General features: G+C 41.0%; 12 protein-coding genes and 1 pseudogene across 12 annotated transcripts in view; 7 read left to right on the top strand and 6 right to left on the bottom strand.

Moving 5' to 3' along the window:
- Positions 1-8,398: 8,398 nt before the first annotated feature.
- Positions 8,399-9,974, bottom strand: LOC119025954 (trace amine-associated receptor 13c-like). Its single transcript, XM_037109985.1, has 2 exons — positions 9,802-9,974; positions 8,399-9,620 (listed from the first exon to the last, which is right to left on the bottom strand). Exons 1-2 carry the CDS (start codon positions 9,972-9,974, stop codon positions 8,810-8,812), a joined length of 984 nt encoding a protein of 327 aa, XP_036965880.1. The 3' UTR covers positions 8,399-8,809.
- An 8,239-nt stretch (positions 9,975-18,213) lies between these two features.
- On the top strand, positions 18,214-21,659 carry LOC119025968. The gene is made up of 6 exons (XM_037110015.1): positions 18,214-18,242; positions 18,848-18,990; positions 19,091-20,017; positions 20,382-20,580; positions 20,724-20,841; positions 21,151-21,659. Exons 2-6 carry the CDS (start codon positions 18,947-18,949, stop codon positions 21,510-21,512), a joined length of 1,650 nt encoding a protein of 549 aa, XP_036965910.1. The 5' UTR covers positions 18,214-18,242; positions 18,848-18,946; the 3' UTR covers positions 21,513-21,659.
- A 2,814-nt stretch (positions 21,660-24,473) lies between these two features.
- LOC119025940 (trace amine-associated receptor 13c-like) lies at positions 24,474-25,608 on the bottom strand. The gene is made up of 2 exons (XM_037109970.1): positions 25,436-25,608; positions 24,474-25,272 (listed from the first exon to the last, which is right to left on the bottom strand). Exons 1-2 carry the CDS (start codon positions 25,606-25,608, stop codon positions 24,474-24,476), a joined length of 972 nt encoding a protein of 323 aa, XP_036965865.1.
- A 7,031-nt stretch (positions 25,609-32,639) lies between these two features.
- On the bottom strand, positions 32,640-33,819 carry LOC119025989 (annotated as a pseudogene).
- Positions 33,820-45,249: 11,430 nt separating this feature from the next.
- On the top strand, positions 45,250-46,453 carry LOC119025993 (trace amine-associated receptor 13c-like). The gene is made up of 2 exons (XM_037110046.1): positions 45,250-45,422; positions 45,637-46,453. Exons 1-2 carry the CDS (start codon positions 45,250-45,252, stop codon positions 46,451-46,453), a joined length of 990 nt encoding a protein of 329 aa, XP_036965941.1.
- Positions 46,454-53,514: 7,061 nt separating this feature from the next.
- Positions 53,515-63,350, top strand: LOC119025893 (alpha-tectorin-like). Its single transcript, XM_037109904.1, has 13 exons — positions 53,515-53,599; positions 55,453-55,582; positions 55,786-56,029; positions 57,619-57,775; positions 59,819-59,903; positions 60,078-60,140; positions 60,330-60,532; positions 61,361-61,498; positions 62,020-62,204; positions 62,288-62,442; positions 62,581-62,826; positions 62,917-63,079; positions 63,258-63,350. The coding sequence occupies exons 1-13, from the start codon at positions 53,515-53,517 to the stop codon at positions 63,348-63,350; spliced, it is 1,947 nt and encodes a 648-aa protein (XP_036965799.1).
- A 3,462-nt stretch (positions 63,351-66,812) lies between these two features.
- Positions 66,813-67,945, top strand: LOC119025974 (trace amine-associated receptor 8a-like). The gene is made up of 2 exons (XM_037110021.1): positions 66,813-66,985; positions 67,132-67,945. The coding sequence occupies exons 1-2, from the start codon at positions 66,813-66,815 to the stop codon at positions 67,943-67,945; spliced, it is 987 nt and encodes a 328-aa protein (XP_036965916.1).
- Positions 67,946-84,156: 16,211 nt separating this feature from the next.
- On the bottom strand, positions 84,157-85,213 carry LOC119025925 (trace amine-associated receptor 4-like). The gene is made up of 2 exons (XM_037109956.1): positions 85,044-85,213; positions 84,157-84,958 (listed from the first exon to the last, which is right to left on the bottom strand). Exons 1-2 carry the CDS (start codon positions 85,211-85,213, stop codon positions 84,157-84,159), a joined length of 972 nt encoding a protein of 323 aa, XP_036965851.1.
- A 17,328-nt stretch (positions 85,214-102,541) lies between these two features.
- On the top strand, positions 102,542-103,684 carry LOC119025924 (trace amine-associated receptor 13c-like). The gene is made up of 2 exons (XM_037109955.1): positions 102,542-102,714; positions 102,868-103,684. Exons 1-2 carry the CDS (start codon positions 102,542-102,544, stop codon positions 103,682-103,684), a joined length of 990 nt encoding a protein of 329 aa, XP_036965850.1.
- A 3,286-nt stretch (positions 103,685-106,970) lies between these two features.
- Positions 106,971-108,106, top strand: LOC119025988 (trace amine-associated receptor 13c-like). Its single transcript, XM_037110043.1, has 2 exons — positions 106,971-107,143; positions 107,290-108,106. Exons 1-2 carry the CDS (start codon positions 106,971-106,973, stop codon positions 108,104-108,106), a joined length of 990 nt encoding a protein of 329 aa, XP_036965938.1.
- Positions 108,107-114,929: 6,823 nt separating this feature from the next.
- Positions 114,930-115,986, bottom strand: LOC119025867 (trace amine-associated receptor 4-like). The gene is made up of 2 exons (XM_037109877.1): positions 115,817-115,986; positions 114,930-115,731 (listed from the first exon to the last, which is right to left on the bottom strand). Exons 1-2 carry the CDS (start codon positions 115,984-115,986, stop codon positions 114,930-114,932), a joined length of 972 nt encoding a protein of 323 aa, XP_036965772.1.
- A 16,105-nt stretch (positions 115,987-132,091) lies between these two features.
- LOC119025865 (trace amine-associated receptor 13c-like) lies at positions 132,092-133,579 on the top strand. Its single transcript, XM_037109874.1, has 2 exons — positions 132,092-132,264; positions 132,760-133,579. The coding sequence occupies exons 1-2, from the start codon at positions 132,092-132,094 to the stop codon at positions 133,577-133,579; spliced, it is 993 nt and encodes a 330-aa protein (XP_036965769.1).
- Positions 133,580-142,194: 8,615 nt separating this feature from the next.
- Positions 142,195-143,225, bottom strand: part of LOC119025866 (trace amine-associated receptor 4-like) — a 1,062-nt gene continuing 31 nt past the window's right edge. The window contains exons 1-2 of the mRNA XM_037109876.1: positions 143,087-143,225; positions 142,195-142,996 (exon numbers count right to left, since the gene is read on the bottom strand). The exon at positions 143,087-143,225 is cut by the window's right edge and continues 31 nt beyond it. Coding sequence (XP_036965771.1) covers positions 142,195-142,996; positions 143,087-143,225 — 941 coding nt within the window. The remainder of the gene's footprint in view (positions 142,997-143,086) is intronic.

The raw sequence follows: 143,225 nt of genomic DNA on the forward strand, positions 1-143,225 counted from the left end.
AGTAATTAGTTCTTTAAAGAAATGAAACGAGACAACTAGAAGTTGAGGTGAGCGACAGTCTAATTGGAGCCATGTACCACATCGAGAAGATATAATCATCTGGCAGCAGGTAGCGTGAAGAGCAGGGACTGCTACCCTCTTCAGCAAATCAGTGACATGTGCAACCGTGTGACTCTCGTACATTGCTCTTGTTTGGAGCACACTAGTGACACTGAATGTTAAACGCTCACTGTAGAGCGTTGGTATGGCTGCATGGGTGTAAGGGACGCGGGGTACGTGGGGGACATGTCCCTGCACTTCCCGTATCTGTACCCTGCACTTTTTACAGCCATTACAACAATTCAATTCATGTTTAACACATGAAAACGCGTTTTTTCTGAGCCACCTATAAACGCACCATAAGCAGGTGGAGCCAAGCTGCAAACACTGAGGACGTTTGGTTCCGTTTGCAGCTTTTTCGGACCTTTCACTGCCTCCGTCTCCGTGTCTGCTGCTGCTGTGGTTGCTTCGCTGCGGCCCCTTTCCCCTCCATGTATTCTGCCCTCAGCTCCTCTGCCGGCTGCTGCAGGGCTTTCCCCCAGGCTCTAAGGGTGCTGGTGCACTCCTTGAATAAGATGCGGGCATTGATCCCAGCCAGGTTGAGGAGACCCCTACTGGACATTTATCATGTACTGTCTTTTGACAGAGTACACCTTCGCCATCTGGTCCAGTATGTCCACGCCGTACTTTGTAATGTTGTAGTATATCACACTCTGGTTTTGCCTTCATCCCGCTAAAGGTGCCCACACCTGTGTGCACGGTGCTCAGGATGCAGACAATCCTTCCTCAGCTTTCCCTGGTACACAGTCAGTCACATTTGTGTTGAACAGCTCTGCTTGCTGTTTCATGGAAGGGGCAACTCCCATTTTTGTTTGCTCACGGTGCCAACCAGGCTATATAATAAAACTATGTAATAATTAACTTCCAAGTAAATTCACAAAGAAGCACAAAAAAATGTAACAATGAAACCCTGCTAAATGATGTGCGGTCAATATGACTGTTTATGGCAGAAATAGGTAAAACACATATTTTCTTTGTTTTTTATGCAATTTATGTAACAACTATTCTAAATTAAAATACAGACAAAGTTGTTGCGCATATAAATTTGAAAATGGTCAAAATGACCGTCTTGGCCGTTCTTGTGCCAGCCTTCACTTGGACTCTTCACTGCTGCAAATTATTATTCCGCGCGCTGGTCAGTTGAGCAGGTGTTGTATCGAGCTTTGTTTCCTCGTCGAGATTTGTTTCCCCTGGTCCCGCCCCCATCCGAAATGGACCGAAGGGGGCGCGTTCACAAAAGAACTCTCCCCAGAGCTGTTGTACTCGTACCACAGAGGCACTGCGGAGCGAGCCAAGGTTCAAAACTGACTCTTTTTTTTTAGCAAGTTTTATCTGAAGCTGTTGTAGAAGTGAAATCCTAATTTCATGACTGTCAACAACACCACATATGTTTTTGTTTTTATGTCTGTATTAACTCAACCAACTACTGTTATTTCTATCAATAAAAAATATTATATTTGTGAAAGACTTTTCATTTAGAATATTATGGATTTTGTAAGAATGTGTGCTCATTCATTTATAGCAGGGGTGGGGAACCTTCGGCCTCCAGGCCATATACTGCCTGTGAGATCATTTGGTCCGGCCCACGAGGCAATCCATAAGTACACTGGTTTCTGTCTTTCCACACCATGATCAAGGTCATTGAACACACCATCAGCATAACTGTCATAACTTTGTGCGAGGGATTACAGCTGACTTTGAAATTAGAGAGGATTTGCTCTCGTTGCAAGCCATGCATGGGACTACTAAAGGTGAAGATCTGTTTCAGTAAGTTGTGTCGGCCATGACCAAATTTGACCTGCTGTTTGACAAGCTGAGCGGCCTGGCGACAGACGGAGCCCCAGCTATGGTTGGCGGCCAAAAAGGATTGACTGCACTGGTCAAAAAAGAAATAAGTTGTCTCAGTCTGGATCCAAGTGAGCTGTATCATACACCAAGAGAACTTGTGTGCACATTCCTTGAAGCTAAATGCTGTGATGAAAGGTGTTGTTTCCGCCATAAACTTCATCAAAAGCAGAGGACTGAATAGTCGTCAGTTTCGGGAGCTACTGGGTGAGTTGGAGTCGGAGTAAGGAAATCTGGTTTACCATTGTGACAGCAAGTGGCTGTGTGATTTGGCTTTCATGGTGGACATTACCAAGTACCTCTCAGAGCTGAACGTCAAGCTCCAAGGTCCCAACCTGCTTCTCAGCTCTTTCTTTACAAAAGTGAAATCATTTGAAGCTAAGCTAAAGCTGTGGCGACTGCAACTGGAAAAGGGAATCACTGTGCACTTTCCCACTCTGCAAGAGCAAAAGCCAGCTGTGAAAATGTGAAAAACTCCTTCAGACCTTTGAAGAGAGGTTCTAGGACTTCAGAACCAAACAAAAAGACCTGAACATATTTGCAGCACCCTTCACTCTTCTTGCGAAGACTCGTCTCCGCTCAAGACTTACTGACCCAAACCTGGAAAACCAACTGAGAGTGGCATTGTTATCACTGCCACCTGACATCAGACATCTCACCAAGGAGAAGCAGTCCCAGCCATCGCATTAGGTCACACAGATACAGAGTAAGCTTCTTTTTTTTTTCCACCTCTGAGGTGAGATTGTTGAGTGGAAGCAGTGCTCTGAATCTTGTGTGATGGTCATACATGCAGGTGAAGCTGTGTTAGAACCCCTCTCGAGAGATCGAGTTAGCAGACCGCTAATTTGCGGAGTTGTAGCAACCTCAGGGGCATCAAAACTCCACTAGCTTAGCTAGATTTCTATTGTGAAGTGAGCACAGCGCTCCACTGTCCTGCAACAGCTTCTGTTCGGGGGAGTCCTGACGCGACGATTACCGAGTGCGGTTATAAATGCTCAATTCGGTTGTTTTCCCTGTCTGCTCTTGATAATAACTGTTATAAACTGGTACGTAAGACACATATGAACTTTGATTGCTTTTCCATGGAGTCGTAATCACACATTTTCATCCTTAAGCCGCAGAACTGTACTGCACTCGGTTATTGACTCGTCGTTCTCACCTGATGTCCCCTGACTTCCCCCATTCAGGTGCTGAGCCTAGGGTGGCAGATTGGTGTCCCTCTTGCGTTTTTGCACTTTTAGGTTGATTTTATTTCACTTTTATTTATTTCATATGTGGTGTTCCTGGGATCCCCTTTGTTTTGGACCGATCTGCCCAGAAAGACTCAGCCCTGATTGGCTCCCCCTTTTTGCCCCAGTGAGAGACTTCTTAATGGTGAAGCTTTTAAGTTTAAATTGTACAAATTAACAATATTTTTCTAACTAGAAATAATGTCTCTGCCTCAATTCTGCCTTATCTATTTGAGAAACAGTCCTTTACAAGAACAAAACGGTCCCTTGGTGAAACCCCCAGGGTGGTACTGTTTGGCTGTGCTGCCCAGAGAACGCTCCTCATCCCGCCACAAGTGCATTTATGATATCTACTGGTTTGTATTCCTACAGAGTCATGCCTTTTGGTTTGCGTGATGCACCAGTTAATTTTCAGCAGCTTATGAAGTGGATGGTGGCCGGTTTGTCTGGTTGTGCAGTTAATCTTGATGATGTTGTCATCTTTTTGTGACACCTCCTCGAGTGGATGTGTGGTGTGGGTGTGGTGGCGATTTCTCCCAGCATCTGGCCCAGTGCCATCATCAGCTGAAGATGCTGCAGCTCTGTCATCCTGTGCGCTGTTGGGCACCAGTGTAGCTTTTTCCGTGCTACCGTAAAGCCAATGGACGGAACGCGGCTTATGCGTCTCGTCCTGCAGCCCCCCCCCATCTGCTCTCCTGTGCATCTCCCATGCATCGCCCATCAAAGGTCCAGCACGCTACTGCATATAAAGGGACACAGTAATAACCGGGTGCCAGGTCTGTCAGTCACTCACATGGTGCTGCTCTCCTGAGACTTCTCCACCTCTCTCTCTCCCACAGCCCTGACTGGGAATGGTGGGAAGGCAAAAGCATTCTCTCCCATCCTCTAAAATGTGACCACTTAAGTACAGAAACAGAGAGGAGGTTACCTTCATTTACAACAGACATAAATCATTTTCTTTCCAAAACAGTGACCCTTTGATGTTTTAGATAGGACAGTAAATGTCTACATTTCTTAATCCTCCCATGTAGAGGATGTGCCCCACCTTTGGCTTTCTGACACCTCAATCAAAAAGGCATTCACTCCTCCTCCTTTCACATCCTGCTCCTGTCTTTACAGATATAATAGAAAGAATGTATGACTTGTGCATTGTTGAGGTGATTTGGAAGTCTCAGAGTCCTTCGCACTTACAGAAGTAAAGATAAAATGCAGAGTTTGTGGGTATACTGGAGTCCCCTGATGTTACTGAGTGTGAAATGACACAAAGTTATCCACATCATTTGTATTCTCCAGGGTAATATTATGTTACAAGACTGTAAAAGCCTTGGCGAGTCAAAATGCCATGACATAAAACCTTTTGACTGTGTCGATCTATTTGTGTTGTAATAAACTAAAACTATATTCAAGTCAGGACTACTGAAGCTTAAAGGGTTTATTAAGTTTATTCATTGATTTGTTAAAGCAATGAGGTGTCATTCAAAGCAGACTGAGTCACTGAACTTGCTTCTCAGCCAGGTTTGCGGCTTCTTTTGAATTCATTTATAGCCAAATGGACAAGTAAATGGCTCGCTGAAGCTACAGGGGAAGGCAACGGTGTAAAGATAGTAACCCTAATAACTGACAGACAGCTCCAGACAATGGTCAGAGCTTCTGAAGTGATAAACACCAGGGAGTCCAGGAAACCCTACATTTTATTTCTTAAAATAAAGAATGAAATGGAAATTTCAAAAGCGGCTTTACAATATACTCTGTCGTGCTTCTCAACCTCTGCAAAAGTGAGTGCAGAGCTGCTTAAGTCTGCTGTAGATTTCTGAATGGAGGGGAAATGTTCTTACTTCATGAACATACAGAGAAGAAACTAGAAAAAAGAAGAGACACTGGAGGATAACAGAACTAACTGGAATATCTGGAGTCCACCATGACTCCACTTCTTTACCCATCAGATACTGCCAAGATGGCACCAACTGGTACCATCTGTGCCTCTCGAGAAGCCCCTTAGAAACCTTTGAGTAACATCACGCTGTCTTGTCTTACACGCTGTCTTGTCTGGACTTACAATATCAGTCGAATGTCCAGTCCATTCGGAACAAAATTGACGAGCTTGAGATCTATGCAAGGTGGAAACGCAAGTTCAGAGAGACGTGTCTCCTTGCGTTCACCAAGATGTGGTTGGGAGAACGAGCCAGGAATGAGGATCTTCACATAACCGGCTTCGCCCCACCCATCTGTCTCGACCACTCTCCTCTCATTACAAACAAGTCTAAGGGAGGTGGAGTATGCTTTTATATTAATGAGAGATAGTGTAAGACTGTCGTGGTGCGTGAGAGAATATGTACCCAGCACATTGAACTTTTGTGTATCTCACTTCATCCCTTCTATCAGCCGAGGGAACTCCCTCAGCTGTTTTTTTTTCCCTTGTTTATGTCCACCCGAGAGCTGATGTCACGGCAACCTGTTAGCTGATCGAAGATGTAAGCAACAATTTGAACGCCCTTTTCCCTAATACTCCTAAATGTGTTTTAGGAGATTTTAATCACTGTCGAACTGACAAAATATTGAGAACATATGAACAGTATGTCACCTGTCCAACAACTATGAGGAACTCCACTATCGACCTGTGTTATGGTTCAGTAGCCAATGCTTACAGGTCCATTCGTATGCCATCCTTTGGAGCTTCCTATCATAGCAGTGTCCTTCTTCTACCGACCTACAGGCCAGTCTGCAAACGGTGAGAGTGGACTATAAAGACAGTGAAATGCTGGTCAGAGGACTGTATCGACAATCTGAAAGCTTGCTTTGAATGCACAGCTTGGGATGTTTTTTATAATTCATGTTTCGACCTGAACAAACTGACACAGACTGTCTCCTCCTACATATTTTTCTGTGTTGACCCTAATATCCCCCAGAAGAACATCACTGTCCACTCCAACAATAAACCGTGGGTCAGTAAAGACTTAAAAAATGTCATAAGAAGAAAAAATGTTTTTACACAGGGAACAACCAGGAAAGGAAAGACATCAACAAAGTGGTTAAGAATGAAATTTGGAAAGCCAAAAGAGCTTATAAAGACAAGGTGGAACACACGTATAGCAGTGGTGATCTGCCTGGAGAGGCATTAAATCCATGTCCTCAGTCACTAACCTCCAAGATGAAAACAGCAGAGCACCAATTAGAATAAAAGGAAGAAATGAAGATCTGCCAAAAGCTTTTAATTTCTTTTACTCCTGGTTCGAAAACCATGACCTCTCAGACAAATTTTCTCTTCAGGGTATTTCCTCTGGCACTGACTGTAATATGGTCATCAGTGAGGACTGTGTACACAACCTCCTGAAGAAAGTCAATGTAAGAAAGGCCTGTGGCCCATAAGAAATTTGTGGACGCACATTAAGGTATTGTGCTGACCAACTTAGCAGTGTCCTCCACCACATCTTTTAGAGGTCACTTAACTGCAGTCAAGTACCTGATTTATGGAACTCCTCAATTATAATCCCTGTTCCAAAAAACTCATCCCCCAAACAACTCACTGATTTTAGACCAGCACTTACAGCACTGTGCATGAAGGTCTTTGAGAAAATTATGAAGAACATGATTATTTCACATATGGACGGGAGCATAGACCCACTCCAGGTTGCTTACTAGGCAAGGAAAGGTGTGGAGGATGCCAAGATTTTTATCCTTAACTGCCTCTATAGCAGGGGTCACCAACGTGGTGCCAGCGGGCACCAGGGAGCCCCCAAGGACCACATGAGTAGCCCTCAGGCCTGTTCTAAAAATGAAAACTGAATATTGATATTATTTGTCTCCCAGGTTGTTAAGTCATTGTTGATAATTATTGTGAGAAATCATTAGCGTGATCTGTGTCTTCACATAGATGAGTATCATTAATCATTAATAATCATATGTAACTAAAGGCAAACTGAGCAAATTTGTTATTTCAGAAGAGTGTATCAAACTGGTAGCCCTTTGTATGACTCGGTAGCCATGAAGTAGCTCTCAGTTTCAAAAAGGTTGGTGATCCCTGCTCTATAGACACTTGGGAAATCCTCAAGCCCATGCTCGGCTCTTATTCGCTGACTTTTCCTCGGCCTTCAATTTGATGCACTCGCATCTTTTACTTAAGAGGCTAATAAGTGATTTTAATCTCCCCCACCAGGTTGTTTTATGGTCATTAGGTTTTCTAACTAACAGAAAGCAGAGGGTTTCTGTAAATGGCTGTGTTTCAGACTCCTTAGCTCTGTCCACCGGCTCACCACAAGGGTGTGTCCTCTCCCCCTTACTTTTTATTTTTATACAGATGAATGCAGAGACGAAGGCAGCTACCTGGTCAAATTCTCTGACGATACTGCACTGCTATCTCTTCTTCAGGGATCTGAATCACGGACACGGTTGATTTTGTTTCATGGTGTGACAAAAACTACTTAGACCTAAATCTGTCTAAAACTAAGGAGCTTATAATTGATTTTAGATGCGACAAAAACCCAGCCGTAGATAGCACCATCCATGGCAAAACTGTAGAAAGGGTTACTTCATATAAATATCTAGGCACCTTTTTTGATGAGAAGCTGAAATTTGATGTGAACACTGCAGACATTGTGAAGCGAGGGCAACAACGAATTCATCTTCTCTGCAAACTGAACTCTTTCTCTGTCAGCCCTGTTATTGTCGTTTTTATCAGTCCTTCATCGAAAGTCTGCTGTGTTTCTCCTTCATCTGCTGTTTTCCCAGCCTTAAACTGAAAGATAGAAACAGCTTGTATGGCATTATTAAAACATGTTCCAAGATCACAGGAGTGAATTTAGGGACCTGACCAGTTTTTGGGACCAACAAACTCTGAGGAAATCAAACAATGTTTTGTCTTCTCCTGGTCACGTGCTTGCAAGTGAATTTTCTCTGTTGCCCTCAGGTCGTCGCTATGTCTCACCTGTCTGTAAGACTAACCACTATTTAAATTTTTTATGCTGGTTCTAATTCAGAATTTCTAGCAGACTGTTATCAGCTGAGCAGTGGCTCTTGGCCTCCACTCTGCCCCAGCTCACACACAAGCCTCCGCAAACATGTTTTTATTTGTTTTGATAGTCTGCTGGCAAAAGTTACATGTTGTAAAATTCAACTTTTGTTGGTGTTCACATACAAAGTGGCTGCAGTGAAGACTTAGCACTGCATCACCAGTAAAGACACAGTGCCTGCTAATGTCTGTGGGCTATGGTCTTTATTCATGTATAAAATGGGGTGCACTTTCAGTCAAGATTCTTCTAATGTGGATATAACATCTGAAAAATATGACCACAAGTTGGGAATGAAAACCTGCATTTTTCTTTAGTATCCATCCTGCTTAACACACTGCTATCACAACAAAAATAGGTTACAGTACTGACATTTATAGACGACACAGTAAATCCACAAGATGCTGTTTTGAAAGAAAATTACAAAACAAATTAACACATCTGAAGTAGGTTCTCTGCTCTCCACTCAGTGGCTTCATTCATTCTTCAAGAACATCATATTATAGCATAAGCAATATAAATATATAGATGAGATTAACAGCATTTAATAACTTTACTGACATATTGTTTCTCTATGACAGGGCACATTTCTCATTCATTCTGAGGACCTTATTTCAGGCTCATGCAGTCTTATTATAATATGTTTGCCTTACTGGAGTCAGGCTGCAGTATCTTAAATGTAAGTATGAGCTTAGTTGATTTTCTAAACCAGGGATAATAAAGGGCATATATTACAGGGTTTAAGCAGGAGTTGAAATAATACAAACATATCACAAAGACAGCAGATGAATCATTAAGCAAGTTATCTTGGCCTGTCAGAGCAACACAATAATATGGACAGAGACATATTAGAAACAAAACTACAACAACTCCAAGAGTTCTGGCTGCTTTCATTTCAGATTTCTTTGCAGTGACTTTCCCTGATTGTGTGACAGCTGCAATATGAGACTGCATGGCACGAGCCTGAGACACAGCCACCACAAATATTCTCATGTACAAAACCACAATAACACTAATGGGAACAATGAAGGAAAAGGTGAGGTCTGCAAGTCCTGCAATGTAGTTAATGAAAACTATACACTCTCCAACACAGGAGTGATACCTGCCTGGTTGTTTCAATATATCCTTCAAGATCAGACTTTGAAAATTTACAGAACATATCCAACACAGACAAACACACACCTGAACTCTTTTTAGTGTGATTTCACTGGAGTAATGCAGAGGATGACAAATAGCTACATAGCGGTCAACAGATATGAGCACCATGGATCCTACTGAAGAGGAGGCAATGATATACGCTACATACTGATACAGAGTACACATTAGGTCACCAAGGAACCAGCAGCCGTCTATGAGGACAATTTGAAAGAACATGAGGAGACCAACGAAGAAATCTGAGACAGCCAGAGAGAGGAGGAGGAGGTTGGTGGGGGTGTGGAGCTGCCTGGAGAGGAAGAACAGCAATATATATATATTTTTTTTTAATATTTATAGATCCAATTACTGTTGAGATAACAGCAGATAGAGCACATGACTGAAATACAATAATATCACTGTTTCTTACAGTTTAATATCAGGCAATACTAATTACTATTTATTATTTTCATATATTAATACATGTCTACTTGAAGTGGGAGACAGAGATGATGACCAGCAGGTTAAGAGCTGCAGTGAGCAGAGCGATGAAGGACAGCAGAATGTAAATCAGCATGGTCTCAAAGTGAGGACGTATTGGCTTCCTGCAGGAGCTGTTGAGGAGTTGTGGAAAGCAGAGTTCAGTTTCCTCCAAGGTCGCCATCACCAGTCAGAGGAGAACCTGCTGAGCTCTGGTAGCTTTTCGACCAAAGCTTTCTGTCACACAACTCATTTATCACTGTCCTTCCAGCCCAGCCCTCCTTCCTCCTCACCTCTGCTCCCTTTTCCCTCTCCATAGAGATTTACGCATTATGCCTTTTTTGTTCATCCTCCTCAATGTTGGTGATTTTGATTTATGTTTATCTCCAGCATAAGCCATCTGCAAGAAATCACAGCTTAAAGTTGGCTGTGCTCAAGCTATAAATGTTGCTCTTTGTGAGAGTCTAACCCAAAGTAAATTCAAAGCTGTTGGTAAACCATTTGAACTACAAACATGGTTTGGGGCTGTTTTGAAAGGTTATTAAGATGATTTTTTGCTGGGTAAGAAGAAGAAGTTAAAACTTTCATTTTCTAAATACAAAATAAGCCTGAAGATGACTTGGAACAGCTTTTTGTCTGTCCATGGCACAGTCACTTTCCGCTGCCTCAAGATAGCAGTGTGACATCATGTGTGCCTGACCACACCTCATTTTAAGACCAATAAGCCCAGGGTCACACAGGTGGGTGCAGGTACATCTACTTTTTACACAGTGTGGGTGCTGGGTGTGAAAATGACTGCCTTGTCAGTCTGAAACCAGCGCTTAATGCTTTGCGCTGAGCATAAGATAGAAGGGGTCCACATCATGTAGCCTTACATTCAGACTCATTCAATTTTTAACAATACACTAAACACTCCTGAGAAAATATCCAGGCACTTGGTAAAGCAACGCCATTGTATGACCACATTCAAGTCCAACATAAATCAGCAGCCATAATAGTCTGTCAGTGATAAAGGCTGCAGCTTCTCAACATCAAAGTGGGCTAGTTCTTGTGGGTTGTTATACAACTGCTGAAAAAAGTGGAGACGTATTGCTTACATCTCCCTGCTCTGCCTATATAATGTAATACCAGACAGACTCCATTATAAAATCATGGTGAGTTCTTAGCTTAGATGGAAACTTGATACAGTGAACTGCCTTCTCTAATAAAAAAGATTTTTATTCCTCCTTGTACCATTGTGTTGTTTACCCTGTGACTAGATAAATGATCTGCCTTCTCAACTGCTGACTAGCTGCATAGATGCACTCGTGGATGGTGGTGTCTTTAACACCATACATACAATGCATGTTTTGGGTTTTTTTTTCCTGTATTATTGGGGAGTAAGTATACATTCAGATATGAAGGGCACTATATAAGGGCTGTAGCCCTGTGTAATGGCTACATGATACAGTGACTACATTGGTGTTGTTAGACAACATTACCAAAGCATACATTTAGGCTTATTAGATTGTGAGGTTATCCCTGTTCAGCAGGTACTTGACCAGCCCTGCATTATGCTGCATTATGCACTGCATCATGTTGATTTTATTGTATAGTTTTAGCAAGGGCAAAGCGCACAACTTATACTCATCTTAATATCTATCGGTCATCATCAAGAATACCTATTGGTAAAAATCCTAATTCAGTCTACAGTAATGATTAATATAAGAGATCTGTGGCTGGTTAAAATACTTAGATTTAGTAGAGATTGAGAGAGTCAGGCCGTGGAGCTCAATAAGCCACTCCCTTTCTGCTTAAAGTCCAAGTCCTTGTGGTAATTCACAACCCTGTTTGAGGTCCCCCAATTTCCTCATAGTTCAAAATTCATGCCAGCAGAGTGAGCAAACAAAATCCAATGTTCAAATTATAATCTTCAGTTGGTTAGTAAAAAGGGTTAATCCATTGTGCTCTTAGCTTCATTTCTTCTGTGAATTTCTTGAAGTCCTTTCTGCAATGTTAAGGCTGCTCATTGATGTGGATCAACACATGATATGGCATATATCATGTGTTGATCCACATTAAGAATTGAGAGGAAGAACCCTGTTCTCTCCATGGTTTTTGTTTTTACACTCTTTTCAATTGGCCCTGATTCACATCTCTTAGACTCGGAGCACATCATACTTCAGAAATATACACCGATCAGCCATAATATTATGACCAGTGACAGACGAAGTGAATAACACTGATTATCAATTTATCATGGCATCTGTTAGGGGTGAGTGGTGTTAGGCAGCAAGTGAACATGTTGTCCTCAACGTTGTTGTGTTAGAAGCAGGGAAAATGGGCAAGCGTAAGGATTTGAGTGAGTCTGGCAAGGACCACATTATGATGGATAGACAGCGGGGTCAAAGCATCTCCAAAATTCCAGCTCTTGTGGGGTGTTCCCAGTCTGCAGTGGTTAGTATCTATCAAAAGTGGTCCAAGGAAGGAACAATGCTCAACTGACAACAGGGTCATGGGCACTTACCTGTGTGGGTGATACACTAATAAATGTAATTAATAACTGCCGATTAATAACACACTTGTAAATAGGGTGCCACCTCTGTTGTTTTATCTCTTTGAATAATCCGGAGAGAATTAATCAAATCTGACTGGACAATTTTAGCTTGGAACAATTCTAATCAATTTCAAATCAATGTATTCAATCTCATTAATAAAGCAGTGACTTCTACAGTTTCCATCGGTTCTCCATATTAAAAATAAACCTGCACAGACATCATATGATTAAATATGTTTAATAACTAGCTAATTCAGGGTAAAGCAGTTTAAATCAGTTTAAACAAATAATAAAAGATAACAGAAACTGTGAAGTCTGTAATGATTAAAGTACTGGGGTTATGTGGATATGTGTGGATGGTGAAATTATGGATCGGGTGAAAGCTTTAAATATTACTTACTACTACTAATAATTTTAATACTAACAAGATCCTAACCGAATTTCTCATCCATCAGTTAAAACAAGAAAGCTGTGTGTGTGTGTGTGTGCCTGAAATACAGTGGAACCCCGATTTACGAAATGAATTCGTACCAGAGGGTCTTTCGTAAGTCAAAATTTTCGTAAGTCGAAGCACCTTTTTCCCTATAAATAGCCTTATTCGTTCCAGGCCCCCTACCAGTCGTGTATTTCTTCTACAAATATGACTTAATATTTGAAAAAAAACACTAAGAATATTCCAAAATACAATCTGAAATGAAGAAAATAATTTATAAATGATAAGTGCATTAATAAATATCAATAAAATGAATTATGTATGTACCTTTTGAGTGAGGCGATGCTGGCTGAAGACGAAGTTCTTGGTGGAGGTGGCGGAGGCTGAAGAAAGCATACGTATGCATGCATACATACGTACGTGTACATGTACATAACATTATGGAATTTAATTCTAAACATTAAAACTAAAACTTACATTTACGTTAATTAATGTACATACGTACACTGTGCAATAATTTTTTTTAAACATTTTTTTTTTAAACTTATGATTTTTTTTTTAGATTTCGGTCGCGGGAAATTTGAAATTAACGTGAATTTTCCTGTATTTGTGGGATTTCGTTACGCGGGCATTTTGCTGTACCATGGGCAAAAATATTGCCGTTAAGTGCCTTCGTAACTTGAATTTTTCGTTAAATGGGGTCTTCGTAAGCTGGGGTTCCACTGTATCTCTGCAGATCAGGATCAGACTGACCTGAGATTTTCAACATGGCTGCTGCTTGGTTGAAGGTTTGCAACCTTGGATTTGTTGGGGCTACAGAGATACCTTTAATAAATTAATTAAGAAATGATTTACGAATTCCACCAGCATTTTCAACCATAGCCACGCCCCCTGAATTTGTGCACACCAGAGCCAATCACTGCAGAGCCCGCCCCCATGCCCCACCTACTGTGTTCCAAGTCTCAAACCACACACCTAAAGAAACAGGCTACTTCGAGTGGAGATATATAGGAAAAACACAACAAACATGAATCAGAATCAGATACTTGCACAGAACAGTGGTATTCAAGACCAAAACAGAAAATTGTCCAAGAATTAAAAGGCAGACTGTAGTTGCAACAGAATTTTTTCACCAAAGCTACTGCTAAAAGTGATGCAGCAGTGAAAGCTAGCTCTACTGTGGCCGAAGAATGGGCACATTTTTGAAGCAGTGCATGCTAAAGCTATGTGAGCACCGACTGGCCAAAGAGTCACGTAGTTACCTGGCTTTTTCGTTAGCTGTTGATGAAAGCACTGACAACGTGGATACAGCGCATCTGTACGTTTTGATAAGCGGCATGAAAGCAGACTTCACTGTTCGTGAGGAACTCTTGGATGTAGCTGCCATGCATGGAACAACGACAGGCAGGAATATTTTTGATGCAGTGGAGAGGTTCGTGAGTAAAATGAAATTACTCTGGGAAATGTTGGTGGGGCTAACTACGGCGCACCTGCAATGTGTGGAGGAAAAATGGGTTTGGTTGGACTAGTAAGTTCAAAAGATAGAAATCAGAACCCAAGACCAACTGATGTTTCCTGCTGTATGTGAGGTGTTCAGCCTACTTTATCTAGAGAGTTGAAGAGACAGTAGGTTTGGGTCTCCTCTCTGGGGTTTGAGGCTCGACTGCAGGCTCGCAATGTTGGTCTAATAGTCAGAGGACTCAGTGTCACAGTGGGTGATGACTTCACTCTGATGTTGGAGAAAGTGCGCAGCTCTTGGTCCACTGCCCAGCAGGATGTCTGGCATCACTAGTGACCACTGGGGCAAGAGCTGGTCTTTCTGTCATTGGAAATCACTCGCATGGTTTCTGAAGCAGCCAGTTGCTGCGACGTGTTTATCAATGATGATGATCTTAATAAAGCTTTTCTTGCTTCGAGTGGTGGCTCTGACTCGTAAGCTAATTCAACTTTTAGACTAAAATAACTGGAGGATGAAACGCTGGCCTTGTGGATCCTCCATTGTTACTTAATACAAGATGAATTAAATCAATTTCATCCATCCATCCATCCATCCATCCATTTTCTTCCGTTTATCCGGGGCTGGGTCGTGGGGGCAGCTGCCTGAGCAGGGACGCCAAGACTTCCCCCACCCCGGACACTTCCCCTAGCTCCTCCGGGAGGATCCCAAGGCGTTCCCAGGCCAGCCGAGTGACATAGTCACTCCAGCATGTCCTGGGTCTTCCTCAGCGTCTCCTCCTGTTGGGGCATGCCAGGAACACCTCCTGAGAAAGGCGTCCAGGGGCATCCAATATAAATGCCCGAGCCACCTCAGCTGGCTCCTCTTGATGTGGAGGAGCAGCTGCTCTACTCTGAGCTCCTCTCGGGTGACAGAGCTCCTCACCCTGTCTCTAAGGGAACGCCCCACCACCCTGCAGAGGAAACTCATTTCGGCTGGTTGTATCCGGTATCTTATTCTTTCGGTCATGACCCAAAGTTCATGACCATAGGTGAGGGTAGGAACGTAGATTGACCGGTAGAGGTTGGTGGAGGGCTGCTTCTCCCTCCTCCGGCACCGGATGGTTTTCCAGAATTTCCATTAGGCTGACTGGTAGTCCTCCTCCATGGCCTCCCCGAACTTTTCCCAGAGTTTTTGCTTCCGCGACCACCTGTGCTGCCGCTCGGTTGGCCTCCCGTTACCCGTCAGCTGCCTCAGGAGTCCCCCAAGCTAACCATGTTCAATAGGACTCCTTCTTCAGCTTGACAGCATCCTTTACTTCCAGTGTCCACCACCGGGTTCAGGGATTGCTGCCATGATAGGCACCAGAAACCTTACAGCCCCAGCTCCAAACAGCCACGTCAACAATGGAAGTGGAGAACACGGTCCACTCTGACTCAATGTCCCCAGCCTCCTTCGGGATCTGGTCAAAGCTCTCCCAGAGGTGGGAGTTGAAGACCTCCCTGACAGTGGGTTCTGCCAGACGCTCCCAGCAGTCCCTCACAATGCGTTTGTGTCTGCCGAGACTGTCCAGCTTCCTCCCCTGCCAGCAGATCCAACTCACCACCAGGTGGTGATCAGTTGACAGCTCAGCCCCTCTCTTCATCTGAGTGTCCAAGACATATGGTGGAGGTCAGATGACACAACCACAAAGTCGATCATTGACCTCCGGCCGAGGGTGTCCTGGTGCCACGTGCACTGATGGACACCCTTATGCTTGAACATGGTGTTTGTTATCAGAATCAGAATCAGAAATCCTTTAATGTCCTGCAGACAGGGAAATTTGTTATGGACAAACTGTGACTAGCACAGAAGTCCAGGAACAAAACACCACTCGGGTTCAGATCGGGGAAGCCGTTCCCCCCAATCACACCCCTCCAGGTAACACTGTTGCTGCCCACGAGAGCATTGAAGTCCCCCAGTAGAACAACGGAGTCCCCGGTCAGAGCACTCTCTGAAACAACAGTGAGAGACCTATCCCCGACTCGAAGGCGCAGGGAAACGACCCTCTGCTCTGCTGAACTGGGGGAGCCGCTTCAGCAACTGTTCAACCATAGCCTGAGGTTGGGGAGGGTCCCCGTGCTCTGGAAGACTTCATGTCTCATCCTGGTTCCTAAGATTAAACACCCCAAGGAGCCAGGTGACTTCAGACAAGTAGAGAGACCGCAGTACACATCTGACTTCCAGTACAACTCGGAGCTCTGCCACATGCAGAAATACTCAGATGACACTGCAATAGTGGGCTGTATCAAGGATGGACAGGAGGGGGAGTACAGGAGCCTGATTGAGGGCTTTGTGGAGTGGTGCAGGTCCAACCGCCTACAGCTGAACACCTCCAAGACCAAGGAGATGGTTGTGGACTTCAGAAGGAAGAAACCATAGCTCCAACCTGTGTCCATCGAGGGGGTCGATGTGGAGGTGGTCAGGACCTACAAATATCTGGGGCTGCAGCTGGATGACAGGTTGGACTGGACAGCAAACATGGACGCTGTACACAGGAAAGGACAGAGCTGTCTGTACTTCCTGAGAAGGCTGGGGTCCTTCAACATATGCAAAAAACTGCTGCAGATGTTTTACCAGTCTGTGGTGGCCAGCGTCCTCTTCTACGCTGTGGTTTGCTGGGGAGGAAGCAGCAAGAAGAGGGACGCTGCCCGACTGGACAGACTGGTGAGGAGAGCTGGCTCAGTGGTGGGCACAGAGCTGGACTCTCTGGTGACTGTGGCAGAGAGAAGGACCCTGGACAAACTGCTGTCCATACTGGACAACACCCACCACCCTCTGCACAACACCTTCAGCAGGCAGAGGAGTGTGTGTACGTCATTTTGTTTGGTAGCATACATAGAGAATACTTCTGTTGTGATATGAACAAGCTATGTTTTTTCAATGAACTGATACTTATTTTAAACAGAAATGGACGTAAGTAATTACATTGAAATACTTTTGATTTTCACTGTTTTGTAAGCTAGTCTGGTGCTATATATTTAATTTACTATCAATGGGCTACTTTTTGTTTAACTTATTTTGTCAACAATCTAAGGAATCAAGTAAGGCCGGATGTCTTTGTGTATTTCTACTCTGTTTAGGCCTACACATGCCAGGCTGTTTTCTTCACTTCACAAGTGTCCATTGTAATGTTTTGTTGATTATAGCAGTCCCCAATAACAATATAAATAATACAATTTTTATTTAGGCCCTTGTATAGTATTGATAGACTAATTTAGACAGCACTGCTGCATGGCTCTATAGACACCGGATGCCTGAGACATGACTCTAAAGTGCATGTCAAGTGAGGCTGCTCCGTCATGTCATCTAGAGATTCAGAGTTTTGTCTATTTTTACAGTGACATGCGTGCGGTTCTTGGCAAAAATAAACCTGAAAACCAGTGTTGTATACTTAAGTAGTATTTTTTTTATATTTGTACTTTACTTTACTACTTCTATTTCTGACGACTTTTACTTTTACTTCACTACATTTTCTGAAAAAAAATCAATACTTTTACTCCATTACATTTACCTGAGCATCCTCGTTACTCGTTACAAAATAAGAAGGAACGTGATAGCCAATGGACAATCTTCGTTTTGTTGTAGTGGGACTAGTAGCCAATGATGTTGGAGATACAGACCGCAAGACGTTATCATTGGTTTACCCCGTTGTGCGGCGGATGAAATCAGCGGCCAGCGGGTACATTTCAAATTAATGGTTGCATTATCATGTCAGTAGTCTCAGACAAGTCGGGTCTCTAATGTTATTTGAAGAGAAGGAGGAAGACAGAGAAGCCTAAAATGTCAGAGATGGAGGTGACTGAATCGGCGACTGAACCTGAACCTGCTGCTGAAACAACCAGCATAGACGACGATGACGATGAACACCCGTGGCCATACCTGCGGGGAATGTTCAGCTACATCGGAGTGAAAGATTCCTCCTACCGGATGAAATGTCTGCTGTGCCTTCCTAAAAACAGTGAGATATTGGCAAAACTCTCCATCCAATCTTAGGAAACACGTTGAGGTAAGTTATAAAAGACTAATCCTGTGAACTGCAACATTCATTTTTATTAGTTAACGTTAACTGACTGTATTTTTCATAGTGTTAGTTAGCTAACGCTAACGGCTACTAGCTTAGCTACGTTAGTAGTAGTAATGTTTGGAACGTTATCCAGTTCAAGGTAACTTAATGTTAGTTATGGATGGATTGGAAGGGAGATTTAATGATTTAGCCATGTATGTTAATCAACTGTAAAAATATAACGCTGGAGTTAGACATATTTATCAGTGATGATCGTTCCAAGTGGTCACATTTTTTTGTTGACTTTCTTCTCATTCATTCATTCATTCATTCATTCATTCATTTATTAAGCATCAGTGCAATAAATAGTGTTGTTGTGTGAAGGTCAGTGTCAAATTGACACTGACCTTCACACAACAACACTGACACTGTCAATAGACTTTAACGGTGAAGCAAAGAGTGTGTTGTTCCACGCGGTGAAACTATACAGTCGAGGATTACGTTTTTGTTTGTTTGTTTGCTTGTTTTTTGTTTTTTTTCTTACTGCCCCTCTGACAAAAAGGCAGTGAGATCCTCACTCTCTCAATGTGTTTCTCTCACTGCTCCAGAGAAAACATCCAAACCAACTTAAAAAATATGAAGAGCTGACATCAGCAAAAAGAAAGAGGCCTGTAACTGAGACTCCCTCCACCAGCACCAACAGGCAGATGACCACATTTCTGACCACCACCTGTTCTGCTGTGTCCCAAAGGTAAGCTTTATCTTGTTTATTTGCAGTACTTCCTCTGTCACTGTTGCTGTAGCAAAAAAAAAGAAAAAATCCCTGGTTTTCTTATCTTCTCTCATCTTAGGTCACTTGATAAAGCTGTCTTGAAGTATGTGGTCCATGGACTCCAGCCCCTCTCTCTGGTTGAACAAGAACCATTTATAGAGTTTGTGAAGGATCTGCTGCCTAATGCCAGAGCAAAAATTATGACAAGAGTGACGCTGGGCTCCAGGATGGACGAGGCCGCCAAGGAGATGAAGACAGCGGTGACTGAGGCCATGAGGGGAGTTGAGTATATTGCCACCACCACTGACTGCTGGTCTGTCCGAAGACGAAGCTTCATTGGTGTTACTGCCCACTGGATCGACGCAGACACTCTCAAAAGATGCTCGGTAGCCCTAGCCTGCAAACAGCTGAGAGGCTCGCACACTTTCGAGTTGTTGGCAAATGCCCTCAATGATATCCATTCTGAGTTTGGGATTAGAGGAAAGATCGTCAGAACAACAACAGACAACGGCTCTAATTTTGTCAACGCTTTCCAGGTTTTTGGTGAAGATAACAGTGCAGTGGAAGCAGTTAGTGATGGTGATCGATCTCAACCAAGAGAGGCTGAAGAGGATGAAGAGGAGAGTGAAGAAGTGGTGTTTGTGGATGTGTCAGGACTTCTGAGCGAAGATGATGGTTTGGAGTTCGAGCTGCCAAAGCACCAGCGCTGCGTTTGTCACCTAATCAACCTCATCGCTACAGTTGATGCTGCAAAAGCAATGTCCAACGAGCCATACAAGAAAATGCACCGTTCAACATTTGGCAAGTGCAGTGCCCTCTGGAACAAATCTTGCCGGTTGACACTTGCAGCTGAAACTGTTTCAGATGTGTGCTCCCTCCAGCTGCTCAGCCCAAATGTTACCAGGTGGAATTCCTTCTTTCTGGCAGTGGAGAGACTACTAAGGATCATCAAAGACAAGGGAGAGGGGGCCATCAGAGTAATCTGCACAGAGTTCAAAGTTCCAATGTAAGTAATAATGTACAGTATCATTGTTTTCATAATAGGCTTTATGCACAGCTCCACTGCTTCCTGAACTTAAGCCAGTTTTTATATTTCCTGTCATACATTATTGGACAAACTGAATAATCCAGGTGTGTCTGACTATTTTTGTGAGGTCAGACACACCTGGATTAATCAGTTTGTCCAATAATAAAGCCTATTTTAAATTGAAAATGTGAAATTTTCTGTTTACCCAGCACAAATATTAACTATATCGCAGTTGTATTCCTACTTCCACTTACCATTTTAGTTATTTACTCATCCTGTTATTCTTTTCTGCATCAGATTATGAAGTGTTATTGAATGGTGATGTTTTTGTTTTTTATTACAGGTTCAATCCAGCCGAACTTGCATTTCTTGCAGAGTATAACGCTGTCATGAGCCCAGTTGCCCAGGCCACCAACATCTTGCAGGCAGAAGAAAATGTCCAGATGGGGTGGCTACAACCCACAATCAACCTGTTGACTGCTAAACTTGACCGAGTCAAGTTGACAGTGAAATACTGCAGGCCTCTGGTGGATGCTCTACAGGTAAGACTCGATGGCAGTGTCATTTCACTTACTGTGCCAAAACAGCCAAAGGAATGTCACAAAAAACAAGAGCTTGTTTAATTGCGCTCCTTAGTAGGAGAAAGCTTACATGGTAATGCAATTGTTTCTGATTTCTGATACAGGCGGGATTGAAGACTCGTTTTGGCCACATGACACAAGACCCGGAGTTAATTGCAGCCGCGATTCTTCTCCCAAAATTCAGAACTTCCTGGACGAAGGATGATGCCACCATCAGAATGGGTAAGGCAACATCCAAATAACATCCAAAAATAACAGTGTATGGCGTGTATGACTTGTAATACTGGCAATTCAATGATCAGTTATAGTTGCATTAATAATGCGTGATTTATATTCCTTAAAATAAAATTGATTGTGTTTTATTTCGGCATGAACAATGATTCACATATGTCAAACATAGAATACACACTGCAACATAGTTGTCATAACCGAAACCAAACTATTTTGTACAAAACTATGATAACATGTTAGAAATTATTTATATTTCATTTATCATTTATCATTCATATTTTCATCCTCACCACAATTCAGGAGTCGACTACATCAGGGAACACCTTGAAGCACCTCCCCTGCAGTCTGATGGTGGCAATCCAAGCTCTTCTGATGAGGAAGACTTCTTTTCCTCACTGCAGTCACCTCACACAGACAGCTCCAAAGAACTGGAGGGATATTTGGCCTTCTCATCAGATAGAATGGAATCACTGAAGTCCTTCCCAGCCTTGTGCAAGCTGTCTCTGAAGCTAAACACACCTTTACCTGCCTCAGCAGCATGTGAAAGGCTGTTTAGCATTGCTGGTCTGGTCTTCAGCCCAAGAAGAGTGAGACTGAGTTCTCGCCATTTTGAGAACCAACTTCTTTTGAGGTTGAACAAAAAGTTTCTCAGGGTTCAGTAATGACTGGATGGACAGTTCAAGTGCTGTCGCACTGAAGTCATGTTAAAGTTCAACCAATCAAGTTTTTGTTTGTTTGCATCACCTTCGAGCACCAAGAGTTCATTAGGAATTATTTTATATTGAATGCACGTGGGTATGAATGTTGGTAGGCATGCATGCTTAAACACTGTAAGGATATGTTTGTGTATTTTTGTATATGGTTGGGTTTATGTAAGGAGGCGTTGAAGCTCCTTTATTCTGAGTGTTTAAGTGTCTTGTGACACTTTGCAAATTAAACAAAACTTAAAAACTAAATTAAACAGGAATAAAGAAAATGTTACAACTCAAATTTCTGATTGCATTTTATTAACAGCACTTTTTACTTTTGATACTTAAGTACAGTAAATACTAGCTACTTTTTAACTTTTACTCAAGTAATATTCTAGCAGGCAACTTTCACTTTTACTTGAGTAATTTTCCAGTAAGGTACTTTTACTTTTACTCAAGTATGGCTTTTGGGTACTTTATACAACACTGCTGAAAATGACCTAGACAGTCCTATGGACATACATTCATACCAGCAGCAGCGGCTCAGTAACACAGCCAGCACACAGGAATCCAGTGTGCCCGACGTGATTAGCCCATTCTCTAGCCCTCCATTCCCAAGATACTGCAGCAACATACAGGAAAGATCAGAGCAGACTCTATATGCTGAGGAAGATCAGTAATTTGGAGTGCAGGGTGCACTCCTGACTTCTTTCTATGACTCTGTAGTGGTATTAGCCATTTTCTATGGAGTAGTCTGCTGGAGCAGCAGCATCTCAGCATCTCAGCATCTCAACAGCAGGCAGTAGGAGACTTGATAAACTTATCAAGAGGGCCAGCTCCATCCTAAGATGCCCTCTTGACTAAGCGCAGATGGTGGGAGAGAGCAGGGTGATGGACAAGCTGTCTTCACTGCGGGTGCAGGAGTCCCACCCCCTGCAGGTCATTTTCACAACTCCTTCAGCAATAAACACATTTCCCTGTTTGTGGGACAGTAAGGCAATACTGATTCTGATTCTGATATATCAGTCCCATTGACCATTGAATTCTGTCCATACATCCAGATTTCCTAAGATTCATTGTGGGTTTTTTAGGGAAAAGATTATGGCATCTATCTTACCCTCTGATGCAAGAGCAGCCCAAAAAAACTCAACAATCACCAATTTCAAACTCTCATCTTCTCACTTCTCACTCATCTTCCTGACAACCACCTACATTTCACCATTATCCCTCATTGTCGATCCTCGATCTCTTACTTACTGAGCTTCTGACCTCTGGCCAAGTGAGGAATAGAAAGAAAATGGGCAGTGGACAGTAAGCTGATCTAATGAAGATAGGTGAAAGGTCATCCTACAAGTTTACACAAGCAATGGTTTGTTGGCAGCTGTTCTGTAGACATATCTACAGCATCTTGGAATTGCTAAGTTGTAAAGACCATGAGGCAGACTCATTGGGCAGACGTCATATTGCCCCTATCCAGACCTAAATGTTTAGGATGCAACTATTTGACTGTAGCCTTGCTGCAGCTGGAGCATCGAGGAAGCCAGGAATTGAGACTCAGGGTGGGGGCATGTCTCGATGAGCATGTAGCTTGGTGGAGATGGTGGTGAAACCAGAAGTGTGTAGCTACTGGCTGATTAGGTGTTGAAGAGTGGGTTTTGTGGGGAAGCTTAGAAGACTAGTCTTTGGTTTATGTTTATGCTTTAACCATTCTTCATTCAAAACATCTGGACAAAAATGTCTCATGTCACGTTTACTGTTTGATCTGATGAATAAAATAGCTTAAGAAAACCCCACACAATTTAGAAACTCTGAATGTTGAATTGATGGTGCTTTTAAGTTGTTACGGCTGATACAGGCTGGATGTGTAATGTTAAAAGCTGATCCTTTCATTCTGTGAACAGGCGGGAGGCGTGTTAAATGTTGCTGCTGCAAGGCATTGTGGGACAGAAAAATATCCTTTCCTTTTATAAAGAACAGTCCAGTGTTTCCTGTGCTAAATGACATCTGTACCAATCACTGATCCAAACTTTCATGGCAATCAATCTGTAGTTGTTGAGATATCTCATTCTGAACCCATGCCACTTGCATGGCTTAGTAAGTAACATACTGAAAAAGAAAAATCACCAACAATATATCACCTTGCTCTAATTATTTAGTGTTGACTTTAAAGGCTGTATGGAGCACACATTTTAGTTTAGCTGAGATTAAGAGTAAGTTCATTTGAATTGTATATTTGTAAGGATTGAGTGTTTGAGATGGGATGTAATGTTTTTTTTCTGTTTTTAAAATGTACCCTTTTGTCTAACATGTTTAATGGTTTATTGAAGCCACATGCAATTAGAATAACAAATGACTACATCACAAATAGACCAATAGTCAGAAGTTGTTTAAAGTGGACTGGTATGCTCCAATTTTGTTTAAATCATATTTTTTGTTTTAATTCTTCAGGTTCTGGGCTTACTGTTAAGTCTGATCTCTTTGCTTTATTTGTGTTAGGTATTCATATACCAAATAGCTGCATTGAGGGACTGGCTCGCATCCCCAATGAAGAAACTGTACTTGCTCAATTCTGTGGGTCATGGACTTCTGTCAAGTATAAAATGTAGAGTACAATTTCCAACACTTTCTTGTGGATTATAACATCTGAAAAAAAACATTTCTAAACATTTCATTTTCTCTGTTTTCCTCACTCAACTGTGCTTACCACACAGCCACCACCACAAAAAAGGTAACAGTCCTGATATATACAGACTACCCAGTAACCCAATGCTGTTTTGAAAGAAATAATGGATAATCAACAAGCCTAAAGTTGCTTCTCTGTTTTGGACTCAGAGACAGAATATCAAATGGTAGCAATTAATTAGTCTTCTTCTTGACATGGTCATTTGTCTATTCATGCTCAGGGTCCAATTTCAGGCCCCATGCAGTGTCTTTCTACAGTATGTTTGCCTCAGTGTCAGGCTGCAGTATCTTGAATGTAACTATGAGCTTAACTGATTTTCTGAACCAGGGATAGAAAAAGGAATAAACCACAGGATTTAGACAGGAGTTAAAACTATACAACCACAAAACAAAGGCAGAAGATGAATCATTGAGCAAGTTATCTTGACCTGTCAGAGCAACACAATAATATGGACAGAGACATATTATAAACAAAACTACAACAACTCCAAGAGTCCTGGCTGCTTTCATTTCAGATTTCTTTGCAGTTACTTTCCCTAATTGTGTGACAGCTGTAATATGAGACCGCATGGCACGAGCCTGAGACACAGCCACCACAAATATTCTCATATACAAAACAACAATAACAGTAATGGGAACAACAAAGGAAAAAGTGAGATCTGCAAGTCCTGCAATGTAGTTAATGAAATATATACACTCCCCAACACAGGAGTTATACCTGCCAGGTTGTTTGAATATATCCTTCAGGATCAGACTTTGAAAAATTACAGAGCATACCCAACACAGACAAACACACATCTGAACTCTTTTTTGTGTGATTTCAGTGGAGTAATGCAGAGGATGACAAATAGCCACATAGCGGTCAACAGATATGAGCACCATGGATCCTGTTGAAGCTGAGGAAATAATATAATTTAAATACTGATACAGAATACACATGAGGTACCAGCAGCCATCTATTAGTACAATTTGAAAGAACGTGAGGAGACCAAAGAAGAAATCTGAGACAGCCAGAGAGAGGAGGAGGAGGTTTGTAGGGGTGTGGAGCTGCCTGGAGGGGAAGACCAGAATGAATTTATCATTATTTATCATATCAATGATTCAGATAACAGCAGATCGAGCACATGACTGAAATACATTCATATTACTATTCATATTAAATTTCAATACTTTTTACTGCTATTCATGAGTTTAATAAATAAATGGATATCTACTTGAAGTGGGAAATAGAGATGATGACCAGCAGGTTAAGAGCTGCAGTGAGAAGAGAGCTGAAGGAAAGAAGAATGGAAATCAGTGTAGTCTCTAAGTGAGGACGTATCGTCTTCCTGCAGGAGCTGTTGAGGAGTTCTGGAAAGCAGAGTTCAGTGTCCTCCAAGGTCTCCATCACCAGAGAGATGATCACCAGCAGAGCTCTGGCAGGTTTTTGACCAAAGCTTTCTGTCATACATCTCATTTATCATCATCCTTCCAATCCAGCCCTCCTTCCTCCTCACCTCTGCTGCTTTGTTCCTCTCCATAGAGATTGAAGTATTATGCCTTCTTTGCTTATCCTCCTCAATGTTGGTGACTTTGGTTTATTATCTCCAGCTTTGGCCATCTGCCAGATGTCACAGGTCAAAGTTAACTATGCTCAGGAGGTAAATGTTGCTCTTTGCATCCTATCCAGGACTGTTTCTGTATCTTTGGGGGCCCTATGCAAGATGCTGTTTGGGGGCCCCTATTTTGTCAAACTACAGTGGGTAGATTCCTAGCTCTTTAGGCTGGGGCCCCGGCGACGCAATCCCCCGACGGTGACTCTAGCCAATGGGACATGGAATGTCACCTCATTGGGGGGAAAGAGCCTGAGATGGTGTGAGAGGTTTAGCGGTACCGGCTAGAGACCATGTTGGACTCCGGCAGGGCTGCCCTTTGTCACCGGTTCTGTTCATTATTTTTATGGACATAATTTCTAGGCGCAGTCACAGGCCGAGGGGGTCTGGTTCGGGAGCCACAGGATTTCATCTCTGCTTTTCGTGGCTTGTCCCCTCCAGGTTGGGGGAGAGCTACTGCCTCAGGTGGAGGAGTTTAAGCATCTTGGGGTCTTGTTCATGAGTGAGGGAAGGATGGAGCGTGAGATTGACAGGCGGATTGGTGCAGCGGCCGCAGTGATGCTGTCGGTGTATTGGTCTGTCGTGGTGAAGAGTTTTGAAGCTGAGTCGAAAGGCGAAGCTCTCGATTTACTGGTCAGTCTACATTCCTACCCTCACCTATGGTCCTGAACTTTGGGTCATGACTGAAAGAATAAGATCCCAGGTACAAGCTGCTGAAATGAGTTTCCTCCGTAGGTTGGTGGGGTGCTCCCTTAGAGATAGGATAGGGCGAGGAGCGCTGTTACCCGGGAGGAGCTCGGAGTAGAGCCACTGCTACTCCACTGAGTTGCATGAACTCAGGGATACCCTGAGGACATGCAAAGACAGCTACAGGAGGAAGCTGGAGGCCGAACTCCAACAGAACAACGTGAGAGATGTGTGGACTGGAATTAAGAACATCACAGGGATGAAGGGGAGAGACAAGCAGACGTCTGGGAGCCTGGATAGAGCAAACCAGTTCAACCACTTTTTTAACAGGTTTAGCTCTCCTCCGGCCAGCCCCCCTTCAACACCTCCAGCCCCCCACACACCCATGTTGTCCCAAATGGCCCGACCCTCCCCCCAGCACTCTTCTCCTCTACAACACCTCTCCATCTGTCCCCCCTCCATCTCCTCCACCTCCTCAACTGATGACATCCCCATCAACCCCCACCCAACAGTGACTACAGGCCAGGTAAAGAGGCAGCTGGAGAGATTACACCAGCGAAAGGCTGCAGGCCCTGATGGCATCACACCCAGGATCCTGAAGACCTGTGCCAGCCAGCTGTCTCCTGTACTGGGACATCTTTACAACTTGAGCCTGAGTCAGGAGAAAGTCCCGACACTGTGGAAGACATCCTGCCTGGTTCCAGTCCCCAAGAAGTCGAGGCCATCCGACCCGGCAGACTACAGACCAGTCGCCCTCACATCTCATGTGATGAAAGTCCTGGAGAGACTGGTCTTAGCCCAGCTGAGGCCACAGGTGAGGATGTTTTTGGACCCTTTACAGTTTGCCTATCAGCCACATTTAGGTGTCGACGATGCTGTCATTTACCTGCTGCAACGAGCCCATATGCATTTGGATGGTGGAGGAAGCACTGTGAGGATCACTTTTTTTGACTTCTCCAGTGCTTTCAACACCATTCAACCACTGCTGCTGGGTGAGAAGCTGCGGGGGATTGGTGTTAACGACACAGTGATCTCCTGGATTACTGATTACCTGACAGACAGGCCACAGTTTGTCCGTCTGGGCAGTGTCCTGTCTGATGTGGTGGTCAGTGATATAGGAGCTCCACAGGGAACTGTGCTTTCTCCTTTTCTCTTCACCGTATACACCACTGACTTTCAGTACAACTCTGAGTCATGTCATCTCCAGAAGTTTTCTGATGACTCAGCTGTTGTAGGGTGTATAAGAGACGGAGAGGAGGGTGAGTACAGGACACTGGTGGACAACTTTGTGGAGTGGTCCAAACAGAATCACCTGAGGCTGAACGTCAACAAGACCAGAGAGATGGTGATCGACTTCAGGAGGAAGAAGATGCCTTCACAGCCACTGCGGATCAGGGGGGAGGTGGTGGAAGAGGTGGAGGACTACAAATACCTGGGAGTTGTGATCAACAACAGACTGGACTGGAAGTCAAATACGGAGGCTGTTTACAAGAAGGGGATGAGCAGACTCTATTTCCTGAGGAAGCTGAGATCCTTCAACGTGTGCAGCAAGATGTTGGAGATCTTCTACCAGTCTGTAGTTGCCAGCACCATTTTCTTTGCTGCCGTTTGTTGGGGCAGTTGCATCAGAGCCAGCGACACCAACAGACTTGACAAAATCATCAGGAAGGCTGGCTCTGTGCTCAGTCTCAGGCTGGACACTTTTGAGACCGTGGTGGAAAGGAGAATGCTGAATGTGTTACTTTCCATCATGGACAATGATCAGCACCCTCTCCATCACACAGTAGACAGACAGCGGAGCACCTTCTCTCACAGGCTGCTCCAGCTCCGTTGTCGAAAGGACAGATACAGGAAATCTTTCCTGCCACATGCCATCAGACTTTATAACAATAGTTAAATAATCTGGTCTTTCCATACAGTCCATTCGCACTTTATTTGTTTTTTCTGTTTTTCTTTCCTGCTACATGCCATCAAACTGTACAATAATAGTTATATAATCTGGTCATCTAATACAGTACATGCACACTGTTTTTCTTATGCCCACCGGTCCACTGCTGATTATTTATTTATCTGTTTCACTGCACCTTATATTTTATTTTATTTTTTGCACTATAATAACTACCTCTTTTTATACATTATCTATACTGTGTATATTTGTACATTGCATTTTATACTGTAATTAATATGTTATTTCTTCTTGTTATTTCAGTGTGTTGCTTATATCTTTTATGTATGTAAATACTGCTGCTACGCCAAAATTTCCCAGCTTGGGATTAATAAAGTATATCTATCTATCTATCTATCTATCTATCTATCTATCTATCTATCTATCTATCTATCTATCTATCTATCTATCTATCTATCTATTAAGTTGAGGGTGCTAATAATTTTGTACGACCCAATTTTTGAGTTTTGTGCAAAATTATGTCAAATTTGGCTTTGTGTTCTGCTTCTTTGTGTTGTTCCAATGCACTTAAAGGAAATAAATAAATATGCCAAAATATTTGTAATTGCAACACTTTTCTGGGAGAAATTGTGCATTTTCTGGAAAAGTTTCAGGTTGCCAATACTTTCATCCATGGCTGTATGTACAGCTCAGTAAAACAGCCATCATATAGTACACCGGGATCCAGTGTGCCCAGCTTGTGAGTGGTTAGTCCATTCTCTAGCCCTCCATTCCCAAGCAAATTGGAGCTGGCACATCTACTGTTCCTCTTGGAACAACCTTTCATTTTTATCTTTGACAACCACATTACTCAACACAACGACATTCAGCTGTAGGTTAACGCAGCACCCTTAATCAGATTTGGAGGTTTCAATGGCAGCAGATGGTTTTCCACTGGTTGGCCTCCAGAACTGTCCTCGCTCCTCATACCAACTCGTCGTCACCACCTTCTTTGGTGGCATGAGTTGTCCAAAGGTATTGTAGAATTCACACAGGCTTGACCATTCAGGAGAGATGAAGAAGACTCAGAGACACTGATGTCTTACGTTGAAGTAGTTTATACAAACTCGATCGAGGAACAACTTAACAACACATCTGTGTGCACTGTGTAATGCCAAGTCATTCCTTCTGTAGCCTCTCTAGTTTCAGGTTAAATCTACAGCTCAGAAATCATCCTTCCCATACATGGTATCTGAAGGAAGGGAGAAGTTACTGCAGAGCTTCTCATCCCTGGCCAAGTGAGGAATAGAAAGAAAATGGGTAGCAGACAGGAAGTTGATCTATCAAAGACAGATCAAAGGCCATCCTGCAAGTTTACACAAACAATCAACTTTTGCTTGTATCTACAGTAGCTTTGAATTGCTAAGTTGTAAAGACCATGATATATAAACTGATAGGGCAGACGTCATTGTGCCCTTATCCAGACCTTAACATTCATACAGGGTATGTATGACATCAACATCCTATAGTATGGAGACGGAATGTCCTGGGAGAGTCATATTTTTCTAAAACAATTAGGTTATCCTCATTCATTCAGACAACCTCAATGTTGTTAACATTATAAATCACTACACACTATGAAGTTCACCTGCAGACTGACCTTAACTGAGTCATTGAAATCCTCACCCTACACCACTCGGTCCATTTTCAGCCACTATTTTCACCTAAACCAGCCACTCAACCTTTTCCACTAGTTCTTGCAGGTGCAGTTTTAAAGGGATATTCTGGTGTAAGTTTAATCCATGTTCTAACACACCTAGACATCAAGCAGGACCCCCCTCGAGAGTTAAAGTTTGCAGACCGCTAGGTTATGTAGTTTTAGCATCCTCAGTAATTGACTAACAGGGCTTCCCCACAACGAGCCTGCAGCTGGAGAGGTGAGTTTTATACCTTTTGTTTACAGTTCACAAAATAAATCCTCAGATCACAAGATAAGATCACAGTTTGGTTTTAAATGGCTCGTCAATACTACTGAGTCTCCCTGCTACCTTTACAAAACAGGAAGAATCCAGCAAGAGGAGTCTTCATGGAGATCTTGGAACAAGGAATCCATATAAAGAAAAAGGCCCGGCCAGAGGCTCAAGCATTATATACACACACACACACACTCTGGCACAATGCAGATCACATGGCTCTCATCAGTCCAGGTCACAGTTCTCCCTGGTCTCTGCCGCAAACACACGGTCCACTTAATCAGTCCACAGCAAAAAAAGATTTTGCTCTCGGCACCGATGATAACAGTGACAAAGATGTCAGAATATCTGGTTCTCTTCCCCCTAAACAAAAATATCTGCAGCGGAGATTAGCATGCAGCCACCTCATCATGCCACATACACCCGACGGCGCCTGATTGGTTACATTACATCACGTGAAGTCCCCATGTCATCTGAATCTTGTACATTTTGAGAAGGCACATTCGCCACACATGAAATGAAATGAAATGAAATACCCCTTTTAACAAATATAAATAAACTTGTATACATTAATTCAATTTATGATTCTTCATATTTTTATTTATTGACATATTTTAGATTTTGATTATGAATCCTATTTTTTCCTTCTTTGTAAGATTATTTCAAATCAAACCCCCTATTTATTTGTCACATGAAGGGTAAGGGTTACATTTGTAACCTGGGTTAAATTTAACCATGCTTTGTTCAAAATATCTGGACGCAAATGTCTCATATCATTTTTACTTTGTGATCTGATGAAAAAAAATGCTTTACAGAACACAACAAAGCAACTCTGAATGTTGAATTGATGGTGCTTTGAAGTGTTTAGGGCCGATACAGGCTGGATGTGTACTGTGAAAAGCTGATCCTTTAATTCTGTGAACAGCTGAGATGTGTGTTGATTTGAATGTTGCTGCTGCAAGGAATTGTGGGACAGAAAAATCCCCTTTCCTTCCATAATAGAATAGAATAGAAAATACTGGACTTTTTTTATTCAAGATTCAAGATTCTTGAATCTTGAATCTTGAATCTTGAATAAAAAAAGTCCAGTATTTTCTATGCTAGATGACATCTGTACTAAGTATTGTTCACCTTTTCTCAGAATTGGAAGAGTTCTTTTTATGGTTGCCATTATGTCTGCCATTATTTACTCAATTAGGAACCTAATTGCAAAACGGACTATATGACAGCAGCACATGACTCCAACAAATGCATTTGCAAGACATTCATTCTCATAGTTATCAGGACATTTCCCTAAAAGCCACAAATGTCAAAGTAGTGGTGGAAGTGTGGTGAAATTAGGGTATCCACAGTCAGTACACTGCCTCCCTGGGGACCATAAATTCAATCCAAACTGTCATGGCTATCTCATCTTATATCTCATTCTGAACTCATGCCATTTGCATAGCTTAGGAGGAAACATACTGAAAAAGAAAAATCTCCAACAATATATCAGTGCTCAAATTATTTTGTGTTGAATTTAAAGGCTATATTGGGCATACATTTTACTTCTGCAATGATTGAGAAGAGTAAGTGATCGAACAAGTGAATTGCATATTTCTGAGGATTGAGTGCTGTTTTTATAGAATTACTTAGTGGACCTTTTGTTCTTTAAAAGGTAATGAAGCTGAGAGACAATCCCTCGGAGATGGAATGTATTTTTTTTTTTATTTTTTTAAATCAACTCTTTTGTCTTACTTGTTTAATGGTTTATTGAAGCCATAAGGAATCAGAACAAAATTACTAGACAACAAATACCCCAAAAGCCTAAGGTTTTTTTCAGGTGGGTTGGTATGCTCCAACATTGTTTAATTTATAAGTGCTCTTTTTTAATTTGTTTGTTCTTCTTGAGGTTCTGGGTTTATTGTAAATTGCTGGCTCTTAGCTTATTTGTGTTTGTAGGTGTTCACATACCAAATGGCTGCACTGAAGGACTGGCTTGTATCACTAATGAAAACACATTACCCACTCACGTCTGTGGGTCAGGGACTTCAGTCAAGTTTAAAATGGAGTACACTTTCAAACACTGTCTTCTGATGTGGATTATAACATCTGAAAAAAACACTACTAGAGGTTGGGAATGGAATCTCAGTTCTCTTCGCAACACTGTGCTTAACACACAATAGCATATGCAATGTAAAGACACACATATTATTTGCAGCATTTAATTACTCTTCACTGTGTCATGTTCATTTGTCTATTTATGCTCAGGGTCTCATTTCAGGCCCCATACAGAGTGTCTCTACAGTATGTTCATCTCACTGGAGTCAGGCTGCAGTATCTTAAGTTTAACTATGAGCTTAATTGCTTTTCTGAACCAGGGATAGCAAAAGGCATAAACCACAGGATTTAGACAGGAGTTAAAATAATACAGACATATTGCAAAGGCAGCAGATGAAGTATTAAGCAAGTTATCTTGGCCTGTAAGAGCAACACAATAATATGGGAAGAGACATATCAGAAACAAAATTACTACAACTCCAAGCATCCTGGCTGCTTTCATTTCAGATTTCTTTGCAGTTACTTTCCCTGTTTTTTTGAAGGCTGCAATATGAGACCGCATGGCACGAGCCTGAGATACAGCCACCACAAATATTCTCATATACAAAACAACAATAACAGTAATGGGAACAATGAAGGAAAAAGTGAGACATGCAAGTCCTGCGATGTAGTTAATGAAAACTATACACTCCCCAACGCAGGAGTGATACCTGCCTGGTTGTTCGAATATATCCTTTAGGATCAGACTCTCAAAAATTACAGAGCATATCCAACACAGACAAACACACATCTGAACTCTTTTTCGCGTGATTTCACTGGAGTAATGCAGAGGATGACAAATAGCCACATAGCGGTCAACAGAGACGAGCACCATATTTCCTACTGAAGAGGACGCAATAACATATGCTGCATACTGATATACAGTACACATGAGGTCACCGAGGAACCAGCATCCATCTACGAGGTCAATTTGAACGAACATGAGGAGGCCAACGAAGAAATCTGAGACTGCCAGAGAGAGGAGGAGGAGGTTGGTGGGGGTGTGGAGCTGCCTGGAGAGGAAGACCAGCAACATATTTATCAATATTTGTAGCCTCAATTACCATTGAGATAACAGCAGAGAGAGCGCATGACTGAAATACAATCAGATTACTATGTCTCACAGTCTAATATCAGGCAAGACTCTCTGTTATTATGTATCAGTTACATAAGTGACAGTTATGTATCAGTGAATTAATCAATGTCTACTTGAAGTGGGAGATAGAGATGATGACCAGCAGGTTAAGAGCTGCAGTGAGCAGAGCGATGAAAGACAGCAAAATTTAAATCAGCATGGTCTCAAAGTGAGGACGTATTGGCTTCCTGCAGGAGCTTTTGAGGAGTTTTGGAAAGCAGAGTTCAGTTTCCTTCAAGGTCTCCATCACCAGAGAAAAGAGAACCTGCTGAGCTTGTTAACCAAGGCTTTCTGTTATACAACTAATTCATCGCTATCCTCTGGGCACAGCCCTCCTTCCTCCTCAGCTCTGCTGATCCTTTTCTCTCCATAGAGATTCAAGTATTATGCCTTCAGTGCCAATCATCCTCAATATGATGACTTAAGTATCTCCTCCTTTGACAATCTGCTAGATGTCTGAGCCCACCAGGTGGGATACAGTGAACATCCCATCTGGTAGAAATCCTATCAAATGTACACTACTTATCTTTTTCAGTTTCAGTTTTTGGGAAAGTTATGGTGTCATTTGGCATTAGCTGTCAATTTAAGCAAAATCACTGGTGGGAGACACTGATAGCATTTAGATGAGGTCTTTTCATGTCTCATATGAACTTGGAAAGTCATTGGTGCATGGTATTTTGTTTTTCTCAAAAGTTCTCGCTGACAAGCCAAAATTCTAATATCAGGAAAATAAAAAAAGGTGTACTAGAAAGAGTAAGTCATTTTTAAATAACCCTGACATAAATCAGATTGTGGTTATTCAATAAGTCAAACAAAAGCCCACAAAAAATACTGCAATGTGCAAAAACAGAATTATTGTTGAATATACACTGAATAGCTATAACGTTAAAACCACAGACAGGTGAAGTGAATATCATTTACCATCCTGTTAGAATCAAACCTTATGCTGGGAAACCTTGGGTGCTGATTGGAGATACACCACCTGCCCAAAAATGGTTGCAGACCAAGTACACCCCCTCATGGCAATGGCACTCCCCAATGGCAGTGTACCCCCTCAATAGAGTAATGCACCCTGCAACACAGCTAAAGCTGTTCAGGAATGGTCCGGAGAGTTCAAGGTTTTGAATTGGCCTCTTACACGGTTATCACTTGAGAAAATCCGTGATGCAGTTAGTTTGCATAGTCCAAGAGCTTCACCCAGTGAGTTCAGTGAACTTCCTTTAGCATAAGGCTGTAACACTACATACACTTACAAAACAGCAGGAACACAGTGGTTTCTTGCTGTTGCAGGGTTTATGGTAACCTCTCGTTTGCCAGCCAGCAAAAGGATAATTTCTCTAGAAAAACAAAATCTCTCCATTAGTTCTTGCTTGTTTTATCTATCTAGTAGATTGTTAATATCCCTTAAAGGCCATTTCTGCTTCTTGAAATGGTTCCTTGATGTCTAAATGGAATATTATTAACATGCTTTGGTCGAAAAAAGCTGAATTATTGAGGGACTGCAGGGTTTTTGAATCACCAGTTTCACAGCCCTGCTCTAGGTGGCCAGTTTCAGTGCCTTTCCCTTTAAATGCTAAGGAGCTACTGTGTGCACTGGCCACGGTACCGCGCACCTCTTCCCGCTTTGCGGAAGACGTGAGGATGGCATCGTGTGACCATGGCAACAGTTGAGTCGGTGGAAGAAATGGCTGCCCAACAACAAACTGTGGTGGAACTGTACGAGTTCGAGCTGGAGTCCGACCCAGAACAACAAGAGGCTCCAGAAGAAAGTCAGAAGCCAAGAATGAATATGGACGTTTCTCATTTGTAGTTATGTTTGTTACCTCAACATTACTTTTATGTTACTGCAGACGAACGGAAGTTGTACGGGCTTACTGGCCGTCTGCCTCACGTTGTTACAGATAACAACCCCCTTCTCCTGCCTTGAGTGTTTACATCATAAAGCTTGGCCAAACCTTGGCTGGTGTTTACTGCTCTTCAGTTGCAGTAAGGCGGATGCAATTTAACAATTGCCATTACATGGTGGACTGTCCTGGCCAAGAACCTGTCTGCCTCAATGTATCTGCACATATCAAACAATGAAAAGACACAGAACAGCTAGGAAAGATATTTTATTGCAAGAAACATTTGCAAACATGTGTTGACATGTATGAAATAATAACAAGAAAAAAATATCTGAAGTGGAACAGCTGAACTTTATATATTAACTTCAATATCAATATGAAAATATTAACAAAGAAATTATCTAGTTGCCATGGATGTCAGCATTCAGTCCTGAATTCATATTGAATTGTGTTCAGCCAATACAGCCTGCAGAAGTTTGTAAGCTTGTGCTGGGGCTCTCTGGGGTGGAGATTGAGAGTTGTGCGGCCTGTCTGCATGGTCCGAGAGATCTTCAGGGATTATGAGTTTCAGCACCTCGTTCACATATGGGGCAGGGTCCTGGAAAACCTTCTCGAAGAAGATCAGGTCCAACAGTGTATCAACGCAATCTGCAGTGCAACAAACAAAAAATAATGTTTACAGGAAAATTGCAGTAGAACCAAAAAGCCTTGTGCTGTAGTGTTGTAAAGTTTCTCTTATTTCTCCTAATTACTTCTTATTCATACATTCTCCTTTTCTATTATTTATTTTGAAAGCCATCTTAAAAGAATTCAGATTGTATTTGCTTGTGTTTATTTTCAACCTTTTGTGTGATGCCTGTGTTGTCACATCGCGGTGAGGTTGTCTTGTCTTGGGCTCTGTCTTGTGAACTTCCTGTTTTATTTTGAAAGTAATTCTCCTCTCGTTTCAGGTCACTTACCCTTCCTCCTGTGTCACCGGTCTGACGTCATCCCTGATTCCTGATTGTTTCCACCTGTGTTCCCCTTCCTCATGTGTATAAAGTCTCTGTCTTCCCCTGTCTGCGTCGTCTAAGTATTTCGTCTTTCATGTCGCATACTAAAGCCTTTAACCACAGCCTTGAACCTTGTCGTGATAAGTATATTTCTTGTTTTATTCATCTGTATTTTGCCTCTCTAGGAGAGTGAATTTTCTTTGTAATTTTCTGGTCAGGTATTTTGAGTTTTGAGTTTGAACTTTCATAGCCTTTTGTTTTCTCCTCGTTGTGAGTGATTTTTTGTTGATTAACTTTGATAACCCAGAGCAGTTACATTTTATAGCCTGTTGTTTCCTCTTCGGAGAGTTTTATTTTTGTAATTATTAATATCTTAGATTTTCTCTAGAATAGAGTAGGTTCCTCCTTCGGGAGCGCTTTTTGTTATTCCATGTTCTTTGTTGTTCGTCTTGTTTGTCTTCTGAGATTTTTCATAGTCGTTTTGTTTTCATTCGTCCTGGAGAATACCAAAATCAGATTAATAAAATTTGATTGTACTTTCGCCCACTCTGCATCTGAGTCCTACTTTCTGTCCAAGTCTGTCATGTGTGTCCATATTTATTTTAATTTGTGGGGTTTAAATAAAAAATTGTAAAACTTACAGAATGTCACCTCTGTCCTCACTGGTTGGGCTCTGCACTCTCCCTTCCTGGACTTTGGAAAGATCAGTTTGAAAAGAAGATCCCCTGATGATGTGGTGGTTTGTCCTCTATTAGCATTTTCATTGTGATGCAGTGCAGCCAGGTACAGTCTTGAACAGTAAAAAGAAAATCAAACATGAAAACAATTGCAAGAAATGGGCAAATGCTCTCAACAAATCACAGTTTAATTAAACTGTACAGCATTCCCAGATATGGATAGGAGTAACACATGACAGCACTGTTACAGTATAAATTCAAGTACTACGGCTGCAATGCCTTAGTTACTCTAATCACTAACCACTTTTTTTCAGTAACGAGTAATCTAACGCGTTAGTAGTTCCAAACCAGTAGTCAGATTTAAGTTATTTATTCAAGTCACTGTGCCTTACAATTATATGTCATTTTCCTCAGTAAAAACATACATTTTTGCACTCTTTCACATACCTGACACCACTCCCTGAGTGATGTCACGTATGCGAAAAGTCATGTTTTCAGCATGAGGAGCACTTACATGTTCACTACGCAGTGCCACAAACACAAACAAAAATGGAGGGGGAGAGAGATGTGAGATGTGTTTTCTATCTGGAAATATAGTCATTATTTTTAGTTATTAAAAACAAAAAAAAACACAAATGCTTGATCAAGGGCCCAGCCCGGCCGTGGACAGTGGTGGGATCGGGCTCAGGCTCAGGCAGAGAATCTAATCTCTATGTAGCTGTCAACCATACACTCGTTTTGCCCTGGTTTCTGCCAAGTTATTCCAGTTAAAAATCATTTTCAAATGCATTATTTCACAAAATCCCAAAAACTTAGAGGGTGTGTGTATATACTGCTTGACCGACGGGGTTTGCATGTAGACCGTGCTGATGAACTTAGAAGCTCGCAGTCAGCGTTAGCTTGGAAGCTCGCGGTTAGCATTAGCTTGTACTATGTGGCACTGCTTGGTTAGTTTGTGTAAAATTGCTAAATAAACACAGCTAAATATTTCTACATTCAGACATTTCCCTAGGACATGCATTACATAATGTGCAAGATCAGAAACGTAATACACAAAATGATTCTGCTGTAGCACTAACTTGTCCGAGAAGCTACATTAGCAGTCAGCTGCTAGCCTTACCTTGTTCTCAACCTTCCCTTCCAGTGTTAAATGATAACAGAGGAAGCACATTCTGTAAGCAACACTTGGAAAACGTTTTCAGGGTGTTATGAAGGCTTCAGTTCACAAAACATTTTTCTACAACATTCCTGTAATGTGATATGTTAGAAAAGGTACAACGTTTTGTCTGCAACATTCTGGGAATGTTTTGGCGATGTTGTTCAGTTCACAGATTATAGAATGTTCCCACTCCCACAATGTTAGATGATAACAAAGGAAAAATATTCTCAAAGCAACACTCTGTTTTCAGAGTTCGGCATGTCTTTAAGGCATCCAATTACAGAAAGTTTTTTTAATAAAACATTCCCACAATGTTACACAATATCAACGGAGGAGCATTGTCAAAGCAACATGCGGAACATGTTTTCAGGATGTTATTAAAGCCTCAGATTTCAGCACTTTTTTTAATAAAATGTTCCCACAATGTTATGTGATGACAAAGGAAAAACATTCTCAAAGCTACACACGGAAACTGCTTTGATACCGCAGATCACAGAAAAGAACATAATAAAATGTTCCTTAAATGTGGTATGTCAACAAAGGAAGGATGTTTTAGTTGTAACATTCTTGGGATTTTGGGGGGATGTTGTTAAGGCCTCAGATTACAGAACTTTTTTTTTTTAATAAAATGTTTCTGTATTTTGATCTGTTCACAAAGGAATAACATTCTCACTGCAGCAACCTGGGGATGTTTGGGTGACATTGTTTTATAATTTTTTTTTTTTTTAAATGAAACGTTTCTGTAATGTGATATGTTAACAAAGAAAGAACTTGTGTCCTTGTTTTGACAGTTGATGAAAGACAGGTAGACACACACCCACCGTGACACAGCAAACAGTTAAATCGATGTCCATCGCTCCCATAGTGCACAGCAAACATTGAGAAGGTCACACCATTGAATATTATTCACAGTTCAAAATATAAAATTCACCACACTGTTTAAACAAAGTGGCATTCTATGACATTACACTCTGACCTGCTAAAATCCTGACTAGGTTGCTTCATCACTGTTGAACATTTACACAGAAACACAGGTTTGTTGAGTCCCCACGGTTCTCGCGGTGTGTTTAAGTACAGCCCTGTGCTGCCTCACCAAGATGATCCAGACTGTTTAAAGACAAGTCAGAGAGAAAAGTATAGATTGTGGAAAATTCCAGATTTTCACCTCCCCCTGGTAAACTCATATTCTCCGCTGACAGAGTTTGCTGACTGCACATCCCAACCCGCCACTCCAGATGGCTGATGTCAGCGCCAGAGCCTTTCTACCCACCAGGAAATGTTCTGCATCACACAGCTCAGTGTCCTCTTCTCCTATCACAGGACCATGCATCTATGAGTTGATCTCAGACATCTGTTTACCCACTACCATCGTCTGCATGCTGTGAGGGACCCTCCCTCACCTCCACCTTCACGGAGGTCCCTCCTGTGGTGGACAAGGCGGCCGTTACTGATGATCTTTGCCATCGAAACCTAACAATCTACGATGGAGGATGCCTCAACGGCCAATCTGAAATTCTTGTGATCAGCGACTCAATCACCAGGTTTATCAACCTCCCTTGTGGCATAACGTACTGTTTCTCTCAATGTACAATCCACAACAACATTCGCTTTCTGAAAAGGGAAGCTAGAAGAGTGGAGCATAGCTGGAAGAAATCTAAACTCATGGGCCATCTCCTCCATCTGAAAAAATTGCTCTCCACCCTCAACCAAAACATCAAAGAGGTGAGAATTTTTCCATAGAAGCACAACAGCCACCCACACCTTAAAAACCAAACAGGAGATGCTGAAATTGCCAGTTCACAAACTAATACAAGATGTCCCAACCCATCTGAACATAATGTATAACATGCTGCAGCGTTATTTGGAACAGCAGGCTGCCATTTATTCTGCTCTGATGGGCAAGGATCTTGTCAAAGACATTGCTGTTTTGACTGACAGTGAGGCAAAACTGGCAGAGGACCTAACTAAGATTCTCAAACCTCTGAAGAATGTGACAATGCTCATGAGCACAGAAACATCCCCTTTACTGTCCATGATCATCCCTCTGCAGAAGATGATACTAAAATCCATGACACCCAGTGAAGAGGACAGCTCCACCATCAAAGATGCTAAGGCAGCCATCACTAGGAACCTGGAGGATAGATACAGGGACCTTAATCTTCAGGACTATCTGCACAGGACCACTGCCCTGGATCCAAGATTTAAATCCCTGCCCTACTTGGAAGACGACTATGTTCAGAAAATCTACAGAGATCATGGAAATTGAGGAGCAGGGATTGTTTTATTATGCAATTAGTCCTAAATGCATTTCATCATCATTACCATTTCTCTGTTTTTTTAAACTAAACTGAATATTTGAATCTTTGCTTTTTTTCCTTTTCCAAGTCTAGAGTAGAGAAGAGTTTTAGAGCTAGCAAGAAAGTCTTGTTATCAATATTTTTTAGAACTACCATACTATTTGTCATTTTATCATGCATGGTCAATCCAAATAAGCCCAGGTGGCCAGTTCATCCTCAGCTGGAGAGCCAGAGGCATCAGAAAAGTTATCTCCTCCTCAGAAAAAATATGCCATGGCAGAGCTTTTTGGAGAGCTCTTTACAACAGAGAAGGGAACTACCATGTCTTTGTCCTCGATCACTGAGGAGGAGGTCATGGCATACAGGCCCACAGGCTGCATTCCTGTGGATGACAATCTACTTTCATGGAGGAAAAGCAACTAGCATAAGTCTCCTCATATTGCTAAACTTGCCCGACATTACCTTCCACTCCCAGGTACATCTGTACCAAGTGAGAGAGTTTTCGCAGCAGCAGGGGACATTGTCGCTGCAAGTAGATCTCATCTTTTGGCAGAGAATGTGGACAAATCTTCTTAAAGAAGAACATGTTAATGGAATTAGCAGAGCTGTGTTGTTTGAAAGCAGTGCAGTATGTGTTAGTTTGGTTTATGCTACATTTTATATCGATGACCTCATAATCTGGATTATTTATTTTGTTAATAGACTTATACTACTGTATCTTATCAGTTGCTGCAGCCTAAAGGATAGCTCAGTCTTTCTTAATTTCCTGATGCTCTGCCATTACTCATCAATAAATGTCCCCTGGCCATCACCCCTCATCAAAATGCTGTGCTCAAAATAAAGATGTTTGATTTTACATAGCATTTGACTTTGTGATTTCTTCTCTTGCACTTCACCAAAAACAGGCCTTAGTTGAGCAGCCTTTTCAGTAACTTGATACATTGAAGCACTGTCTCTTAGCAGACAAGTGAGCAGACTCAGATTATTTTTATAATACTGTATGTGTTCCTTATTTATATTTTCCTTTCTCTTGATATTTGTTTTCACTGTGGTCCAGACATGAACCATGCTCACTACAAAAGTCTTAATTTTATAGTGAACTATTGTTTGTAGGTGGGGGACATCACTGGGACCAAAACCCATGGCCCAGGGCCTGTTCTTGGCTGCCCTGCTGTGTCCACACCACCATGGGTACCCTGATAGTCCCACTCTACAACCAGAGAGAGGTGGGAGCTCAGTGAGCCTTTATAAATTTACAGTTTAATCAGGCTACTAAAGAGTCAAGAATTAGCTGTCTAGCGTGCTATTTCCTAACAGTATGTTCTGTGACTGCGTGGGCTCCGCATGTGTTATTCATGCAGTTGTTGAAAACCAACAGCCAGCAGTGTAGTTGATGCAGCAGACTGTGAGCCTGTAGGCGGAGCTGAGCGGCAAGAATTTCCGCTCCCCGCTTATGTGGGTGTTCGCTGCTTTGCTCCATCACTCAAAGTTATATCAGACAGCTCCGCTCATAGATCGCTCTCAGCTCACCTAAAATTTAATTCAGCTCCAGTGAAATCGCTCCATGCTCACTCAAATTTAAAAGAGGGAGCAATTCCTGGTGTTTTCCACCGAATTACACCTGGGACACACTGCCCATTGTGGCCTAAACTGATGTGCAGCGGCTTTGTTGCTGGAGAGAGCCTGTCGATTGAAACCCTTTTCAGTTTGTAAAGAACAGTAGATTGTTTTGGGCTGTCACCTTGATGGCCTTGTACTGCCATCTAATGATCAGTCTTGGAACTGGAGCGAAACGGAACCTTCGCTCTGGCCTTTGGAATAAAACCCGCTCTGCACTCCGACTATATTTTGCACACTCCATGCCCCGCTCGTTCCACGCTTCGCTCCGCTCACATGCCCTGGTTGCCGTGGTAAACACATGCCCATGACTGGCTCTCTGTGCTTGTTTGGTGGAGTGGGCAGAGCCTAGCAGCAGCCTGCCAATCTGCTGTACCTAAAAGCCCAGAGACAGTCTGACAGCAAAAAATGACTCCAGAAGACAAGTGACCCAGACAGGAGCAGCAGCAGACCAGGAGAAGGGCCACAGAAACAACTTTTTAAACCCCAGAAAATAGACATTTCCAGAGTGACTGGGAGAAAACAGTTCAGAGTTCAGCATGAAAAAACAAAAAAAGCCAATAAATCAGAGGCAGAGTAAGGCAGATGACTCATCATTAGCATGTGAATATCCAAAACACACTTTCTTGGCCCTCCCATCAGACCTTTCCTATCCATGCCAAAGCGGTGGCGGAAAGTTGAAACTGAAAAAGTGACGCTGAAAAAATACTATCATCGAAAATCCTGTAAAAGAGACAGAAAGTGACAGACAGTGAGAAGAAATCTAAACATTCCAGTTCACTGAATAAATACGGTGCTGCAATCACAACTGTAATGAACGCAACAAGAAGGCTGATATCTTCCATCCTCTAATCAGCTGTGTCTTAATTCAGGGGCTGCATCCTTTCAAGGCTGCATTCGAAGACCAAATGTGTCACAGCAGCACTACAAGACTGGGCCATTTCAAAGGCTTCTTAAAATCTGGCCAAGAAACCCTTTCACAAGAGTCTATGTACCAGTAAGACTTATGCCCAATTACATTGAGTCCATCTATAATTCATAACACTTACACATAGAGAACAAGATTAACATTTTTAGATAGGCTTAATATAGCTGAATATCGGTTCTAAAAGTTTACCACAAATGTTCACATGTTGGCAGTCTTTCCAGTACTCCCTTTATGTCCAACAAGCTTCGAAGTTAATGTTTAAGAGGTCCTTGAATAGTCTCCAGCTTATGTAAAACATATAGTTCAGCTTTGTCATACTTTGATGAAATCTAATTTTTATTCAAGGTCAGGGGTCCTCCTGTAACAAAGAGGCTAACACTGAATCAAATAATTAATGTCACATTTCTCAGAGTTCATGTCTCTAATATTTATAGAATATATAAAAAAAAAAAATCAAAAATCAAAAATCAAAATTAAAGAAATTAAAATAAAACCACTGAATGGTTTAGGTTTGCTGAAAACAGTTTGTTAAGATTTTTTGTATAGATTGTTTGCATGTGTAGAAATGAATGCTATTATATATAATATATAGCTATTGTTTTAAAGAAAAAAAATCAATCTTCATGTCTATGTGTCAGCACCGATGTGCCTTTCCGTATAAAGCCATGCAGATCTCAGAGTTTACGACGGGCACCTAAATATAACATAAAATACGTCCTGATATGTCAATGTGGTAGCCCCAACGTGCACAGAGTTTGCAGTTTTAAGAAACACTACAAACAAAATAATAGTGTCTAAAGTTTATAGAAAATCAGTTTTATAAATACTTATCTTAGTCTTGGGGTCACAAACATTGATCTGAAGCTATATTCTGAGACCTTTCTGTAACTGGTGTTAGAAATCTAGCAACCTATGATCAAGCCATATCAATTTCAGGTTTAAATCAGCAACAAATATGAATACAAATTATCCGGCTAATGGTGTACTTGTTCATCCTTGCTTTGCAGGGGCAGACACAATCAAAGGCTGCCATAAAGATGTCCTAGAACAGTGTCCTCAGTGCTGGACTCACACACCTTGTATTGGCCTTTTGTAGGGAATTATGAGGGGATTGTTGTAGGCATGGGTACCCCCACCTCTGCAAGGATAAAGTGCCCTGGAGGATGGTTAACTCCAGTACAGTGGGCTGTGGTGCATCATGTCAGTGAAGCGGACTTGATGGTCACAAACAGTCTGCAGGATTATGGGTGAAAACTGTTTGCTGTTCCTGTAGCACTGAGGGCTGCTCAGCTGCCTTACATGGACAGCCTTTGACAGCTGTCGATTGCTCCAACTTCTTCAATAATAAATGCTCCATCTCTTACCAGCTTTGCAAACTAACTTGATGTTGCCTCAACTTTTTATGGTATCTTTGGGATGTGAGTGAATGGGCACCACATCCTCTGATCCTCTTTGGAGACCACCAGGCATGATGCCCCACTTGCCAGCCAGCACAGTAACACCAGGGTTTAAATTGTGGCTCAGTCCGTGTCTCCATTCCTGATTAAGAATGTTCAGAAGCTCTGCAAGGGCCTCCTAAAACCCGACCTATAATGTATTTATCTACCTCTACTACAACTTTTAAAAACAGTACTACCACATCTTTTACTACTACTATAGCTCCTGCCAAGATTGCCAGGCTGTCCCAAATCCCAAAATGGAATTTAGGATAGCCCTCAAGAGATAACAATCAAACAATAAAAATCAGCATACAACTGAGTGGGAACACTGCTGTGATTTGACACATAGGATACAGTAAAGATAACCTGCTCGTTGGTGTGCTTTTAAGTTGGCAGTAGACAACTTTTTTGCTTTAACGTATAATTTTTCTGTATTTGTTCAGTGTTTTTTATATTTTTAATTTCTATATTTATATTTTTACTCAAATATGTTTACAGGAGTAGGAAATTCTTCATCTATCATTTTCCTGACGGCATGCAGAGGCCACACCTTTACATAGCCTTTGTCTGTGGGTGATACTGTGGAGGAGGATGGACCTAATTCTGAAAATGAAAAGATAGCTATAGTTGGGAAAAAAGGGGATGAGAGGGAGGAGAGATAAATCAGATGTTTGACAGAACAAACAGGGTCAGCAGCCTCTCCTCTCATCATTTTTCTTCAATGATGGAGACACTGGAAGAAACTGAACTCTGCTTTCCAAAACTCCTCAATACATCCTGCAGGAGGGCAAAGCGCCCACACACTGAGGCTGTGCTGATTTATAGTCTGCTGTCCTTCATCTCTCTGCTTACTGCAACTCTCAACCTGCTGGTCATCATCTCTATCTCCCACTTCAAGTAGCAAATGATTTAATCAATTTATGAAAGTGACAGACATATATAAATTAATGGTTCACAGAAAGAGAAAGTGTCAGATCTGGCTATGTGTTAACTCATGATTGTAAACTCTGCTTTTGCATTTTACTAATTGATCATGTCTGCTAAATTTTATAATGGTATATAAATTGGCACTACAAACAATAACACATATGATGCCCCTCTTTCAATACAGGCAGCTCCACACGCCAACCAACCTCCTCCTCCTCTCTCTGGCTGTTGCAGATTGCTCAATGGGCCTCCTCATGTCTTTTCAGATCCTTCTCACAGATGGCTGCTGGTTCCTTGGTGACCTCATGTGTGCTTTGTTTGGTGTGTTAGACTTCATTATTACTTCTGCTTCAGTAGGAACCATGGTGTTCATATCTGTTGACCGCTATATAGCTATTTGTGACCCTCTGCATTACTCCACTAAAATCACTGTTAGAGTAGTTGTACTCTGTACCTGCCTTTGTTGGGTCTGCTCTGCTCTATACAACAGTCTAATAATGATGGAAAACTTAAAACAGCAAGGCATTTATAATTCCTGTGCCGGAGAGTGTGTGATTGTCGTTCACTACACTGCAGGAGTTGTTGACCTTATCTTGACCTTTATCGGTCCTGTCACTGTCATCATAGTTCTGTATATGAGAGTATTTGTGGTGGCTGTGTCTCAGGCTCGTGCCATGCGGTCCTACATTACAGCTGTGACACTTAAGAGCTCAGAGACTGTTTATGTCAAGAAATCTGAGTTGAAAGCAGCCAGGACTCTTGGTGTTGTTGTAGTTGTGTTTCTGTCATGCCATTGTCCATATTACTGTTCCTCTCTCATAGGTCAGAACACCTTGTTTAGTGTGACATCTGTGCCTTTAGAGACGTGGCTCTTCTATTTCAACTCTTGCCTAAACCCGGTGATCTATGCTTTTTGCTATCCCTGGTTTCGAAAATCCATTCAGTTTATTGTAACATTAAAGATACTTCAGCCTGACTCCTGTGAAGCCAACATACTGTAGAGACTGTGCTGGCCTTAACATGTATACATTTCTACCACTTCCATTGTATGTATATATGTATTTAATGAAGTACATGTCACAGAAAAATTCTGAAAAGTGTGATTATATGTATAATCTTTATCTTATTTGTTTTTACATACTGTAACCTCAATATCATGTGCTACCGTTGACTGATCCTCGTGTTAATGGTGAGTCAGTGTTCAGTCTCAACTGAAGCACTTTATTTACTGTGGCAAAAAGCAGAGACATCTGATCATCAGGAAACTCAGTAAATCACAGAGGATTCAGGCAGAGCAGCTGGAGTCTTTGTGTTGTTTTACTCTGTTAAAGACACACATCACATTAAAACATTAATCACTGAATAAATGTGTATTGTCTTAATGTATGTGCTCCAGTATACTTTGGACTTGTTCCTGTGCTCTTACACATTCCAGACTACATAGCTCTTGATTAATACTTCCTCTATGTTTTTCCTGATTTGAATACCATACTCTGAGAGTACCAGACAAGCATTCAGCTCCATGTGCACTGGCTGAGGAGAATTAAAAAAAAAAAAAAAATGAGTTTGTGAATATATATATATATATTTGTGAAATGATCTGCATTTTCAATGTCCTAGCCATTCTTCTTAGGTACAACTAAGCAACAAATAATAATCAATTTCACTGTACTTTGAGTGGGACAAGCTGCAGGTTCTGAAATACTTTCTCCAATGTTTTTTTCCCCTTAATGAATTTTCAAATCATATTTGCTGATAGAGTCAAAAATGTCTATATAATGCTGATTCTAACTACCTCAACCTAAGATAGCCTGGCTAAAGGAGCCAGTGGAATTGAAGGCTTTTTGATTGGCTCTTTCGTGGTGCAATAGAGAATAGATGTGTATTTCCCTCATCAGACCATATTTTAGAAAAAAAAAATACGTATGGTAGTGAATGGAGTCAGACAAATAATTCTTTAATCCTGCCTGACCTGTGCGAAGAAATACATGCAGTGGCGTAAGTATCGGCGGTGCAACTGGTGCACCAGGGCCCAGATGCCGTGAGGGGCCCATGAAGGAAGGGGAAAAAAAAAAAAAAAAAAAACAGCTGTCAAAAATTTCCACAGGCCCCTGTTTTTGTGAATGAAATAGCTGGGGGCGGTAAGGTAAGGTAACGCTGAGTGGCCTTGATGCCTGTCAGTCATGATGAGTCGCGTCTCGTCACCTCTCTGCTGTGTCTGCAGCTGAGCACTGTGATGCGTCTCTCTTCCCGGGCTGGGAGACTTATCATACCGTAACATACCAAATAATAGCCGGGGTGTTTATGTGTTTCAATCACTTAACAGACCAGACATTATTTGGGATCAAGTGGCAATCTGGGATAGACGTTTAATTCCTTCCTCCCAAAAATCTAGGATAAAAATGTGACAAACTTCGCCAGCCTCTCGGTGAATTCTCTGGCATCCTTCTGCAAGTGAAGTTGCTGCGGCGGAGGAAAAGATTTAGCCAACCAGCAGTTGCGGCAAACTCCTCATTTCTGCTGTCACACTCTCTTGTGGCGTTCCCGTTTGCTGATCACTCATCCCCGCATGTTTATCTCAAGCTCCTCGCTAGCCTTCTTCCTCCCTCCACTAGGCAGCCTGGCCCTGTTGCTGTCCTCCTCAGACAGACGCTGAAGCTCAGTTTGATTTTTTCACCAATCTCTCACGTTCTTGACTGCGTCGACAGAGAAATGTCTAGGCGCAGTATGGCAAGCCGTTTTAACATTTAATCGAACCACTGTCCTATCTGTAATTGCATTTTAGATCCTAATAGCATCTCTCCCAGTCAAAATTGTATTCTCACTAGTCAGAATAGTAATTAAAGATATCCGCAATAACATTCCTACTAGTAGAAATGTTAATTCAAGATATCTACAACTTTGATTGTACTAGTGAAAACTAAACTTAAGATATCTAAAAATCCTTAAATAGTATAAGTGGCTGTTTTAACATTTAATAGTTAGACTGGATATGTATTGCAGATATCTGTAATTCAGTTCTTTCTAGTCAAAAAGAACTTCAGATATCCACAATGACATTCTTCCGAGGACAAAGGACGTCACGTTTGCCATTCATGTGTATTGAGCTTTCAATTTCAGATATCCACAGTTACATTCTGGATATCTAGAATGAACATTCTGGATATCTGCAATTGAATTCTTACTAGGAAAAACTCCCATTACAGATATCTTCAATCCAATTGTTACTAGTCATTATTTTCATATCAGATATCCAGAATGCATAACTATGAAATTTTGAATGTCCAAAAATACATTGTGACTAGTAAAAATGTCATTACGGCTATCCTGTATTATGACTAGTAAAAATGCAATTGTGGACATCTGTATATATATATTGTGGATATTCATAATGACATTTTTACTAGTCATAATGTATTTTTGGATATTCTAAATTACATTCTGGATATCTGGAATAGTTTTTCATTTTGGATATCTGAAATGAAAAAATCCCAATACTCCTGAAGGCCAGTCCACCCCTGAAATAGCAGTTCTCTCGAGTGGCTGTGCGGTGTCTAAGCGTGTGTGTGTGTGTGCGTCCGCGCGTGCGTGTATGCAGTGCGCACGAGCGTGCGCTTTTGTTTAGGGGCACAGAGAAAATTTTGGCCTATCACCGTGATGTTACTACTGAATGCATGTATGAGGTTTGTCAAGTTAAAAGATCTTTTTTCAACTTGAGAAAGTCTATCATAGAGTCTATCATAGTCATAAAACTAATCAAATACAAGAATGTGAAAATACATAATTTATAAGGCCTTATAGCCACCAATCACACAAGTCATATTGTCTTATAAAAGGTGCACCAGAGAACTAAACAGTCCTGATATTTACAGTACATGTTGAAAGGAACCCATCCCAGTACCTGCAGGCCATTATAGAGATAACTCTATTGATCAGTCCTCACATGTGAAGCTTGATTACAAAGGATTTTGGAAAAACAAGGAATGTTTATCCTACTGAGTAAAAATTAGATTCAAGCACCCATGAAAATAGTATATTGTTACTGAATCTGACGGGAATTTGGTCATGTATTTGCATGTGCTGCTACCTGCTAGGGAGCTTCTGCGTGACATGATGTGATGTAACTCTCTAAAGCTCTTTCCTGTGCTTAGCTTGTGACTGGTTTGGCCACACCTGGGCCTTTCAAGTGTCAGAGATGTTCCCTGGAGGTAAAGGTCATCAGTGACACTTCGAATAGAACTGTCAAACTCTTTCCAGCCCTCCTACATTCCAGACTGCATGTCTCTTGATTTGAAATGAACATTTGAGGTAAAAGATTTTCTCTTTTGTGTTGTGCAATTTGATTGACACGTCACGTCCAACCAATTATTGAACGCTCACACGAAATGTGTTTTTAAAAAGTAAATATAGACACAACACAGACTCGCTAGTCAGAACCAAACAAATGATGACTCATCTGACCTTAAACCCAAACAGTATCTATAAATACTAATCAATATGTTGGCAGATCTTTACATGAAGGCCATGCCAGTACTGTTTTCATACAGTAATATGTGATCTATGCTGTGTCATACATTACATATTTTAAGACTTACATTAAATTTTAGGCACTTTAAGCTCTATTTCTTTATGATGAGTGACATAAAAGAGTTTAGTTTAGATTCTCACACATGCTAAATAACTAAGCATTTTGCATTTTCAAAATGTATTGTATCTCATAATGGCAGTAATTATGCACCTAGCATTGTCAAGTTTGTACTCACATCCTGCATCAGCAGCTGTCACTTAATTACAGAGTATTTGTTAACTGGAATGTCCCCTGACAGAAGCAACTTTGGCTTGGCAAAAGGCCAAAAGAATCTGTGCGAATTTTCTCGTTCCGCTGGGGAGTAAACAAGATTGAGGACACGTATAAAGACAGAGTCGGGGGACAGAGAGAGGCGAGGTGGACAAATAAGTTAGCTGATGCATCCAGTGAAACTTGGGCAGCCTGGGATCCCTGGTCTTCAACAGTTCTTCTAGAGGGTAAGAAAACCTGGAAATGTTTGCTCACCTTTTGTCTGTGCATTTTAAAATTATTCAGACAACTTTTTGTACAGTTGGATATAAAAAAGACAAAAGTTTGGTGGTAAATTCTGAAAAAAATTAAATGATATAAATAAATAGACAAAACAAAAAAACAAAAAAAAACAAACAAAAAAAAACAAAAGCAGTTACAGAGACTGGATAATTCAACAGCATGTTTGTTTGTTTTTTGTTTTTTTTGTTGTTTTTTTTTGTTTTTTTGCCGCAATGCAAGTAAAATATTCTGACATGCAATTCATTCAGAAAAAGTGAATTTTACATTTGTATACAGATGTGTAGGAGAGACAGAAATTCTTTGTTATAATTCAAATATAAAATCGATTGTGGGATATTGTACTACATTTTAGTTGAGTGACCTTCATCGAAACATGGCTTTTTAATTAATTCCAGAAGAGTCTACAGTGTAAAGGAGCTGATTTCTCATTTTGTGACATATACTATATTCTGAAATGAACAACGTTTAGGCATCTGAGTGGAACATCAGCACCTTTGAACTGCTTTCTCATTAATTTGATAATTAATGATGAAGGGTCATTAAATGTCAACATATGCTCAGTGTTGGTTTGGAAAATTACAAACAGGCTATATAGTTCTTCGAAACCTACAGTGTTAGTATGATGTTTAGACTCACTTTTAGGAGGTCACCACCAGTGTTGCCACAGTTACCTTGAAAAAGTAATATGATTACTGATTACATAAAAAGTAACTTAATTACTTGTTTTTAAGTTAGATTACAAGTTACTTTATAAGTTACTTTTCAGCAGCTGCTGACAACATAAAAATGACCAGTTTTGCCAATACTCACTTTATTGGAAGTGTATTTTTAACAGTTACGCCAAGCACGGCATTGATAGTAGTAGGGTTATTGTTTATTATGGCACGAAGGTGAGTCAACCGTGTTTAAGTGCAGCATTTCCTCTACAACATACCGCCCAACCACCTTCTTCAACTCCCCCCCACTTACTTGTTTTGCACTGAAGTCCAGCTTTTGTTGTTTGGGTGGTTGGGACCTCCTGCAGAAGTCGAGGCCGTGGCTTTGCTCACAGCTCTCTGCTTAACACCACCTGGTGGGACCTGCTCTGTAAACTTAACTGTGCTGCAACTCCAAACGCTTCTTAAAATTTGGGGTTGTGTTTTTGAAGCTCCATGGTACTTTGTCGCCAGAGTGTACAATGAACCTTAACATTCTCATCTTTAATTGACACAAACTCAAAATGATGACTGTATTTCCATCTAAGAAAACGCGTATCTCTCTCCTCCCTCCATTGTTGTTTGTGTTTGTGTTACTAGGTGGTGTTACATGTGAGTTGTCCTCATGCTGAAAAACGTGACTTGTCGCATACATGACATCACTCCCCAAGATGCAAGAAGAAACCAAAAATATATATTTACTAAGGAAAATGACAACAGTAGTGCACAGTGACTTGAATAACTAACTATAATCTGATTACTGGTTTGGAAATATTAACGCGTTAGATTACTCATTACTGAAAAAAATGGTCAAATTAGAGTAACGCGTTACTAGGTAACGTCACTGGTGTCACTGGTTACCGCATACATTCATTGAGTAGGGATTAAATGCTTTTTATTGCTCGTCTCTAAACTTCGAGCCATTTTTCTGCTTTTTTAAGCAGGGTGATGATGTGTGACGATCAAATGGGTGGAGGTAAGAGACATAAAGGGAGAGACAGGCAGGAGCAATTATCCAAAACAGGACAGATGTGGACCGTGTGACAATTGAGTGCTCATCTACACTGAAATATCTTTTCTCTGTTAAGCATTGAAGTTGCAACAGAGTTAAAGTGGGAACATGGGTCATTGATAAGCACTAAGCATCTGTGTGACTGCATGTATTTATTCACAATAGAAATCATTTTAATATTCAGGTAAAAACATGTACGTTTTAAACTCTTGTTTTAAAAAATGACAATAAATTGTGTATCCTTGACGTATCCATCCATTTTTTCTCTAAACAACTTTCAAATGTTGTTTAGAGAAAATTTATAATGTATTTATAATTTTTGGAAAGGAAGGGTAAATAAAAGGAAGACACTTTCAAATTCAAATGTCACCATTACATTTTAAAAGAGAATATTTAAGCAATCCACGGTTTTTACAAAGTTAATTTTCAGGTTAGAAGTTTGTGACTACTCCAACTGTGTTTCAGGTCCCTGTCGGCGGACTGCCAACATGTTCTACTGTGTACTTTGCTTGGCTGCACTTACCTTGGTATCAGGTAAGATGGCCTCACAACTCAAACAAAGATGTGGGGAGATGACACTACATCAGGTCACCAGTATGGGCTCCAGGAAGTCACTGTCCCCTGTAAATAAATTGTCTGGCAGATTCAACTTTGAGAAATTCAACTTTAGTGTGTTTTGCTTTGTTTTTTTGTTTTGATTTTTTTGTCTTTTGGGGGAGCCTGGATAGCTGTTTCCTTTGTTTCAAGTCTTTATGCTCAGCTAAATCAAGATAGGCTAAGCAACTGCTGACTCTAGCCATATATTTAGTTTGGTAGTTTCCTCATCTAACTCTCACAATAAAGTGCAATTGTCTAAATGTGAAACACTTTCATTAGACTTAGTCACAATGTAGTGAAGCTATGTGGTAAAGAGGCACAATTTGATTGGTCCTTTATTGGATCCTTGAAGTTTTTTAGTTAGAGAATGTCTTTGGACTAAGTGCCTTTCCTGTTTTCAAATTGTAGTGCCTTTAATGCATTTTGCAAAAGATACACTTAGACACAATGTTAACTTGACAAAGAATAGTGTCACAGTATTTGAGTTGCTGGCAATCTCACTAACAACTGTGTAAGACAGAATTGCATCTACTGTCCAAAATTAACATGTCAGCCTCCTCCCTTTGAATTCTGTGGTCTTGATTTATCGATGTTGGACCACATATGTTGCACAGAGCATGTGTCTTCATAACTTCAGGTACTACTGCAACAAACCAGACGTTTACCAGTTCTGGGGAGATGAACATCACCTCATGCCCCATCACCTATTATGGACAGGAGTATGACAAAATTTATGTGAGTTATATAAGCTCTCATGATATATGTATGTCTTTCCACCTACTGTCAATGTGACCAAGATGTATCTCTTAGAGTCCACAGTGATTTGCACATGCACAGGGTAAAATCAAGTGAGAGCAGATGACAACGGTCATAACATTTAATTGATTTGATGGAATGTAACTAAGTACAATCACTTAGTACTGTACTGTAAGTGCAATTTGAGATTCTTACTTACTTGATTGTATCCATTATTTGCTACTTTTTAAGTTTATTCCACTTATTAACCCTCAGTTAAAATATTAAGATATTCAGACAAAAAACCCAGATCCTGATAATAAGAAAAAGATAAATATCAAATATCCGGTCAACCTGTAGTATACAGTATATACATATATGTAACATGTACGTTCAATATCAGATAGTTAAAGACTTTGACTCAAGTAATATTCACATTTTAACATGATAGCTTTACATTTTCTTAAGTATGAATTTTGAGTACTTCTTACTACACTGCCTAAAAACATGTACGTTCTCATGCCAGAATAAAGCTTTCAAAAAAGGACAAAAATCCAACATCTTCAGTCATGTTACACAATTTAAAATATTTGTATATTTAACATTTGTATGCATACATACAAACATTTCATAAGCTTAGACTGTCATCAATTAATCATTTAAAATGATGAACCTTTTTAAGTTTAAACTTTTCTGGTTACATTTATCATTTATTGGTTTTGTCTCCTCTGTAATATTTAAACAGGTGGCCTTCAGTGCTAACAGATTTGCAGTTTGCTTCAATGGCTTATATAAACCTGGAATCAAAAATGACTGTATTGTGATGTCTGGAGGAACAGCTGACAGAGGTGACCTGGCAGTACTGACAAAAGAAATACCTACTGGATCTGGAGTTCATAAACTTCTGCCAAACCTCAAGAACGCTGGGAAATGTGTCAACATAATACCTTTAAAAGACAGTCAACAGTCTGAAGTGAGTGTTTTTCAATGATTGTCTGTTTTTCGTTGTCAGTTTTTTGTTTTTGTTTCTTTAATTATATTATTGTTTATATAAGTAGGGATATTTCAAATCATTGCCTTTTCTAAGAAGGCCATTGTTTCTTAGTTGTCTCTGCATCTTGTCTTTTTCTGTTTCCAGATTGAACAAGTTGAACTTGGCAATTTTGGGACACAAGCAATTCTGGCAATCAAGACATATTCCGCATATACAAATGTTGTTGTTGTAAGTACAGTAACAAAAAAACAAAACAAAACATATGAACAGTATAAATGTGGGGAATGAATATTTTTTCACAGGACAATGGCTTGCATACTGACAAAAGAGTAGACAAGCATATTCAGATTGAAAATGATTCTTAGATTTCAAGTACAAAGGTGATATAATTTAAAAGAAAATGACAAAAAGTGTACATTTCCATGAAAGAACCACCAGCACAACTTAAAGACCATATAGCTGTTGGCTCTGGTGACATAGACCTGAAACAATTTCTTAAAAAGCCTGGACTGAAGAGCAAGTCATCTTTCTCCATTGTTGGACCTGGTTTTAATAACAAAAGTCTTAGCTTTAGCTTAGTTTTGTGTTTTCTTATTTTGTTTGTCTTATTATTGACCTATTAAATAATTTGTCTTTATTATGGTCTTAGACAGTGATTATTTTTGGCACTTTCTAGGAGGCAGATTCACAAGTAAATGGCCTTACAGTGTCTAAACAGAAATTCCACACAGCTCAAACCAATAAGGGTGTCATCACAGACATGAGTGGATGCAGACTCTCAGGTGAGTAAATCTAGTGTTTTCCAGAAGCTAATTTTAAGCCTCAAAAGCTGATATTTAATTGGGTTACTATATGAACTCCCTAAATGAAGTTTTCCAACCTCTTAGGTAATGTTTATAAGACAAATACAACAGTAAGGGATCCAAACATCTGCTCTACTGTTACCTGCAATGTGAGTGGAGTTGCTACTGCTGTCAGTGATTGTGGTCCCATGGAGCATTGCCAAGGAAATGGGAGGTATATATTTTAAATAATTATTCAAAGGAAACAGGTCCAAATATACACTATTTTCAACTATGATGGTTGGAGTGAAACCCAGTAAGTTTACCACCTCACTAATTTCTAAATATGAATCTTTAATCTTGTGTCCTGTTTAGTCTTTAATATCCACTGATGGTGTTATTTCCTGTTTTCTGTCTGTTTCTCCCCGCCTCCTTCAGTTGCATATTGAACACCATGTGCACCGTGACAGGCTCCACTGTAATTGACTTCATTGGCAGAGTCCGCTCTGTCCCGGACAGGTGCGGGTACACTCTTATGAGGTCCGTGTCAATTCCAGGCCTCCAAGTGCTGGGGGTTTTCCAGGAAAGACGCCGTAAAGATGTTAGTTTTTTGGACCATGTGATACTGCAGCTGGACAGTGCAGGTGTTCAGATTTCCCTGGAACAAGGCGGCAGAGTTCAGGTACATTACCTACTGCAACAGTAGCTATTGTAATGTGTTGATGTGTCATGTAGTGTGTAGTTACATTCAGAAAATTCCCACGTGTTTTCTATCTCATCATGGTTGCATTGCCGGGATAAAACTCAGTACATTTCCGCAAACCACTATGTTCAAACATTACATTTCTTTGTGTTGTGTGGTGGAAATTTCTGTCAATAAAAGAGTAAGTCAGATCTGTCTGTTTAATCCAACCATCTGCAGATGGTCCCACCACGCAGCCAAATTCATGAGCCGAGCGAAATGAGCCCAGAGTAAAGGAGTGTTCACAATTTATACACAGATAACAACAAGGTCAGGGGAAGAGACAAGCACTCTCGGCGCCAGCAGTGATTAAGCTACACACATATGTACATACGGCTATTCCAATCAGACAGGCTTCTCATCGACACAAGACATAAAGTTAAAACTTCATGATGCATGACCTGGGACTCAGACATAAAACATGAGACAAGAGGGCGACTTTCTATCTGAGTTATGGCTGGTTCGTGACTCTATTACAATCATATAGGGCAGAGGTTAGGTGTTCATACATTTGCATAAGATATCAGTCACATGAAGCAAGTTAGATAAATGTTTTAAGAAATCATATTCAACAAAATAGTTCAAAATTCATCAACCCATAATGAAAAGGAATTTTCCCATCACAGTTGCAACTTCACATTTTACTAGGTTCAAAATTTAATTTTATGTTGTGACAATGCAGCGCATATGGTCTGGTAAAGTTCAGGCACAAACACCTTGGTTAGGGCTAGGAAAAAAAGATCATGTTGTCACTGGCTTGGCAGGTTTCTTCTTGGCAGGTATATGTGAGCTCATATACTGTACATAAAAGGTGAACTTACGTGACAAATTTAGTAAAAATGTCAATATGGTACATAAGACATCTACAAATCTACATAGGTTTTGCAAAACATTAACTGCTGACTAAATGTTCACAATACACAAGTCAGGAGCAATCCTACGCAATGCAAAACATAACATCAAACATAATTTTTTTTTCCATATTTCTCCAAATGTGTAGCTCAGCAAAATAACTTCTATGTGGTACACAGGCATCCAACCTGTAAGTTAAAGTTTAAGAATCAAGTCAGTGCAATGTGAGGTAACTTTTTCAAGCCATAATACCTAGAACTGTTGCAAGGAAAACAGCTATTGTCTTATATATGAATACTTTATCGGAGGGAAAAGACAAATCAGACTGAGTTCATGCTATGGCAGGAAACAAAAGATAGAAGATACTGTTGGAAATGCACATTAACCGTGCACATTTATTTCCAACAATTAATTTCAGTGTCCCCCACACCCTATGACATCATTTAGTAGTTATATAATATTTGTAGTACCACACAAGGACTTACAAACATAAAAAGTAAAATAGTGTATTTCTTATGTTCAACCACTAGAGAGCAGACTAGAGAACTCTTTGATAGGACACCTCAGTTACGCCAGAAATATAGTGACAGCTCTGAAAGGCATTTGTTGATAACTGAGAACAGTGTCTTCGTGTATTTGTAGTGTCTGAGAAATTGTGTCCTTTGTCACTTTTCAAGCTCAACGGCAAAGAGCTGATGCTCAACAACTCAGCTCAGGTAGACCACGATGTGGAGCTCTCAAGGGACCAGACGGGATTGACTGCAAAAATATCAGCCTCCAACCACACACTGTCTGTCCATTTTGATGGCAACACTGCACAAATCCACATGAGAGGTACACACATATTAAAGCCTGAATGTGATCGATGAGCTGGGATGTAATTGTTGATCCCCCTCCTGTCATATATTACTCAAGAGAGTAATGCCAGTTGGAATGGCAGCTTCATCCGTTGCAGATAAGGCAGAGAGGACATCAAAGGGCCTGAACACCCTCACAGGTGTGAGCAGAGCTATGCTGTGTACTGGTGTGGTGTCAGATTACTCCAAGTCTTAACAGCTAAAACAACCTCAACAAGAGGATTAGAGAGATGTCTGTCAAGCACATTCTTTTCATGCACACACAGTCAAAACACATACTGTGTTTCCACCCAAAATTCCTATTCATGGATGTTCATGTTTCAAAAATATCACCTGTAAATTTTACTTGATGATAAGATTTTATTTGGCGATACCACCAAATATGGCCTTGATCTGATACAACCGACAAGCGACATAACAATTACGAGAGTCATCGGATAATTTAAAAATATAAAAGCACAGCCCTGTATACATCAGTTGAGCTGAGACAAAGCAGGTTTTAGGGTTCTTTGGAATTATCATCACTCAGAACCTTTCTTGGTCATCATACCACTGCTGGAAAAACCAGCATAGACCAGCACCAAAACCAGCACACGAAATGAAATGTCTGCACAGAGCCCAAAGATACTAAAAGACAACATCCATCCAAACACGATCCAATTTTGGAGGCCGCATTTGAAGGCCAATTGTGTCACTACGCCTCACGAAGTCTGTCCCAATCTGAAGGCTCCTCCAAATGGGGCCCACAAATGCAGCCTTCTTTTCCCTGTTTTTGGAGGATGCATGGCTTCTATCCTTCGTGGCCTCACATATCCCAAGATTCTTTACCCACCCCAATAAGAAGAAAGAGAGAGAGAACATGGCGACATCACATGACATAGATTGTCATTTTTGCAGGCCTGAGCTTCATAAATAGTGATGCCTGGGTAGGGGCGGGAACATTTAGTGACGCAACCCTTCAAAGGATGCAGACTCAAATTGGGATACAGCTACTGTCTGAATTCACCCTGCTGCCATCTGACAAAAGATACAGAAGTACCTGCTGCTGTACCACCAGACTACACAGTAGCTTCTTTCTCCAGGCTGTGAGACTCCTGAATTCATCGTCAACACTTCTTTATCCAAAATAGATGTAAAGGACTCTTACTCCTTTTTCTAAAATAGATTTGAAATCATTGTGTTTTAAAAACATTGATGTTAAATTTACCTTGTACCTTGTAACCTCATTTAATAAAAAAAGGGGAAATGAAAAAATATACCTGGAGTGAAATTTCCAGTGCATTCCATTTAAAAGGGCATTTGTAAGCTATAGCCAGAACTGTAGAACTGTTAAAACATTTAAAAACGGGTGTGACGAAACAACAGTGACATGTCAAAGATTTCTATGTACTGTGTTGCAGAGAATGTCAACTGAAGTCCACCATATCTCAAATTACCACTTTGTACCTCAAGAGGCGAGAATTTGGTAGTATAGACCCCCATAGTTTCAGAATAGAGATGTAAAAGCACATTGTTTTGCTATTGAGTCTAACAAGTTAATCAAATAATCACAAAATTTCAAGAACAAAAATATTGGTCATTTCCATGGGGTTGCGGGGTGTTGCTGCTGGAGCCAATCCCAGCCTTGTTTTAGGGCTAGGGCAGGGTACTCCCTGGATAAGTCGCCAGCTCATCACAGGGCCCTCACTAGTGAGCAATGTGGGGTTCAGTATCTCGCTCAAGGACACTTCGACATGCAGCTCAGCACTGCCCAGAGCTAGGATTTGAACCAGTGACCTTCTGATCACTAGTCGACCTGCTTTACCCACTGAGCTACAGCCGCCCTCAAAAATTTTTAAATAAGCCTGCAGAGGATTAAGCGGCGTACATATAATGTGTACAGATGATGGATGGATGGATGGATGGATGGATCTTCGGCTTCTGTTTTTATTTTGAATACCAACTGTCCTTCACTGTGCTCTTGTGCATGTCCACTTTAAAAGTTCATTAATCTCAAGCACTCTTTGCCAAAACTAACCAGGACCAGGAGGAGCACTGGTACATGGTTTATGTGGCAATTCCAGCAGGTCCCGTGAGGAGAAGATCTCCAAACACTCTGCCACAGGGTAAGACCTGAAATATCACCAACACTTATTGGCAACCACTTTTTTTTCTTTCTTTTTTTCCCTTTTTTTTTTGATTAAATGGTTTTGGAGCATGCATGCAACAGTCTCTATCCTGTAGTGTTAACATTGTGTTGTTGGCCAGTCTTTGATCCTTTGCTGTTTGTTGCCCCACAGCTGTGGGATACAGTATAGCGATGCTGCTGACAGTACAATCAACTGCAACGCCACAACTGAATGGTAAAATCTCTTTAAATGGATGAACAGGCGACATTAACCTCTATGGCATGCTTCACCACATTTATCATGCAGTGGTCACTTACACCTGTTATGGACCCCTTAAACACTCATTATCCCGTTTATTCTAGTAAACTTGTGTCTCACTGACCTTAATGCTCAAACCCTCTTGTCACATTTTCACTTGAACAGGTGTAATATCCTGAAGCAGACTCCCTTCACTGTTTGCAACAAGCACATCAACCCAGAGCCCTTTGTTACTGCCTGCACGCGCACTTTGTGCAAATACCCTGCAGTAGATGGTCTCAAGTGCCAGTTCCTGGAGGCCTATGCTAGGGTCTGTAGCCACCTCGGCAATGTCACAGTGGAGAACTGGAGGTCAAAGATCGGCTGCTGTAAGGCTGCTTTTCAGCATCTTTGGTTATGTTTTGATATTACCTGATAGGAAATTAACTCTTGAACTTTGTTTAATAATAGCACAGTTTTAAGACAACTGTGTTTTTCATCTACCCTTAGATGTTTAACAGTGGCTTTATATCCTAAATTCAAATCACTTTTTCCATTAAAAAAAGACTAGAAATCTGTCCTTTCTGATAAAGCCAGTTTCTCTTGAATGCTTGCTGTATTTACATGTTGGTAGAAAAGTGTTTCTTTGCAGTGTGAACTGATCCTGTGTAATATGGCTAAAAAATATATCTTAGTGTGTAATCTCTACAGTCTAAATAAAAAATCATTTCGATGAAACACCCTCTAAACATGCCATTAGACCAACACAGACAAGTTGAGGTATTTACAGATCTATAAATCATACAGTTCAGTATTGTTTTGAATAAATAGAACTGAAAAACAATTTTAGACTCAAATTAACATGTTTTGGTAGAGCGGCTACATAAGTAAACTATTCAACAGTAAATATTGCTATGCTATTGTCCTGGGTGTGGACCAATATACCTGTTAAAGTTAAGAAAAATCGTACCTGCATTTATTTAGTTATTTATGATACATTTAGATACATATTTATTTATCCAGTCATGCATTGATTTTAGGCAGTTTAGAGGCATCAGTGCAATCAAATGATTGTTAAGTATTTGATTGGCACTAATCCACAGACTGCCCAGTTTGTCATAATTAACTGGAGCATTCTGGCTCCTGATCAGCCACTTGTATGTGTGCATTTCATGGTCTCTGTTTCTTTATCTTTTTCTTTATTTGTGTTTTTGCAGCCAGGATCCCTAAAGCTCTCTGTCAGGACAGGTTCTGCAGTGCCCATGAGTTCTGTGGCGAGAGGAGCAATGGTGGGAAACCCCGCTGCCACTGTCGGGCCATTTTTGCCTCAAAGTACAGATCAACAAGCACTTTTGGTGAGTAATCTATGAAATAAGTCATTGCTGCTATTTCATTAGAGGCTGGAAGAAGCTTTTTCAGATATATGGTATAACAGTGGAGTATCCATAGAACTTATGTGGAAGATTAGACCATGATATTGGGCCAGTATTTCTATTCATTGTTAAAAGTAGCTTTTGGCCATTTCTTTCTTAATCGATTACCCTACATTTTTAAAAAAAGAAGCCATTTTTAAGCTTTATCTGTATATGATCTAGCTTTTATTCTCTTGATTTTACAGATTAACTGTCATAGAGGTATTTATTTGACTTGCATGTTAACTTAATTGATTAAAAATATAGGGGTTTGGCAAAAAGTTAAAAAATAAAATAAAATAAAATAAATAGAAAATAAAGACACACAGAACTCTCAAAAAGCCTTTAAGGAAAATATGAAAATACTACCTCAAAGATACTTTTTACTTCTGAATTTATGTGTGCATATTCCTTATCTGTGATGTGAAGCTAAATTAATATAATGTCTTTGTATGGGTGTTCAGGTGAACCAACGGTCTGCAGTCAGAAGTCTGCTTCAGTAAATCTGGCTAATTGTCTCTTAGAGGACAAAGGCATCGACTTCTCTGTCTTACACCTAAATGACCCGGCCTGTAAAGGAGAATTGGACAACCTAACCCACATGGTGACATTTAACTCCAACAGCCACAATTGCGGTGCAGTGCTCACAGTGGGTACCCTGTTTTGTTGAGCTGAATTAATAAACTGGTATGTGCTCCTGAATTTTCAGTAACAATGACTGTGTCCATATAGGCAAACAAAAGTCAAATCATCTACAAGAACACCATCATGACACGGAACAGCTCCCTCTTTGGCCTAATCAACCGTCACGACCCAGTGCATATTGACTTCTCCTGTTATTACAGTCAGCCTGATATCAAGAGCTTGGCCATCAAACTTAAAGACAGGTGTGTGGCTGGTTCCTATATAGTCACCTTTTTGTAAGCAAGAGACTTGTTTTTTTTTTTTTTCTAGTGTAGACTGAATCTCTGTATATTTAGGGTGTGTGTGAGTGGAAGCCAGCTGATAAAGTCTTTGCTCTCCAGCTCCGTGAACCGGCAAATTACTTCTGGAGAATGGAACTACAATCTGACCATGAAGCTTTACACCAACTTTGACAGTAAGGTAGCTATCCAGTCAAGCACTGAAATTAATCTGGACCAGAAAATCTGGGTGGAACTGAAGACAGGTGGGTTGGATGACTCAATAGTCCGTGTGGTGACTGACTCCTGCTGGGCAACCAATCAGCCTTCGCCAAGTGGAAGCCTGAGATATGACCTCATCATCAAGGGGTGAATTACACATTGATGCTCATGGTGATAAACCATTCTTTTATGTTGCTGGCCAGTCCCAGTCATGTCTGCTTTGCTGTTTTTAAACAGCTGCCCTAATCCTGCTGATGAGACAGTGAAGGTGGAGGGAAATGGGCTAGGAACATCCAACTACTTTTCTTTCAACATGTTCCAGTTTTCTGGCACGACTGGTGGTGTCTACTTGCACTGCAGATTAGTGCTGTGTGTCAGGCAGGGGGACACCTGTGCACCGGTATGCCCATTTCTTGACCATATTCACATAAATGACAAAATACAAATGGTAAATGATCAAATTTAATAACATAGGCAAGACATTTTTTATTGAGCACTGGCTGGTTTGGGTCATCGTTTGGCCTCAAAAGATTGTGCTGGCCAAAATCTAAAACTGATTTTCTGTTTTGGCATCCTAGAGGTGCAATCAGGCTGAGAGAAGGCGCAGATCTGTCATGTCAAAATATGAGGACGAAAAGCCTACCTTCATCACCATGGCCTGGACTTATTAGGTACGTGCAACTCTCTTGCTTATTAATGGCATCAGCGCAGAATTCAAGATTATTGATGTCCTGTGGAAACCTTGTGTTCTCAAATTTGTTTACCACAAGCTAAAAAACAGGCCTGTTTTCAGCTTTGTGACAAGCATTTTCAGATGTTCCCATCGATTATGATGTGTAGTCAGGGGTAAATACAGTCTGAATTGGAAACACATAGAACAGATGTATAAGTGGATGACCTTTCAAATGGACAATAAACTAGCAATCGGAGCTCCTTGTGCCTCACATCCCATACTGCCCACACTCAGCATTAGTAGCCAATGGTTATTGACTGCATTCACCTCTGTGTGACCATGCCCTGATGTCATCCTGGAAAACTTTCTTGAAGTGTTTCAGATAAACTCAGATGAGAAATCTATTTAGAAGACAACTACATCATCCAGATACAGATTCAGATGTCTATAAAAGCTCTCAGATCATTACAAATTCAAACAAAACATAAGAGAGGAAAGCATTTTTTATGCTCTGGGGTTTATGAAATTTATGGAACATCACCAAATTATCCAGTGCAGTTGGCTCCCAGGGGCTTTGGCCCTCACTTGTAATACCACTTTTGGCATTTATGGCAACAAGCTGTGAATCTTCTTTTAAAAGATAGAGGACACAAGCCTTCACCTCTCCATACAGGAGCTGCATTCGCTTTTGGAATCCTGTGCTTTCCCAGAACTGTGCCTATAGAAGTTCACTCTATGGCTGATTACGAAAATCATATTTATTTGAAGGTTAAACTACCGTCCCCGCCAACTCCCAACTGCTTTTCTCGGTTCCAAATTATCTGGAAATGCATCTGGTGGATCTCCCTACCCTAACCTGCTGTTTCCCTTTGTCATATATCCCATCTACCCATTTAGTTTTTCCATTCATGTCAATTCATCATTGTCATTTGTTAGTTTTCTTCAGAGGTTTACATGTAGTAAACCTCCATAATGTAAAACACATTCCCAGTTTGAGTCAAAATGTTGGAAGATCTCCAATGCAAAACACTTTGAGTGTCACAATGGCCACCCTACCCAACAGAAGCAGGTTTACTCAGAAAGGCATTGCTCTAACAGCACCCGTGTTCAGCAAATGTAGCTGGTGTGATAGCGTGGCACCATCATCGACTGCAGGCAATGCGCACACCCATATACACACACACACCCAGTGTAAGGAAAGTTAACCAGAAATTTTAACAAGTTACTTTGTTAAAAAGTTTTAAAAAATGTTTTCTGATGATCCGTTTTCTAAGTCTGAGGTAAACTTTCTCCAGGGATTATGACATGAGAACTTGTGGTATGTTTCATTTGGTTCCACACAAAAAAAAACATCGCCAGTTCACAGGTCATAAAGACAGGCGAGAAAATAATTTAGATCAGGAAAAAACAAACACTATTTCACTTGCCACTTCAGTACTGATTCCTTTACTTTCCTGTACATGTACATTCATTCATCATTCTCACTCACTACTTTTTGAAGCAGACTGCATATTCACCCCCTGTCATCTGTCAATGCGTTTTACTGGCAAAACAGGGGCATAAACATTGTAGGCGAATCAGCATGATTATTATAAACTGATTTTGTTTTTTGTTTTTTTGAGGTTATTTTGTTGTTTTGGTTAAAGGAAAAAGCTTATGAAAATGTTGAGGTTTTAGATGTTGTAATAATTTAGTTATAGATTTCCACTAAGTGCTATTTTTGTAATCTTGTAAGTAGCATGTTGGTTTTTTTTTTATTTCTCATCTATATTTCTTATCTTTTGTCAGTATTGTTACCATTCTTATCCGTGTACCAGCATGTTTACAAGGTTTGAGAAGTTTGAAGTAGAACTCTGCAATTGGCAACAGCTGGATTGATGTAAAGAAACAAAACAATGATGATGGAACAATGATGGAAATTTATTAATAACACAATGACCTTCAAAGTCATGCAAACAGACACAAACTGACCAAATATCCACTATGTTCTCCATAAAATATCAGCCAAACACCTAATCACCAAAAATGATTGAAGTCAAGATATTTGTTTCACTGCCGTTTTGCTGTTTTATATATGGATTAACAACTAACCATTACTTGGATTTGTTTATCTTAGGTTTCCATGGAGATGTGGACTACCAGCAAGAAGATCTGTGATCAGTTGTCATTGTTTTGAATCTCTGCCAACATGAATAATTGTAACAATGGCACACATATGGATCTTTCTCTTTTCTTCAATTTGTTTTGTCTTGTTGTGGTTAACTTTTTTTTTTTGTGTGTGTGTGTGTGTGTTTTCCCTGGGATGGTGAACATAATTTCTGGAGTATTGGAAAGGTACCGATTTGATTAAGTGTCTCAAACAAGCAAGTTCATTAACTGTCAGAGAGCCTGACAAAGAGAAACAGCCAAAACCTAATAGGTGAGCACATAAACATGAATACTGTAAAACACCTCTTGTACTGTATGCTTCAGTGGAATGCAGGGCTTTCTTTGTGATAATTATATTGTATAATCAATAAAAATTGGTCCTGTTGCATCTTTACAGTTTGTTCTTCTTGATTAATGATTTACAAGTTGTGTCGAGTCTTCTTAGTGTTTTAAAATTAGCAGTCCATTGAAAATGATTTTGACCAGAAAAAGAAAATGGTCAATCTTAAAAGTGGCGCTTTCATCATAACTGTGCTTTTAAACAAACGTTTGACTCGGGTACATTAACAAAAAGACCCTAGGTTGCATTTTGGAGAGTTTCGCTTGAAGAATGGTGTCCTGCCTGAAACGTCCATGAGAATTGTGTTGAAATGATTGACTCAACCCCTTCATGTGAAGGCCAGTTCTTTTTCTTAGATATACCACAAATATTTAAATTTAAAGTGAAGAGACTCTGTTCTGGTCAGGTTATTGGTCCCCGATTCCAAGCTGGTGCTCTGTTTTATTGACTTTATTAATTATTTTTGTTATAAATTAAAAAAAATAGTAACCTGACCTATCCTACCTACCTTTGTACTACAACAAACTGTTATTGAAGGTGAGGGAAAGTAGAGCACCTAGAATAAACCCAGAAAAGCACTGGGAGGAACATGAACAGAAACTCCACACTGAGACACCATCCTAACCCAGTGATAAACCAAAGACCTTTTTTATATAAATATTTATTATAGTCTGTTGGTTTTTTTTTGATGACCATTGAGATAGCTCTTGATTTTCATTCAAGTCCACCTGTGGCACATTTAATATCTTGATAAGTTCAAGCTTTATTGAGCTCCAGTTTGAATGTGTATGGTTGAGAAAAGCCTAAATTGGAAAGGAGGGACTAATGAAGATACTAATCAGAGCAAATGTGGAAGGACAGTCTAAGTGAGGCAGAATCTTAGAGGAGGGGCAATAGAGCTAATTTGTTATATCATGTCTAAACTTTGGTCAAAAGGCTGTCAGAGCTCAGCAGGTTCTCCTCTCTCTGGTGATGGAGACCTTGGAGCAAACTGGCCTCTGCTTTCCTCAACTCCTCAACAGCTCCTGCAGGAAGCCAATACGTCCTCACTTTGAGACCATGCTGATTTACATTCTGCTTTCCTTCATCTCTCTGCTCACTGCAGCTCTTAACCTGCTGGTCATCATCTCTATCTCCCATTTCAAGTAGTCACTCATTAACTTATGGATCTGTTACATAGCAAAAAGCTTTACTTTTGTGTGTACTTTCAGCCTATGCTCTATTTGATGTTACCTGAATAACTGATGCTATAAATATTGATACATATTGTTCTGCTGTTCTTCCTCTCCAGGCAGCTCCACACCCCGACCAACCTCCTCCTCCTCTCTCTGGCTGTCTCAGATTTCTTCGTGGGCCTCCTCATGTTTTTTCAAATTATACTCATAAATGGCTGCTGGTTCCTTGGTGACCTCATCTGTACTTTGTATTCTGTTTTGGAATACATTCTTACTTCTGCTTCAGTAGGAACCATGGTGCTCATATCTGTTGACCGCTATGTAGCTATCTGTCATCCTTTGCATTACTCCACTAAAATCACTGTGAGAGGAGCTGAACTCTGTACCTGCCTTTGTTGGGTCTGCTCTGCTCTATACAACAGCCTTATAATGAAAGATAACCTGAAAGAACCAGGCAGGTATAACTCCTGTATTGGACAATGTGTAATTGTCATTGATCATGTTGCAGGACTTGTTGATCTGTTTTTGACCTTTATCGGTCCTGTCACAGTCATTGTAATTCTATACATGAGAGTATTTGTGGTAGCTGTGTCTCAGGCTCGTGCCATGCGGTCTCACATTGCAGTTGGCACTATTCAGAGTTCGGTGAAAGTAGCTAAGAAATCTGAGTTGAAAGCAGCCGGGACTCTTGGTGTAGTTATTGTCGTGTTTCTGTTATGCCTCTGCCCATATTATTGTGTCACACTAACAGGACAGGACACCATGCTCAATGCTTCATCAGCTGCCTTTGTGATATGTCTGTTCTATTTTAACTCCTGTTTAAATCCTTTGATCTACACGTTTTTCTATCCATGGTTTAGAAAATCAGTTAGACTCATTGTTACACTTCAAATACTGAAGCCTGACTCCTATAAGCTCAATATACTGTAGAGAGACACTGAGAAGTGACTGAAGGAATAAAATGTTTCTGAATATTTTAATGTTGAGTCAACCATTTAGAGAAACTCTAAGTCAGACCAGCTTTGTACTTTACAGATTTACAGATAAGTTGATGTCATAACCTGTAAGATGACAGCATATGTTCATGGTCCCACAATCTCTGTAGAGTCTTGTTGTGATTTTTGTAACCCATGAGGACTGAAATAATTTCTAGTTGATGAAAAGTATAAACACCTCTCACACATCGTATCAGTCTGGTACATGTAAGCCTAAAGTTACAGTTAGTGAGATTTTTGCCTTATTTACCTTGATACTGTAATCTGTACTGTATCAATAAAAAACAGAAATGTATTGGAAGATTACAGGAGCTGCATTAACTAACTTCATCACACATCATTAGAGAGACTCATGATGTGATATACAGAGCAAGACGCAAGGGATGTTGGTTACTGAGCAAGAGAGAATTTTAGAGGATGAACAAAATTCAGCCTATCCAGTGTTTGGGAAAACAGTTTTGAACAATGACGAGTCTAAAGGACCTTATAATCCGGCCTCACTTTAAGTCGCTGAAAACAAAATATGTAGGAATAGTGATAGTAAGCTTTGTTCGAGTAATTTCTAAGACTGCATGATCTCTCACATCCTGCTGGTTGGTTCTAACACTTGCTGATACACTCTAAACATTTGTGAGAGCAGCATGCCTTGCTAGCACCCCCAAAATACAGCTGCCACAATAAGTTTCACCAAGATATATGAATTTTAGTACACATGTGTATCATACCTAGATGGCAGACATAGAATTATTATTTATTGCCACAAAAAGGGAGCTGTTGTACCTCTAGGATTTGATAAAAGTGACAAAGTGAAAACACTTAAATGACGATATTAAGTTATAGTCCCAACCACCTGGAACCTGTCAAAAGAAATGACACAATACTGTTCTCCCCCTAGCTGGTTGGCCAGATCTGCATACTGTTTGTATATGTTGAAAACTGTGAGTTTTCATTGGACATTGTTGCCATTGTAACACATTATTTGTCATGAAATATATAATTGCTGTAACATGGGTGTACTTTGTCCAGTCTTCCCCAAATGTGATGAGATTTATAAGAGTCCCAGCTCTAAGATATCTACATGCCTGAGAAGCTGAAGTCAATGCACCACTTAAAAGCAATAGGAAGTAAAGCTTTTGTGACATTTTCATAAGTGTTCTACCTTTGATATACTTTGAACAAACATGGCTGTTGAGCTGAAGCTCAGGAATGGGTCTCAAAGAACTACACTTCCCAGAGTGCACCAGCAGCAGCAAACTGGCTGCCTGTCACCTGAGTCATTGTCACTGATTTGGAGCACATGTGAAGACATGGAGGTGCTGAGTCATTCAGACAAACAAACTTCAGAGAGAAGATGCTCCAAGTTCACTCATAGGTTCAGTCCAAAGACGCCATTGGTCAGTGAAGTGTTCAAGTTCATGCCACTGTCATTAGGTCTATTTTAGGGGGGCTGAAGCCCCCCTAAAATATTCTTAAGGACCCCCCATATAATTTGGTGTTTTTATTATTGATCTATTTATGTATTTATTTTATAAAAAAGTCCCGACAAATTCAATGTAAAGTGGCCAGAATATGAGTTTAAACAAATAATCATATAACCTGTCATTATTCACTTAAATATGATCATAAATCTGTCAGTTTCCCTTCACTTCATAGTGTAACGTAGAGAGCCCCCTCAGTGGGTCGTTATCCAATCCATTCCTGTTCATATAGAGAATGCCCACATGTGACCTTGCTTGCACTGGCATCATGTGTACCTCTCCCAAGTACACAGAGCGGCTAGAACAGCATAAGGAGAAGAACGTGAATGAAGAAGAATGGATATAAGAAAGTTTTTCAAGAAAGTAAGTATTCTTCACTGCTGGTAGAAACAATTAGTTAGCTCCACCCCCCAGCTAACAGCAGGAAGTCCCATGCAATTAATGAACCAAGTGCTCCCTGTTGGACAAATAAAAACCTAGCTTGCACACTATAGACAATCCCTGCACACGTCTCACCTTTGTTGTTTCGCAGTCAAAACTTACATTCCAGCTCTAAAAGAACACTGCTACTTAGCGAGCTAGTAAGTGTGAACTGCATTGTGAAGGCCCGGTTGTTTGTAGAGTTAAGAGTGCATTCTTTTTTACCATATACTATCTTTGGGGTGACTTACTTCTGGAGCATCAGCTGTGCACATGGTGAAACAGGAGCTCAGCTCATTCACGTGTGATTATCATCAATGGCTAATAATAATAATAATAATAATAATAATAATAATAATAATAATAATAATAATAATGATGAGCAAAAGTCTATTTGATCTGTTTGAGCTGTTTGTGAAATGTTGTGCTTGCGTGCTACATTTCCTCACATCCTGTGCATCTCCCCTGTCCTTAAAACCTAGTGGGAGGGACGGTAACAGCACAATCAACTCCTTTGTCCTGAGTCTTGTTGTTATTTTTCAGAACCTCAAAATGACAAAATTGCTCTCTAGCTGATGAAAAGGATTAATATATCTTATACAGAATCTGTCAGGTAAATGAAATGCCAAAGTTAGCAGTTGGTTAGCTTATTGTCAACACCCAGCAATTCTGCATGGTTTATTTAACTATACTGTTTAATTTTCAAAAAGCAAACATGAAATGTTGAAATGTGTTGAAAATATGTTGTATGTGTAAAAAATTAACTTTTCAAACACATACAAAAACAAGAGAAAGAGAACTCTGAGCTGCAGCAAAGAAGGGAGGAGCAGCAGGGAAATACCTCATCGGCACCCAGAGAGTTCACTGGAGTCTTTTAAGAGGCTGGGGATATCCAGGCTTATACAATCAAATAAATATCTTGGTCAAACTGATTAAATAGTAGGCTACTTAGTGGTGTGTCCACAGTATTAGAAGATATTACTAATGCAATGTGCCCAATTCCTTGATGCTATATGATGTTATCTGGAATTTATGCAACCGATTATCTATAAATGAGACCCCAGCGCATTAGAGGGGAGACATCAGCTCTTAAGTAAGAGAGAATGTTACAGGAGAAAACAAATTGCTAGATGAGTTATATGATTAGATCAGGAATAAAAGATCTCAGCAGGCCCATGTTTTCTGGACACCCATAAAGGAGCACTAAAAGTAGGCAGAAACTTTTCTTTTTTTTTTTTTTTAGATTTGCTGACTTGAAAACCTGACTGAAAAACATTCCCAAGAGGTGCAAGGAGGCTTTTACAATATCTTGTCAGTGCAAGATATATTAGGGCATTCAAAGTCAATTCAGTATTTCAGTACTGTAGATGGAGAGGTATCCATATAACAGTGGAAACATCCAGACAACTAAAGGTCTAACCACTCTGTTATACAAGCATACAATTAAGATGGCACAGCATGCAAAGCTGCTGTGATTAGACTCTCCAGAGAATAGTCCTTTTTACACAGAGTCACTGTATTATCTCCACTTCGGAGATTCACTAATTCTCTGACATTTCTTGTTCACACAGAACCAAACAGCTCCAGCATTAAGCCACACCAATGTGTAATTCTCACAGCAAGCTGGCGCTGCATTTCCAAAAGAAGCATGACGTTACACATCATGATGATGTTTGTGTGATTTGCAATGTGTTTCCCCCAGTGTTCACCTATTAATCTAAATATGTACTGTTTCTAATCATGTGGATGCTGTTATAATGTGTTGTGATTGAGATCCTGACCCACTAAACCTCCTGGAAAGTGATAAAGTTATGTCTAAATTACATAAACTCCATCAGTAAACCCTGTCGGTCTTTTTCCCTCACAGGGACGAATGATGTTTTCTTGGAGGAAGTTCAATGAAGTCTCAGTCAGGGGGGTTGACCATCATGGGGATTTTTTTAAAGACAGTTACTACAACAACACGATAGTGGAAGGAAATGAACACAGCAGTGTACTGTCACAGACTGAACAACTTCCTCTAGTTTATTCAGCTCTTGGCTGGTGTAGCAGGCTAAGCATTTTGTCCTGTTTTCTCCCCTCCCTCTTTTTGTTTATATTTGGTTACTATGGTTTCTGTTCCTCATTTCCACTATGCATTGGGGTGGGCTGGTACAAAAGGCAGTAGTCCACCCACCGGTTCTCCATCTGCGCTCCCCTCGTCACCTGTGTCACTTCGGGGTCAGAGGTGTGCCCGACAGGTATGGCCGCACGCTGCTTCACCTTGCTGCTCGTTTGATTTTGATCATTATGCTCAAGGCATTTGTGTTGTGTTGTGGGGCGATTGAATGCTGCTCCATGCTCCCCGTCCCTGTGTCCCCATTGTGAACAAGAGGAAGACTTGACAGTTGTAAACCACGCAGAGTGGCCTGGCCCTGAGGATAAATGGCTTCAGATCCAGAAATAAGCTGTTGATGCAGAGTAAGTCAAGATGGAGGAAGATATCCTGGGGAAGTCGGTCCAGCAGCTCAAAAAGTAGAGGGCCTCTGCAGAAAGCAGCAAGCCAACTTCATTTCAAGAGGAGCAAGCAGCATGCTTCAATTGGAGTTAAAGAAGGAATTCACTAAGCTTTCCAACTGTTTCAGAAAGATGCTCGATGCCAATGATGACTACAGGATTAGACTGGAGGCTGACATTAAGACTGAGGATAAGGAGGCAGGTCTGACGAACAGCAAGAGGCCGACATTGATAGATCTGTAAAAGAAGGCCAAACAAAGTTGGCAGAAATAAGAGACATTGTTCAAACAAACCTGTGGTCGAGATATGGAAGAAATGGCAATCCTGGAAGCAGAAAAAGCCAATGATAAAGCGGCTGATGTACCTGTGGACAGTGCCAATTTAGAGGGCTATGAAGTGCACCTCACGGGAGAAGATGCCACATGTGAAGGGGAACCAGCTAAGAAAGGTCATTGACCTCATACAGTCAGTGGAGAAGGCCCTAGCAGATTTCACAGAGTTAGGAAACTCTGGAGACATAAAGAACCCACTGGTACTTAAATCCATTGAAAGCAAGTTGCCTGATTTTATTAAAAGAGACTGGTTGATGTTCATGGTTGAACCCAGAAACAATGTCACATCAGGCAACCACTTTGACATGTTTTTGAAGTTCCTGAAAAGTCAAGAAGAAATAATAGAGAGACTTAAACAGCTCAGAACTGTGGAGACGATGGAGAAATCAGATTGTTCAGACAGAGAGATTGACTCAACAAAAACCACAAAGAAAGAAGAGCTTGATGAGGTATGTGGTGTCTGTGGTGATAGTGGGCATAACAGCAAAATCTTCTTCTGTGGAAGGTTCAAAAGACTTATGCTCCCTGAAAAGAAAGCTGTATTGAGAAAGCTGGGAGCATGCAGACAATGTCTTGGATGCCATGATGAAGATGGATTCTGCAGAGACACTTTCCTATGCAGAAATAAAGACTGTAAAAGGGAAGGTGGTGCCCCAGACCACCATTTTTTCCTCTGACCAAAAGGAGAAGTCAAAAGAGAGGAAGAGAGAAAGAGTGAAAAAGACTGCAAAGGTGAAAGCAAACTAACAGAGGAAAAAGAGAAGACCTTATCTGAACTTTCTCCATAAATGGCAGATCGATGCAGAAAGGCTTTCACCAACACCAACAAAACCACAGTGACACTCGATGCTTCAGGCAAGTCTGACCTATTGCAGAGAAATGGGCTTTCTGAACTTCCTGTCATCATGATGTTGATGTTGCAAGTCACTGCAAACGCAGGGCAGAAGATGGGGGTTTAATTGATCTTGCTTCAGACACAAACTACATTACCCAAAGGGTGCTGAAGAGCTGAGGTTAAGAAATGAGAAGATAACTTTATCTCAGAGCTCATGAAGTGGTCTGCTACAGCTTGGATGAAATTGCCAGAGTGCATCAAAGAATTGGAAAGGCCAGAAGAGGTTGAACTTCTCATTAGCCACAGAGAGGGACGATTCACTCCCCAGAGGGTAAAAATCATCAATGACCTCATCTTGTGGGAGGGTCCATTAGGGAAGACAGTGGGTTGAGCACATCCCGACTTGTGTGAGGACAGCAGCTGTCAAATATCAAGAAATCACAAGTCCAAAAACTGACACAGCCCAGCTACAGCAGCAGGATGTGGCTCAGACCAAATTTATAGCTGCCAGTAACCGTGAGTTCCTTGAGTGGTGGCACTGGGACAGCATCGGAGCTGCATGTTAGCCAAGATGTAGAGGATGCCGACGTGGAAACTGTCCACCAGGAGAAAAATAAATGACCCTGGCAGAGGAGAGGGAGCTTGAGCCACCTGGTGGCGCCAATCCCTCATTCGGTGACAACACCAGTTCGTATTGTATGGAATAGTAGCCAGAAATACAAAGGTGTAAGTATGAATGATCTTCTTCTGAAGGGACCAGACGTTCTCAACCCTATCAGAGATGTCCTGCTGAGATTCAGATAAGGGATGCATGCATCTCTAGGAGACATCAAAAAGATGTCCAACTCTGTATGGCTGGAGGAGCGTGGGATGCATCTTCACAGGTTACTCTGGAGGGACAGCCCAGACGAAGAGATAAGTGAATATGCAATTACCAGAGTCAACATTGGGGACAGACCTGCTGGTTGCATTGCTCAGTTGGCTATGAGGAAAACAGCACACCTGCCCAACTTTACTCACTTGGAGGATGAGCGCAGAGTCATTGAAGACAACAGTTATGTGGATGACCTCTTAACCTCCCAAAATGACCCAAATAGACTTGACGAAATCACAACAACTATTGAAGAGATCTTGAAGGCTGGAGGTTTCTTTCTCAAACCATGGGTCCGGTCAGGGCAAAGTGGGAGGCAAGGAATGGAGATGGAGGTTCTAACAGGCAAAACCTTAATTCTTCCAAATGAAATGAGGGACGAAGACAACAAAGCCTTGGGCATCGGCTACCAAGTGGATGAAGATAAGCTCTACATGTTAACCTCAGTTAACTTATACAAAAGAAAGAAGAAGATGAGAGTTGGAAAAGATCTTCTCAAGGAGGAGGGGAGAACTGAGATACCTCATCCACTGACAAGGAGGGCTCTCTTAAGCCAAGTAGCTGGACTGTACGACCCACTGTCTTAGGCCTTGTTTACATGTACCAAAACAATCTTTTTTTTTTCCTCTGTCTTCCTTGGCATTGTTTCAAGAATATTTGCATCCACACAGATCTACTGAAAACGACTCAAAATACTGTAGTTCACATTCCAGGCCTCTAGGTGGCGCCTGAAATTCACCAAAAAACGGAGAAGAGACAGAGCATGTGCATAAAGCTTGCGCGCTGTTTACAAACAAGCAATAGAAGGAGAATTCGAAAACAAGAAGAAGACGAAAATGGCTGGTACAAGGAAACCAGAAGCATTTGTGTGGACCGTTAATGAGGTTGAACTGCTGCTGCAACTCACACTCGACGAGTGAGTTGCAAGAAGCACGAACACAAGCAGTAGTCCGCCGTTGTTGTTGTTGTTATGAGACGTTGTGGGGTTCAGAGGTCGGAGGCTAGCGGTCGAGGGTTGGGGAAATGACGTCATCGAATTGAAAAGCATGCGGATTCGCCATCCACATAAGAACGGGAAGGCTGCGTTTTCGGATTTTTCCAACCTTAGACTCGTTTCCAAAAAAGTGCGTTTTCAGTCACTGTGTTTTCAGGATCCGTGTGAACAGTCAGCCAAAATGATGCAATACAGGTGTGTTTGCGCACAAAAATGCAAAAGAGCATTTTCGTGTGGATGGCCTCTTATTTACAACTGCTAAACAGAAGGGAGCAATTCTTGTTAGAAAAGCATTCCAGGAGGGAGGGGGTGGGAAAATAACCCAAAAAACCTGGGACCAACCTCTCTCAGAAAGCCTCAGAAAAGAAGACATACAGCTTTTTGAATAATGTGTGCAGCTTGGATTGGTGAAATTCCACAGGAGCCTAACACCAGCTCGATGGGAAGGGAAACCGTTAGGCATCATATTCTTTGGAAGTCACAAGACCTATAGAGCTGTGATGTACCTAAGGTGGAAGACAAGTAAATGCATTAAATTTCAATTCATTGACTCAAAAGCCAAGCTGACACCCCTGGATCAGAAGGGAGAAGCTGTAAAAACTGAGCTCAGTGGTGCTGTCTTTGCAGCCAGGATCAAGAAGTATGTGGAAAAGCATGCTCGAATGAATATTGAGAGATGGTTCCATCTACTTGACAGTCAAATGGTCTTGGGAGCCATACAAGGAGTCAGTTATGGGTTCAAAACATTCTTTGCAAAAATAGAGTGGGTGAATTCCAGTTGGACTAATGCAAGACTGGTGGTGGATCCGTGGAGATCTGAAGGATTTGAAGGAGAATTCCACATGGCAGACCAGAGTTCCTGAAGTGGCCAGTGGAGGAGTGGTCTATACAATCATCTGGAAAGGTTGCAGCACATGCCAGGGAGAGTGTGGACAAGCTCCAGAGGAAGGCATCCTCAGGTGCATTAATAAGAGCTCAAGCAAGAAGGAGTCAGCAGAAAGAAGACCCACAACCCACTCAGGAAAGTCCAAAGAGTGAGACACAAGAGGAAAAACCTGTGGTAAACCCAACTCTTCTTCTAAGAAGGAAGCCCACTGGGTTAAAGATCTTGTGGAAGTAAAAAGATTCAGTAGCCTGTCCAAACTGGTGAGAGTCAGTGCCTGGGTTTGTCTAGCTGCCAAGCAGTGGCAGAAGAGAAAGTGCCGGGCCCCTAAACAGTCAAAGTGGGAGGTAACACCTCCCTAGCAAGCTGTGCTGACTGTCAAAGAACATGAACATGCACTCACAGACCTCTTCCTTGCAGCTCAAGAAGGTACACAACTGTAAGCAAACTGGCAGTATACAAAGATGTGAACTCTGAACTGCTAGTTTATGGAGGCAGAATTCAGACGTTCAACGAAGAAGACAGCAGTGCCAATTTTACCATTTGAAGCATGGGTATTGACATTGCTGGCACAAGAATCGCACAAAGCAAACCATGAGGGATAGCAGGAACCCTTCTCCGGATGAGGACAAAAGCCTGGATAATAAAAGCCTATACTTGCCAAGAAAATAGTTGACAGCTATGTGGTCTGCAGGAAAAACAAGGCAAAACAATGTCAACAAATCATGGCTGACCTGCCTCTAGAGCGAACAGGCCCAGCTGCACAGTTTGAATTCACCACCATGGACCTGTTCGGCCCTTATGAAGTGAAAGATGAGGTCGAGAAGAGAGCTAAACTCAGAGTATGGGAGATAGTCTTCTGCTGCATGGCTTCTCAAGCCATACACACTGAAGTGGTGAGTGACATGTCATCTGAAGGATTCCTGCTAGCCTATCAAAGGTTCACTTCACTGAGAGGACACCCCAGGAAACTCTGGTCACTAACTTTGTGGGAGCCAGACCTGTTCTGGAGAAGCTTCACAAATTCCTCGACCGACTAAACAAGTCTGAACTTGAGGACACAGCTGCCAAGCATGGTACAGAATGATCATGGAAGATCCACCCTGCAGACTCTCCCCATAGGAACAGTGCAGCAGGAATGCAAGTAGCAAAGTGAGCATTGTGCAACTTTGGTGGAGATGGTGTTTTCACATGGGGAGAATTCCAAACTTTTCTCCTCGTGGCAGCCAACCTTGCAAATAAGAGACCCATCGATGCAAGAACTCAAAGCAGACTGTGTGGAGTACATCACCCCAAAATCCCTGCTTTCAGGACGTGGCAATTCAAAGGGAGACCCTGGAGATTTCCAGTTTGATGGCTACCCTTACAAAAGACTTAAACATATTCAAGCAGAGTTAAGCAATTTCTGGAAGAAGTGGAGCCAATTTGCTGGACCTAATCTGTTCATAAGAAACAAATGGCACACCAAAGAGCGAAATGTTGCTGTTGGAGATGTGGTCTGGTTGGCTGACCAAAACAACCTGAGAGGACAGTACAAGCTGGCAAGAGTGGTCAGCGTCAATGCTGACAGCAAAGACATCGTAAGAGATGTGCTTTTGAAGACTTTTAGACTTAAATTAAATGTTTAAATTCATTTAAAATGCATTCAAAATCTTTAATTAAAATGTTAAATTAAAATGCTAAGTTTTGTTTCTCTTTCTTTAAAGGTTTACAACCTAATTTACTGACCAGACCAATCAACTGACAAAGCCAAAAGGAAAATAAAAGTGATTGAGTCAGAAATGTTAGTTATCCTTGTGTCCTTTGGAAGTTGAACAAGAGGAGGACTTGACAATGGCATTAGCCACTGAGAGCATGCAGGACCTGACATTTAGCTGATTAGCTGCCCTTTTTGACCTTGAAATCTCAATGCAATCAGAAGACAGCTGTTTGTGTTGGATAGGATGCATTGAATCCAACTGTAGTCATCTGGCAATTTAGTTTCTTTAGCTTAGTTTTCTCAATTCATATGCAATTATGGTCAAATTATACAAATGGCTTTGAATGTGGGAGGAAGTCCGAGAGAACCCATACAGGCAAGGAGAGAGTATGCAGACTCTGGCAGAAAGCAGACTAACATTATGGACTTTATTATGATTAATTCAATGATTAATGATGATTAAATTTAAGCAGTTTTACACTTTTAATTTGAAGTGCAGCAGCTGTCAGTCAATATTTTGTTTGTTGGAATCAATTATAGTCACCAACAACTCCTTCACTCTTACTTAAGACAGACTTAAAAAATGTCAACTTTTCTTTCAAGAAGTAAGACACTCTGAACAACAACAAAATACTTTATCCTTCCTTTTATCTGAAAATTCAAAAAAATAAAAATCACATATTAAGAGACATGATTTTCACTGGAAAATGACATCTCAAATGTTAACAAACCTGACCAAACCATACAAAGATCTGATTTTAAGTCACATTATTTTTTCAACATGATCAGCTAGGTTACCTATTGTTTCTTCAACCTGCTCCCAAAATAAGTCATGTCACAAAAAGAAAACATATTTTCACACATGGCCAATATGTACACACTACTTTGCTAAAGCTAGAACAAGTTTGGTTCCCAAATAAATGCAGTTGCAGTAGCACTCTTTTTCTTCTCTGATCTAACACCACACCACCCACTGGCTGTTAACATTAATGCAAAAGCCTGGTCAGCAGATCTAGCAAATGGGGAAGAAAAGATTACACAAGTGTTTATTTTTCTTCATTGATCACAACTATTCTTCTGTCAAGCAAATTTAAAAAACAGTTTTTGTTCAACATACTATTTCCTTGCACAAACTTAGAAATGCATGTTGTGTGTGTGCATGTACAATCTGCCCACATTCTCCCATGTGACCCCCCCCCCCGTCGGTGACCTCCACTGGCTTCTTGTTGGGGCCCTCATCCAAATCAGTATGATGGTACCTCCGAACATTGGTCAGACCACAAGTTCAAACAAGAGCCCTTCATTTTACTACATCAGCTGGCCGGCTAGTACCCCCATCGCTGAGAGCAAACAAAGCCCACTCAGTGAAGTCGCGACTCTTCTCTGTTTTGCCACCTCAGTGGATGGACGAAATCTCGACCAAAGTCACGACAGCAGAATCTCTCTCCGTCTTCTGCAAAAGACTCCAGACTCATTTTCACAGACTTCACCTCAACCTCGCATAGCATGACTTGTCTGTTCATATCTTCAGCACTCTAATCATAGCAGTCATGCATTTAAAGTATCTTTGACAAATAGCAGCATTATTTTAGTGGTATGAGGCACCACTGCCATATTAAACTTGGTTTGGCTGCACCACAGCCCCTCTGGCTTATTAGCCAATAACTGCTCTTACCAAGGGGATAAAAGTAGGCCGTGTCCCTCCTCCTGACCTCTCGCTTCCTGTCTCTTCGGCTCCCCCACTTCCAGGTCTTTGTCTTTGCTGCTAGCATCCTAGTGATGGCAACGGCGGTTCTTTTTACTGTACTGAATCTCTAGAATCCGTTCATTAAAATTATTCATTCAAAAGATTTGTTCACCAAATCGTTTAGTGCTCTCCAACTCCCTGAACTGATAAGCAGCCAAATAATCTGTCATTCAGTTCATGATTCAGCCCTGAGGTTCATATTTACTTACTGAGGGACGGTGCGTTCACGGACTATAGTACACAATCATTTTCGGGAGACAAACGCTAACACCAACAAAGAGCATTGCTGGTCAATAATGGCTACTTGACCACTGCTACACTGCTGCCGCTGCTTCGCCGCGGTCCTGTTGCTTCACCGCTGATCTGCTGTTGCTGCTTTGCTGCTGCTGCTCTGACGGCCTGGTTCGACCTTTGGTCAACCTGCTTCCCGCTACTGGCCCTGTGTACCACTGCCGTGTGTGTGTGTGGGGGGGGGGCTTTAACTTGTGCAGGACGTTACGAGCATTCAAGGACTGTCTGCCACTCTGTGCGTTTGAGTGTGCGTGACTGTCTTTAAAAACAATCTGCCAAGGTTTGGTTTAATGGTTTGTTTATTTTCTGCTTAATGGTTGAATTTCTGTGTTAAAACTGGGTTAGAACGTGTTTAATTGTTGAGTTGATATCTCTGGCCGGAGACTCTTTTGTTTCTTTTGTCAGGTTGATTTATTAATCCAATTTAACACTTCTCAGTTTATTAATTGATCATTTACATTTGTTGGCACGCTTTATAAAAGATTGTTTGTTTTTTGATTTTGAGCCCTTTTTAATTGTGTTTCTCCTTGCCCTTCAGAGCTGAAGGCCGACGGTGGTGGTGGTTTTCCTGGGTGGTGGTGGTCCCCTGTGTGCTGTGTGATCCCTTTTCAAGATTTTCTTTGTTTACACGTCACTTTTTGCTGTGTGTGTGGGGTGTTCTCCTTTTTCTTTTGGATGTCACTTCCCCTACCAAACCCCTCCTCCAGCCGGTAAGCCTCAGACTGTATCCCACTTTTTTTTTGGGCTCCCTTCTTTTCTGTTGTGATAAACCTTGTGCTTAGTTTTAATAATAAAGTGTTGTACATGATCATTGAACCCTGTCTCCTTCCCTCCCCGAGTAAACAAACCTGAGTGTCCTTTTCATTTTGAAGGTAACAACTGACCTTTAGTACAGGTCCTTGGGCCCTAACCCAAGGTGGCGTTGTCAGTATTTGGTGTATAACATAGTAGTCAACCCTTGTGTCGCCACAAACCTGGTGCTGACGGCAGGATACACTCAGTGGAGGTAGAGATGTGTGTTCCATGTTTTCTTTCTTTATTTTTGTCTTTTGATTTTCAGATTGCCTTTTGTGTGTGAATGAATGAGATCTTAGAGTGAAGCAGCGGTGAGTCTGTGGGTTTTCTTTTGGTAGCTGTGGCTCTAGCATTTAGTTTAACTGTAACTGTGTAGGAATGGAGGGAGAGCTAGAAGAGTTGAGGGATTTGGTGGCACAGTTGAGGGCAGAGAATGATAGATTGCAGCAGGAGCAGGCTGCGGCCGTGCCTGGTCCTCGTACTGCACCTTCCATTCCTGCTGAACCTCTCCCAGCACCGTCCACTTCTACCGCTCCTGTAACAGAGCGACTGGTCCTTGTACCCAGAGCTGTAAAGTGCCCAGTGTTTAGGGGTAGATCAGGTTTAGGGCTAGAGGAGTGGATTGAGGAAGCTCAGGCTTGCATGAGGACTCACCACCTGTCCACATTTGATCAAACATTCTTTCTTTTCGATCATTTAGAGGGAGAGGCGCATGAAGAAATGAAATATTGCTCGACCGCTAATAGATGTAACCCAGCCAAAATTATCGTGGTTTTGTGAGAGCTGTATGGTTGCATCGACTCGTAAGTGGCCTTACAGGAGACGTTTTCTCTCAAGGCGACAACAAGATGGAGAGACTCCCTTGCATTGATGAGTTTGATGTCTGTGTTGAAACAAAGTGCTCCAAGTGAGATCAGTTTATCGAAAATGTCATTGATGGCTCCCTTCGTTGAGAATTAAAACAATTAGTGCGCAGGCAGCCTACCGTCTATCTGCTGGGAGAGAGAGGGACTGCCAGGGGGTGTGCGGGGCCGAAGCCACTCAGTTCCTCTGCTGATGGGCTTGCAGTGTGGTGTCCAGACTGCTCCTTCAGTGGCTAGTCCACCCCAGGCTTCAGAGCTGCAGGAGGTGAAACAAATGCTGAAGCTCCAACAGGAACAGCTTACGCATCTCACAGAAACTCTTGCTCAGCTGCAGGTCGATCAGCAGTGTAACCCTTCTCCTTACCATGGTCCGGTCATCTGCCGGCGATGTCAGCAGCCAGGCCATTGCGCCAAGGAGTGCAGAGGAGAGCATTTCCCTCCTCAACCTTTAGTGTCTGCTTCCTCGCGGCCAGCCTCTCAGCGGGATTCAGCTCAGCATTCGGGAAACTAGCACCCGTCGAACTGTGGAGCCAAAGTTTGAGGGGAGCTGCCACTGGCTCACCTGTCGTGTGGGGGAATGGGAGAGATAAGCTCTTGTCCACACATGAACGTGGTTATGGAGTGGAGGGCAGACTCTTGGGCTTTCTATGAGAGGACTTTTTTAACCCTTTAAGCGCCAAAGTCGCAAATTTGCGACACAGCACTGTACTCAACAAAACAGCTGTTTTCTCCTAACGGGGGGTTACATGTCGTTCATACTCCTCACCACTAGCTAGCAGACATCTCTTACTTAGCTCATAAATACGTCATGCTTCAATGCAAAATGTTCGAGGAAGTCCCATGCAAACTGTTGGGTGAGAGACCGGAGCTATTCTGCTGAAGCGGCAATGGTGGATTTAGAAGTTATTGAGACGAAATAAACGACAATAGCAAGCAAATAGTTGACACGTAGGGAAGTAATTGAGTTCCCATTCGCTGATTCTGAAATGGAAAATCTAACTTTGGGAGATGACGGTCGGGAGATTAGTGAGCTTGCTAGTCGCGGTGCGTCTTTGTATAGCAATGGCGCTGCCGCGCAGAGCGAGGAACATGCACAAGCACAAACATACGACCCTTTGCCCAACATAGGTGGGAATGGAATTGATACACAAACTCGTATCAGTAGGGGAGTGAATGGATGTGGTAAAAGTAGCGGTGGTGGTGAGAACAGCGCTGGGACCAGCGTTAGTATTCACTCTTTCTACCGCGACGGTCACGTAGCATCCATCCGCGGCAGTGGTGCAGCTGTGCGAGGCAGCAGTGTTCACGAAGCACCGAGCACACACGAGTCCAGCTCTTCTCACAACACTAGAGGGGATGGCAGGGGGAGACGTGGGTGAAGTGTCCGTAGAAGGGCTGATGGGTTTCATGGGGGAAGGCAGAACAGGGCTGGACATGATGATGAAGATGATGATGATGATGATGATGATGGTAATGGTGGATGGGCTTACTTTAGAGATGAGGAAGTATATCAGGAATGGATAAAGCTCTCTGATGAGCAAATTGGATATCGTGGTGACAGAGCTATAGTTCTTATTCTCTCTGTGCCTTGCCATGACAGGCTCCACATTCTACAAATACTGCAAACTTTTATCTGGATAGATTGGCACAGATAAGGCCTCTGCAGCTAAAAGATGCCTACTGTTATATAATAATAATGATAATAATAATAATAATGATAATAATAATAATAATAATAATAATAATAATAATAATAATAATGAAGAGAAGAGAAAACAAGAAAAGGGAAAGAAAAAAAGACAAGAAAAACAAAAAGTGTCCTGGGGGGGTTGTGGTGGGTAAAAAAAAGAAAACGCATACTGTTTACATGAGTTTTGTGGTGTAGTAATAGTTTACAACTGTTGGCTTAGAATGTACTTTTTCCCTGTTCACTTGATGTGTGGACAACATAACAAATGGATGGAGGGGATGAATATGATGAAATAAGTTCAACTCTCTTTCAAAATATCAGGTATTTCATGGAAATGACATAATCAAAATCAAAATCTAGTATTTTTTAAAATAAACCCCGGCGCCTAAAGGGTTAAAATAATTTATATAAAGTCACACGTGTATTATAATTCATGTACAATGCTGTACAATTCTATATTGTGATTTATTATTTTACATGAAAAAAATATTCTGACAGATGTTGTGGCTGGCCAGAAAGTATGAGAAAATAATCAATTTTTGAAAAAATCATGATGTGCAAAATGAAGTAGAAAGGAATCTTCAGAAGATGTATTTTATTGAAGTATTGTTCATTCAAATCTGAAAGTAAAATTAATCTTTAAATATGTACTCATCCTTTGGATCATGAATTGTTTTGAGTGAAGTCATAGATTCATATTCATATTTTCTTGTTTCTGTGTTATAGCATGTCACTTATGCCACAGTGTCTCTTTACAGAATGTTGGCCATATGGGAGTCTGACCGTAGGATCTGAAATGTAACAATGAGCCTGATAGTTTTTCTAAACCAAGGGTAGAGAAGGGCATAAATTACAGGGTTTAGACAGGAGTTAATGTAAATCAGAAACATCATGAAGACCTCAGTTTTAGAACCAACCATGATTTCATGGCCTACAAGAGACACACAGTAATATGGAGAGTAACAGATCACAAACACAACTACAAGGATACCAAGTGTCCTGGCTGCTTTTATCTCAGATTTCTTGACTTGACCAGTCTTCAGAGAGACAGTTGCAATTTGGGATCGCATGGCACGAGCCTGAGACACAGCCACCACAAATACTCTCATATACAGAACTATGATGACAGTAATGGGAAGAATGAATCTGACAACAAGATCAACAACTCCTGTAATGTTGACCACGCAATCCCCATTGCAGGAATTATACCTGCCTGGCTGCTTCAGGTTATCATATAAAAGGAAAATGCTGTAGGCAACAGAACAAGTCCAACACAATAAAATACATATTATTGCAAGTCGTTGAGTGGCTTTGACTGTGTAATGCAGAGGATCACAAATAGCAACATAGCGGTCAACAGATATGAGTACCATGTTTCCTACAGATGCAGCGACTATGATGACCGGTAACAGAAAATACAGCACACACATGAGATCACCCAGCATCCAGCAGGTCTGTGTCAAGAGTATTTCAATTGGCATCACCAGAGAGCCCACAAGAAAATCTGAGACAGCCAAAGAGAGTAGAAGGAAGTTTGTGGGAGTATGGAGCTGCCTGGAGAGAGAAAATATCATCATTATGAACAATAGCACCAATATTATAATATTACTAATGTTAATATCCTGTGAAGGTTATGTGCCTGAAGTGGGAGATAGAGATGATGACCAGCAGGTTGAGAACTGCAGTGATGAGAGCAATGGAGTATAGTAAAATACTAATAAGCAGAGTGTCAAGGTGTGGAGGCTCTGGCCTCCTGCAGGAGGTATTGGGCAGTTTAGGAAAGCAGAGTTCAGCTCCCTCCAGCTCCATCACCACAGAGAGAAGGAGGAGAGAAGCTGCTGAGCTCTGGCAGCTTTCTGACCAAAGCTGTCTGACTTACTGACTTATTTCTAACCCTTCCCTTTCCCCTTCTCATTAAATCCCACCCACTTCTCTTTGCTACCCAAGAGCGACAGGGTTTGAAGCCAGGTTTTGTAGTGATTATGTCATAAAGTGATGCACTGTGGCCCAAAATTACTTTTTCCCATAAGGTTGAGTTTGTGATTGTGACTTACTGAATTATTTTTGTTTTTAATTCTAAAGAAAACTACTATTAGTAATTATTAATTGATAATAAATGGACCGATCCTACCTTTGTATTACAACAAAATTGTGCACAGATGACAGAGCTCTAAAATTTTACCCTTTAGAGATCAATTTGACTTTTGACCTCTTAACTTTTTTTCTGGACAAGAACTCTTTATCGTCACACACATTCAGACTCTATACATCACAGTGAAATTAGTTCCCTTCATTGAACTCATTCCTGAAGAACATTGGGTAGTAACTGTACAGTTGTGTTTCCTTGGTTGATGGCTGGAGAATCAACATAATATACCTGTTATTGAAGGTGAGGGAAAGTAGAGCACCTGGAAGAAACCCAGAAAAACACCCCCATTGACACCCTGTTCCACATAATAGTTAATGTGCTAATGTGCTAATACCACATTTCAAATGCTGGATTGCTGTTAATATAAGACTACTTGGTAGGAAGATACAGCAGAACAATGCCTGCTTTGTTTGGGCTTGAAAATAGATAAATGAAACTTATTTTAGAAAAACTCTTATTATTTTCCCTTTAACACCCTGTTCCACATAAATAGGTAATATGCTTACATCATAATACCACATTTCAAATGGTTGACTGCTCTTAATATAAGACTACTACTAGGAAGATACCGCAGGCCGAATAGTGAACATGCTTCTTCGAAATGTGGAAAGTTCTCTCCCCCTCCCAATTGAAGGGCTGTGGCCCTCAAGTGAGTTCACAGATTAATCAGAAACCTATCTGGCTTATTCATCCCCTGACAAAACAAAATATATTTCAGATGTCAAAGAACAATGCCCCCGATGACGAGTATAAAAACAAGGATGTTCACGTCGCCCGGAATGGCGTTACTGGGGCCCCACCATGGAGTCAGGCCTGGGGTTTGGGATCGCAATTGAGCGCCTGGTGGCCGGGTCTTAGTCCGTGGGACCTGGCTGTGCTCAGCCCAAAAGAGTGACGTTGGCCTGCCCTCCAGTAGGTTCACCATCCGCAGGAGGGTTCGGAAGGGGGCCGGTGCCATGTGATTTGGGTGGCGGTCGTGGGCAGGGGCCCCGACGACCCAATCCCCGGACGGTGCCTTTGGCCATGGGGACATGGAATGTTACCTCGCTGGGGGGGAAAGAGCCTGAGCTAGTGCGGGAGGTTAAGCAGTACTGACTAGAGATAGTCGGGCTCACCTCCACGCACAGCCTGGGCTCTGGAACCCAACTCCTTGAGAGAGGCTGGACTCTCTTCCGCTCTGGAGTTGCCCACGGTGAGAGGCAGCTAGCTGGTGTGGGCTTGTGTTGGGGTTTGGGCTTTGAGATGGACAGATATAGCCCAGTCGGCAAATCTTAGTATGGTGACTTTTTTTTATTTACTCCCAAAATCGCAGAAAAATACCCACAAGTGGCAAAGAAAAGTGGCAGGAATATTTACAACAGGACGAAGAGTAAAAATATTTACAGAAATCACAGCAGCAATTGGGACCCACACGCCTCTCAGATGAATGCTCCCTCTCAAGTGAGCTGAGCTCCCTTTAAATACCCCCTTGGCCCCTCCCTCGGGCAAACCAATTAACCCAGCACAGGGGTTTCAAAATGTAAACTGGGAAACAGAATACCAAAACACAAAAACCTCATTAATTTTAACACTAGTATTGTGGCACTAACAACCCAGCATATGGCTGTGTCATTGTTCACACAGATCACATCAATTCACCATACTTTCAACACAAACAATAATATTAGTATAGTCCGTGGTCACCTGACCCATTGAAGAACACCACCCAGCGCTATTTATGACGTGATCCGGAACTGCCTCTGTTCAGCCCATGAACCCGAGACAGACCTCTGCCGCAACAGCAGGTGAGCGTATGTGTACGTGTGTGTGTTGCGCAGGCACCAAGTGTGCACCCTTGACGACCTACGGCGGGGCGCACAGAGTTCAGGAAAACGGACAAAAGTTTGTGTCACTGCTGGACTGCGAGATGCGGTCTGTGGGGAAACAGTTAGGACGGAGCTTGGCAATGAGAGTGCAGTCAGGGAATGACAGGCGTTTAACGGCACTCCGTCACAGCTTGCTTATAGCTCCCCAGTTCAGCCGCCATGTGTTGGAGTTTTCCCTGGTGAACGAAATGGTTGTTTCCCTCTGCCTTCGGGCCAGGGATAGGTCTCTCACTGTTGTTTCAGCTTACAGGCCGAACAGCAGTGCAGAGTACCCGGCCTTCTTGGAGGCCTTGGGAGGGGAACTGGAGAGTGCTCCAACCGGGGACGCCGTTGTTCTACTGGGGACTTCAACGCTCATGTAGGCAACAGCAGTGTTACCTGGAGGGGTGTGATTAGGAGGAACGGCCTAACCGATCTCCAAACGAGTGGTGTTTTGTTACTGGACTTCTGTGCTAGTCACAGTTTGTCCATAACAAACACCATGTTCAAGCATAAGGGTGTCCATCAGTGCACGTGGCACCAGGACATCCTAGGCTAGAGGTCAATGATCGACATTGTGGTTGTGTCATCTGACCTCCGGCCGTATGTCTTGGACACTCGGGTGAAGAGAGGGGCTGAGCTGTCAACTGATCACCACTTGGTGGTGAGTTGGATCTGCTGGCAGGGGAGGAAGCTGGACAAACTCGGCAGACCCAAACGTATTGTGGGGGTCTGCTGGGAACGTCTGGAGCAACCCTCTGTCAGGGAGGTCTTCAACTCCCACCTCCAGGAGAGCTTTGACCTGATCCAGAGGCAGGCTGGGGACATTGAGTCTGAATGGACCATCTTCTCCACTTACATTGTTAACGCGGCTGTTTGGAGCTATGGCTGTAAGGTCTACGGTGCCTGTCGTGGTGGCAATCCCCAAACCCGGTGGTGGACACCGAAAGTAAGGGATGGTGTCAAGCTGAAGAAGGAGTCCTATTGAGCATGGTTGGCTCGGGGGACTCCTGAGGCAGCTGACGGGTACCAGCAGGCCAAGCGTGCAGCAGCATGGGCAGTCGTGGAAGCAAAGGCTCAGGTCTAGGCAAAGCTCGGGGAGGCCATGAAGGAGGACTACTAGTTGGCCTCGAGGAAATTCTGGCAAATCATCCGGTGCCTCAGGAAGGGGAAATAGCCCTCCACCAACACTGTTTACAGTGGAGGTGGGGAGCTCTTGACCTCAACTGGGATATTGTTGCACGGTGGAAGGAATACTTAGAGGATCTCCTCAATCCCACTGACACGCCTTCCATAGTGGAAGCAGAGGCTGGGGACTCAGAGGATGATTCATTCATGACCAAAGCCGAAGTCACACAGGTAGTTCGGAAGCGTCTCAGTGGCAAAGCACCGGGGGTGGATGAGATCCACCCTGAGTACTTCAGGTCTCTGGATGTTGTGTGGCTGTCTTGGTTGACATGTCTCTGCAGCATCTCGTGGCACTCGGGGACTGTGCCTCTGGACTGGCAGACCAGGGTGTTGGTCCCTCTTTTCAAAAAGGGGGACCGGAGGATGTGTTCCAAGTATCGGGGGATCACACTCCTCCCCAGAGAAAGTTTATTCCAGGGCACTGGAGAGGGGACTTTGGCCGATAGTTGAACCTCAGATTCAGGAGGAACAAAACGATTTTTGTCCTGGCCGTGGAACACTGGACCAGCTCTATACCCTCCGCAGAGTGCTCAAGGGTTCATGGGAGTTTGCCCAACCAGTCCACATGTGTTTTGTGGACTTGGAGAAGGCTTTCAACCATGTCCCTCGTGGCATTCTGTGGGAGGTGCTTCGGGACTACGAGGTCAGAGGCCCTGTACTAAGGGCTGTACAGTCCCTGTACGAGGCGCAGTGAGGGGCTGGAGGGGGTCTGGTCCGGGAGCCACTGGATTTCATCTCTGATTTTTGCGGACTATGTTGTCTTGTTGGCTCCCTGGAGCCAGGACCTCCAGCATGTTCTAGGGTGGTTTGCAGCCTAGAGTGAAGCAGCTGGGATGAGAATCAGCACCTCCAAGTCTGAGGCCATGGTTGTCGACCGGAAAAAGGTGACTTGCTCCCTCCCAGGTGGGGGAGAGTTCTTGCCTCAAGTGAAGGAGTTCAAGTATCTTGGGGTCTTGTTCACGAGTGCGGGAAGGATGGAGCATGAGATTGACAGGCGGAACAGTGCAGCAGCCGTAGTAATGTTGTCATTGTATCGGTCTGTCGTGGTGAATGAGAGCTGAGCCAAAAGGTGAAGCTCTCAATTTACCGGTCAGTCGACATTCCTACCTTCACCTATGGTCATGAACTTTGGGTCATGATCGAAAGAATAAGATCATGGATACAAGAGGCCAAAATGAGTTTCCTCCACAGAGTGGCGGGGTGCTCCATCAGAGATAGGGTGAGGAGCTCTGTCACCTGGGAGGAGCTTGGAGTAGAGCTGCTGCTCCTCCACATCAAGAGTAGTCAGCAGAGGTGGCTCGGGCATCTATATCGGATGCCCCCTGGACGCCTTCCTCGGGAGATGTTCCTGGCATGCCCCACTGGGAGCAGACCCCGAGGAAGACCCAGGACACGTGTTCTTAAGGACTTAAAAAGGTTCTTAAGAAGGGTTTGGCTAAGAAGGAGCGCAACGCTATGGGTGTTTCCCAGACGCGTTCTTAACTGCCTTCTTAGGAGAACCTTAAGATCAAGCCATAGAAGCTTCTTAAGAAGCTCTTAGTGGGAGCTGTCCACCGCGGTGGTGCTGAAAGGGTGCAAAGGTGAGGAGAGAATCCATGGGCACAGGTGGTGGAGCACCAGGTGGGACGACCCTCACTCCATCATCGGGAAGACGGCCTATGAGGGCATTAGTGGGGGCATTGATGTTCAGGGGGACAAGGGGCTCTCAGAAAGTGAAGACGAAGAGGAGCCATCCGGGAACGGAGCAGGGACATGCACGCCCCCAGGAGAGGATGACCCTCCACAACCGTGCCCTGTCCCCACGCGCCAACCAGCAGAGCCCGGTGTCCGCATGTGGGGAGGCTTAACAGGGTGGCCCACAATAACAACCTGCACCTGCAGCGAGACCCATTTTGGTCCACCACCACCTGGGTGTTGATGGCCGCATAGTGCTTTCTACCGATCCAGCAGGGATCCACCAGGGAGGGATTGTGGATAGGAATGAGGGTGCCATCCACCACACAGATCACCTGGGGGATCCCAGCCACTGCGTGGAACCCTTGGTGGACCTGGTGGACCTTGTCCTGTGTGGTGGGCATCTTTATGTGGGTCTGGGCATCGCGCAGGAGAATCAGTGTCACAGCTGCCACACTCCATGACACTGATGCCTTGCTGAGGCCGGTGCCATCCCCCACCACCTCCAGGAAGCTCCCCATTGCGTAAAAATGCAGCACAGCCAGGAGCTGCACCTCTGGGTTGTGAGCAAAATTGCAGTGGGTTGCTCTCTGGATGTGTGGAGACACCAGAGTGATCAGCCGTTGTATCTCCACACGGGGCAGCCGGTACTTTGCCTAGACAGCCCGGTCTGACAGCACGTCCAGTGGGGAGAGTATGCAGCGAGAATGTGCTGTATTGCAGCCATGGTTTCTCACAGACATGGACTTTGGCAACGCCTTTATATAGAGTAGCAGGTGGAGCATCTCTGGATGAGGTTCAGCTGATTTCAGTTACATTTGTTACCTTGATACCTGTGAAATGCCACAGGGTTGTTCATGTTTTTTTTATGTGTAGTACTATAAACTCATATATGTAGATGAGTGTGGAAAACTTAAATGTGATATTCTATAAAACGTTTTTTTTTCTTCTCTACTATTAGCCTATGTTTCTTGCGCCAGTGGTCCACAGCTATGAGCACATTTCAACATTGTTCATTGTTTTATTATTTTGAAAAGTGGAGGATATACATTTCCCTGATGCGGCTTGATCACTGAGCATTTGGTCACTAAGAAGGCTGTTAAGAGTGGGTCAGGTCAATCTTACATTTCCTTCTTAATGAAAGAACTTCTTAAGCTAAGAGTGACTCTGGGAAACACATCCTTCTTTCACAGCATTCTTGAGAGCGCTCCTAAGAAGATCTTAGCACTTAAGAGCTTCTTAACGAATCTGGGAAAAACGGCCATTGTTGTGTTTCTGTTGTGCCTCTGCCCATATTTTTGTGTCACAGTAACAGGATAGGAGATCATGATCAGTGCCTCATCAGCTGCCTTTGTGATATGTCTTTTCTATTTTAACTCCTGTTTAAATCCTCTGATCTACACGTTTTTCTATCCATGGTTTAGAAAATCTGTTAGACTCATTATCAGGCTTCAAATACTGAAGCCTGACTCCTATAAGGTTAATATACTGTAGAGAGACACTGAGAAGTGACTGAAAGAATGAAATGTTTTTGATTATTTTAATGTTGAGTCAACCATTTAGAGAACCTCAAAGTCAGACCAGGTTAGTACTTCACAGATTTACAAGTAAGTTAATGTCTTAACCTGTAAGGTGACAGCATATGTTTACGATACCACAATCTCTGTAGAGTCTTGTTGTGATTTTTGCAACCCATGAGGACTGAATTAATTTCTAGTTGATGAAAAGTACACTGCCTGGCCAAAAAAAAGTTGTCACCAAAAAAAAAAAAAAAAAAAAAGGTCACACACTCTAATATTTAGTAGGACTGCCTTTGATTACAGCACACATTCACTGTGGCATTGTGTTGATAAGCTTCTGCAATGTTTATTTCTGTCCAGCGTTGCATTCACTTTTCGCCAAGATCTTGCAATGATGATGGGAGAGTCGGACCACTGCGCAAAGCCTTCTCCAGCACATCCCAAAGATTCTCAAAGGGGTATCTGTGGTGCTCAATCCATGTCTGAAAATGATGTCTCATGCTCCCTGAACCACTCTTTAACAAATTGAGCCCGATGAATCTTGGCATTGTTATCTTGGAATATGCCTGTGCCATCAGGGAAGAAAAAATCCGTTGGTGGAAGAACATGGTCATTCAGTATATTCAGGTAGTCAGCTGACTTCATTCTTTGGGCACATAATGTTTCTGAAGCTAGACCTGACCAACTGCAGCCACCCCAGATCATAGCACTGCCCCCACAGGCTTGTACAGTAGACACTGGGCATGATGGGTGCATCACTTCACCTGCTTCTCTTCTTACCCCGATGCAGCATCACTCTGGAACAGGGTAAACCTGGACTCATCAGACCATGTGACCTTCTTCCATTGCTCCAGAGTCCAATCTTTATGCTCCCTGGCAAATTGAAGCCTTTTTTTTCTGATTAGCCTCACTGATTAGTGGTTTTCTTAAGGTTACACACCTGTTCAGTCCCAAACCATTGAGGCTCTTGCCTATTTGGTTAGTCAAAGCCAGGTGGTGACTTTTTTTTTTTTTTTGGCCAGGCGGTGTATAAACACCTCTCACACAGTACCTGTTCAGTTAATATAGGGATAAAGTTACAGATAGTGAGATTTTTCCCTTAACTAGAATAACCCTGGTAACCAGTTCTAGAATGTTGAAATTATATAACTGCAGTAACAATGGAAAAACATAGATATCCATGGAAGCATGTAGGTAACCATGGTAACCAGTTTGAGAAAGTTGAAATGTTTCAACTAGAGTAAACATGGTAACCAGTACTAGAATGTCAAAATTATATAACTAGACTAGAGTAACAATGTGTGGCCGGGTAGGTCATCCCCCCCGGTCACTGCATGGCTTGGTGCCAGCTGGTGCAGGTTAATTGTTGGGCAGCGCTGCGGGTGATTAAAACCAGGTGCCGTTGCGCTATTGTTATTTGGCTCTGGGGCTTCATCCTCCTGTTCCGTTGATGGCTGGGAGCGACGGTGTGCCAGAAGGAGCGAGCGGTTCAGAGGGCACGTGTTGGGTGCAGTAGTGGCTCAGTGGTATGCTGCTCATATTTGTCTGCTGCTGCAGTTTTCCATCTATTGTGCTAGTTGTGACACTTTCTCTTTTGCTATGCAGCAAGGCCACTGTAATCAGCGGCTCCCACTCTCTTAGTTCTGCACTAATATAGTTGGCATCCTGGTGTGTTCCGGTCATCGGCCACCACGACTAGGTTGCTGCTGTCCTGCTGCTGTTCTAGAAGGTTTAAATGTTATGACTAGAGACATAGATATCCCTGGAAACATGTTGTTGAACATGGCAACCAGTTCTAGAATGTTTTAACTAGAGTAACCATGGTAACCAGTTCTAGAATGTTGAAAGGATACAACTAGAGTAACATGGGAACGCATGGATGTCCATGGAAACAAGTCGGTAACCATGGTCACCAGTTCTAAAATGTTGAAATGTGATAGCTAGATTAACAATGGTGATCAGCTCTAGAGTGTCAAAATGTTTTAACTAGATGAACCATGGTTATAGTAATAGAAAGTTGAACGATTGTAACCAGTTGTAGAATGTTGACATGTTTTAACTAGAGTAACCATGGTAACCAGTTCTAAATGGTGAAATGATGTAACACTACCCTACAGTAATAAGGTTCTATCTGACATTGTTGTCAAAATACTGTCGGGTCACTGCGTGTGGCCACAGCTGCAGGTTCAGTGTGAAGGCATCACACCATTATCGGTGCCCACACCGCGAGATCCAGTCTGAGTCAAGCCAAGTTTCACTCACCTGTCTTTTCTTTTGATTTAAATAATTATTTTCCTTTCCAAATTTAAATATTAGAGATTGTTGTATTATAATTCTGGTCGCATTTAGTTTAGTACTTGTTTGCTAATAGTTTGGGTTATTGTGTATATTGTAATAAGTCGATTTGGGGTTAAGACATTTTTTTTTTCAGTGCTTTAATATTTGATTTCTAGACTATGTTGGTTCATATGGTGATTGTTTTTACTTTCCTTTTCTTCAACTCCTCGGTTTTAGATTGAAGTTGTTATTTTTTTTGTTATAAATTATTTCTGTTCTTGTTCTGATGTTTTCTTTCAGGTTTCTTTGCTACTAATTGATTGTGTATTTGGTTTTCTTTCTTTCTTCATTGAACTGTACATGGCCCCAGATGTCCCCACAGTGTGCCTTGTGTTAACTTTGTGTTTGTCTCTTGTTTTACAACAGGTGCTGAGGCCAAAGCGAGTGGCAGCCCTCCCCTGATAGTGGTGGTGTTTGACACAGTTTTCGGTTGGTTGACTTTTTGAGTTCCCTGCTGCTGTGGTAATCCCCAGCCCTAGTTGGGTTCGTTTTGTTTCTTTTCATAGTGTGGTGGCTCCATCTGGCTATATCCCCCCCCCCCCCTTGGTCAGCCAACCCTCATTTATTTTAAAGTAATTTTGAGCCAATTGTTAATGAAAAGAATATTTCTTTAAAACCACGTTCTCTGGGCCTCTTGTGATTCAACAAACCTGTGTTGGCCTTGAATGGCTATTTCCTGGGTCAAAATCCCAGGTGGTGTTGTTCACAACGCACATTACACATACGGACGCTGACACTCACACATGCTCATGCCACACATGGAAACACAGATATCCATGGAAACATATCGCTAACCACGTTAACCAGTTATAGAAGGTTTACATTTTCAAATAAAGTGAACATGGTAACCAGTTCTGAAATATTGAAATATGCAAGCTAGATTAACAATAGTGAAGAGCTCTAGAGTGTCAAAATGTTTTAACTAGATGAACCTTGGGAACTAGTTATAGAACGCTGAAATGATATAAGGAGAGTAACCATGGAAAAACATAGATATCCGTGGAAACAGGTTGGTAACCATAGTAACTAGTTTTAGAATTTTGAAATGTTTTAACTAGAGTAACACGAAAACTAGTTCTAGAATGTTGAAATGATATAACTAGACTATGCACTGTAACCAGTTCGAGAATGTTGAAATGATATAACTACAGTAATGATGAGAAACATGTCAGTAACCATGATAACTAGCTCTAGAAAGTTGAAATGTTTTCATTAAAGTAAACAGGGTAATTAGTTCTAGAATGTTGAAATGATAAAGAGTAATGATGGAAAAACCTATATATCCATGGAAACATGTCGGTAACCATGGTAACCAGTTCTATAAAGTTAACATGTTTCAACTGGAGTAAACATGGTAACTAGCTCTAAAATGTTGAGATGATATAACTAGAGTAACCACTGTAACCAGTTCTAGAATGTTGAAATGTTTTAACTGGAGTAACCATGGTAACCAGTTCTAGAATGTTGAAATGATATAACTAGAGTAACAATGGTAACCAGTTCTCAAATGTTGGAATGATATTACTAGAGTAACCGTGGTAACCAGTTCTAGAATGTTGAAATGCTTTGATCAGAGTAACCATGGTAACCAGTTCTAGAATGTTGAAATGCTTTGATCAGAATAACCATTGTAACCAGTTCTAGAATTTTGAAATGATATAGTTAGAGTAACCGTGTTAACCAGTTCTACTAGAGAAACAAAGTGAACACACAGATAACCATGGTTACCAGTTTAAGAATGCTGAAATACTTTGATTAGAGTAACCATGGTAACCACTTCGAGAATGCTAAAATGTCTTAACCAGCGTAACCATGGTAACAGATAGATAACCGTGGTAACCAGGTCTAGCATGTTGAAATTCTTTGATCAGAGTAACCATGATAATCAGTTCTAGAATGCTTAAATATTTCAAACAGAGTAACCATGGTAACCAGTTCTAGTCTGTTGAAATGATATAATTAGAGTAACCATGATAAGCAGTTCTGGAATTTTGAAATGTCTAAACTAGAGTAACCGTGGTAACCAGCTCTAGAATTTTGAAATGTCTGAACTAGAGTAACCGTGGTAACCTGCTCGAGAATGTTGAAATACTTAGATCAGAGAAACCATGGTAACCAGTTCTATAATGTTGAAACCTTTCAACTAGAGCAAACATGGTAACTAGTACTAGAATGTTGAAATGTTTTAACTGGAGTGACAATGGTAACCAGTTATACCATGTTGAAATATTTCAACTTCAGCAAACATTTAACCTAGTTCTAAAGTATTGAAATGATATAACTAGAGTAACCATGGTAACCAAATCAAGAATGTTGACATGTCTTAACTAGAGTAAGCATTGTAACCAGTTCTGCAATTTTGAAATGATACAATCACAGTAACCATGGTAACCAGTTCTGGAATGTTGAAATGTCTTAACTACAGTAACCATGGTAACCAGTTCTATGATGCTCAAATGTCTTAACTAGAGTAAGCATTGTAACCAGTTCTGGAATATTGAAATGCTTTGATCAGGGAAACCAAGATAACCAGTTCTAGAATGTTGAAATGCCTTCACTAAAGTAATCATGGTAACTATTCCTGTGGAATTTTGAAATGATACAATTAGAGACATCGTGTTAACCACTTGTAGAATGTTCAAATGATTTGATTAGAGAAACCATGGTAATCATTAGTAGAACGTTGAAATGATATAACTAGAGTAACCATGGTAATGATTTCTAGAATGTTGAAATGCTTTGATCAGAGCAACCATGGTAACCAGTTCTAGAATGATGAAAAATTTCAAATACAGTAACCATGGTAACCAGTTCTAGAATGTTGAAATGATGTAATTAGAGTAACCATGGTAACCAGTTCTACAAAGTTGAAATGTTGTGATACGAATAACCATGGTAACCAGTTCTAGAATGTTGAAATATTTCAACTTTAGTAGCCAATTAGACGTAGAAATTCTTCAATCAGAGAAGCCATGGTAACCAGTTCTAAAATGTTGAATGGTCTTAACTACAGTAACTCATGTAACCAGTTTTAGAATGTTGAAATCATGTAACTAGAGTAACCGTGGTAACCATTTCTAGAATGTTGAAATGCTTTAATCAGAGAAGCCATGATAACCAGTTCTAGAATGTTGAAAGGTCTGAACTACAATAACCGTGGTAGCCAGTTCTAGAATCTTAAAATGATATAACAAGAGTAACCGTGGTAACCATTTCCAGAATGTTGAAATGCTTTGATCAGAGAAACCATGGTAACCAGTTCTAGAATGTTAAAATGATATAAAAAAAAGTAAACGTGGTAACCAGTTCTAGAATGTCAAAATGGTATAGAGTAATCGTGGTAACCAGTTCTGGAATCTTGAAATGATATAATTAGAGTAACCATGGTAACCAGTTCTAGAATTTTGAAATGTCAACCAGAGTAACCATGGTAGCCAGTTCTAAAATGTTCAAATGATATAACTAGAGTAACCGTGGTAACCATTTCTAGAATGTTGAAAGGTCTCAACTACAGTAACCGTGCTGACCAGTTCTAGAATCTTGAAATGATATAACAAGAGTAACCATGGTAACCACTTCTAGAATGTTGAAATGATATAAATAGAGTAACCGTGGTAACCATTCCTGGAATGTTGAAATTCTTCAATCAGAGAAGCCATGGTAACCAGTTCTATAATGTTGAAAGGTCTTAACTAAAGTAACCATGGTAACCAGTTCTGGAATGTTGAAATCATGTAACTAGAGTAACCGTGGTAACGAGATCTAGAATGCTGAAATGATATAACTAGAGTAACCGTGGTAACCATTCCTAGAATGTTGAAATGCTTTGATCAGAATAGCCATGGTAACCAGTTCTGGAATGTTGAAATCATGTAACTAGAGTAACCGTGGAAACGAGATCTAGAATGCTGAAATGATATAACTAGAGTAACCATGGTAACCATTCCTAGAATGTTGAAATGCTTTGATCAGAATAGCCATGGTAAAGAGTTCTGGAATGTTGAAATGTGTTAAATAGAGTAACCGTGCCAACCAGTTCTAGAATTTTGAAATGATATGATTAGAGTAAGCATGGTAACCAGTTCTAGAATGTTGAAATGTCTTAACTAAAGTAACCATGATAACCAGTTCTAGAATGTTGAAATGCTTTAATCAGAGTAACCATGGTAACCAGTTCTAGAATGTTGAAATATTTCAACTGGAGCAACCATGGAAAACAGTTCTGGAATGTCAATTGATATAATTAATCAATCGTGGTAGGCAATTCTTTAATGATGAAATGTCTTAACTAGAGTATCTATGGTAACCACTTCTAGAATGTTGAAATGCTTTAATCAGAGAAACCATGGTAAACAGTTCTACTATGTTGAAATGATATATCTAGATTAACCGTGATCACCAGTTCTGGAAAGTTGAAATCGCTTAACTAGATTAGCCAAGGTAACCAGTTCTAGAATGTTAAAATGTTTTGATCAGAGAAACCATGGTAACCAGTTATAGAATGTTGAAATGCTTTGATCAGAGAAACCATGGTAACCAGTTCTAGAATGTGTAAATGCTTTGATCAGAGTAACCATGGTAACCAGTTCTAGAATGTTGTAACATTTCAAATAGAATAACCATGGTAAAAACTTCTAGAATGTTGAAATGTCTTAGAGTAATCATGGTAACCGGTTATGGAATGTTGAAATGTCTTAACTAGAGTAACCATGGTAACCAGTTCTAAAATGTCTAAATTATATAATTAGAGTAACCATGGTAACCATTTCTAAAATGATGACAGGATAGAACTAGAGTAACCATGGCAACCAGTTCTAGAATGTTGAAATGATATAATTAGAGTAACCATCGTAATCATTTCTAGAGTGTTGATATGCTTTGATCAGACAAACCATGGTCACCAGTTCCAGAAAGTTGGCCTGTCTTAACTAGGGAAACCATGGTAACCAGTTCTAGAATGCTGGAATGCTTTGATCAGAGTATCCATGGTAACCCATCCTAAAATGTTGAAATGTCTTAATTTGAGAAACCATGGTAACCAGTTCTAGAATGTTGAAATTATGAAAGTAGAGTAACCGTGGTAACCAGTTCTTGGAAGTTTAAATGTCTCTACTAGAGTAACCATGGTAAAAAGTTCTCAAATATCGAAATGATATAACTAGAGTAACCGTGGTAACCATTTCTAGAATGTTGAAATGTTTTGATCAGAGTAACCATGGTAACCAGTTCTACAATGTTGAAATGATATAATTAGAGTATCCATGGTAATCCGTTTTGGAATTTTGTGAGTCTTCTGTGTGTCTTAGAATGGTACAATGCCTTAAAGAAACCATGGTAACCAATTCTAGAATGTTGAAATGCTTTGATCAGAGAAACCATGGTAACCACCTCTCGGATGTTGAAATGTTTCAACTAGAGTAACCATGGTAACCAGTTCTATAATTTTGAAATGATATAATTAGAGTAAACATGGTAACCAGTTCTGGGATGTTGAAATTTCATAACTAGGGTAACCATGGTAACGCGTTCTCGAATGTTGAAAAGCTTTGAGCAGAGTGACCATGGTAAACAGTCCTAGTATGTTAAAATGACATAATTAGAGTAACCATGGTAACCTGTTCTAGAATGTTGAAATGTCTTAACTAGAGTAAACATGGTAACCAGTTCTAGAATGGTGAATGATTTGATCAGAGAAACCATGGCAAACAGTTCTAGAATGTTGAAATATTTCAACTAAAGTAACCACGGTAACCAGTTTTAGAATTTTGAAATGTCTTAACTAGAGTAACCATCGTAATGAGTTCTAGAATGTTGAAATGCTTTGATAAGAGTAACCATGGTAACCGTTGTATAATGTTGAAATGATATAACTAGACAAACCGTGGTAACCAGTTCTAGAATATTGAAAGGTCTTAACTCGAGTGACCATGGTAAACAGTCCTAGCATGTTAAAATGACATAATTAGAGTAATCATGGTAACCAGTTCTGAATATTGAAATGCTTTGATCAGAGAAACCATCCTCTCCAGTCCTAGAATTTTGAAATGATATAACTATAGCACCATGGTAACCAGTTCTAGAATGTTCAAATGCTTTGATCAGAGAAACCATGGTAACCAGTTCTAGAATGTTGACATGATATAACTAGAGTAACCGTGGTAACTAGTACTAGAATGTTGAAATGATATAACTACAGTAAACGTGGTAACGAGTTCTAGAATGTTGGAAAGCTTTGACCAGAGTAACCATGGTAACCTGTTCTAGAATGTTGAAATGTCTTAACTAGAGTAAACATGGTAACCAGTTCTAGAATTTTGAAATGATTTGATCAGCGAAACCATGGCAACCAGTTCTAGAATGTTGAAATATTTCAACTAAAGTAACCATGGTAACCAGTTTTAGAATTTTGAAATGTCTTAACTAGAGTAACCATCATAACCAGAGTTCTAGAATGTTGAAATGCTTTGATAAGAGTAACCATGGTAACCATTGTAGAATGTTGAAATGATATAACTAGACAAACCGTGGTAACCAGTTCTAGAATGTTGAAATATTTAAACTAAAGTAACCATGGTAACCAGTTTTAGAATGTTTAAATGTCTTAACTAGAGTAAACATGGTAACCAGTCCTAGAATGTTGAAATGATATAATTAGGGTAACCATGTTAACCAGTTCTAGAATGTTCAAATGTCTTAACCAGAGTAACCATGGTAACCCTTTCCTCCTGCAAATCACATGTAACATTTTTCCATTTTCCCCTCAGCTTATAGGGAAGTTTCATCACAATGTTTCTGAGGTTGGATGGCAAGTCAAACTCTTTCATGTAGATGATTTGCTGTGTTAAATTGCAGCAACCTTGAAGAAACAGAGAAAATGATAGCAGTGCTTCAACATCTTCTGGCTTTATCAGAGGCCAGTTAAGAATTATGTCCATATAAGCAGAAGCAATTTTGTACTCATTGCCAAAATGTCCAGCAAGAGGGTATGTAGCTCTTTTATACCCTTGAACAGGGGATAGATGCTGACAACTCTTCACCAATTCTCTTGGCTGCCCCCTGGTGTATTGCTCCAGAAAATTCAAGCAGTCACTCAAGTTATTTGTCTGTTGTTCAACACAGTTTTCAAATAAGCTCTAATAAAGGACTGAAACTGAAGAGGGTCACTGTCAATCACAATAATATTTCCTTGTTGGCAGAGCAGATGCAACATTTTGTTGAAACAACAATGCAGTGATGTCATTCTGTTTTTGCATGATGTTCACAATATCTTTCTGGGTGTTATCATTGCATACTGCATTCAGATATGATTCACGTTCTGTCTGTTGATCATCATGATCCACTTGTGTTGTTTGTGCTTGGCTGCTATTTAACACTGATCTGATCACCCTTTGTTTTAATGCAGAATGTTTTTTTAGGCCTGACAGTGGCAGCCTGTGTCACAGGTTGAGGGTTATTCAAAGCACCATTCTTATCCCTTTTTCTGGAACAAAGCAATCAGCTTTAGGATTCAGTTAGCTTGTTCTTTCAAAATATGAGTTAATTCCATCTGATCCTTTAGAACCACACTGTGAATTAATCTCCAGCACATGATACTGGATGAGGAGTATAACGACTGGGAAAACGACAACAATGGTTTGGACTCAAATGCACGACTCGACAGAAATGCGAGCAGGAAACAATAGTCTTCACTCAGAAAATGGGTATGGGTACATGGGTGGTCCAGCAGCGGAGGCAGACAATACAGGCAGGGATCAAGCATTGGTGCAGTCCGTGGAAACACTGTCATGTCATGTCATGTGTATATGTCACAGTGAAATTCGTTCCTTTCATTTAACTTATTCCTAAATAGCAGTGGGTAGCCACTGTACAGAGGTATTGCCTTGGTTGATGGATGGAGAATTAACATAATATACCTATTATTGAAGGTGAGGGAAAGTAAAGCACCTGGAAGAAACCCAGAAAAACACTGGTGGGAACAGGAACTCCACACTGAGCCACCATCCTAACCCAGTGATGAACCAGAAACCTTTTTAGTTTCATTTGTTCCTATTTACCATAATCTTAATATTAATTCTAACTTCCATAGATAAGTAGAGCATTTGATTTGTCACTCCCACTTAGTGCAAATTCATTCTTTTTCATGATGAACACTGAGATAGCTATAGCTTTTCATACAAGTCCATCCGTGGCACATTTAATATCTTCATATGTTAAAGCTTTATTGAGCTGCAGTTTGAATGTATGGTTGAGGAAATCTTAAATTAGAGGGGAGGGGCTAATGAAGATACTAATCAGAGCAAATGTGGAAGGATAGTCCAAGTGAGGCAGAATCTTAGAGGAGGGGCATTAGAGCTAATTTGGTTATATCATGTCTAGACTTTGGTCAAACACTGCCAGAGCTCAGCAGGTTCTCCTCTCTCTGGTGATGGAGACTTTGGAGGAAACTGGCCTCTGCTTTCCACAACTCCTCAACAGCTCCTGCAGGAAGCCAATACGTCCTCACTTTGAGACCATGCTGATTTACATTCTGCTGTCCTTCATCGCTCTGCTCACTGCAGCTCTTAACCTGCTGGTCATCATCTCTGTCTCCCACTTCAAGTAGACACTCATTAACTTATGAAACTGTTACATAGCAAAAAGCATATTTTTTGTGTACTTTCAGCTGATGCTCAATCTGCTGTTATCTGAATAACTGATGCGTTAAATACTGATAAATACATATTATATAATATTTCTGGTCTTCCATTCCAGGCAGCTCCATACCCCCACCAACCTCCTCCTCCTCTCTCTGGCTGTCTCAGATTTCTTCGTGGGCCTCCTCATGTTTTTTCAAATTGTTCTCATAGACGGCTGCTGGTTCTTTGGTGACCTCATGTGTACTCTGTATCAGTATCTAGCATATGTTATAACCTCTGCCTCAGTAGGAACCATGGTGCTCATATCTATTGACCGCTATGTAGCTATTTGTCATCCTTTACATTTTGCCACCAATGTCACTCAAAAAAGAGTTCAAGTCTGTGTTTATCTGTGTTGGATGTTTTCTGCTCTTTTTCATAGTCTGCTGCTGAAAGGTATCCTGAAACAACCAGGCAGGTATAACTCCTGCATTGGAGAGTGTGTGATTATAATTGATCATGTTGCAGGATTTGTTGATCTCTTTTTGACCTTTATAGGTCCTGTCACCATCATTGTGGTTCTGTATATGAGAGTATTTGTGGTAGCTGTGTCTCAGGCTCGTGCCATGCGGTCTCACATTGCAGCTGTCACCCTCCAGAAGTCAAGGAAAGTAGCCGCTAACAAATCTGAGTTGAAAGCAGCCACGACTCTTGGTGTTGTTGTAGTTGTGTTTCTAATGTGTGTATGCCCATATTATTGTGTTGCTCTTACAGGCCAGGACACCATGTTCAGTGCTTCATTTGCTTACTTTGTCATTTGTCTGTCCTATTTTAACTCCTGTCTAAACCCCCTGATCTACACCTTTTTCTATCCATGGTTTAGAAAATCTGTTAGAGTCATTGTTACACTTCAAATACTGAAGCCAGGCTCCTGTAAGATTGAGATACTGTAGAGAGACACTGACCGAAAGAAAGACTTTTCTGTTTTATAGGAATTATGTTTGAATTTGTTCAGAACCTCAAAGTGACAAAATTGCTTTCTAGCTGATGAAAAGGATTAATACATCTTATACAGTATCTTTCGGATGAATATAAGGCCAAAGCAAGCAGTTTGTCAGCTCATTGTCAACACCCAGCAATTCTGCATGATTTTTTACGTATAATGTTTAATCAATTTTAAGAAAGCAAAAATGCATAATATAACATGAGCTTTGTGGTTGTTCATTTTCTTTTCCATTTTTTTATAACATCAATAAAACACTGCATCCATGATATGTGTATAAGGCAGTTCATTAATGAGGCAAAAACTTGTTCAAACACGTACAAAAACAGGAGAAAGAGAACTCTGAGCTGCGGCAAAGAAGGAAGGAGCAGCAGGGAAATACCTCATCGGCACCCAGAGAGTTCACTGGAGTCTTTTCAGAGGTAGGGGATATCCAGGCTTATACAATTAGATAAATATCTTGGTCAAACTGATTAAATATTATTCAGTGGTATGTCCACAGTATTAGAGGCTATTATCAATGCAATGTCCACAATCCCTTGATGTTATTTGATGTTATCTGGATTTTGAGCAACCGGTAGTTAATGTATAAATGAGACCCCAGCACACTAGAGGAGAGACATCAGTTCAAATGTTACAGGAGAAAACAAATTGCTAGATACGTTATATGATCAGAGAGATCTCAGCAGGTCAGTGTTTTCTGGACGCCCATAAAGTTGCACAAAAAGACGGCAGAAACTTTTTTGTTTTGCTGACATGAGGTGCAAGGAGGCTTGAAATTTATATATTTGGGCGTTCAAAATCCATTTACTATTTCAGTGCTGTATACAGAGAGGTATCCATGTAACATTGGAAACATTATGACACTCAACTAGATCTAACCACTCTGTTATACAAGCATACAATTAAGATGGTGCAGCATGCAAAGCTGCTGTGATTAGACCCTCCAGAGAATAGCCCTTTTCACACAGAGTCACCGTATTAGCCCCACTTCGGAGGTTCACCGATTCTCTGTCGTTTCTTGTTCACATAGAACCAAACAGCTCCAGTGTTAAGCCACACCAGTGTGTAGTTCTCACAATAAGCTGGCGCTGCGGTTCCAAAAGAGGCATGACATTACACATCATGATGATGTTTGTGTGATTTGCAAAATGTTTCCCCCCTGTGTGACCATGTGTCCACCTGTTAATCTATGTACCCACTGACTGTTTCTAATTATATGGATGCTGTTATAATGTGTTGTGATTGAGGTCCCACTAAACATCCTGGAAAGTGATAAAGTTTTCTGCTCTAAATTATATAAACTCCATCAGTAAACAGGACCCTGTCTGACTTTCTCACTTGCGGGGAGAGATGATGTTTTCTTGGGGGAAGTTCAATGAAATCTCAGTCAGGAGGGTTGACCATCATGGGGAATTTTTTTGAGACAGTCACTACAACAACGCAGTAGTTGAAGGAGATGAACACTTGGTTAGTTAAAGTTCTTTGCAAGGAACAAATGCCATTTTGTGGGCAGAAATGTGATATGGAGTCGGTTAGACACACAGGAAACTTCTCCAGATATAACTGCAGTATTTTTTTCCCTCATATAAGTTGCGAAAGACACTAACCATTACATAGGGCCCTCAGGTAGTGCAGTTTATTCAATCTCCCAGAGAACCTGATCAGGCAGTCAGGTTTTGCATGTCAGCCCTGTGTACTGATTTGTCATTATTTGTGATCTGTACTCATCCTTTTTTACTCTCTGTCCCAGGTAGCCGGTATTGATAAAGGATCAGAATAGAACAGAAAGATGTCATTGTCCATCCCAACAGTGACATAAATTCTCCTTCAGGCTCAGCAATACGATTCACATTAAAACACATTTAAGACACATGTATTCTTGAGCTTGTATAGTTATTGCCCCTCACTGATAATGAACCAGTCAGTCAATCAATAAATCTTTATTTGTACAGCACCAATTCACAGAAATTTCTCTTATGACACTTTGCAATTTGAGTAGGTCTGGACTATGCTCTTTGATTATTCATCAAGTCCAGTTAATGAGTATGAAACACCCACACAACTCAATAGTTTCCCAGTTGTCATGAAGGCAATTCTGTCATGTTTCCATCAAACATAAAGTTAATCCACTGGGTCTTGCCATCCTCAGACTGAAGCAGATGAAGACGTTTGTGTTGATTCTTGCAGGCAACACCTGTGCTAATCTTGGTACTGGCCCTCCACTTGGTAATCTCTAGTATCATTAACTCGAATCACTTGGGTCCTCCTATAATCAAATCTAAAATGATAAATAGCATCGCGCCGAGTCGTACACATAGCAAGCTCGTAGCCCATTAGCCCATGAGCTGATGCCAGAATCACAACCGACTCGTCGTAGCACTAGGTCATGAGTCACGATGCCAGAAACATACGTAGCTCACGAGCCTGCACCGAAAACACAGCAGCAGACTCAGGGCTAGCATCTGCAATGAGTGAATGAAGTGGGATTGGCTCCAGCAGCAACACCCCACAACCCTTTGGAAAGGGATAAGCGGCTATGGACAATGACATGACATGACATGATACCTCTAGAGAACTGTAAGCACCAATACAGTCAAGGGTGTGTCCTCAAGTCAATTTTACCAACAACCTGATGCCCACAATTGCAGCAACTCCTCCACAGGATATTGAGTTCAGAAACACTGTGTGACACTGTTTTAGTGCAAAGAAAATTATTGGCACGTTAAAAGGTTTCGTAACATATAAAGAGGCATTCAGTAAAGGTGGTATGCAGATAATGTCACATATTTTGTTTGACTGGAGCTCTAATTTAAAATTTTGATGTTTAATCCATGTTTAATTTGTCCATTGATCTAGTAACCCCACAGAAAAGGAAGACATTCTTTGTTGTCAATATACACTCAGACTCCACCATAATGACACTCAGCGTTTAACTCATCCCTGATGAGCAGTGGGTCGCACAGTGTAGGCTCCAGTTCTAGGACTATGTCTTCACTTCGCAATTTAGTTTGTTGATAATATAAAGACTAAATTTTATTATTCCTTGGTTATGACTGAGAAGCTCATAATAGAAGAGAGGGTCTCTAGAAGATTCTAAACAAAGCAAAAGTGAAGGGACATCAGTTTCCAAATAAGGCAAAACATTGGAGGAGGGGCAAATGTAGTTAGGTTATAAAATGCCTAAACTTTGGTCAAAAGCTGTCAGAGCTCAGCAGGTTCTCCTCTCACTGGTGATGGAGACCTTGGAGGAAACTGACCTCTGTTTTCCACAACTCCTCAACAGCTCCTGCAGGAAGCCAATACGTCCTCACTTTGAGACCATGCTGATTTACATTCTGCTGTCCTTCATCGCTCTGCTCACTGCAGCTCTTAACCTGCTGGTCATCATCTCTATCTCCCATTTCAAGTAGTCACTCATTCATTTATGAAAAGCATAGCAATAGCAGTAAAAACTTTATTTTTTGTATACTTCCAGCCTAATGTCTACCTGCTGTTATTTGAACAACTGATGAGTTAAATATTGATACATATGTCGCTGGTCTTCCTCTCCAGGCAGCTCCACACCCCCACCAACCTCCTCCTCCTCTCTCTGGCTGTCTCAGATTTCTTCGTGGGCCTCCTCATGTTTTTTCAAATTATGCTCATAGATGGCTGCTGGCTACTTGGTGATCTCATGTGTACTCTATATTATGTTTTAGACTTCTTTATAACTTCTGCTTCAGTAGGAACCATGGTGTTTATATCGGTTGACCGCTATGTAGCTATTTGTCATCCTTTACATTACTCCACTAAAATCACTGTGAGAGGAGTTGCACTCGGCACCTGCCTTTGTTGGGTCTGCTCTGCTCTATATAACAGCCTTATAATGAAAGATAACCTGAAAGAACCAGGCAAGTATAACTCTTGTCTTGGACAATGTGTGATTATAATTGATCGTGTTGCAGGACTTGTTGATCTCTTTTTGACCTTCATAAGTCCTGTCACCATCATTGTAGCTCTGTACATTAGAGTATTTGTGGTAGCTGTGTCTCAGGCTCGTGCCATGCGGTCTCATATTGCAGCTGTCACTATTCAATGTTCGGTGAAAGTAACTACTAAGAAATCTGAGTTGAAAGCAGCCGGGACTCTTGGTGTCGTTATTGTCGTGTTTCTGTTATGCCTCTGCCCATATTATTGTGTCACACTAACAGGACAGGACACCATGCTCAATGCCTCATCAGCTGCCTTTGTGATATGTCTGTTCTATTTTAACTCCTGTTTAAATCCTCTGATCTACACCTTTTTCTATCCGTGGTTTAGAAAATCTGTTAAACTCATTGTCACGCTTCAAATACTGAAGCCTGACTCCTATATGCTCAATATACTATAGAGAAACAATCACAGTGAGAAGTGACTTAAGGAATAAAATGTTTTTGAATATCTTAATGTTTAGTCAACCATTTAGAGAAACTCTAAGTCAGACCAGGTTAGTACTTTACAGATTTACAGATAAGCTGATGTCATAACCTGTAAAGTGACAGCATATATTTACAGTACCACAATCTCTATAGAGTCTTGTTGTGATTTTTGTAACCCATGGTGACTGAATTAATTTCTAGTTGATGAAAAGTATAAACACCTCTCACACAGTTAATATAAGGGTAAAGTTAGTGAGATTTTTCCCTTGAAAACACAAAGCAATGCTGCATGTCTTATTTACCTTAGTTTTGATGCTGTAATCTGTACTGTATCAATAAAAAGCAGAGATGTATTGCAATATTACGGGAGCTGTATTAACTAACTTCATCAAACACTATTAGAAAGACTTGTGATGTGATATACAGAGCAAAAGAGAATATTAGAGGATGACCAGAATTCATCCTAACCAGCGTTTTGGGAAATGGTTTTGAACAATGACGAGTCTAAAGGACCTTATAATCCGGCCTCACTTCAAGTTACTGAAAATGAAATATTTAGGAATAGTGAGAGTAAGCTTTGTTAGATTAATTCCTCAGACTGCATGGTTGGTTCTAACACATGCTAATGAACTAAAAATTGTGAGAGCAGCATGCCTTGCTAGCGGCCCCTAAAGTGCAGCTGCCACAATCATTTTCACCTAGATATATGAAATTTAGTACACATGTGTATCATACCTAGATGGATTCATGCAGGCATAGGATTATTATTTATTCCCACAAAAAGGGAGCTGTTGTGCCTCTACGGTTTGATAAAAGTGACAAAGTGAAAACACTTACACAATATTAAGTTATCGTCCTGTCACACAGCGTTGAGGTTTTGTCTTGTCTGGGCCTTTTGTCTTGTGAACTTCCTGTTTTATTTTGAAAGTCCCCTCTCATTTCAGGTCACTTGCCCTTCCTTTTGTGTCCCCAGTCTGAGTCATACCTGATTACTGATGATTTCCACCTGTTCCCCTCTTCCTCATGTGTTAAATAGCCTGCGCCTTCGTTTGTCTTGTGCCAGTGTGTTTTGTATTTTTTGTTCACCCCAGCCTTGTTCACAGCCTTACCAAGCCAAGATTCCACATTTGTATTTTCTACTTAATTCCTCTTAAATTAGTTGGTTAAATTTTTCTGATTGAGCATAGATAATTTTCATAGTCGTTTGTTTGCCTCCGTTGGAGTGCCTCTTTTTGTTTGATAATTTTTATGATCAGCCGATAGAGCAGTTAAGTTTGTAGCCTTTTGCTTTGCTTTCTGTTAAGTTTTTTAACAGAAAGCAAGTGTGCCAGTGTAGTTCAGTTATCCTCTTTTTCTTTACCTCCCTGGGGAGTGATTTTGTGTTCATTTTTTGATTTTACTTTGAGGTTGTTTGCTTCCTTGTTTGGTTCTGTTTTGTCTTCTTTTGAGATTAGATTTTGTGGTTTCATAGCCATTTCTTTGTCACCTTGTTTAAGAGCTCAAGTGTGAATTTCACAATAAAAGCCTGCTTGAATTGCCCTAATTCTGCATCTGAGTCCTCTTTCCTGCCCAGGCCTGACAAGTCCCAGCTACCTGTCACAGGAAATGAGACAATACTATTCTCCCCCTAGCTGGTTGGCCAGAACTGTGAGTTTTCATTGGACAATGTTGCCGTTGTAATAGTATTTGTCAAGAAATGTGTATATAATTGCTGTAACTTGGGTGTACTTGGTCCAATCTTCCCCTAATGTGATGTTCTTGATAAGACTCCCAGCCCTACGATATCTACATGCCTGAGGAGCTGAAGTCAATGCACCACTTCATAGCAATAGGAAGTGAATCTTTTGTGACATTTTCAAGGTGTGTTCTACCTTTGATATACTTTGACCAAACATGTCATTAGCCACTGAGTGGATGCAGGACCTGACATATAGCTGATTAGCCATTTTTAACCAAGAAATCTCAGTGCTATGAGAAATCAGAATACAACTGTTTGTGTTGGAGAAGATGCATCGAACTCCAACTGCAGTCACTGCATCAAATGTGGAGGCTCAGTTAACCCTGCAGTTCAGGAGAAAAGGGGTCATATCTCTTTACTCTTTTTGTTTCCTATTAGTGTCCTTAAATCTTTTCCCTATACGGCCTTTCGCTCCTGCCTTATATGTACAGTTATGGTCTTCACGTCAAGGGGGTGAAAATAAATACGCTTACTACAACAAACTACTTATGAAAATAATTTGACAGAACCTGTCATCACAATTTTGTATGGACTCTGCCCTCATAGAATCGACAATTTTTAAAAGTGTTTTAGTTTTCAGTAACAGACTGAGATACTAAATTTAACACTTGTATATCAAGTTTCAAGAACACGTGCCTCAAAAAATAACAAGTGGTGGCTGCTGCAGAGCCAAATGGGTAGAGCATGACCTGGTTTAGCTCAGCCTCTCAGGTCTAGTTCCACCCTCTTCTTCTTCTTCTGATAATTACAAGTGGTGCCCGCTGCGGAGTAGTGTTGTGTCGGTCGTGAACGTGTCGTTTGAACGAACAAATCTTTTCAGCGAACAAAGTGAACGGGATCACTTCATGGACTGATTCGCTCCTTTCTCAGTTCAGTTGAGCTCAGCCGCGAGCATGCCGGCCGGGAGTGGAACTGTCACGACTCAAACAGAGAACTGTGAGGATGTGATTCTCATTTGCGCTGTGATTCATTCATGATTCGCAAACCTACTGCACACAAGGAACTGATGCTGAAGACGTGATTCTTGTTCACGTACTGTGCTGAAAATAGCGCTGTGTCACTCACCCAGGGCGGAGGAGATGATTCACATTCAGTAACCGTACTGCTAAAATTAGCCCTGTGTTGCTAACATCCGTGTAGCATCATCTTAAGTGATTTTACTGCACAGTAAAAGTCATTCACGTTCGCGAACGTGATTCTCAGCAGCTGCTGTCACTTACGTTTGTGAATGTGATTCACGTTCACGCTGATTCAGTGACAGCGCGAATGTGATTCATGTCCTCAGCAGGTCGTTCGCGAACGAGGGACGCCAGGAGGTGAATCATGTTACCCCTGTGATTCGTTCATGATTCGCAAAACCTACTGCAGGCAGAGAACTGACGCTGAGGATGTGATTCTCGTTCATGTACTGTGCTGAAAGTGGCGCTGTGTCTCTCACTCAGCCAGGGCAGAGGAGATGATTCATGTTCAGTAACATTAGCGCTGTGTTGCTAACATCCACATAGCATCATGTTAAGTGAATTTACTGTGCACAGAGGACACTTTCACCGTGTAATAATTTTAGTGCATGTATACCACTCAGAGCAGCGCTGCATGTCCCGCAAATGATTGTGTACTATAGTTCCTGAACGCACCATCCCTCAGTAGGTGATTCTAGAGGTTCAGTACAGTAAAAAGAACTGCCGTTCCCATCACTGCTGCAGAGACAAATGTGCAAGGCCATGAAGTAGCAAAACTGGCAGGGAAATCTGTTTTTTTTTTTTTTTCTTTTTTTTTAATATCAATATTTTAAATATCATTACTTCTATTGCACAAGTCAGGATGACAGTATGTTGACATATCAATCTGGAGTGTACTTGGGTAAGTTATTGAACCCCAGACTGCTCCTGATGTGCTGGTCAGCACATTGCATAGCAGCCACCACCATCAGTATATGAATGTATATATGAAGTACATTAAGTCACTTTTGAAAAAAAAAAAAGTCTGATAAATGCCCTAAAATGTAAATGTAATTAGGGTGCTGCATGAGGGATGGACAGCACCGAGAGTCCTTGAAGAAAAGAAGATGGGTAAAGAGCTTAGATTGCTTACAGATGGCTGGCAGAGGGGAGCAGAGGTTCCCCTGAGCCCTGTGAGAGCTCTGGCTGTTTAAGTAGTTTTGTACACATCCATTTGTAATAGTGTGTTTGTATGTTCAAAATGGAGCTGTGTGTATGTGTTTGTATATGACTTTCCATCTTTCTGCATGTTGTGTGTATGCATGTACAATCTACCCACATTCTCCCAGGTGACCCCCTTCCTCCGTGACCTCCACTGGCTTCCTGTTGGGGCCCTCATATGAGTCAAGATGATGGTACCTCCAAACACTGGTCAGACCACAAGTTCAAACAAGAGTGCTTCATTTTACTACATCAGCTCGCTGGCTGGTACCCCTATGGCTGAGAGCAGCCAAAGTCCGCTCAACGAAGTTGCGACTCTTCTCTGTTTTGCCACCTCAGTGGTGGAACGAAATCTAGACCAAAGATACAACAGCAGAATCTCTCTCCATCTTCCATGAAAGACTTCAGACTCATTTTTACAGACTTCACCTCGACCCCGCATAGCATAACTTGTATGTTCATATCTTCAGCACCCTAATCATAGCACTTATGCATTTAAAGTGTCCTTGAGAAATAGCAGCATTACATTCCCCTTTCACTATCCTCGTGATCAGTTTGTGAGCTTTACAAATCTTAAGTGCCAGTGCCGGGCCATCTACTGCTGGTCCTGAGCTGCAACAATCTTCTGTTTTTGTGTTCCCCTTTTCACATCCCCTGTGCTGCAGCGTTTCACAGTTCCTTTGCTGCAACACCTGTCACCTTTGTTTGTTTCAGCAGCATTATGTTTTCTTGGCTCCACTGGCTCACTCGCCAGTCTCCTGGACATTCCCACTCACTAGCCCTTTCTAGATAGAAAAGGAGGCACATTTGCTCCAAGGTAAGGGCGGCAATGTGCTGGCCTGTCTTTCTAAAATGGAGGTGGAATATTCCTCCTTTTTCAAAAGCCACCTCTGAGGTAGGCGTAAACATGTGATGTGACGTGAAGCTCGAAGTTGGGCTGTGAACAGTGTCAATGAATTCGTCTTCAAAATAAGAGCTTTACATTGCACCCCACTGGAGTTTAGAACTGAGTTCTTAGCTGGGGGCTTTTAATTTGAAAGTAGCGACCGTTCCTATCTTGCCGCTGCAACAATAATTGGATACAACCAAACAGCTACACAAACCGAGGAAACACTACCATCTCCTGGATCTCAGCTGCTGTCCAGTTGCTCATCTTAATGTCTGTGGATGAAGTGATGGTCTGACTGCTGTGATCAGCTGTTTCTTGGTTTTAAAATTACCCGGCTGTGGGTCACACAACAGTGCAGGTCATGGACACCTCAGCCCATCTTACGCAGGGGCCGGCACATTGACACCTCAGATTTAGATTGCAGGCGAGGCGGAAATAAGTGTACCCTCCGAGACAGCAAATCAGCAGACCAAAACAGTCCCCTGATTTGCCGCTCTCTGTCTAAAACCACGGACCGAGCTGCCAAAAGGACGGGCAAATTGGCGGCTTGCTGCCCTGTCTAAAAACGGCTACTCGTGGACTTACAGAGGAGAAACGCTGTCACAGTGCCCTCGAGGCCCTTGAGAACATCCTTCCAGTAGACAAAAACACACAGCATGCCCTCTTGGATGCCATTCCATACTATGAGCATATCACAATGTTCTGCACACCCCACATACAGCTTGTATCTTTTTAAAACATTTTTTCCCTTTATCCTAAAATATCTTGAGTTTCCCACTGTTGCTGGTCTTCTATAAAGTGTGTGCAATGACTGACTGTGTAGAGCTATAGAGCAGGGGGGTTAGCGAGAGGTAGATGGTGGTAGTGCCACAAAGTCCACGTTGAAATATTAATGTTAGGAGTGTTGTTTTGAGCAATTACAGACGTGTCATTTTATTTTTTCACTAATTTCTTGTAACGGCTGACTGAATCTTCTTAGCACAGCCAAATTTCCATTTGTTGAGGGGAAATTGCCCTCTGAAATTATATCAAATGAGCAATTTTGGGACATTTTATTTTTTTATTTTGCTCAAATAAAATTGAAATGTATGTATTTCTGCTTTGTTTTTTTTTTTACCAAAACCTGGCTCCTCTCATTACCATGGGTTTCTGTGAAAATGCAGTCATTGAGGCATTATGGACACTCTGCTATCAAATTAATTGTTGTTTGAAGTAACATTTGAAATGTTTTACAATCTCATTATTGTGGATGAAAGCATATAGGCATGTTAATCAACATATTTTAATTGAGACAGTAAAGAAATGGTGAATGTGGGCTTTTTTGTGTAAAGTGTTTGTAGTCCAGGCTGCAAACCACACCAGGAAGAATGCTGCATTCAATACTGATGTATCCCATCACACCAGGAGGGCAGACTCTTGGGCTTTTTATGAGACGACTTTTTAAAAATTAATTCATATAAAGTCACATGTGTATTATAATTCATGTACAATGATTTCTATGTTGTGATTTATTATCTTGCATCAAAAAAATATCCTGACATATGTTTTGGCTGGCCAGAAAGTATGAGAAAATCATCCATTTTTGACAAGATCATGATGTGCGAAATGAAGTAGAGAGGAATCGTCTGAAGATTTATTTTATTGAAGTGTTGTTCAATCACATCAGAAAGTAAAATTCATCTTTAAAGATAATATGATTTTTGAAAGGTAGTATGTTTTCTTATGTTCAGGAAAAGAGAAAAAGTCTACAAATCTGTGATGAAAAACCCGTCTTACATCATAGACGTCATCATGTACTCATCGTTCGGATCATTAATTGTTTTGCGTGATATAGATTCATATAGTTTTTCTTGTTTCTGTGATGTAGCAATAAATTGACTCAAGCTAAGTTTTGTTTAACAATGCTGGTGTTGTGAAATGATAAATAAATGGACCTTGATATGTGTATGAACAGAGATAAATTTTTAACATAACAACAACTGCACTGTCACTTATCCCACAGTGTCTATTCACAGAATGTTGGCCATATGGGAGTCAGACCGTAGGATCTGAAATGTAACAATGAGCCTGATAGTTTTTTTAAACCAAGGGTAGAGAAGGGCATAGATTACAGGGTTTAGACAGGAGTTAATATAAACCAGAAACATTATGAAGACCTCGGTTTTAGAACCAACCAAGATATCATGGCCTACAAGAGACACACAGTAATATGGAGAGTAACAGATCAAAAACACACCCACAAGGATACCAAGTGTCCTGGCTGCTTTTATCTCAGATTTCTTGACTTGACCAGTCTTCAGTGAGACAGTTGCAATTTGGGATCGCATGGCACGAGCCTGAGACACAGCCACCACAAATACTCTCATATACAGAACTATGATGAGAGTAATGGGAATAATGAAGCTGACAACAAGATCAACAACTCCTGTAATGTTGACCACGCAATCCCCATTGCAGGAATTATACCTGCCTGGCTGCTTCAGGTTATCATATAAAAGGAAAATGCTGTAGACAACACAACAAGTCCAACATGATAAAATACATATTATTGCAAGTCTTTGAGTGGCTTTGACTGTGTAACGCAGAGGATCACAAATTGCAACATAGCGGTCAACTGATATGAGAACCATGTTTCCTACAGATGAAGCGACTATGATGACTGGTAACAGAAAATACAGTGCACACATGAGATCACCCAGCATCCAGCAGGTTTGTGTCAAGAGTATTTCAACCGGCATCAGCAGAGAGCCCACAAGAAAATCTGAGACAGCCAAAGACAGGAGGAGGAAGTTTGTGGGTGTATGCAGCTGCCTGGAGAGAGAGAATATCATCATTATGAACAACATCACCAATATTATAATATTACTAATATTAATATCATGTGAAGGTTATGTGCCTGAAATGGGAGATAGAGATGATGACCAGCAGGTTGAGAACTGCAGTGAGGAGAGAGATGGAGGATAATAGAATATTAATAAGCAGAGTGTCAAGGTGAGGAGGTTCTGGCCTCCTGCAGGAGGTATTGGGCAGTTTGGGAAAGCAGAGTTCAGCTCCCTCCAGCTCCATCACCACAGAGAGAAGGAGGAGAGAAGCTGCTGAGCTCTGGCAGCTTTCTGACCGAAGCTGTCTGACTTACTGACTTATTCCTGACCCTTTGCTTTCCCCTTCTTGTTAAATCCCACCCACTTCTCTTTGCTACACCAACTCAAGCTTCCAGGAAGAGAGACAGGGTATGAAGCCAGTTTTTGTAGTGGTTACATTATGAAGTGATGCACCGTGGCCCAAAAGACTTTTCCCCATAAGGTCGAATTTTTGATTGTGACTTAATTATTTGTTTTTGTTATTAATTCTAAAAAATACTATCAGTAATCATTGATTGCCAATAAATGAACTGATCCTACCTTTGAACTACAACAAAGTTGTGCACAGAGGAGGGAGCTCTAAAATTTTACCTTTTAGAGATCAATTTGGCTGTTGATCTATTAACTTAAATTCTGGAAGAGGAGGACTTTATTGTCACATATATTCAGACTCTATGTCATGTCATCCTCTGCAACCGCTTCATCCCGTTTTCAAGGGGTCGCGGGTTTTGTTGCTGGAGCCAATGCCAGCTGTCACCGGGCAAAGGCAGGGTACGCCCTACGCCAGCTCATTCCAGGGCCCTCAAGAGCAATTTTGGGTTCTGTATCTTGCTCAAGGACACATGCAGCTCAGCTCAGCCCAGAGCTGGGATTTGAACCAGAGACCTTTCAGTTACTAGTCAACCTGCTCTACCCACTGAGCTACAGCCACCCCCTTCAGACTCTATACATCACAGTGCAATTACTTCCCTTCATTTAATTAATTCCTGAAGAGCAGTGGGTACTAACTGAAGAGTTGTATTTACTTGGTTTATGGCTAGAGAATTAACATAATATACCCGTTATTGAAGGTGAGGGAAAGTTGAGCACCTGGAAGAAACCCAGAAAAACACTGGGGGGAACATGAACAGTGAGCCACCATCCTAACCCAGTGATGAACCAGAAACATTTTTATTTTTATTTTTGCCAATTTATCTTAATCTTAATACTAATTCTAATTTCCATAGATAATCAGAGCATTTGATTTGTCACTCCGACTTAAGCGCAGATGCATCCTGTTTTCGGGATGACCATTGAGATAGCTCTAGCTTTTCATTCAAGTCCACCCATGGCACATTTAATATCTTGATATGTTAAAGCTTTATTGAGGTCCAGTTTGAATGTATTGTTAATGAAAGCTTAAATTAGAAGAGATGAAATGAATGAAAATACTATTCAGAGCAAAGGTGGAAGGATAGTCCAAGTGAGGCAGAATCTTAGAGGAGGGGCAATAGAGCTAATTTGGTTATATCATATCTAAACTTTGATCAAAAGGCTGCCAGAGCTCAGTAGGTTCTCCTCTCTCTGGTGATGGAGTCCTTGGAGAGAATTGACCTCTGCTTTCCACATCTCCTCAACAGCTCCTGCATGACACCAGTACATCCTCACTTTGAGACCATGCTGATTTACATTCTGCTGTCCTTCATCGCTCTGCTCACTGCAGCTCTTAACCTGTTGGTCATCATCTCTATCTCCCATTTCAAGTAGTCACTCATTAACTTATGAGACAGTTATCTTTTTTGTGTAGTATTTGTCGATCTCTTTTTGACCTTTATCAGTCCTGTCACCGTCATTGCAATTCTGTACATGAAAGTATTTGTGGTGGCTGTGTCTCAGGCTCATGCCATGCGGTCCCATATTGCAGCTGACACTATTCAAAGTTTGGTGAAAGTAACTAAGAAATCTGAGTTGAAAGCAGCCAGGACTCTTAGTGTTGTTATTGTTGTGTGTCTGTTATGCCTCTGCCCATATTTTTGTGTCACACTAACAGGGCGGACACCATGCTCACTGCTTCATCAGCTGCCTGATTGAATGCAATGTGCCTCCGTAATATTCAGAGTAAAGACAGAGAGGCAGAGAGCACGAGGAGGCCAGGAAGAGGGCAGGGCAGGAAGAGTAGTTTGCATGGCAGTGACATCACAACAGTCAAATCCTTAATGTTAATTTTGAATGAGATATTACTCTAAATCTGGCAACCAAAGGTCCCTTCCCCTGAAGTGTCACTCCAAATTTTGCTGAAATTTGCCAACTCTGGTTATGCACTGTGAACGCTATTATGCTCGCTTAACTATGTGATCATGTGCGGGCTGACTCATACAGATAGTTACACTTTACACAAACACACAGGCAGACACAGATAGATAATGGGAACCAGCCCTAATCGCAAAATGTGACAAACGACTCCAGTGGTGCAAAACACCCACAGATAGGGAAGATGCTCAAGGACGTTCCCGTCAAGACATGGGAGTCATCACATGCTATTCATGCGGACGGAGAGCCAATCCTCGCGCTGATCACACGCTGTGCATGCGGCCACCACACATATCATTAGCCAATTAGTGACAGATACGAGCAACACATACCCATCAGTAGGCGTAGCGAAACACAGGCTTATAACACAGACACCCCTAGACACGAGTTAGCTCTGTTCGGATATTGGCTATTGATGCTTGTATTGTACTGAACGGATCTCCACTCTCTGCAGACTGTGTAATAAATACTTATTCTTTTCCTCAATTCTCTGGCTGGTCTCTTACTACATCAACGGACTCGGGTGAGGCGGTGTTTTAGGCCGCGCTCAACAGCACAAATCCACAATAACAATGCAACGTTAGCAAGGTAGTTATATAGCTACCAATAAATCAGCAAACTAGTGGCAATTGTTTTAGGATTTCATAAAGGAAAAGGACCAGAATACACTGAAACGTGGTCGGGCAACCGGGTCTTGGGATTGTGCTGTAGTTAAAGACATTTATCATTTATTTTTTACCTTCTGTTTCACCCAAACCATGTTTACAGTAGATCAAGGATGACGTCTGTGGTTACTAACTATTGACTCCTAGCAGCTGTATCCTACCTACACTGAATCGAATCATCGCATATCATTTTGTTATGTTACAACCAAGCTATAACTCAACTGGTTTCTGTTGTGTGTTGTGTTGCATTTGTGCCAAAATAAAAAAATAGATAAAAAAAAAAAACTGCATGGGACATTTGGTGTGGGCACTTGTGGATCAGGGGTAGAGCCGGGACCCTATTATTGGAAGGTAGCTGGTTCGATTCCTCTTGTTTACATGCTGGAGTGTGCTTGGGCAAGTTACTGAACCCCAAACTGCTCCTGATGTGCTGATCAGCACATTGCATGGCAGCAACCACCATCTGTGTATACTGTAAGTTGCTTTGGACAAAAGTGTCTAATAAATGCCCTAAAATTTAAAATGTAAATGTAATTAAAGCTGCTAGCAGCGATGAACAGGCCCTTGCAGTCCAAGCGCATCTGGGAATGCTGCAGTTGGGGTAGATGGCAAATTGTATGTATAACAGTTTTACTGAACCTTCTTAGCACATCCAAATCTCCATATGCTGAGGGGACATTGCCCTGTGAAATATGTCAAATTAGCAATCTAGGGATTTTTTAACTTTTATTTTGCTCAAATAAATTTGAACTGTATGTATTTCTACTTAAATAACGAATTAATTGTTATTCGAAGTAACATTTGAAATATATTACAATCTCATTGTTGTGGAAGAAAAGATCATAGTAATCATCAAACTTTAATGTAGATGATAAAGAAATGGTGAATGTTGGCTTTTTTGTGTAAAGTGCTTGTAGTCCAGGCTGCAAACCACACCAGGAAGAATGCTGCATTTAATACTGAAGTATCCCATCACCCCAGGAGGGCAGACTCTTGGGCTTTCTATGAGAAGACTTTTTTTGAATTGATTAATATAAGGTCATGTGTGTTTATAATTCATGTATGAGGGATTTCTATATTGTAATTTATTATTTTGCACTAAAAAAATATTCTGACAGATATTGTAGCTGGCCAGAACGTATGAGAAAATAATCAGTTTTTGACAAAAAAGAATCTTCTGAAAATATATTTTATTGAAACATTGTTCTGTCACATCTAAAAGTAAAATTGATTTTTCAAATGAGTACTTTTTTTTTTTGCTTACTTCTTCTCAAACGTAATATGCTTTTTGAAAGGTAGTGTGTTATCTCATGTTCAGGAAACGAGAGAAAGTCTAGAAATCTCTGATGAAAAAGCATTCATACATCATAGAGGTCAACATGCAACATGCAGGTCATCCTTTGGATCATGAATTGTTTTGAGTGAAATTATAGATTCATATAGTTTTTCTTGTTTCTGTGATGTAGTATAAATAGACTCAAGCTCAGTTTTGTAACGCTGTCATTTATCCCACAGTGTCTGTTTACAGAATGTTGGCCATATGGGAGTCAGACCATAGGATTTGAAATGTAACAATGAGCCTGATAGTTTTTTTAAACCAAGGGTAGAGAAGGGCATAGATTACAGGGTTTAGACAGGAGTTAATATACATCAGAAACATCATGAAGACCTCAGTTTTAGAACCAGATTTAATTTGTTCCAGGCCCCCTACAAGTCATGTATTTCTTCTACAAATATGACTTAATATTTGAAAATCACACTAAGAATATTCCAAAATACAATCTGAAATGAAGAAAATAATTTATAAATGATGAATGTATTAATAAATATCAATAAAATAAATTATGTATGAACCTTTTAAGTGAGGCGATGCTGGCTGAAGACAAAGTTCTTGGTGGAGGAGGAGGTGGCGGAGGCTGATGAAAACATACGTATGCATGCATACATACGTACATGTACATAACATTATGGAATTTAATTCTAAACATTAAAACTAAAACTTACATGTACGTTAATTAATGTACGTATGTACACTGTGCAATGATATTTTTTTAACATTAAACTTTTTTTTTTTTTAATTTCGGTTGTGGGAAATTTGAAATTAACATGAATTTTCCTGTATTTGTGGGATTTCGTTACGCGGGCATTTTGCCGTACCATGGGCAAAAATATTGCCGTTAAGTGCCTTCGTAACTTGAATTTTTCGTTAAATGGGGTCTTCGTAAGCCGGGGTTCCACTGTACCATGTTTCCTACAGATGCAACGACTATGATGACCGGTAACAGAAAATACAGTGCACACATGAGATCACCCAGCATCCAGCAGGTCTCTGTCAAGAGTATTTCAACCGGCATCAGCAGAGAGCCCACAAGAAAATCTGAGACAGCCAAAGAGAGTAGAAGGAAGTTTGTGAGGGTATGCAGCTGCCTGGAGAGAGAGAGAATATCATCATTATGAACAACATCACCAGTATCATCAATACATAATATCCTGTGAAGGTTATGTGCCTGAAGTGGGAGATAGAGATGATGACCAGCAAGTTGAGAACTGCAGTGAGGAGAGAGATGGAGTATAGTAGAATATTAATAAGAAGCGTGTCAAGGTGAGGAGGCTCTGGCCTCCTGCAGGAGGTATTGGGCAGTTTGGGAAAGCAGAGTTCAGCTCCCTCCAGCTCCATCACCACAGAGAGAAGGAGGAGAGAAGCTGCTGAGCTCTGGCAGCTTACTGACAAAAGCTGTCTGACTTACTGACTAATTTCTATTCCTTCCCTCCCCCCTTCTTGTCAAATTTCTATCCGATGTAATGTGGTCTGGGAATGTTGGGAGTGGCCCTCACAGTAATACACATTCACACATCAGGGTCAATAAGTTTTCCATGGAGCAGTTCCACAGAACAGTTATCAGCATCTGTCTAGGGCACCACCGTAATGGTAATGAGAGATGCTCAGGATGAGACCGGCAACTTTCATGTCACATGTATTGCAGACCCGGCAACATGTAGTGCCTCAATTGGCCTAAATTACTTTGGGAAAATTCATTTAGTTAATGAAGTGATGAAAGAAATTAAAAAAGGCATAACTCAACTGTGAGGGAGTTCCTCAGCTTGACAGCCAACAACAGGGACATGCTACAGTTATCTTGTATCATCCTGAAAAAGGCAGCAGTTGCAATTGTGGTTTGATTTAATGACTAAATTAACAAACTAAATTAATGAACTTTGCACGCTTTGCACTAATATTTGTAGGGCAGTGAACTCCAGCAGTAACAAATGTAATGAGGGAGACATGGCTCCAGACCAACGGAGCTATGTCAGAGCATGAGCATGAGTGTTTTCAGCAGCGGAAGTTGATCTTCCTCATGTGGTTTTTGTAGTAGCCTCTATTTAGCGGTAGCTGCAACAATTATTTTAACCCTCTCACTGTGGTCTCAATTTTCACTGCAAAGTGAAGTGCTGCACCTCTATAGATTCAGTACAACCATGACTATAGGCTGATGTAACACAATTATGTCTTCATGCAGTGTACCAAAATTTGAAAGCTATAAATTATTAGAAAAAAGAAAAACAGATATTTAATTTCTGTGATTTTATCTTTCTTAAAAATTGAAAAAATAAGGACTTAGTGTATACACCACATTTTCAGGTACCCCCAGGCTTAAGGAACATAGGAAACATATTGGTGGTGGACCTACATTCAGGGAATCTACAAATCCTGCAGTCTTATTTGATGTTTGGATATCCAGGCCGTTTTTGATTCTGTCACATTTTTACTCACTGTGAAATATGAACTCCTGCACCTCTATGGGTTCAGAACAACCATGGCTAAAGCCAGATAACTCATCAGTATCTCCTGAGCAGTATAATATCATTGGAATGCAATAAATCATTCAATAAAGAAAAACGAACACTGACATTCTCTAAATATGTATTTTCAAAACAATGACGAACTGTGAATAACTACACCACTGTGATGAATGTCCACCAGAAGGAGGACCTCTGCGCTGGGTGGTTCCTCTCTGCGGTGCTGCTGAGCTTAAAGAGGTACCAAGGGCATTTCTGGAAGTTTCTCTCTCCACTCTGTCTCTCCAATCTGTAACTCAAATAATCATTTGACAAAGTCTTAGATAAAGGTCAGCAATTTCTTACGCATCATCAGACATTGCAAGGTTGTGCTTAGCCATAAAGTCATTACATAAGTGAGACACATCCTCATCACAAGGATAGTCCTTAAAAATACAGTCCTCTCGATATATCCCTAACTTAATTTAATCAGCTGGCTGCAAGACATTCTGAGACCCATAAAGATTTGGAACCACATAGATTATTGGAGGGCGACCATTTGGAGCCCGAGGATTGTTGGTTCTTCTTATGCTATGATCATTCCAGACAGTTACAACTTCATCAAGCTCCTCCTATAGAAGAAGAATGAAATAGTTGTGTGAAAATAATCTGTGTTCATGCCGTTATATATCATAGATACATTTGTGTTGATAAACAATATTTTGAGGATACTATATCTGTATGGTATTTTGGAAGCAAAACTGGATCAGTGATTTATCAATGAAGCTGTCAACAAAATAGCCATCTGCTTTCAGCTGGTCAAAGTGATCCATCCAAAACTGGACACATGCACTTCTTAAGGTGCACCACCAATGCTAGTACTTGGACCTAAAGTGACCCACTCTGTACCTTTCTCATCCTCACTGTTGTGCAGAAACTTTTGCATCACTGCAACATGTGTATTCTCAGTGCCTGCGATAATGAGGAGGTAATATGCGATATGAGCCTGCGATAATATGAGGGTCACTGTTGGTTTTGTATGCTTCTAGCCACATCATTTTTCTTGATTAGCCATCTATGCACCCACTGATACATATACCATATGGCTTTAATTTATCGTACCCATCTATATGCCATACATAGTTTGGCCCTCGACTGACATACATCCGCCATCTTAAACAGTTGCGTGCACTCAGATCCACCCCATTTCTGTCCATCAGTCGCATCAATTGAGGCACAGTTTCTGTCAGTAACTATCCTGGCTAGCCAAAATTTCTGGTGCATCCATCTGTATCTGTGCTGTTTGCCAGATGTTTGTAGCTGTTGGTCAATGAAGGATGCCACTTCAGCTTCATCTGTCTTATTTCATCTCCGCCAAAGCTGGCTTTCTCTCTGGAGTCTGAAGGCTTAGTTTGATGTTGTGTGATTCCTCCAAGAGCGCTAACATTTCACGATTTGTGAATCCACGTCTGAAGTAGTCTTCAATGATGGTATCCATTTAGGTTTGCTAAGCCTTGTCTCGCCAGCTTACTTCTGTTGCTTTGGCACATATGGGGAAACAAGACATAGGCCTAAGTCAACACATTGAGATACTAAGTCATTATTATGAGAAACTATCTCATTATTATGAGATACTAAGTCATTATTATGAAATACTATCTCATTATTATGAGATACTATATCATTATTATGAGATACTAAGTCATTATTATGAAATACTATCTCATTATTATGAGATACTATATCATTATTATGAGATACTAAGTCATTATTATGAGATACTAAGTCATTATTATGAGGTAGTATCTCATTATAATGACTTACAGGATCTTTTTTTGTCCATCACAGTGACAGAAATGGGCTTCCATACACATTTAAATGCTCTGCTCCTTGCCACACAGGAAAGCACCAAGTCAAAATTGAAGGTTCAAACTGTGAATTTTGTGAATGGAGCTGAACAGTTTCCCTATGTGACATGGTTGTTTTTGTTAGGTACAGTTTCATACTGCAGTTGATGGGTTTTAAAGGACCAGTATGTTCTTTTATGCTGCAGCTATAGAGATTCCAGAGTTTATCTCTTGGCTGAATTGTTTGCACTAGGTGAAAGTAGCCACTGATACAGTACTGATGCTGATGAAATGCTTCTGAACAAAAGGGTAAAGTCAATCTAAGAGTGTGGTGAAACTGATGATGACCAAGATGAGATGAACCATACTAATGAACTTTATTGTAACAAGACATGAAGGGAATCAGATGATGTGTGTGTGTGTGTGTGTGTGTGTGTGTGTGTGTGTGTGTGTGTGTGTGTGTGTGTGTGTGTGTGTGTGTGTATACGTGTATATGTGTATATGTGAAGTTTCATCGTCATTAAGTTATACTTTCAAGGTATCTTTATAGTGTTAGTGCGGATATTGTTGTGAACTTAAATATACAGCAGTTTACCAGCTGAATTGCAAAGAAAATACAAATTCACTAAACAAAACCTCTGTGGCTATTAGCAGTTCCACATGACACAAACACACACAGAGAGGCACAATCTGATGCACACTCACATTCATTAAGGCCTTCAACATTTGTCTCTGGACACTGAACAGCTCTGTGTGAAGCTCATTACTTTTTCCTATTGGATGTGTACCTCTCTGGGTAAGAAAGTTTTCACACCTGCTTTCATTAGTCTCACATGATGACATCGCTGCAATTAGAGGTGTTGCTACAAATCAGAACAAGCTCAGATTGTTTTAAGCTGATATCATTTCTATCATGACAAAACATTTATGATGTAACCTCAACACATCAGCACATGATGCAATATTTGCTTCTGATCATCACAACATACAAAAAGTAAACATACTATGACACTTATCATGAGCATAATTTGTTTGTTTTTTGTCTTTGATGAATGCACTCTTTTTTTCTGCTTATCACACAGGCAGTGTGTAAATGCAAACCAAAGGAAGTAGTTTCTAGGAACATGTTACAATTTTGCAGAAATGCTGTACATGGAAGCTAAGTGAATAACTTCTTTTTATTACTTTGATCAAATTATATGTAGCTGAAATACCCAAAAACATACTTCAGTCAACTGGTTTAATAATTCTGTGATGTACATATCCTTACGGTTTTTCATTTGGTCCTTGTATCAAAAGCTAGGTAATAGGTAAAAGGTCCTAATAACACACATTTCTTGAAATGATTTTCCATTTCCTAGAACTCTCAACATAAATGCATAACTTACAAATAATAATAAAATCCATGCAAAAAACACCCCAAACTCCCCACCCCAAACCATGTAATCTATAAATCAAAACCAAACTTTGCCTTCAGACATCACAAAAGTACACATACACTACAAAAAAGCTGTCCTCTTTTGTGTGGTTACTCCAAGCACACTCTCTTACATTTTGTAGATTTTTTTTTTTTTTTTTTTCAGATAGCCAATTGTATAGCATATGGGGCAGAACTTGTCACCTTGGTAATCAAGAAGATAGAGGAGAAGATTGTCTTGGCCGTCATCTATCCAGACCTTTTATGGTATGTCTGACCAGCAATATCTTGACAGAGACAGAAAAGCCTTTTTCTGTCAGCAGATTGGGTGGACGCTAAATGTTGCTGGTGAGTGTTTTTATGTTATCACGTTACGAGTAACATCAGCTAATGGCTAGTAACATTAGCTAACTCGCTATGTCAATCTGTTCATGTGCTATATCCCGTATCCCTCATAACATTATCCTTGGAGCACCACGGAGTGTTGCACGTAACAGACAAGCTGCAACAAGCAGCATACACATAATGAGTAATGGGCAACTCCTTAATAAGTAAAATAATACTGTTTTATTTTAAAAAGTTGGGTAAACTGACATTTTGTGTTTACTCCCCGCTACAGCCTGCTACACAGTTCCTCTGAGCCTACTGTATCAAGAAACCCCCACATCCTACTCACTATTCAAAACCGCTTTTTCCCCAAAATTAGCTGGTCCACACAGGTTTTTTAAACATTGCTCAACCAGCTAAAAGTCACTTATTGATTCCATTTCCACCTCCCGCAGACACAGTTTGTGATTTTTATCTAAAACATTACACCGTACGTTATACAATATCTTGAAAGATGGCTGATAAATTATTTGGGCATCACAATCCACATGACTCGTGTCACCATCCTTATTTGAGTCAGTCAGTCCAACAACATTTGGAAAGTCTATTAAATTCAATTATTTCTTCCTCCTTCAAGTTATCCGGGCACTAAACCAAGGCTGAGTTGGCTGGCTCGGTCTGTGATCCAGGTATTTTCACTGCTGTAAAGTTGAGCTTTTTTAGCTTCAAAACATCACTGAGCATCTTTCTCAGGAATGAACGGGGCTCCACCTTCAATGCTGTGTCCAATAATAAACATCCTTGAGTAGACTGTATCCTAAATTCCCTCCTTATTCATGCTAAATTTTGATAACCCATCATCAATTCGCATGGCAGAATTTAGTGTGTTCAAGCAGGTCTTGCTTTCAGAGCAAAGCTGAGCCACAGTGATAAAAACCTGTCTAGTGCAGAGTCAACTGACCTGGATGTAAATGTAGAGTTTACACATTACTATTGTACAACACCCATCCATCCATTCTCATCCGCTTATCCGACCAGGTCGTGGGGGCAGCTGCCTGAGCAGGGACACCCAGACTTCCCTCTCCCCGGACACTTCCTCCAGCTTTTCCGGGAGGATCCCAAGGCGTTCCCAGGCCAGCTGGGCGACATAGTCACTCCAGAGAGTCCTGGGTCTTCCTCAGGGTCTCCTCCCAGCGGGACATGCCAGGAACACCTCCTGAGGGAGGTGTACCGGGGGCATCCGAAACAGATGCCTGAGCCACCTTAAACTGGCTCCTCTCGATGTGGAGAAGCAGCGGCTCTACTCCGAGCTTCTCCCGGGTGACAGAGCTCCTCACCCTATTTCTAAGGGAGCGCCCCACCACCCTGCGGAGGAAACTCATTTCAGCCGCTTGTATCCGGGATCTCATTCTTTCAGTCATGACCCAAAGTTCATGACCATAGGTGAGGGTAGGAAAGTACATTGACCGGTAAATCGAGAGCTTCGCCTTTCGACTCAGCTCTCTCTTCACCACTACAGACTGATACAACGACCGCATTACTGCGGCCGCCGCACCGATCCGCCTGTCGTTCTCACGCTCCATCCTTCCCTCACTCGTGAACAAGACCCCAAGATACTTAACCTCCTCCACCTGAGGCAGTAGCTCTCCCCCAACCCGGAGGGGCCAAGCCACCTTTTTCCTGTCAAGAACCATGGCCTCGGACTTGGAGGTGCTGATTCTCATCCCAGCCACTTCACACTTGGCTGCAAACCGTCCCAGGACATGCTGGAGGTCCTGGCTCGAAGGAGCCAAAAAGACCACTATCATCCGCGAAAAGCAGAGATGAAATCCTGTGGCTCCTGAACCAGATCCCCTCCGGCCCGTGGCTGTGCCTAGAAATTCTGTCTTCCATTGTACACAAAAGCCTGATTTTAGTGGGCTTAATTTTGTAGACTGTACGCAGTGTTATTTACTTTGACCCTTGCTAGCATAATGTTAACTCAGCTGTTAGCTATCTGGCTAACAGCTAAGATGCGGGATTCAGTGAGCTGAGTGGACCAGTCCCGTTGGTGAGTCGTATCTAAGGTTTATCCTACTAACTGGAGTAGTGAACTTTTCCACTAAATAAGAACTGTATGTGATTGTAAGGATTGTTCCACCTATTACTCAAGCTCTCAGTTATTACCAGGGAAACAGAGTCACAGTTTTCTGAAAAAAGCACACTAAAAGGGCTTTTTTGGCAAGTGACCATGGTTTAAGAGGCATAATGCCCTTTAAGATGGCCATAGCCAGGAATTAATGGACACCCTAACCCTGGAGGAAGCCGTCCTAATTCCTGATCCTGACGTGTATATATTATAGATAGTGGTCAATGGAGGCAGAGGAGGTTGTTCATCCTCTATTTTGAAAACGAGGAATAAAATAGTAATTGGTTGAAATAAAACTTTACCAAATCTCAGTGTCAATTATTAAAATAATTGTCTAACTATAGTGTAAATACGTCCCTTGTCACTATAAATGTGTATGTGTGCCATTTATTTCCTTTAGTAATTCATGTTCAAATTGAATTATGCTCCCTATGCAGAATCACAAAGAGACTCAAAAAAGCACTTGTTTTCAAATTCCAGCAATTCTTGTATGATGTTGAATTTTCTGATGTTGTGTTGGTAGACTTGGAGATTCGACTATATTCTGTAAACGTGTAATTGCTAGTTACATTAATTAGCCATTATGTCAAGAGTTTTTTTTAATATTTAAATATGTAACAAATCAAATTAATATTCACTTCAGTTGCTTGAAAATGTGCCTGTGCCTAGATTGTTAGAAGAAATCAAATTACTAATTTGTTCAGTTGGACAAACATCTGCTTCTGCTTACTACAACTACTACAACTAATACTACCATTTTGACTCCTGTTGCAACTACTGCTGTAAAATTGCTTCGATCCATTTTATATTGATTACCGTAGGAGGCACTTTCAGTGTGTGTGGTTGAGAGGAGGAGGAGTGGTGGGAAGTACTAAGATGTTTCCATTCTGCCACGGCACCTGTCCTGTTGATGAGAAGTAGTCAGAATATATTTAACTGCTAGCAATGGTCTGTCTGGTGGCACTGTTGCATCCAACCTGTCTGGTGTCCCTAGCACTGCAGGCACTGGCACATAGTGATCATTTTCCCACCTCATAAAGATGTTAGGCATGCATGTTGCTTTCATCTTCTGTGCCACCTCTGAAAACACTCCAAGCATCCTGTGATAAAGTCTACACTGAGCAGTCATGATGCTGAATGAGACCTCAATCATGTTCCTGGCATTGGAAAGCCTGAGGTTGAAGACGTTCTTTGCCCAGCATAGAGCTTCAGTATGTCTCCACTGAGAAGGAAGGCCTCATCAGCCACAAAGACACAGGGGTCAGGGCCAAATTCCTCTGTACCAGGAATAGGGGTGTTTTCAGGCAGGTGCAGTGTCTCCTTGGAATAGGGCCCTGCCATATGCAGATGTGTGCAGCATACCTCCATTAGTTTTTCTCCCACATCGACCATTTGGAAATGGTAGTGGTTCATCCACCATGGCAAGGAGAATATTTGAAGTGGGGTTATATAAAGTTCATATCTATAGTTGATCTGTTCCCTAATGAAACTTCACTTTCTGTATCCCTACGATATCCGGTCTCAAATCCACAGAGTGAGCGGCCATGGTGTCTACTCCTGCTGTCCCAGCCAGCCCTCACACACACCGGCCTGTCACCTGTGCAGTTGCACGGGAGGGGAGAGAGCCCGGCGCTGCTTCAGAGGAGTGATGGATTGCGATGACTCATGTGACGCATGTGATTTACAATATAATATATTTCTCGCCTTTTCCCTGATGATCTGAATAAGTCACTAAATTTGTCACTAGTCGCTTTTTATAAATAAAGTCGCTAAGAGGGTCTGAAAAGTCATTAAATCTAGTGAGAAAGTCGCCAAGTTGGCAACACTGGGATACCTTCATGTGCAGAGAACCCTTCAGCCAATCAAATGGCAGCATATATAAACGTGTTGCCTTGCAGGTAACACTGAAGATTGCAATGAAAGGGCACGTCGGAAAAATAGTTCTCTACATATCTACATATGCTCAATACTACGAATGCGTTTGTGAAAAACATCATATTTAATGCATTATGTAAATATATATATATATATATATATATATATATATATATATATATATATATATATATATATATATATATATATATATACAGTATATATATATATATTATATATATTATATATATATATATATATATATATATATATATATATATATATATATATATATATATACAGTATATATCAAAATATTGGTAGGGACAATTCTGTCTTTCCCAAAATTTGATTGTGACTTGTCCCTACCATCCCTATGCAAACTTACGCCCTTGTCTGAACCACACACGACAAAATTAAGATGTGTTTGGTATCCTAGTTTACTTTTGTCCTCTTGATGTATTTGATTCCATTTTTGACAAGAAATGGCTCCAGCACCAGGATGAGAAAAGTTCTCTACATAGGTGAAAACGCTACCCTACAAACCCTACAAAGGGGCAGGAGGAACCCTTAAACCCATAGAAGAGACATTAATGTGTCTTATGGCCAAATCTATGTCATCTCCAAACAGTAACAATCAGCAGGAGGTATATTTGTGTGAAAAATAAATAAGTAGGTATGAAGCACATAAAACGAGGCCTGCTTAACTTAACTTTTAATTGCTTAAAGCAGGGAAACAGGGTCAAGGCTCAAATACTGGCCTGGTCTCTTTTTGAAAAACAAACAAAAATCATTAGTTGCCCGTCCAAGTTTTACAATATACTGTATGTTGTGAAAATTAAATGGAAATTGAATGAATCCTTCTTTTCAAGAACACATAGACTCCCATCACAGTAATGCAGGCAGAGGGAGGGAGAGTTCAAGTGCTACAGAAAAAGAAACATCATAAATATCACGAGGCTAAGAATGTATAAAATTACAAATATAGCTAAATGTCATTTGTTTACTAGTATTTCCAGGTGTCTTAAGCGACAGCAGCATATTGGTGGTCACGTCAGTCATAAACTGAAACAAACAAATACATATTACCATTAATAAAAAAACTACTACAATTGCTATACAATATCAATAACAAATTATATTTACACGGAAATCATCACAGGCACAAACAATTGACTGCACAAGCAGAGGACAAACAAAGGATGGCACAAGCCAAACCCATTCAATGCTACATATTGCAGCATTAACCACTACGGGCATTATCGTCCATTCTGGTTTCCCCTGTGAAGGGCAGAACGCCTCTCTCTGGCTGGTGCCCAGTATGACACCACAAAATGTTATGCTCAGAGAAGTTATCCTCCACAGGACTGTTCAAAGCAACATAATGACATACGCTTCAGCAGAATGACGGCTTTCAAAGTGCACTGACAGCTAATGATTACAGACGCAGTATTAGTGCACAGTACAGTAGGCTGCTGCTGTGAAGGCACCAGAAAACTAGGCTGACTATGCCGGCTGTCTTCAGTGTGTTCATTACTTCCTCTACATGCTTTCTGCCCTGTATTTATCAAAATATTCTTGTTAATGTGTGCTCTAAATTCTTCACACTCATTGCTATAGCTGGATGAAGATAAAAGCAGTGACCACATAATGCACATGGAAAATAGACAAACTACTGATGACAGAGGGTCTTCCATATCAGTTGATAACAAAATAAAATGTTACATTTCTTCCTTTATTTCATTTAAGTAATATTCAATTTTTCCCTGCTTTGGATTTTGTTATAATATTAGAGGCAAAAAGTTAACTCCTTAAGGTTCAACTTTCCATAAAGCCATAGAAACTGTATGTAATCTTTGTGTCAATGTCCTTTGGTAATGGGAAAAGGAGGAGGGCTAAGATGAGTCAGCTTTATTATGGAGAAAACTTTGGTCAGAAAGCTGCCAGAACTCATTAGCCTCTCTTCTCCTTCTCTCTCTCTTATAATGGAGAGGCTGGAACGACCTGATCTCTGCTTTCCACAGCTACTTAACACCTCCTGCATGAAGCCAACACAGCATCGTGCTGACACCATTTCCCTTTACATCCTGCTGTCTTGTATCACTGTACTTACTATCACTCTAAACCTGCTGGTCATCATCTCTATATCCCACTTCTGGTATGTAAACTCATAATATGAAATATTTTACCGAGTATCAGCAAACAATTTGACAGGAGTTGTTTCTAGGGCAATAGGGATATTGTTACATGGTGGCATTGTATGACGTTCTGAGTTTTGAACAGTTTACATGTATTGCATTTAGCATTTATCAGAGATCTATAGTTTTACTATACTATACTGTTCCAGTATTACAACCCAGCATCCACTGACGAATGTTGAAATCTAATTTGGCTCCATATTCTCTGACTGTCATCTCCTCTACTATAGACAAACCTACAGTAGAATGCAAAATTGGTCGTGAATTTATTGTCATGTCAGGGATGCTGTTGAGCACATACGCCTTATTTAACCCTAACCCTAAAAAAGTATGAAGTTATATGCTGTGATGTTACTGGAAATGTTTGGCTATTCACACTGTGAGAGACAAGAATATGTGTATGACTTCCTCAATTGCTACATACTGTATATGCTCACTGACTTCTTTTTCTCCAGGCAGCTCCACACCACCACCAACTTCCTCCTCCTCTCCCTGGCTGTCTCAGATTTCCTTGTTGGCCTCCTGTTGATGCCTGTTGAGATCCTTCTTATAGGGGGCTGCTGGTTTTGGGGGAGCTTCATATGTGGACTGTTTTATTATGCCTCTTTTCTCCTTACATCTGCCTCAGTAGGAAACATGGTGCTCATATCAGTTGACCGTTATGTAGCTATTTGTGACCCCTTGTGTTACCTTACCAAAGTCACTCAAAGAAGAGTTCGGATTTGTATTTCTCTGTGTTGGGCCTGTTCAGCTTTGTACAATGGTCTGATATTGATGGACTACCTTAAACAGCCAGAAAGATATAATTCCTGCTATGGAGAGTGCATAGTTGTTGTTGACTCTACAACACGAGCTGTAGATGTTATGTTGACATTTGTTGGCCCCATAGTTGTCATCGTTGTTCTGTATATGAGGGTTTTTGTGGTGGCTGTGTCTCAGGCTCGAGCCATGCGGTCTCATATTGCAGCTGTCAATCTGCAGCATTCAGTAAGTGCACCCGCTAAGAAGTCTGAGATGAAAGCAGCCAGGACTCTTGGTGTTGTCGTGGTTGTGTTTCTAATATGTTTCTGTCCATATTTTTATCCATCCATTGCGGGCCAGGACATGTCACCCTCTGTGGCATTTCAAATGTATGGGGTCTGGCTACTTTATTGTAACTCCTGTCTAAATCCAGTGGTCTATGCTTTTTTCTACCCCTGGTTTAGAAAATCTATCAAACTCATTGTTTCATTTCGGATACTGCAGCATGACTCCTGTAATGCCAACATACTGTAGTGGTATCTTCAAAGATGTCTGTAGTATATGTGTACTGAAATGACCACCAGCTATCTTAGTGCTCAAGGAACAAAGAATAAACAGTGTGTGTACATAATTAGTCAACTATTATTAATCTTATTACAAAAAATGTCTTCATAGATAAGAGCAGATTCTTGCAGCATGTCTTTAATGAACATGTTTTTCATAATATGCAACAGTTTTTTTTTTTTTTTATAAAAGTGGAAATTGTTGTTGTAGTTATGTCACTAAAATGCCACACCTGTCAAGGTCCACTTGATTTGATTGGAGTTTCATTCCCATCTCGACAGATACCGATGCTTTGGGAAGGCAATCCCAAGGCTGATCCAACCTTCAATCCCAAAGTGTCAGAATTTTACAAGTTCGAAATGAGAATTGAAAATCATCTTATTATGAAGTAAAACTCTTAATAAGCTGACTAACTACAGACAAAGCAGACGAAACAGCTAAAATACATACCCTGAAACCTAGTTATCAGTTAGTTAGTTAATCGTTAATGAGTAATTCCTCAAGGACTATATGGTAGATAAGAATGAGTTACTGGAGAACAGACAGATAATATAATAATGAATCAGTAGGTAATGATTAGTTCATAAATAACTCCGAATTGACCATAGCAGGGTACATTGGTTGGCAGGTTTGGTTATTGGCAATTAATAATTACTTAAAATCATTATAAAATATAATAATACAAATTATTAATACAAATTGATAGTTATAGGGCACCATCCTCAGTCTTAAATGAAGGATATTTACTTTAAAGTTAAAGGAACAGTGAAGGAAATTAATCCTAGCACTGACTGTCACAAACAGCTGTTACCACAAAACAAAAATAATCACAGAGAACTGCCTGCTCTGTACAATATAATAGAATGTATTTATTATCAGAAAAGTACATCGATCTGAATATTCAATAATAACTTCAGGCCTGTAGCCTTCACTTCTCTCATGGTGAAGGCTAAGGAGAGGGTAATGAAGAAGCACAACATCAAGGTAACCGTCCCATTGATGGGCCCTCTCCAGTTTGTGTACCATTCAGGCAGAGTAGTAGATGATGCTGGACATGCAGCTGATTCTGTGGATTACAAACTTCCTGACCAACAGGTCACGGAGAGTGCTGGCCAATAAGACCTTCTCACACACATCTTGATCACCTCTACAGGCTCCCCTCAAGGTTGCGTCCTCTCACTTGTGCTCCTCATCCTTTCCACAAATGACTGCAGGTTCACCCATCCAGTGTCAGGCTTGGGACAAAAGAGAGGACTCAGATGCAGTTTGGACAGAAGTAGAATCAAGTTTTATTTTTCTGATTCGCAACTCTTCAGACGAGATGATGAATAAAAGGCTATGAAACTCTTAGGAACAAACAACACGAACAAACACAAAACACACAAAAACACAAGGCGCTCCCGAGGGAGGAAAACCTACACTAATCTTAATATCTGGGATATGAAAATTACAAAAGAAAAGTCACTCCGTAGAGAAAAGCACAAGGCTATGAAAATTATTCTATTCTATCAATAACAAAATTACAACAAAAAGCGCTCCCGAGGGAGGAAAAGAACAACTATAAAATGGGCTGAACTGAAACACAAAAACCTAACCAGAAATTCACAAAATCAAAATCACTCACTCAAGAGGTCAAATACAGAAAAACAAAACAAGACAATACTTATCGGGACGAGAATTCAAGGCTGTGAGACAAGGCTTGGGTATACGACGAGACGACGAAATACTTAGGCGACGCAGACAGGGGAAGTCAAAGACTTTATACACATGAGGAAGGGAGACACAGGTGCAAACAGTCAGGGATTAGGGATGACGTCAGACCAGGAACACAGGAGGAAGGGCACGTGATCTGAAACGAGAGGGAAGTTACTTTCAAAATAAAACATGAATCCACAAGACAGACCCCAAGACAAGACAATCTCACCGCGATGTGACATCCAGACTGTCATCTGGTAAAGTAAGCAGATGAGAAAGTTCTCCTGTCCCTGCTCTAAGGCCCCTCACATTACCACAGCTCAGTGCTGCATGAGTGTGTGGAGTGGTGTGATAAATCAACCCTGGAGTTAAACACGGAGAAGACCAAAGAGATGGTGGTGACTTTTTCCAGTATGCAGAGGGGCTGGCTGCAGCTGCTGTGACCACAACCCACGGGAGGAATGTAGAGACTGTGGAGTACAAATACCTGAGCACAATTTTTGACAGTACATCAAATTTGCTTCCAACACTGCTTTGGGCTTCCACAGGAGATACTGCCGCTGCTGGCATCTTCTGAGGAAGCTCAACACTTTTGGATTCAATATGAATATTCTTCATCTCCTGCAGGTTCCACCCTTTAAGTCTGCAAAACAGGACATGCTGTGTCCATGTTTTCTTCAACAGCAGTAAATTGGACTCGACAGTCCACAAAATTCACAAGTAATTGCAGCTTAAAGTATACAATGCATGCTATAAATATCTAGTGTTATATTGATGAGACTTGCAGCCATAACGCAGAGTAGCATTCCTAGCCACACCTCTTGTTTACTTCTGGCCAACGTCACTCACCTACTGTTACCTCTAAGACTCACAAGCCTATTACATTATATCTAGCATCACCCCAGACACTAAATTAAGCCTCACTTGTGATTGCATGGATGGTGATTAGTGTGTGTCCATTGCCCCTTGTTCCTTGGCATGAAGAAGTGGCGTTTTCCACTCCAGTGTCCAACCAGCTTGCTGACAGTGGCAGCGTAGCAGAAGAAACACAGAGTTGTTACAGGAAGAAAGTGGGATTCAGCAGCAGTCCACTTATTTCTGGGTGAGATTCTCCTCACATCTGCAGGGTTTAGAGACTGGATAAAACAGAGTCTCCTCTGGAGCCAAAATGTGTTACTTAAACACAAAGCAGTCTTTATTTCATCCAGTGAGGTTAAGGACTGCAGCCTTGGCAAGGTAAAATCTGCATGTGTGTGTGCTCCCTCTCAGTGGCCCCATTCACACTACCCTGTGCAGAAATCATGTGTGAGAAGGGGGAACATTTTCGCTGCAGATCTGATACGCAGCCTGAGGTAGTGTCAGAGCCATAACAGGTGAGCTGGTGTCTGTGTAAATGGAAAAGCCAGAGGCTTGTGCATTGTAAAAAAAGATTAGTTGACTCAACTTAATTAAGTCAAGTCATCTTGTTGAGTTAATTTGAGCCAACTTAAAGTTTATTACACTTCGAAACATGAGTTGATGCAACATGTAGTCTGTTGACTCAACTTCCTGTGTCAAGGTAGTTGGACTACAAAATATTATTTGAGATAACTTTAAGAGATGTTCTGACTCAACTTTCTGTATCAAGTTAGGTGGACTATAAAATATTATTTGAGATAACTAAAAAAAGATGTTGGTTGAACTTATTTTATCAAGTTAGCGCAACATTAGATATTTTTTTCTCAATCTCTATTGCCAAGTTACTTGATTTTAAGCAAACTAATATTTACAAAGAATCTACATGAGAATTAGCCAGTCAATCTTCAATATTAACACATGAAAAAAATAGCTGAGAAGACAATTCAATAAGGACCTTTATTAAAACCCCAACAAGTCCATCTCCAACCTGCCTTGTGTGTCAGGCTCATGCCATGCGGTCTCACAATTTTGAGTTGAAAGCAGCCGGGACTCTTGGTGTCGTTATTGTCGTGTTTCTGTTATGCCTCTGCCCATATTTTTGTGTCACACTAACAGGACAGGACACCATGCTCAATGCTTCATCAGCTGCCTTTGTAATATGTCTGTTCTATTTTAACTCCTGTTTAAATCCTCTGATCTACACCTTTAGACTCATTGTTACACTTCAAATACTGAAGCCTGACTCCTACAAGCTCAATATACTGTAGAGAGACACTGAGAAGTGACTGAAGGAATAAAATGTTTCTGGATATTTTAATGTTGAGTCAACCATTTAGAGAACCTCAAAGTCAGACCAGCTTTGTACTTTACAGATTTACAGATAAGTTGATGTCATAACCTGTAAGATGACAGCATATGTTCATGGTCCCACAATCTCTGTAGAGTCTCGTTGTGATTTCTGTAACCCATAAGTACTAAATTAATTTCTAGTTGATGAAAAGTATAAACACCTCTCACACAGTATCTGTTCGGTACATATAAGGCTAAAGTTATAGTTGGTGAGATTTTTGCCTTATAAACACAAAGCAATGCTGCTTGCCTTATTTACCTTACTTTTGATACTGTACAATCAAGAAAAAGCAGAAATGTATTGGAAGATTACAGGAGCTGTATTAACTAACTTCATCACACATCATTAGAGAGACTTGTGATGAGATATAAAGAGCAAGAGATGGCAGATGTTGGTTACTGAGCAGAATTTTAGAGAATGAACAAAAAGCCAGATATGTTTTATGACCTTGTAGAGCTCAGCAGCTTGTCCCGTTTGGGGAAATGGTGTTGAACAATGATGAGTCTAAAGGACCTTATAATCCGGCCTCACTTTAAGTCACTGAAAACAAAATATGTAGGAATAGTGATGGTACACTTTGTTCGATTAATTCCTAAGACTGCATGACCTGTTGACTACATGCTAATAAACTAAACATTTGTGAGAGCAGCATGCCTTGCTAGCACCCTCTGACACAATGACACAATACTGTTCTCCCCATAGCTGGTTGGCCAGATCTGCATACTGCTCGTCTATGTTGAAAAATGTGAGTTTTCATTGGTCAGTTTTGCCATTGCAACTTGTACTTGCTGTAACTTGGGTGTACTTGTCCCATCTTCCGCTAATTTGACTTGATTGATAAGAGTCCCAGCCCTAAGATATCTACAAGCCTGAGGAGTTACTACTGGGGTATCAACTGCTGGTGTTCCTCGGTTCCTTTGCTGCAGCACCTGTCACCTTTGGTTGTTTCAGCAACATTATGTTTTCTTGGCTCCACTAGCCCACTTGCCAGTCTCCTGGACATTCCCACTCACTGGTGGACTTGCAGAGGAGTCGATCACCCCAATGTCCAGAATTAAAACGCTGTAACAGTGCCCCCGAGGACATCCATCCAGCAGACAAAAACACAAAGCATGCCCTCTTGGATGCCCTTCCATACTATGAGTATATCACAACGTTTTACACACCCCACATACAGCTTGTATCTTAAACATTTTTGCCCTCTCCCCTAAAACATCTTGAGTTTGTGACTGACTGTGTAGAGCTGAAGATCAGGGGGGTTAAGGAGAGGGAGATGGCTGGAGTGCCAGGAAGTCCAGGTTATTATGAAATATTAATGTTAGGAGTGTTGTTTGGATCAATTACAGACATATCATTTTATTGTTTGACTAATTTCTTATAACAGTTTTACTGAACCATCTCAGCACAACCAAATCTCTAAATGTTGAGGGGACATTGCCCTCTGAAATGTGTCAAATTAGCAATCTTGGGACTTCTTATTTTTTATTTTGCTCAAATAAAATTGAACTGTATGTATTTCTGCCATCTGTACAATTTTTACCCAAACCTGGTTCCTGTCATTAGAATGTGTTTCTCTGAAAATCCAGTTATTGAGGCATTATTGACAATCTGCTATCCAATAACTAATTGTTAATTGAGGTAACATTTGAAATGTATTACACTTACACAGACTCTTGGGCTTTCTATAAGAAAACTTGTTCTTTTATATTAATGCAAAGTCATGTGTGTATTATAATTCATGTACAATGATTTATACGTTGTAATTTATTATTTTACATCACAAAAATATTCCGACAGTTGTTGTGGCTGGCCAGAAATTATAAAAAAAAATAATCAGTTTTTGAAAATATCACAATATACAAAATATAGTAGAAGATGTATTTTATTGAAGTACTGTTCAATCATATCTAAAAGCAAAATTAATCTTTAAAGATTAGTCCTTTTTTTCTTAGCTCCTCTCAAATTTAATGTGCTTTTTGAAAGATAGTGTCACAACTTCAGCCAGACTTTAGTTTTTCATCTGTCTGTTTCATGTTTTCTCCTCACTAACTCTCATGTCATTTCAGACCCTGCCTCCCCCCCCTGCTCTGCATTACCTGTTGGTTTGATCCACCTGCTCCTCATCAGCTAATCAGCCCCCTCAGTATTTATACTGAGCCTGTTCCCTCAGTTCTTTGCCAGATTGTCTAGTGTGTTTTCCTAGCTCTCCAGCGTTCTGTATTTTTGAATCTGATCCTGGCTGCTTGTGATTCGACCTGCCTTTTGGACTTTGGACTCTCCCTCTTGCCTGCTCCCTTTGGATTTGTTTGCCTCGCTGACTGACTACCTGGTTTGACCCTCGCTTGAAATTAAACATATTCTTTTGCAACTGAACTGTTTCCTTTGTGTTGTGCTATTGGGTTCCTGCCTGCCATTTTGTGAAGCCTCCAGCATCCAGCAGGTTTGTGTCAAGAATATTTCAACCGGCATCAGCAGAGAGCCCACAAGAAAATCTGAGACAGCCAAAGACAGGAGGAGGAAGTTTGTGGGGGTATGCAGCTGCCTGGAGAGAGAGAATATCATCATTATTATTAACAACATCACTGATATAATAATATTATTAATACGTAATATCATGTGAAGGTTATGTGCCTGAAATGGGAGATAGAGATGATGACCAACAGGTTGAGAACTGCAGTGAGGAGAGAGATGGAGTATAGTAGAATATTAATAAGCAGAGTGTCAAGGTGAGGAGGCTCTGGCCTCCTGCAGGAGGTATTGGGCAGTTTGGGAAAGCAGAGTTCAGCTCCCTCCAGCTCCATCACCACAGAGAGAAGGAGGAGAGAAGCTGCTGAGCTCTGGCAGCTTTCTGACTGAAGCTGTCTGACTTATTGACTTATTCCTGACCCTTTGCTTTCCCCTTATTGTTAAATCCCACCCACTTCTCTTTGCTACACCAACCAAAGTTTCCAGGAAGAGAGACAGGGTATGAAGCCAGTTGTCGTAGTGGTTACATTATAAAGTGATGTACTGTGACCCAAAAAGACTTTTTCCCATAAGATTAAGTTTGTGATTGTGACTTAATCAATTAATGTTGCTACTAATTCTGAAAAAATACTATCAGTAATTATTAATGGCTAATAAATGAACTGATCCTATCTTTGAACTACAACAAAATTGTGTACAGATGAGGGAGCTCTAAAATTTTACCTTTTAGAGATCAATTTGGCTGTTGATCTATTAACTTAAATTCTGGAAGAGGAGGACTTTATTGTCACATATATTCAGACTCTATGTCATGTCATCCTCTGTAGAAGTTGCCTGCTCATCACAGGGCCCTCAGGAGCAATTTGGGATTCAGTATCTTGCTCAAGGACACTTCAACATGTAGCTCAGCTCAGCTCGGAGCTGGGATTTGAACCAGACACCTTCCAATCACTAGGCGATTTGCTCTACCCACTGAGCTACAGCCACCCCCTTCAGACTCTATACATCACAGTGAAATTACTTCCCTTCATTTAACTCATTCCTGAAGAGCAGTGGGTAGTAACTGTACAGTTGTATTTACTTGGTTGATGGCTGGAGAATTAACATGATATACCTGTTATTGAAGGTGAGGGAAAGTAGAGCACCTGGAAGAAACCCAGAAAAACACTGGAGGGAACATGAACAGTGAGCCACCGTCCTAACCCAGTGATGAACCAGAAACCTTTTTGTTTTTATTTCTGCCTATTTATCATAATCTTAATACTAAGTCTAATTCCCATAGATAATTAGAGCATTTGATTTGTCGCTCCAACTTCAGCGCAGATGCATCCTGATTTCGTGATGACCATTGAGATAGCTCTAGCTTTTCATTCAAGTCCACCCATGGCACTAGATATAAAGATATATGCATATTAATCAGCATACTTTTATTTAAATGGTAAAGAAGTGGTGAATGTGGGCTTTTCTGTGTAAAGTGTTTGTAGTCCGGGCTGCAAACCACACCAGGAAGAACACTGGATTTAAGACTGAAGTATCCCATCACATCAGGAGAGCAGACTTTCTATGAGAAAACTTGTTCTTTTAAATTAATTAATATAAAGTCATGTGTGTATTATAATTCATGTACAATGATTTATACATTGTAATTTATTATTTTACATCACAAAAATATTCCAACAGTTGTTGTGACTGGCCAGAAATTATAAGAAAATAATCCGTTTTTGATAAAATCACAATATGAAAAATACAGTAGAAGATGTATTTTATTGAAGTACTGTTCAATCATATCTAAAAGTGAAATTAATCTTTACAGATTAGTCCTTGTTTTTCTTACCTGCTCTCAAATTTAATGTGCTTTTTGAACGGTAGTATGTTTTCTTAAGTTCAGGAAAAGACAGAAAGTCTAGAAATCTTTGATGAAAAAGCATCCATACATCGTAGATGTCATCATGTACTCAGCCTTTGGATCATGAATTGTTTTATGGGAAATTATAGATTCATATAGTTTGTTGTTATGTTTGTTTCTGTGATGTAGCATAAATTGACTCAAGCTAAGTTTTGTTTAACAATGCTGGTGTTGTAAAATGATAAATAAATGGACCTTGATATGTGTATGAACAGAGATAAATTTTTAACATAACAACAACTGCACTGTCACTTATCCCACAGTGTCTATTCACAGAATGTTGGCCATATGGGAGTCGGACTGTAGGATCTGAAATGTAACAATGAGCCTGATAGTTTTTTTAAACCAAGGGTAGAGAAGGGCATAGATTACAGGGTTTAGACAGGAGTTAATATACATCAGAAACATCATGAAGACCTCAGTTTTAGAACCAACCAAGATTTCATGGCCTACAAGAGACACACAGTAATATGGAGAGTAACAGACCACAAACACAATTACAAGGATACCAAGTGTCCTGGCAGCTTTCATTTCAGATTTCTTTACTTGACCAGTCTTCAGTGAGACAGTTGCAATTTGGGATCGCATGGCACGAGCCTGAGACACAGCCACCACAAATACTCTCATATACAGAACTATGATGACAGTAATGGGAATAATGAAGCTGACAACAAGATCGACAACTCCTGTAATGTTGACCATGCAATCCCCATTGCAGGAATTATACCTGCCTGGCTGCTTCAGGTTATCATATAAAAGGAAAATGCTGTAGACAACAGAACAAGTCCAACACAATAAAATACATATTATTGCAAGTCTTTGAGTGGCTTTGACTGTATAATGCAGAGGATCGCAAATAGCAACATAGCGGTCAACAGATATGAGTACCATGTTTCCTACAGATGCAGCGACTATGATGACCGGTAACAGAAAATACAGCGCACACATGAGATCACCCAGCATCCAGCAGGTCTGTGTCGAGAGTATTTCAACCGGCATCAGCAGAGAGCCCACAAGAAAATCTGAGACAGCCAAAGACAGGAGGAGGAAGTTTGTGGGGGTATGCAGCTGCCTGGAGAGAGAGAATATCATCATTATGAACAACATCACCAATATTATAATATCATCAACAGATAATATCCTGTGAGGGATTTTTGTGTGCCTGAAGTGGGAGATAGAGATGATGACGAGCAAGTTGAGAGCTGCAGTGAGGAGAGAGATGGAGTATAGAAGAATATCAATAAGCAGAGTGTCAAGGTGAGGAGGATCTGGCCTCTTGCAGGAGGTATTGGGTAGTTTAG

Source organism: Acanthopagrus latus, chromosome 9 (genome assembly GCF_904848185.1).
Source record: "Acanthopagrus latus isolate v.2019 chromosome 9, fAcaLat1.1, whole genome shotgun sequence".
Lineage (NCBI taxonomy): Eukaryota > Metazoa > Chordata > Actinopteri > Spariformes > Sparidae > Acanthopagrus > Acanthopagrus latus.

What these genes read in the sequence shown, in the direction of transcription:
- LOC119025867 (XM_037109877.1), bottom strand. Translation starts at nt 115,986, where the DNA reads ATGGAGCTGGAGGGAGCTGAACTCTGCTTTCCCAAACTGCCCAATACC. An exon ending in ATCTCTATCTCCCATTTCAG is followed by an intron (nt 115,732 to 115,816) that starts GCACATAACCTT and finishes CTCTCTCTCCAG; the next exon opens with GCAGCTGCATACACCCACAA.
- LOC119025988 (XM_037110043.1), top strand. Translation starts at nt 106,971, where the DNA reads ATGGAGACCTTGGAGGAAACTGACCTCTGTTTTCCACAACTCCTCAAC. An exon ending in ATCTCTATCTCCCATTTCAA is followed by an intron (nt 107,144 to 107,289) that starts GTAGTCACTCAT and finishes CTTCCTCTCCAG; the next exon opens with GCAGCTCCACACCCCCACCA.
- LOC119025993 (XM_037110046.1), top strand. Translation starts at nt 45,250, where the DNA reads ATGGAGACACTGGAAGAAACTGAACTCTGCTTTCCAAAACTCCTCAAT. An exon ending in ATCTCTATCTCCCACTTCAA is followed by an intron (nt 45,423 to 45,636) that starts GTAGCAAATGAT and finishes CTTTCAATACAG; the next exon opens with GCAGCTCCACACGCCAACCA.
- LOC119025940 (XM_037109970.1), bottom strand. Translation starts at nt 25,608, where the DNA reads ATGGAGACCTTGGAGGACACTGAACTCTGCTTTCCAGAACTCCTCAAC. An exon ending in ATCTCTATTTCCCACTTCAA is followed by an intron (nt 25,273 to 25,435) that starts GTAGATATCCAT and finishes CTTCCCCTCCAG; the next exon opens with GCAGCTCCACACCCCTACAA.
- LOC119025974 (XM_037110021.1), top strand. Translation starts at nt 66,813, where the DNA reads ATGGAGACCTTGGAGCAAACTGGCCTCTGCTTTCCTCAACTCCTCAAC. An exon ending in ATCTCTATCTCCCATTTCAA is followed by an intron (nt 66,986 to 67,131) that starts GTAGTCACTCAT and finishes CTTCCTCTCCAG; the next exon opens with GCAGCTCCACACCCCGACCA.
- LOC119025865 (XM_037109874.1), top strand. Translation starts at nt 132,092, where the DNA reads ATGGAGAGGCTGGAACGACCTGATCTCTGCTTTCCACAGCTACTTAAC. An exon ending in ATCTCTATATCCCACTTCTG is followed by an intron (nt 132,265 to 132,759) that starts GTATGTAAACTC and finishes CTTTTTCTCCAG; the next exon opens with GCAGCTCCACACCACCACCA.
- LOC119025924 (XM_037109955.1), top strand. Translation starts at nt 102,542, where the DNA reads ATGGAGACTTTGGAGGAAACTGGCCTCTGCTTTCCACAACTCCTCAAC. An exon ending in ATCTCTGTCTCCCACTTCAA is followed by an intron (nt 102,715 to 102,867) that starts GTAGACACTCAT and finishes CTTCCATTCCAG; the next exon opens with GCAGCTCCATACCCCCACCA.
- LOC119025925 (XM_037109956.1), bottom strand. Translation starts at nt 85,213, where the DNA reads ATGGAGCTGGAGGGAGCTGAACTCTGCTTTCCTAAACTGCCCAATACC. An exon ending in ATCTCTATCTCCCACTTCAG is followed by an intron (nt 84,959 to 85,043) that starts GCACATAACCTT and finishes TTCTCTCTCCAG; the next exon opens with GCAGCTCCATACTCCCACAA.
- LOC119025968 (XM_037110015.1), top strand. Translation starts at nt 18,947, where the DNA reads ATGACCACATTTCTGACCACCACCTGTTCTGCTGTGTCCCAAAG. An exon ending in TGTTCTGCTGTGTCCCAAAG is followed by an intron (nt 18,991 to 19,090) that starts GTAAGCTTTATC and finishes CTCTCATCTTAG; the next exon opens with GTCACTTGATAAAGCTGTCT. An exon ending in TGATGCCACCATCAGAATGG is followed by an intron (nt 20,842 to 21,150) that starts GTAAGGCAACAT and finishes ACCACAATTCAG; the next exon opens with GAGTCGACTACATCAGGGAA.
- LOC119025954 (XM_037109985.1), bottom strand. Translation starts at nt 9,974, where the DNA reads ATGGCGACCTTGGAGGAAACTGAACTCTGCTTTCCACAACTCCTCAAC. An exon ending in ATCTCTGTCTCCCACTTCAA is followed by an intron (nt 9,621 to 9,801) that starts GTAGACATGTAT and finishes CTTCCTCTCCAG; the next exon opens with GCAGCTCCACACCCCCACCA.
- LOC119025893 (XM_037109904.1), top strand. Translation starts at nt 53,515, where the DNA reads ATGAACATCACCTCATGCCCCATCACCTATTATGGACAGGAGTATGAC. An exon ending in ATTGCGGTGCAGTGCTCACA is followed by an intron (nt 62,205 to 62,287) that starts GTGGGTACCCTG and finishes GTGTCCATATAG; the next exon opens with GCAAACAAAAGTCAAATCAT. An exon ending in TATGACCTCATCATCAAGGG is followed by an intron (nt 62,827 to 62,916) that starts GTGAATTACACA and finishes GTTTTTAAACAG; the next exon opens with CTGCCCTAATCCTGCTGATG.